At 38.5% G+C, this 119,430-nt stretch overlaps 1 protein-coding gene across 1 annotated transcript; it reads right to left on the reverse strand.

Moving 5' to 3' along the window:
- Nucleotides 1-289: 289 nt before the first annotated feature.
- TMEM131 (transmembrane protein 131) lies at nucleotides 290-94,850 on the reverse strand. Its single transcript, XM_069006087.1, has 41 exons — nucleotides 94,576-94,850; nucleotides 74,623-74,684; nucleotides 63,379-63,419; nucleotides 56,820-56,888; nucleotides 46,832-46,955; nucleotides 45,812-45,928; nucleotides 44,717-44,839; nucleotides 43,978-44,058; nucleotides 41,204-41,354; nucleotides 41,009-41,065; nucleotides 40,031-40,092; nucleotides 34,900-35,008; nucleotides 33,056-33,164; nucleotides 32,195-32,348; nucleotides 31,923-32,093; nucleotides 31,561-31,671; nucleotides 31,341-31,475; nucleotides 30,797-30,901; nucleotides 29,383-29,469; nucleotides 26,149-26,301; nucleotides 25,920-25,995; nucleotides 25,700-25,817; nucleotides 24,057-24,195; nucleotides 23,857-23,966; nucleotides 23,437-23,503; nucleotides 22,372-22,523; nucleotides 20,963-21,105; nucleotides 19,646-19,832; nucleotides 18,404-18,589; nucleotides 16,281-16,439; nucleotides 15,099-15,694; nucleotides 11,803-11,978; nucleotides 10,472-10,599; nucleotides 9,031-9,155; nucleotides 8,725-8,883; nucleotides 7,877-8,051; nucleotides 7,437-7,558; nucleotides 7,234-7,330; nucleotides 6,021-6,118; nucleotides 4,639-4,802; nucleotides 290-1,303 (listed from the first exon to the last, which is right to left on the reverse strand). The coding sequence occupies exons 1-41, from the start codon at nucleotides 94,739-94,741 to the stop codon at nucleotides 1,007-1,009; spliced, it is 5,661 nt and encodes a 1,886-aa protein (XP_068862188.1). The 5' UTR covers nucleotides 94,742-94,850; the 3' UTR covers nucleotides 290-1,006.
- Nucleotides 94,851-119,430: the final 24,580 nt, after the last annotated feature.

A 119,430-nucleotide genomic window follows, 5' to 3' on the forward strand; every position in this document is an offset into this window, starting at 1 on the left:
CTTATGCCTGACACCTGGAAACTCAAGAATGTAGTTATTTCTCCAGCTTTTTGCTATCCAGTGAATTTTCAAGTGGGTGGCACTGCATAACCCTGAGAACAGTTTCTATTCTCTGCTGCAATACAAACCCACGCTGTTGAGAAGCCAGGTTTCATCTGCAGTGAAGTTTCTGGTAACACAGGCTCTGTGTGCTGTAGATTCTGGCCCAAAGGTTGTGCCAAGTGGAGTCATGCATACATAAGTTCAGAAAATAATAAAATAAGGGGAACAGAACTACAGAAGACAAATCTTGAAAAAAGCGTATTTATTTTAAAGTACAACTCAAAGTTGTATCTGTAAGAAATGCACATGGTATCTTGTTTCTTGCACAAGTCTTGGCTTTGTGCATTTCAGTTCAACTTAAAAATGCATTCAGGTTTACAAATGTACAAACAGCACAAAGTGTATTACAGTCTCAACAGAATGCTCTTACATTCAGCCACTTTGCTCTTAAGGTTTTGTGTTGGTTTTGTTGGTATTTTTTGTTGATTTTTTTCCTTTTTTACATTCTTACAACCTGTGTTAACAAAGACAGCCTTATTTTAAAAAAATACTCTGCATTTTAGCACAAAGTGCCTTTTGATTTTAAATTAGAACTTGGAGGATAACACTGGAAAAAATTTAAAAACCCAAACTTTTCATGAAAGTATTGCATGCCAGGACCATTTTAGAGTTCAAATTGTTTCCTAAATAAAGATGGCAGATGGTAAAATATGAAACCAGTGAAACTGTTCATATTTACAGGCTTCAGCTGTAGTTGGGATTTGTGACCACACCCAGACATTTCCAAGCTTATCTGCAATCTCACACTACCATACTGCAGGACAGACTTCAAAAAGGAGCGAGTGATGAAAGCATGACTGACATGGGGAGTGGGGCAGGGGGAAGCAATGGCCTGAAAATGACGTTTCAAAAATTTGCATTCGGAATTGTATCATGACCTGGATAAGAGTTCTTTCTTTTTGCTTTAGTTTTCGTGAGGATAGTGTGAATTTGACCAAGGATCTGAACTTCTTCTTCCAATCGTTGGGCTCCAAATTCTCCAAGGATTGTAGGTCTGTCCCATGTCTTCAGCAGGATTGGCAACGGTGGCAGCAGCGGGTGGCGGTGGAGCAGCGGCGGAGTTTTCACTACCCATGAGATCGATGCCTGACAAGGCGTTTGTTGGAGTGGTGAAGGGAAGGCCACTGTTGAGATTACTTGACCAAATGGAACTGCTGAATGGAGTGGTGGACCACAGGCCACTGGGGTTGCCCAGGATCGACTGCAGTAAAGACAGAACAAGGTAAGTGGCAGTTTGGTAGCCTCAATTTTCACCTTGTTTACAGCCCCCCAAAAAGAAAATTGTCTGAGCAGCAGCAACAAGAAGCCTGCTCTGGAACCCCTTTCATCCTCACTGCAACATGGAGCTCTGAGCTCCCTTTACAAGAGCTTGCCCAGAGGAACCACGCTGCTCCTGCAGCCAAACACTCCAGGAGCTGCGCAAGCTGCAGAGTGCAGTCCATTACAGGCTTTCAAGCTGTTTTCATTTGAGCTGAGACATCCCCACACCACTGCTAAATTAAGCACTATAAGTATTCAACACACAAGGGCCAGAACATTTAAGCTTAAACAAACCAGTTAGAATGAGGCAGATAAACATGGTTTAAGTATCAAAAAACCAACAAAATTCAAGATGCAATGGAAGGGAACAGCAAAGTTGTTTTTTGATCTTTTTGGCTGTTTGCAAATTTATCTCCCTGTAGTCAGACCTGTCTGTTTTGGATGAATCTACCTGTGTTCAGTCCCACTGTACCTAACCCATATTCCCAGTATATACTTTTCCCTCATCCAGATTTTCTCCAGATGAAGGGAGAGGGGATAGGAGAATTGGCCACTTATCACTGAATTCCAGAAAGTCTGTCCTTGACACTTGGAAATCTCTGACAAATGGTCATGGTGCAGATGCAGGTGAGTTCCAGCACATCACAAATGCATCTGGGATATATAGGAAGGTACAGCAAGCCTAGAGAACACATGCAGGAACACAAGGCCCAGGTTCTGTCAACTGTATTTTACTAAAGGCCAAACAGTAGCAAACAGCAAGCAGAGGAACCTGACCCGTGGTGTGGTGGAAAGTGATACCCGGAAGCAGCCAAAGATGGAGATGAGAAAGGTTAGCATAACTTTCTGCTAATATTAGCACAGAACCTGCTACATGTGGGCTTATGACACTACATACCCCAGTGTCAACAGATTTAATGTACATACCCTGTAAATTCAATCTGCAAATACATTGGAAACTTGATACACCCAAAAGGCAGAGGACTTGTTGAGTAAGTGCTATAAGGTACAAACATCCTTATGTTTGGATTTAGTGGCTGGAGATAGGGCACCCCTTTCCCACGATCTCTGCCCTTAGGTAACACAGACTAAAGGTTAACCAGTATCAGGGTACCCTGCATCTGAAGATTTAAATAAAAATCCCTTTAGGAAAGAAAACAAGGTAGAATCTGAGAATTTCTTCCTTTCAGGTTTTTATTCTCTGCTCTGGAATGAAGAAGATAGGCTCAAGTCTATTCATACCCAAAAGTGGCTGGATGCTAACAGCCAGTAATTTGCTACCAAGGGCCGGACAGGAGTTTTGAGCATTACTTGGGGGTTAAGCAGGCCAACATCATCAGGACTCTCCAATGTCACTGAGAAACTGAGCCAGACCAGGGTCACAGTTATTACTGTTACAAAAATAAGTGTTATGTTTAAGCTATACAAGCATTAGACTACTAAGTAGGAAACACTCACTCTGCTGCTCGGGCACCAGCCCTAACACACTAAAAGTCCACCCTATTTCCTGCTGCAGACAAGAGCCAGGAACTGTTTGTTCCTACTTGTCCCGAAAGTGTTTGGGAGGTCCTGATGGAAAGGCACTTGCTCATAAATCAGAAGCAACCAGGAAAGGAGCAGCAGAGAAGCACCTGCTATGCCCTTTCAAAGGTGGTGGAAGGAGGTACAAAGTGGCTGGCAGGCAGAACTACACACAGAGAAACAGAGGAACAGGGTAGTAGGGGAACGTGGTCAGAAAGAAACTTGGGGAGAAGTGCTAGCAAGGCAGCAAGGCTGAGGGGAGATGGGATCCAGAAAGCAAATGCTACTTAGCACAGAAGCAGAGTCGTGCATAAAAGGAGAAAACAAGAGGAATAAGGAAGGAGAACAACCAAAATCAACTCTCCAGAAACCTTCCTAGAAAAAAAGGGTAACACAGAAGTCACTGCCTAAGTGCTGTTTGCAACAATGGCTTTGGCTCTTGTCCCAGAAGAGAGGAAAGGGCAGGGCCCTGGCCTGGTACCTGCTCTCTTATCAGGCACCTAGAGCAAGGAGGCTCAGTAACAGGAAAAGCTAAGCTTTCCTGTTCTGGCTTGACAGAAGCACTTGAAAATATCACTATCGTTTATAACAGCTTTGAATATTTCAGTCAGTTTGCTGCTTGCTTCTTGTTTATTAAGTGATCTTCTCCTTGAGTTAGCTCCAAAAATGTCTCCTCCCAAATCAAAGTACTTAAATGGAGTAGCTGACACTTTATCTATACCATTTGTCTGGCTTCCATCTTGATGCTTCTTGAAGCACACTCCTAAATTTTTCAGAAGCAGCTGGGAAATAGGAGCTAGAGAGCTTGTTCTGGTTGTCCTCAAGCCCTCCCTCTATCAAATGCTGAGAAACCTGCCCTCCATGTGACCAAAATCCAAACATCTTTCCTTACATAGTTTCAATGAGGTTCCAGCTCTGGTTGTAGCCACATGACAAGGGTGGGATCAGCAAGCCTGTGTCTATAAGAAGCTGTGTGACATTCTCTGGCTTCCCCTGTCCCTACCTTCCCCCACTCCATCTGAACTGCTCCCAGGTGAAGTAAACACTGCCTCTTACTCACTACAAAAACATTTTCAGAAGTCAACATGAAGAAGGATTTCAGCTGGCAGTGAAGACAGCTGTTGCAGCGTAAGTTTTAGTCTGACACAAGGATGACAGTGCAGCACTACAATCTGTAAAAGTTGGGGGTTTTCTTCTTTTGCTATACTCAAAACCTTCATCGAAATTAGCAGTCAATTTAAAGACTTCACCTTATGTTCAGTCCTTTAGTGTTTCTGAATACTGAAAAGAATATATTTAAGGTCTTTTAATAGCTTTTTTGGGACCTTTTTTAATTTACAAACAGGTGCAATACTGGATTCAGAAAGCAGAATCAAAGTGTGGAAGTTACCATATTGGCTATTTTGCAACTGCCTATCAAACTGGAAGTGACATGCGCAGTGTCCAGCTAAGGCACAGGAGCAAACCTGAAGGATGTGGGAGCAGATCACACTTTTCTAAGTGCTGCAAGGTGCTCTTGTGAGAAATATTTTTATGGGAAACAGTGTACATGGATTCATCATCTGCAAGTGAGGGACTAATAACTCTTTGTCCAACAGCCATGTCAACTTAACTACACCAAGATGAATATGTGTAAATTCCCTCTTCCTTTGTTCTTCAGTTGATGTCTTTTCACCCTCAATTCTTCTGAATTAGATGGCACATACAGAACAGGTTGGTAACAGTAACAAACCACTATTTGGACTGAATACTTACTGCAGTTGTATGAGTTGGGGAACTCGAGCTTGTTGGCCAGGAGGGTACGGAATCTGTAGCTGAAGGATCCCAGATGGATGATGGAACATTATTGAATTCATTCCAGTTTCTCTGAACATCCTGCCCATAAGCAGATCGAGCTAAACCAAGCTTGCTAAAAACCTCTAAAAATAAAATGAAATAAAACTGAGTACATTACTCTTCCTCTTTTTCCAAGAACAATACTTTTCACAGTTATTCCTCATATTTTTCTAGCAGGTTCTGCTACAGGGAGATTAGAAGAGGTCACACAATACAGATCTCATCTCATGTGACCAGCCTCAGACAGGGCTACAAAGTTAGTCATGATTATAGAGGGGAAAGAGAGTTGGACATTTGCTGTGGGAAACTCAGTGCCAGCCTAAGCACAGCAATACTCAAGAGTCCTGGCAGTTCTCCATAACTGCAGCACTCACTTGCTTTGCAGCACTCCCTTCCCAGGTGACTCCTGGTAGGAGCCCCAGCCCCGACCCCATCTCTGCTATGAGAAGGAAAAGAGCACCAGCAGTTGTGGATCGCCTACTTTCCACACACGGAACTGATCCCGGGTATTTTACTGGTGTCCCTCAGAGCCACGGGTGCAAAGTGTTGCTGAGTAAGAAAAAAGAACCCCACAGCAGCAACTGCCACTGTTTGCATTTCCAGCAGACACCAAACTGTTGCAGTAGATAGCATTTTTTCAGTAGACACTGATGCCACATGCAGTTTGCTTTGCTTATCAGCCACCTCAAAACAGACCCCACATGCCCAAGTATGGTACACAAATCTTCCTAAGTACACAGAGCATCCATGCCCTGCAATCCCAAAGCCTGCCCATCTCAATTTCATTTATGGAAATTTACCCAAATATTTAAATACAGTAATTAATTGCTGGGTTTAGTATGCATCAGTTCATTCTGCAGCCATACAAATACTGCAGAAAAACACTAAAGGAAAGCAACACGAGGGTTGGGCCACTGCCTCACTTAACAGAGCCATGATTTTAGGCAGGTGTTTATGCTCAGGAAACCACAGGCCCAGTGACACATTTGTGGGACTGTAAAGTTTTGAGGGAGGGATGGAGAGGAAGAAGACCAAGAAAAATCCCCAAAATCGAGAAATTTTACTGAAACAGAGGAACTCCAAACCCAAGCATTCTCAGCCCACACACTATGTGAGATTCCACTGACTTTCGGTGGAGTGAAACACAGAATATACCACCACATTTTTAACACACTTTCCTACATAGTCTTCCCTTTTGGGAGTGAAGATGGAAACACTGTCTGTACTTAGACCAGTGGAATGAAGACACATTTTTCTACCTGTATTTGAATATGGAAAAATAATTGAACAGAAAAACTCACCTCCAGTTAAGTTAAAAGAGTGTCCGAATGCAGAGAAGGAGTTGAGAGGTGTGAAATCAGGACTGCTGGGATTGCTGATAGGACTCCATAAGCCCGAACTACATTTTATGGAGTAACAGGAAGGCAATACACAACTTATTAACACAGTACTCTTGACAGTATTAACTTAATAATCTATATACAAATGTATGTGTGCGTGCATGTTTAATTATATATTTTTATCTATAGGTACATAAAAAGATATAATTAAACATATACTAAATATATATTTAATGGTGATCATGAGTTAGGAAATCAGTTTGGTTTTGTTTTATGAAAAGATTTTGGTGAAATACCATTTGCCTGTGTATACACTCACCTTGGAGTAACACAGTAACACAGACACAGTGCTCTTTAATCTGTAGAATGAGCATCAAATGAACATGAGCATAGCTCTTTTGATCAGTTTTTCAGAAAACTCATGTAGTCCAAGCCATAGTACAGTTTTTTTTCTCAAGCAGATAAAATTTACAGTCACTTGGAAGAGATACAAATACACTTGTGGACAAGCTTCTTAAAAGTAACAGATGAGTTAACTGGAACCAGTGTTAAACATCCACCAAAACAAACAAAAACTTCAATGCACAAACTTCACTCAGAAAGCAATTACTTTGCATATGGCAACTTGAATTCAAGTCTCTTTCCTACTCCAGAAAGGTTACTGCTTTTTACAACTGAGACAGGGGCTCACTGCCAAAATACCAGAAGGGACATGCCTTGGGGAATGTGACTGAGTGCAGCCCTATCCTGCTCCTACTGAAAACACAAAGCCCACTGACAGTTCTGGTCTCAGTGTTAAAATGGGGAGTGAAAGGTATTGCTGTACAGAGAGGAACTCTGTGACCTTCAAGTGACCTTGGTACACACTCCTCCTCAGTACTGAGAGAGCCAAGCTGATTCCTCATTGTTTGGATGCCCAGGAACACAAGATGGTTGAGTTACTTGGAATGAGGAGGAGAAAGTTCCCATCACATCCAGAACATCCTCTCTGCTTTTGTGTCACTTGCAACTTCTAAACTTTTCTGCAAGGTGAGAGATGCTGTGCCTAGACTTTAAAAAATAGTTTCAAAAAAACTAAGCAGAATGAATTCTGTCACTCCCTTCAAAATGCCATTAATAGCTCAATCTTCTTTTCTAGGGGTCCAGGTATTTGCCTAGAGAATATAAAAATTACCTGTCAGAGCCATCACTGTCAACAACTGTGTGGGAAATGCTGATATTGCTGGAAACATCTGTCTTGCTTGGAGAAACCTTTGGTAAACCACTGCCACCTGCAAGAATACGTATGCAAAAAATGAGTAAAATAAACCCCAGCAAAATAACAGAATATTCAGGAAATATTTAGAATTATTAAGAACTCCAAACTGGTTCTAGTACCTGGACTTTTGTCATAACCCGCAGCTACAGCAGCAAAAGTGGGGTTTCCATTCCTGCCTGGAAGAGAAGCTGCCTTTGCCAGTTTATGTTTGGTACCATTGGGCTGCTTGCTTTTTGTTTCACTAAAAAGAGAAAGAAACAAAAAATAGAGAGAAAAAAGAGTAAGGTTTTGGACTTCAGCAGTTTGATTAAAAACCCAGCAATTAAAGCTAGCATTCAAGAAAATGTTTATAACAGCTCAACAGTTCATGTCATTGCACGTTTTTCTGATCTACCAAGCTGTACAGCAAGGCAAGATATGCACAGTGGTGTATCTGCAGAGAAGCAGTTTCCATGGGAAGAGGAAACAGGTCTGGGAATAGGGAGGTGCCCCCTGTTAAGCACAGTTCCACAAGTGCTCGGTGCCTGGGAAATCAGTAGGAGGTAGGATCTGGACTCACTTGCTGCAGCTGCTGTTCACGATGCTGCTGTAAGTGCCTCCTCGTGGCCCAAAAGCAAAGGATGTGGGAGGAGGAGGGGGAGATGGAGAGGCGGGTGTTGGAGAGGGCTGGCGCTGCTTCAGGAAAGCGTCTGCATTCAGGGTTTGCAGAGAGAGCTTATAGAGGTTGTCTGTAGCTATAAAGAGAAACACAAAACATCTTCCTGTAGTATTTACATTACAGCAAAGGCTTCTCAAACTTCTGCTATCCCTTCTGTTCAAATGGAGGAATTATGAAAGGCTGTTTGCTCCCAGTGATGGAAGCAGCAGCTCCTTCTCTATGTTCACCTGTGGTTATTCAGGTTTACTGTTTATTTTCAGAGAGACTATTTTGCAACACAAGCAACCAGGAGGAAGATGAGTTGGTTCCCACACAAGGGATTTACAATGCAACCAAAAAGATTCTAACAGTGTCCCAAGCTAACCACTGCATTAAGGTGTTTTCAGTGTTCCCTCTCAAGGACAAATAATTTCATTAGTTCCAAATTTGGCTGGAGCAGACCTGATGGGGAAAACCCCATCTACTGCAGAAAATACATATTTTTTGAGCACTAATTCTCATTTTCTCAATTTCCCCAGCAGCTTCTGAATCTTGTTCATCACTGGAGAGCTGCAGAGTGACCCATGTTCTGCCCACACCATTTTCAAACCTCCCAAATCATACCAGATGCTATCAATATGGAGGCCTACAGCAGAAAAACTGAGCTCAGCTATGCAGTGAAAAGACAGGAAGATCTATAAACAGATCAAGCCTATCTACAGATATTAATTGCAGAACACTCATTCTGCGATTGTCTAGTGATTACTTACAGCTGCCAGCTTTGTGGAGAGGCACAGAGTCCCACTCTGGTGGTGGAGAATCCTTTTCCCCTTCTGAGCTGCTGGTGTTTCCTAGCTCCTGTCCAGAACCACTGGGGAGAAATTTTGCTAATACTGATGGTCTGTTCTCCATTAACTTACTGCTTGGACCTATTAAAACAAAACAAAAACCAAGTGTGTGGATAATAAACTGATTAGCTTTCTTCTCACACCAGACTTAGAATTAAGCACTCAAGAGGGGTTACAGACAATGATATAAAATCATTGAGGCAGTTACAAAAAACACCCTCACACTACCTCTCGTTTTGGGGAGGTTTCTTGATTTAGAGCCACTTGACAAAAGGTGTGGTGTAGAGATCTTGGATGGAAAGGTTTTGCGCTGCTTGTTTTCCAGTGGGGGAGTATAAGACAATTCCAAGGGACTGAAAGAAAGAAGAATTATTTTATTTTAAAGCATTGAAGTACTGAAAAGCACTTTTTAAAAAGAAAAAAATATATATACAGGCCATACTGTCTCACAAAATATTGGTCTCCTTTGGCTTTCTTATGAATAATCAGAGTTTTGTATTTCTCCTATATGCAACTCCACCCCTCATAGCCCTGGCTCATTTTCTACCCACACTGCTCCACACATGTATTAGGCTCACTCACATTCCAGGAGCAGATCTCACCCGGGAGCTCCAGGACCGCAAAACCCATTTGATTATACAGAGACAACAAGAAATGGCAACTGCTCTTTTTCTGCTCTGTTAGATCCCATGCTCCTATTGCCCTAAATGTACAGGATTGTTTCTTAATCAATAATATAAAACTGCTCAAATGCACCACCAAATGCAATTGGCTGTATATTACTCTTTTTCTCCAGGTATTTGATTCTGTCTCTCAAACATTTTAGGGAGGAACAATTTTCTCCGTTTCTTGCAGAATTCCAAGCCAGCTTTCATTGTGGACTTTGAAAACTGTCATATGCAATAAACACATGAGTTATAAGATAAAGCAAAGTACACAATTCTAAGAATAAATAAGGAGGAGACTTTGCCAGGCAATGTTTTCAGAAATATTTTGAAGAAAACTGATTTCTTCTAACTACAAACTCAGTCTACTATTAATTACAACAGGAAAAACACAGCTGATATACCATACCTCTGTTTGGTAAAGTTTACTTTTGTGGCACTTGGACACCAATCTGATTTCACAATACTATTTTGGAATGAACTAGCTATAATAAGACTAAGATTCTTTGTGTTTCCTCCTATCTCTACTCTGCAATCAACCACATGCCAGTAAGGGACAGGGACTGGCAGTGGCAGCATCCTCCTTTAAAAACGTATCCAAGACTGACCTTACTCTATGCTATGAAAAAGGAAACCATGGCTGCAGTTTCACCAAGGGCAGCTGAAGGCACTCACGTTAACGTGGGCTCAGTGTGCTGCCTCTAGAAACATTAACCCCACTTTTTGTATGCAGTACCTGTTATAAAAACCTTAACATTGCTTCACCCGATTTTCATCGCTGGGTTTAGCTCTTACTTACGTGCTGTATTTCCATTAAGTAATTTATTATTTGCAAGCTTCAGATATTCCTCCCTGATATCAGGAAGGAAGACAAAGCTGCTAAAAGGTACCTGTTGGCATGTGCCAAACTAGCAGCCACAACAGTCAAATACAGATATTTTTATCAATCCATCTTCCCTTTAAACATGATACTTTCCCTACTAAAAAGCCTTCATTATGCTTACCTGGTTTTCACATCTACAGGGATTTCTTTCTTGATACTTGTAAGCACTTTTTTGGTTTTCTGTTTTACTGGGACCGTTTCATTTTCAGGTTTTTCTGCTACAACTTTTCCCTTTTGTTTCTCAGGTTCCTGTAAAAGACATAATGACATGTTAATAATCATGAAAAGCAAGCCCCTCTCTTGCATCAGAACACACATAACAAAGAAGGTTGAGGAAAGAATGCTGTTGGAAAACGTGTGCATTTTTTGCAGTATTGAAGGTCTCTTTTTATGACTTAGTGAGTTTACCTATAAAATATGGTTTATATTTTTTCTATTTGGAAAAGCAGAAATCAAAATAGTAAATTAAAGAGCTTCGAGCAGATCTGATGTTTGCAAATACACAGCTCCCCTGGCCACAGCCTCTGAGTCTACTGAGTAAGATGCTAGCTCTGTACTGAGACCTTTACTGCATCTGCTGCATGCAGTCCAGGCCACCTAAAATAGACTCTTCAACAAAGCAAATAATATGAGAAACTTCACCATTCAATTTATTATTTTCTTTAACCACACTTTCTAAATACAAGTATATCCTCAAATAGCCACCCTGAAAAAATCAACAGTAATTTTCAAGTGACAACTTACTAAACTATAACCTTTAAAATATATCACACGGATTTCCTTTTTTTTTCCCCCACAGCTATAATCCCTGTCTTTTACAAAGTTCAAATTTAAGACATCAAAATTTAGGCTTGGTTTTCTTCCCTTTGCCATTACCTCTGCTTTGTTTAGTCAGAGTTTGCTTTAGGACAAAATATTTATGGCAATCCAACAACGACAGAAATTGTAGACTTTACTTTATTACCTTGGAGCATGTGAGCTGAGTAAGTTAAATAAAGGTAGGGGTATTGTATAAGGTAATTAAGTTAACTATGTGCTGACAAGTTAGCACCATTGATCTGAGCCTTTGTAATTGACAAAAGGCATGGATTTAGCATGAACCTTAATTATTGAATGAAATTAGTGTCCACACTTTGGTGTTTTATTCTGCAAATTGAACAGGCCAGGAGACAATTACCACGATGCTGCTGATAGCTGCTGGCTTATTCAAGCCACAGTCACCTGGGAATTTTTAGTCCTGAGACTACAGGACTCAAGCATGTTCACACCCAGAGGTGCAGATTTGATACAGAGTGAAGGCAAGAATCAGGAAAAGTGATTTTTAATTAACATTCTTCCTTTGTTAGGTATTATATGAAAGCTGAGGATGGTGTGGGGGAAAGAGACAGTGTTCCTACTCCAACAGGTGACACATGGCTACACAAGGGCCTCCTTTTCTCAGCAGGGCCATACCTCTTTGAGAAGTGGTTCTGTATCTGGGTTGGAGGTTTCTGTTGTGGTTGAAGAACTGTCATCATCTGCCAAGGAATCCTTCAGCTCATCCTCCTGCTGCTTCCCTTTCCCTCTTCTGTCCTTTTCTTCCCGCTTCTTCTGTGGCTTAGCCTTGCGCTGAATTGTTTTCCCTTTTCCTAGAAAGATAAAGGTGCTTCAGATTCTCAGCAGCAGTACTCCGAGATGGGCTAGTTACCTTCATTTTGGAGGCCACCCCATGTGATTAAGCCTCTGATGTTTGTTGCCTGTTAGGACACACCAACCTCTTTTACCCCTTTGCACCAAATGTGAGCAAAAGAAGAACCTTGAACTCCACCATCACATTTACACTCCTGAGCCATGTCCCCATTGCTTGTGGATGTGGGCACCTGGTTGCCTATAATTCCTCTCTGCTCTGTTCCTGGCATTCCTTTTAAACACCATAGAATCCAATTTGACAGTTTAACCACGTAACATTAAGCATAAACTTCTGAGGATGGTAAAAGCTCTATCATCCAAACAAATGAAGAACAGAAATGATCAGCACACTTGGCAGCTGAAAAAAATCCAACAAAACACAAAACTTGAAGTAAGGTTAGTGTGGATGAGAAAAACCACTAACAGTATTTGTCTAGCAAAGAGGTAAAAAACTCAAACTACCAATGCCTGAAAATCTCACACCAATTATACTTTCTCCTCCTGACGTATTTTATTCCTACAGCGTGTACTGTTCTCAATACAGAGCAACTGTGCACGTGTGTGTGTGGAGTCCTCATGAGCTTACCATCGCCTGCTGCTACGCTCTCACAGGATATGAGCTTTCACAACATTCTTATGTCCTACTAGCTGTAGTATGTGCCTTTACTCATAGGATCTTTCTTAAGATACTACTCTTCAGAATAAGCACTCTCATTTATGAGCCACACAGTGCCTGCATACAACCTCCTCAATGGATTTAATTGTTCTCTCAAATAAAGACCCAAGTAACCTGTGCTGTTGCTGTACTCAAGTAACTGGATTCTGCCTCTTCAGGAATATGTAATAGATTGAGCTGGAATTGAGACTGGAAGCACCATGACAGCTGTAACACTTTATATGGCAAAATGGTAAAGTTTGTACCAAACCAGAAACTTGCCTTCAGTATTTTAGCCAATACCAGATACATATCAGTGCCTTCAAACTTTGTTTTTTAAGACATAAGTATCAGTGTTTTCAGTATCTAGAACAACAAAGATACTGGAGATAAAAATATTATTTTTAGCGTGAATGCAAATAGATATGTAAATACAAGTAAATCTTCCTATGAAAATTTTTTCAAGATTGGCTTCCAGCATATTGGGGGCACTTTGGCTGTGCCTCAGAAGGCCTCATTCCAAAATTTGCTTGAAATGTAATCTACACTCAGGATTGCTAAACAGCTCAATGTTCATAATTAGAAAATCTATATAAAATGTTATCATGACATTAAAATGTAACATAAAGCAGCTGTTTAACAAAAATCTAATGCAGCCTCCGCAGCAGTCTGCTAGGACCCAAGTATTTGGAAGCTGAAACAGAAGACTATAAAGACAGGAATTCTGCACAGGGTCTTATGACAGTTTTAGTCCAGAAGCTGCTGCTCCTGCAAATGTTTGTGATTAGCTCTAAATACTTATCTAAAGATGAATACCCATGTGTGTATGTAGGTGCTGATAGATTATGGAACTTCCCCTATGGTTTTACATTTTTACATTTTAAAGAGGACAGATGGAAATGGGCATGCTACATTATGTGGAGCGGGAATTCGCTTTTGAAACCAAGCGTGGCGGCCTTCATGTACTATGTGCAGCTGCATCACAAAAAGCTCTCAAGTGCAAGGGCTGCTTCTTAAGGGGAGCTAGAAATGGAAGATGTGCTCCAAAAGTGCCTTCAGGCATTCAGTACATAGACTGAATCAGTCCACTGCACACCCGCTCATATGTAACCCATAAGGATGTAGCATCCTCACTACCAGACACTTTGCTTTCCAGAGCTCCAACACTGCACTGTTTGCCAACACGGACACTGTCCATAAAACCTCCCTACCATCACATCACTTTCTGGAGTCCCATTTAGCCTTTACGGAATGAACACCTGACAAACTGCTGGCAGTTCTCTTAATTCTCCCAGCCACCTCCCGCTGTGAAAACTAAAAACAAAACAGCCCAGAAACAGAGTAGTATTATTTCAGCAAGACACCAAAACCTCTCATCACTTCAGAGTCTCCACTTTAAAAGTCCAAATGCATCCTAGCATCCACTCTGAACTAATTAAGAACTTTCTACTCATTACCACCTAACAGAGTGAAGCCTTCCTCTTTGGTGGTGCACGATCTCACAGATGGTGCAGTGTTTATATGCCTTCCCACGACTAATTTTCTTAACTTTATCTCTAATAAGCAACACAGTACCAGTGCCAATTCTGTACAAGTGTTGGTAGCAAAAAGTGAAAAATAATTTAGAAATAAACACATTAAGATTAAATAATCAAGTAACTCTGAGATGCAATTGAAATTGCTAATACAAAAATCATAATTAGAAATCCTACTCTAACAAAGTGTTCATAAGAAGGAAATAATTGACATAATTTCAAAAGTCTAAACATATCTAATGTATGAAATTCAGTACATTATTTTAAGCACTACATAACTGGAAAGACTGATAAACAAGTCCAACTCAACTCTAGCCTCATCCAAAAATGAATGCAATGTATAGACACAGGTGCCTTATATTAATTTGCTGACCACCTGACATTAAGGATTTTCTACAACTGCAAGTCTGGACACGAAGAATTCCATTCCCAAACAATACCAGATGGGTTTATTCATCCATCTCTCTCTCTTCCCCTCCTCCCTGCCTCACTTTTCACAATACGCTAGGACAACTTCCTTTTCCCTTCCTTAGCCCTGAGCCCCAAGTCCAAACGATGGAGGTGGGAGGGACAGCTGCCAACCCAAAGGCAAAGAAGTGGCAACAAAAAGCATTTTTCTTTTTCATAGAATCAGGTGTCTAGATAGTCACACCTGCTTTCATCAAAACATGCCACTGTTTTTGCAGGAAGAATGACAAGCTAGAACCACACAGTGAACTTCACTGCCATAAGGTAACACAAGTGTTCAAGACACGGGGACACAGCGCAGGGCAGGGAAGCGCAGAGAAGCGCTCCCTTTCCACACTATGAAAACACGACCTTTACAGCTGATTACATCTTGTCCTGTGGTTTACACAGTGAATCATTCCATTAAAGCAGAATTGTATTACCTTTGTTTTTTGCTAGTGGAGATGGGGGCTGTTCTGTAAACACATCAGGGGAAGGGGATTCTGGGTGGTCAAAGTCTTTTTCCATAGTTTCTATGAGCCCAGTGAGATCTGAATCCTCCGAGCTGTGCCTTCTGCTGCTGGCACATTCGCCGTGAGATGGGCTGAGAAGCGGGAGCTGCGGCAAAGCACTTTCAGTCTGTTGCTCTTGCTGCTGGGGCCCGGATGCTGGGGGTTGCTGGAGGGGCTGCTCTGCCAAAGGTGGTGTCTGCTGCTGCATCAGCTGCTGGTTCTGCCTTGTTCCCTTGGCTCTTTTGCCTGTGGCATGAGTCTGAGCTGTGGCACCTGAATCCAAGGTAAAGGGGCCTGTTCTGTTCACTGACTGCATGGAAGCTGTTTGTGCTGAAGTCCTGTTAGGTATAGTTGAATTTGTTTTGGATTTGATGTTTTCAACATCAGGTGCATTTCTATTGCTGTGAAGGTGTGCTGTTGCATTGCATTGCTTATGATTCCCTGCACCGGATCGTGATGACGAACTGCCTGCTCCATAAATTCCTCTGGACGAACTGTGATTAGAATCCGATCCAAGTGTATTCAAGCTGGAAGAATAACACATGTTGAAACATACTCTACAATGTTTCCATTCTTCACCATGAAAAGAGAAGCACTATATCCAAAAGAAGCCTTGAACTACACTATTCTAGGCATAGGACTAGCAAAAATGCCTAAAACTGGTTTGGCAAATCAGTAGCTTTACCATTTCCTGTTCCCTCGCCCGCTGTACATAGGAATGAAAACACAGTAAAATAACTGTTGGTATAAATGATGAAGGGAACACTGAAAGGAGACAATCTTTACTTAAGACACCTAAGGTAGGAACTTCTGGCCTGCAATTTTTTTTGCAGTCTATACATTTCATTTTTGAAAATATTAAAAGGAAACTTGGCAGGATTTGGTTTTTGGTGGATTTATTTTTTTTCTTTCCTTTTTTTTTTCCCAAAAGAAGAATATTCCTCACAATCACAAAATTAATCTTTTCATTCGAGTCATCTTTTTATAAGCAACTGTGAGGATCTGCTTATTTATTCACCTGATCTACAGAGCAGTATTACTTTCTTACTGGCCTGATAACTAAAGAAGAAATAAATTGGAAAAGTACCACAAGAAGCCCGAACATTTACTTACTTTCCGTCAGATGAAATTCCAACTATTCTCCTGAGATCAAGTGGCCTTCCCATATCAAAGGGAGGGTTTGAGGCCTCAAAGGACAAGCGTCTTCTAAATGGCTCCCAAATTCCTTGAGCTTCTAGATAGGCTGTTCCAATTACCAAGAGAAAGAGTACACTGCAGAGAAGAAAGGCAGTCATCTAAGGATTTATTTCTTAGTTTTGAGCATTAAAAAACTAACGACTCCAATCACACAGGACAGAAAGTTTGTGTCTTGTACTGAAAATACTGAAAATTGCATCCAAACCACAATTTCGTCTGATAGAAACATAACATACACAAGACTGGCATGATACGCAAATCACCAGCACTGAGAATGGAAGCTAGATGCCAAGCATATAAATCTGACAGAAAGAAAGCTGGACTTGAAAACTTGGAGTCACAAGCATGTAACTGTTCAAACCAATAGTGATTTATGGTAGGCAAAAATAAACAACACCTTATCAAATTAAAAAACATGGACTATACAAACTCCTAGTGCTCACTCCTAGAAATTAAGGATAACTTTGCAATGATATGGAAGAGTTATTCTAGTGGCAACTAGCAAGCACATACATGATGGCATCCTAAAAGTTAGAGGCAGTTTATGCACAGAAATCTCGGACTATCACGAAATATATTAGAAATCTTCTCTAGTTCACTGCTAAGATGTATTTTTGTATTTTTTAGAAAAAGGTACAGTAAGGGAAGGGGTTAATATTCTCTATTTTCTGTGAAGTCTAATTAACAAATAAAGCACATATAAAATTATCCAAGCAAACTACACTTAGGAGCTGACAAACATCACTTACTCTGTCAAAGAACTAAAAACAAACTCAGCCTATACATTTCTAGCACACATATAGAAGGAAACCACATAAGTACTCACTCAGCACTTTAAGTAATGCAGTGTTAGCGATGACACAAAATTTCCTAAGTAACAGAAATTTTCCTCTTACTTTGGGAAATGCACTTTACTCACTAAACACTGCATTACTTAGGAAAGTGCTGAAGAGTCAAAAAAGAAAATGAAGTGGGCTGTAACTATCTTCTCTATTTCTTTTGTTAATCCCGACAAGGAAAGACAACCTAAGTGAACATTTGCAAAATGGAAGAGCCAGTAACTTACTGTGGGGAAAAAAAAAAGGAATATGACATGTATGTGATAATGCTTTGGATTTGCAGCACACAGAAAGAACACTTTTTCTTCAGAGGCATCTACAGTGCCAATACATTTCACACTAAGATATTAACTTAACACTAATGAAAACCAGCATTTGTTGCTACTGATAGGAAAAAACTCATACTGGTAAGTTTCCATGCTAGGGTTTTCTCTGCACAAAAGCAGTGAGGTAAGGTGTTTCATATCCAAGAGGTGAGAAGGGACACAGGGTTTACAACTTCTAATTTCAAATAAAGATAGGTAGAGGTTAAGGCTATGAAAATGGTGGCATTTTCAACTCCTAATTCAACAAGGCATAATTGACACATCTGTTTGCTGAGGAAAAACATGCATTGATATCCTACTACATAACCTGTGAGTGTGCAGTGTTGCAAACAATGTCCTTCAGGTTCTTAGAAATCCCATTATTAGTATCACCAGTTGTCTGTCACATAACAAGTGGCAGCAAAGTTAAATTCATCCAAGGCATCTGCTAAGCTCATTACAGTCACTGCCTGATATCTCTCTAAAGCACAATACTCCAGAAGGATGCTTACATTTCTATAAGAATTCACTGCCAGTAGTGCTTTAATACCTAATATGCTTCAAGTTTGCCTTATTTATCAAAACCCCTACAGATTACCAGGACTAACAGGAGTATGTATCTCACTTGAGAAAATAGGTTCAAGCAAGAAGTGTATTATTTTGTCCGTGGTTTGAGCAGAAAGACAGTAGTCCTCTGCCTTAAACAGTTCAGGCTCAATCTATAGGAGTGTTTATTAATTTGATCTCCTTTTAGCCTATTTTATTTTACAACAATTACTGCATGTGCTGAATACACACGTGCTTCTCCGTAACCTGTACTCGAGCAGCAGTAGTTCGCGCCTGTACCACGGTAAGAACAAACACACACACACACACACACAGACAGACACTCTACCTCATTATTCCTGAGATGATTATGTACAGTGCCAGTTCCCAGTTGGGCCTGGGCAGTGCTTCTGCACACGTTGCCAACATGTGATACGGAAGCGATGCATTCAAGATAAATACAAATTCAGAGCCTCCCGCAGTGATGAATTTTAATTCACGTATAACTCTGGAAGCAGTGAAATCTGGTGTAAACCTGGAAACAACATAAAGCACATTAGAACTTTCCACATGAACAGTGCAAAGGTTTGAGGCAATTTTTATAACATAAATTACAAATTAAAAAACCTGTAACTCAACCAATTACCACACAGCCTAAAAATACTTGTATCTTTCAAATCTCCGTGATGTAATTGACTATGTTCACTAACACCTATGCTTAACACATCTGATACTGGATTACTCCTGAGGTACCAGACGAAGTTATAATAACTGAAAATAACATTTTACCACATCTGTTAATAAAAGCTGTGAATGCAGTAAAAATTTAACAGCAGGTCTAAGTAAGTAATGGAACCAACGACTATGTGAGCTATAAATTTTTTAAACACTTCACCTTTAAGTCACAAATGTGACTTCAAAAGCATTACCACTACATCACAGTCTCATCACAAACTAAAATTGTGCAGAAATACTAGTGAAATACTATTTCACTGCAGCAGTATTTCATACATCCACTTGCAGAACAGAAGCAACTTCTGAACTTTTTAGATACCATTTTCTGAATAGTTAACTTTACAAAAAAGCACTGTTAAAAGATCAGTGTTTGGTGCAGAGACTTTTTTACAATAAAAACTGACAGAATTACACAAACATTATCATTAAGGCAGCAGACAAAATATTCAAGACTAAAATGCTGTGCATGACAATAACAATCCTTAGACCAAAGGCTCTTTTCTACATACTGCAATGCACCAAAACGATATGTAGGTCTAGGTCCCATGTGCATTCACAAGTCAAAAGAGGGAAATTAATATAACCCCATATAGTAACATATTCCAGCACAGCAAGTTATACTTACTGGATAGTAATAGAAGTAATACTATAGCCAGTCACAAAAACATGGTATGAAAAATCAAATAGTGTTTGCAAGAAGAGAGAAAATGTCATAGTTGTGTAATACTGTATAAACCCCCCATACCCTCAAACTTCAGTAAAAAGCCCTCAGAATTTAACTAAGGGACTTTTTCTCTGAAACAAAATTAAAATTCCAAATGTAACACTCCATTTAGATTTAAGAAAAAACACTTACAATATGACAATGTCTTTAGAGGCATTGGCACTTAGTGCAAATTCCTGACAGTTAACTACTTTAAATCCATATCCTTCACATGTGTAGCCACTGATTTCCATAGTTTTCACATTAATCTGCAGCTGCCCTGTATTTTCCACTTTAAATGTTCTTCTCAGTGTGAAATTCGGCTCCTTGTATTTCATTTCTAGAAGCAAACAGCAGTGGTTAGTGTTACGCTAAGCAGATATCCTTCACTATATTCATATTCTACAGCAGAAGAGAGTTCTGCCAGTATTACAGCATAAAGGGGACTAGCAAGGTCCTTGGAAACTTTAACTTGTAGGAAACATATCTCTGCAGCCAGATTCCCTCACTGTCAAGGTAGGGCACTTGTACAATTCCAGAGCCCTCTAACTCATGAGGGAAAAAAACAAAAACCCCCTAACCTCTGACAGCACTGAGGCCCCACAAAGATATCACCTAAGTTGCAAAGTTCTTTTATGTACTGCCTAATGTTGTGGTATTATGTGAACAGTCCCAGCAAGAGAAGAATTAAAACAGTTTGTTCCTTTTTTCTTTGTGTGTCTTAAAAATAAAAATACATGGCTTAACAACACGTCTTATTAGCAAAAAAATCCCTAATCACAACAGGTAAAAGGTAATGACTAAGCTTTACTTCAAGTTTTCTTACTCACCGCTCAAAAAAAGCAGAATAATCTCAGATAATAATTAACATGGCACCTTAGAAATGTCTGGAAGACTGCAAAGTAGCACAACAGATTTTAATGCCAGGTACAACTAAAACTCTTTTACCAGTTTGTTAGGTAATATATGTACTCTCAGTTCTCCTCTCAGAAGTAAGCCTGAGGCCAAAGAGCAGAAAACCTCTCTCTGATCTCAGAGTAGAATCTGCCTGGAATTTAATTTTTCATCAAGGAACATACCCAGCCTTTCTTCCCCAATGGCTATGAAGGTATGAGGAAAGACTATGAAGGTGTGAGGAAAAGAAGTACACAAAGTTGCGCCCATGATCCATTTTGTATTAAATTTAGGAACTAGAGATTTTGCTAGTAAATATGCCCAGATCTTTACCTCCTCTGTCTTGAATTTTAGTAGACAAAGAGCTTCTGTTTTATCTTTCCTAGTTTTCATGTTAAAATGAAAAACGTAATACATTTTGTATTCTGCCTAAATAAAGTAGCAATTTTAATGCATTTAAAGGAATTGAATTTCTGGGGCACTAGAAGAGGGGAAAAGAATTTCCACACATTTCAAGTTTTACACATAAAATAAGACTTCTTTTCTGTTCAGCATATTAGCTCAAGAGGTACTTACTTTCTGAACAGTCTTTTAATAATGCTTCTGTGATTTTAAAGCGTAAAGAACTTCCTGGGCCAGGAGGTTTGCCTGCAACCTTCAAGCTCTCAGTTGTTCCTTGTCCTTGTACCATTATGGCATCTACTACAGTCAAATTATTTCTGTGTAAAAAAGAAAAGGGCAGGGGGAAACATTAATAAAAGCTTCTCTATGAGTCTATATCCCAAATCTGGAGAACAAATATATAATCTGTTCCACAGAAGTCCCCACATTATGGAAGTAAACACCAGGGGTCTCAAACATAGTGTTTCCAAGACAAAACTCTCAAGAAATCACATCATAGCATACAAATACAAACCCCAATGGAATAGTAGTTAAAATTTGTATCTCTCTTACTAAGGCATCACACCTGATATGTAAGTGAAATAGTTATTCAATGTTCTTTACTAGAAAGACTGAACTTGCATTGTAGCTTGATCTTGCAAAGGGCATCTCTAACTAGAGACCCTTTTCTCAAGACATGTAGGATGTACTTCAGAAATCAACTCTCCAGGTACTGGTGGGTGACATGACCCAGCAATGTGCACTCACAACCCAGAAAGCCAGTCATACCCTGGGCTGTGTCAAAAGCAGCATGGCCAGCAGGGTGAGGGAGGAGATTCTGCCACTCTGCTCTGCTAAGACCCCACCTGGAGAGCTGCATCCAGCTCTGGGGTCTCCTGAGCACAGGAAAGACATAGGGCTGTTGGAGCAAGTCCAGACAAGAGGCACCAAGGTGATTAGAGGGATGGAGCACCTCTCCTATGAGGAAGGGCTGAGAGAATTTGGATTATTCAGTCTAGAAAGGAGAAAGCTTCCTGGTGACCACACAGGAGCTCCAGTACTTAAACGGAGTCCATAAGAAAGATGGGGACAAACTTGTTAATAGGCCCTGTAGTGACAGGACAAGGAGGGACGGTTTTAAAACTAAAAGAGGGTAGATTCAGACTAGATAAAGGGAAAATGATTTTTTACAATGAGGGTGCTAAAGCACTGGAACAGGTCGCCCAGAGAGGTGGTAGATGCCCCATCCCTGGAAACATTCAAGATCAGCTTTGACAGGGCTTTGAGAAACCTGAAGGTGTCCCCGGTCATTGCAGGGGGTTTGGACTAATGACTTTTAGAGGCCCCTTCCAAACCAAGCCCTTCTGTGATTCTATGGTAAGTATAATAGTGGATTATTTGCATTACTGAGTATGTACTGAATACAGTTAAAATACTGTAAAACATGTCACAATTACATTTAAATTAAATCTTTCTGCAGACGTGATTCTACGATTATTCTTGTAAAAGCAATAGTTTCTTGACAGCTGATCGCAAGTATGATCTTACATATAAATAGAAAAACAGAAAAAAACCCACACTTACTTCAGAAATATCTCTCTTACCTGATAACAATCAATGATGAAACAGTTTTATTAAGAACTGGAGAGAACTTTACTTTGACAGACTTTCTCTCACCAGGTTTTAATATTAGACTTAAAATGAAATGATGAGCCAGGCCCTTTGTAAGTCCCACAGTCGTCTGTAGTGGTTGGACCTTAAGAGGGTGGGGAAAACAAAGCAATGCTTTAAAAAATAAGACATTTTTACATGTATTTGATAGAAATGGTATTATTTTAGCTAGAAAAGTGGTCTTGTAATAAACAAAGGATACTACTCAATGACATATTCTGTTTTTTTAACCAGAAACTCTGATAGCACAAAAATTTCCCTACTTATTATTAAACTGCTTATGTTAATGAAGAAGCAGAACAACACAACAGAACAGAACTGAGGTAAACTTCACCCATGTAGATTCATAAAGTTCTAGTGGAAGAAAGATATCATAAGTTCTTGCATATATATTTCAAACACCAAATTAGCATCAAACCATTATGGAAAATTTTTTTCTCAGAATTTTCCACTGTTAAGCAAACAAAATAGAAGAACTGCACAAGGAAGTGTATTTTGCTAAGTTTGCCATTTGTCTTCAGACACTGAACAAGCATCGAATGTTAATCTAAACCGAACTGCAAATGGAGGGGAAAAGTCAGATAGAAAAAGAAGTGCTTAGGATGTGGCATGCTCTATATGAAAAAGCACACACTTAAAAGTAGTCCACAATACTCAAATCCCTTAAAAGAACCAACAAAGCAATAGAAAAATAAATTCTTTCCTAATTTTAGAACTAGTAACCACTATGCTGAGGAAAATAATCCTGTCAGTAAGAGAATGAGTAAATGCAGTCTTCCTCTAACTTCAACAGTTGTATTATGATGTAAGTATATAGAAAAAGTGACACTTCATTAGTCACATTTAAAGAAATTCTTCTTTTCCCAATTTCTTGATATCCAACAGACATCCCATTTTCCATACCAATACCTAAACTTGAAGGCATGTATGGCTGAACTATTACTAAAACATGAAAATACCTGAATTTAAAATTACCAAGAATGTACTGAAATACTTACACAATTTCTGAAGACCTGGAACTCTAGAGTCCTCTGATTGAAATTAGTTGGTCTACTCAAATTAAACCTGAAATGAAATTGCAACTTTTTCTTTCTCACAGGTCAGAGAGGGTAATGACATACTTGTATTTATGGATTTGAGCACAAATCAAGTATCTATGGTAGCCCAACACACAGCTGGAAAGCATAACTTGATTTCTTCTTATTTCCCCCCCCTCTTACATTAAGTTAAGGAAGTAATGTAAACACATTTTAGCTCAATAAAAAATACAGATGTGTGTTCAATGGCAATAGAATTCAAATTCTAGAGGTGACTAACACTAACCACCAACACAACTGCCATATCACGCACTCATTCCATGTAAAATGCATTTCTTCTGCTGAGTGAGAGCACCCCAAGGATTCCACAACAACACTTACCGTTCTAACAGCTTGTCAACGAAAGTGGATGGGTTAGAATACAGAGCTACTGGAAGAAACTGAATATACACAGGAACATCAGCTGGATTTTCTAGAAAAATTTCTTCTTCCTATTCAGAAAGAAAATTTTTTAGAAGTTTACATTACCATTAATGCAATCAGAAACACCTCTTAAAATGGTATTATCACAAAAAACTTACTGATGAGCTGTTTGTGTTGGTAAGAGGGAAGTTTAGATGGCGTGGTGAACTAAGGATGGAAGGCCAGGACATTTCTGCTGTAATTTTCAACTGGACATCCTTCTGAAGATCTGTGTCTACTTCAAATACAGCATTCAGTCTGGAGAAACAGTTATAAAACTTACTTTTACATTTTGCAGGAACAAATTTTGAGAATGTAACTGAGATTCAGGTCACTAAGAAAAACAACCCAAAATATATTTGATGATTTGAAAAGGTACAAATAGTAGAAAGGGAAAAACTCCAATACAGCATCCACAATCCAGAAAATGGATTTTGCCTGCACATGTACAGTAAATCAGTACATCTACTCTAACTGCACTGGATACCCAGACTGTGTGCCTGCACACCTATCTAATAAACCTAAAGCAAATCTGAACAAGTCCCACTTGGTGCTAGCCACTATTTCCATCAGTGAATGAAGTTCTTTGCTATTAACCAACCTCCACACCAGATTTGGGTCCCATTTTCCTACAAGCTCTCCAGCATGCACTGAAACAACACTAACAGTATTGAGTTCTCCAGTCAGCAAAATAGACAAAATACTAGACTTCAAACGCAGAGAAGTATTTTGGAGAGACTCCAAATGTGCAGTCACAACCCCCTCTGTTTTCAGAAGTTGTCTGTCCTTTCCCTGAATGATCCCTTGGACAGCTGGGTAATTTTAACTCTCTTTAAAAGTATTAAATACTCTAGAATATATAATAATAAATAATATTAAAGCATTGTATATTCAAGCTAGAACTATTACTTATTCAGAACTAATCTTTAGTAGCATTCTCCTTTACTGTTCTCTTACTGTAGGGGATAGGACATTCTTGAAAGTTACTGGTGTGGCTAAATAGAGGATTCTGTTTAGATCAAATTTTCTCAGGAGTTATTAATATATCACCATTATAACACAGAAGTGATAAAGGGGGAATGCTTTTGTTATTCTATTTGGTTGCATACAGACATTTTGTTTCTTCATATACCTGTTTTGAAAGGGTAACCTGGATGCTATCAACACAAAAGACACACACTTGCTGTTAATGTTAACTCGTGTCTCCTGGAGATTAAACCAACTTTATGTATGAGAAGGCAGACGTAAAAGGTATGTAGCGTCTACAGAGTTTGACTTTTTCTAAATATTAAGTAGCAACCATTGATCATCTCAAGGTAAAATATAAGAAAATTTTTGTAATTCACTGAAATGCAATAATCCTGGTATGGTAACAACAGAAAACCTTATGAAATGTTAAAAGCAATATTGAGGATACTATTTTAAAACAGCTTAAGCAGGGATACTGAACAAACACTATAATCTGTTTTCAGAGATTTTTGGAGAGTAGAGACTGCCTTGCTGTTACAATCCTTTCAAGAACTCCAGCAACTCAGTGAATAGTAACTTTAAGTGTTTTCTTTAACTTGAGGAAATTATTACTGTTTTTAACTTTTAGAATGCTCTCTTTAAAGGTTTTGCAGAGTAGGCCAAGCAATTCCTTCTCGGCCCCCTCTCAAAAAGCACAGCAATATTAAGAAGCTTTGTATTCAATAAGAGCACACATATCACAGAATTATTACTGATTTAAGGCCTGAGCAAACAACAGGAATAAAATACTTACCTATGGCTTGCATTCTCTTTTATTTCTGTCCATTCTCTGAATAAATTCTCATGCAAATCCCAGTCAGAATCCCATGAATCTTCTTGCATTGCTATGCTGTGCTGAACTTTAGATTCCGCTGTAACAAATACCGTGTTTTTAAAAATCTCCACGTAAAATCATTACTTAAGGAGAAAACTTATTTTAAATGATTTTCATTAAAAAGTTGAACATTACTTACATTTAGATAGAAAGGGCAATCCTACATAACAATGATCTCCACATTGTAAACCAGGATCAAAATAAATATTTGCAATCTGCAAAACATGTAAGAGCTGATCAGTTAAACAGCACAGTAAATCTGATGACCAAAGAAAAAAGAAAGAAGCTTTCTCTTGAACACAGAAACTTAACATATGCTATAAAGAAAAGATAACTTACAAAGATTTAGAAATAAGGCATAAACAAACCTTTGATTTTTTTCCTGGCTCTAAATCTTCTTTATTACTTCTTAGCCTCTTATAATAAAACCTTACATCTTCTGACAGGGACCGTATGTGTTGTATTTTCACCTTCTGAGAAAAGGAGTTCATAATGTTCAGGCTCTGGTGAACTACTTTCCCCTAAAAAAATAAAAGGAAATAAGTCTGCAGGATATGCATTTTTTCCTAGCATATGTATCTATTTATGCAGGCTGGCAAAGACCACAGCACTGCTGAAATGCTAAACTGAGATTTTTAATTACACTATCTTAAAGAAATGCCATTTGCAACACTTCAAGATAGTAAGTTTCTGTGAAGTTGTATTCTTTCCTTCATCTGCTTCCAAACACAGTTCATCCTTCTTTGAAAATTAAGAACATGTGAAGTATCTTGGAAGAGCTAGGATAACAGCTCTCCTTAATCAAATCATGATAAAAGAAGTATCAGAAGAGGAAAGGCAAGAGAAAAGTTCAGTTTTCTGAGCCTCCTATTACTAAAGGGAAACAATCTTTTCGTAAGAGATCACTGCTAGCAATTAGAAATAGTAATTAGTTGCTATTAATTAGAAATAATCTAAAAGGAAGAGTAAAGGGAAGCTAAGATTACAAACACTACAGGTGACGGAGGCCATTTAAAAACCTCCTTCCTGCTCCCAAATGCATTTAAGACACCAAAACTACATTTAAGAAGAAAACAGGAAGTTTTTTCCCCACATCCTGAAACCCTGCCTCCTTTTCTGAGTCAAACATTATTTTATCTTTTAAGCATAGAAAATGCATTTTAATTGTCATGATCAAAATCCTTACAATGCTCAAGCTTTACCCCTGCCCTCAGTTGTAAATCAATGACTCTGTGCTCATGTTTCACACCTTACCTCAACACCCAACTCTGACATGTATAGAGGAAACAATTAATAGAAACAAAAGCAGAAGAAAAGTGCAACTCAGGACTGGTGGTGAGACTTCAGTATGAGCAAAAAAATCAGTATGAGCAAATATAAATACCCAAGATTATCTTTTAATGAACACGTTTTTCTTGTTCCCCTTAAATCAATACTTTAGACTTCAAAAAAAAATTCCCTAAGTTTAAGTGGAGACATGGGCGAGGACTTTTGCAGGTTCAAAATTTGACTGTGGCCTCAGGAAACAGTCAAATATTGCAACAGTCTCAATAGTAGTAATTGCAGAGGGAAAGAAACTACAAGAATAAATCCTTAATGATACAGTCCTGTTAAACTGAATAGAAGGTATGTCAGAGCTTCATTTGTGGATTCCTATGAGTAACAAACAGTCATCAACTGGACAAGACACAGGTTTGTTAAAGTGTCTACAACAAATAAATGGTATTTTACTAAGACCTTCACAGCATTTAGACATGAAACAACAGACAATGGGAAAAAAAATTGTTCATCAGTAATAAGAAAAACAGAACAATGCCATTTAGCATAGAAGTCCTCAAAGATGAGCTTTGATCAAGGAAGAATTGAGAGGTGGCACTGTGAGGTAAAGATGACACTATGAAGCAGAAGTCAACACAGCTAAGATTTGTTTAAATCAAGACACTGACCTTTACAAGGCTTGTATACACTGTCAGTGTATTGCCAACAACCTTCAACAGAATACCAGAAATCACACTTAGGTACAAATACGCTAAAATTATAAACAGACAGACAGCTCTTGCAACCAGGCAGCTGCAGGAGAATTACATCCTAAGTATGAACTGAAAAGCATGTGTTACTAAAATAGTAGCACCTAGTTATTCCTGGATGGTGTAACTGTCAAGTTTCTCTACCAAACACTGAAACAAAAAGAACTGATGCTATTTTAGACTTATTTTCATAAGTAATAGAGGCATTACAGAAGAACTAAATGCAAGAGTAGCATGAATTCAGTGAGCATGAGTTTAGTTTGAAATGAATCCAAGAAGAAGTAAAAGTAAGTCTGCTGTTAATATTCTCAAATACAAAAAGAGCTAAGTGAAGCTGACTGCTCTGAAAAGCTTGGGGCTTGAACACAGTAAATAGCCTATAATCTTGTCCAAGGTGATAATTGTATCTTAATCTATATTCCCAAACAAAATTCAGGAGGCCAAAGGTCCCCTGAATGAAAAATTGTCTGAAAACATTACTAGAAAAAGCATGAAGACAATAAAAATCACAACAATCTGGGGAAGAGAAAGAATAATGACATCAAGGAAGCTATGCCTGAGAAACACAGATGCTACAAGAAGTAGTATCTGCCTAAACAAAATAAAGCAAAAGCAAACAAACCAACCAAACAAAACTCCCCAAATCCAAACAAACAAAAACCCCCCACCAAAACTGCAAAGCCAAAACAAAAAGCCACAAACAACAAACAAACAAGACAGAGCCCCCTCAAAAATCAAGCTGACCAAGACTGTGAGCTTATTACTATGAAGTACTGAGAAGTTCTTTAGCCATTTCAGCTAAAACTAACTCAAAGGAGATTAAAAAAATATTACTACTTTAAGGTCCAACATGGAACAAAATATTTTAACGTGGCACTCAAAAGGGACATTCTTCACAGGAATTCTTCTTCTTCATAATAGTAATAATAATAATTTCTAATAGATTCAGATACAGAATATAGAAACTGCTTTATCTCCAGTGAAAGCAAGGGAAGTGGATCTTTAAGCTATTTTAGCTTATCAAAAGCTTATGAAGCAGTTCATAAGGAAGTTATAGGTGTGGCACTCAGTGTAGTAAGTATCCATATAATGGTGAGGCTATATAGTAAAAAAAAAAAACAACAAAAAAACCCCAGATCTTGAAGATTTTAAAAAACAACTAGTGATCTTTGCAACTGTAGCCATGACAGTTTGACCTCAAGAGTAGCAAAAGACTTCAGAAGAATTTGTGACACAGGAGATCAGAAGGAAGATGGAATTTGTGGCAATTGCAGCAAACACTCAATGAAGTCCTGCTCACTAACCTTTCTCTGATGAGATCTATTCCATTACATGAGTATGCCAAGATCCCATTGAAGTGGGCTATTGAGGAGATGTAGGGACAACTCATGCTTGGAACACGTGGCAGAAAAACTCCAAACATCCCCCAAAATAATGACAAACTGATCATAACAATTCAGTAGCACAACCTCTCCAGCAATTTGACACAGAACTCAGGACAGTGGTCTCCCTTGAAAAGGGCATATGAAGGAAAAACACAGCAAGTAAACAATTCATCCTCCCCAACTCTCTTACCGGAAAAGAGGGTGGAAGAAAAACATGTTTTGGGGAGCAGGTCAATGAGCCTACAGCAATCACGGCCTTCACTGGTATAGTTAAAATCTGGACAAAAAAAAAACCCCAAGAAAAATTTAGGAAAAAACCTCTTACATTTCCAGCCTTTAAATGTCTCTTCCACTTTTAAATTGCATCGAATAAAAAAACCCTGAAATTCTACAATTAATGTCCTCTAGGATTATACAGACATTTAAAACACAGAGACATGAATTAAGATTTCAACCCATCATCATATTCTGAACAGTCACTCCATACTGTCAGGAAGCTCTCCTTTACTCAGCCATCCTCAGTTCTATTCTACAAGGAGCAGAAAAGCATACTGAAAACATAAGCTCCCCAATGGGGTATTATATAGGTCTCATTTGAATGGGGCTTACTTTGTTGGAAAACAGGAGGGTAACATCTTTAAAGTAAAGGAGGGAAAAAGATACACCCAACTTCTCAAAACATCATAAGGTGTCATTGTAATACCTCAAGACACACATCCAAAAAGTAGTGTGGAAGGGATGTCAATGAGATTCAAGTACCAATATGAGTAGAATAACTTGTAGCAGGCAAGAAAATTAAATGCTTCATAATCTATAACTGAAGAGTCACATATATGTGTGGCTATATTACAAAAAAGCTTAAAATCTCTGACAACTGGCAGAAATGGCAATTTCCCATTTTCTGTAGCACCCTGAGAACCATGCAATCAGTGACATGATTTCCTGACTTCATAAGCACAGAGTGCCATTTGAGGTTTTTTTCCATATATCACACAAAGATATTAAATACAGATTGCATTATTCATTAGACTGTCTCCTGCAAAAATAAGGCATATGAAGTTAAGGCAACTGGCTGTTCCCTCCTATAATAATCAGTGTAAGGATTCTGTTTCATCAACTGCCAGCAAATTGTGGCAAACTGCAGTATGGTTTAGAGGGCATGGGGGTATCTTGTCTCTTCAAACCTTAATGATTTTATGACTCTCCAAAACAGCTTTCACATTGTGTTTTGACAAAAAAGTCCGATATTATAGCTCAATTTCAGTAACTGATAACGTATGGAAAAGAACGTTGTCAGCACATGATACGCCCCAACATCCATGCATTGATGCTTTCAGGATGTGCCATGTCACTGAAGAGCCCAAACTGCAAAGCATTAGGTCAGATTTAAATGGATATTTCTGAAAGGCGGATGAAAATCATAACAGAAGCTTAAGTAGCACTACTGTTGTACGATGAAGGGTTAACTTGCAAAGATAACCTGACCTCCAGAGTTCCCTTCCAACCTCAACTTCTCCCTCATGCTACAGTCTGTCCACTAATACAACACTTAAAGACTGAACCTATCTTTTGGGCAACACTCATTTATTATACGATAAATATACCTCATAATCTGTTGTGATTTGTACAGCTCCATCATGAATTCCTTCAAGTTCCTTCGCTATTAGACTTACTCTGAACACTGCATAATAACCTGATGCTAGGATCACCTGTAAATGGTAGAAAAAGTCACCAATGTATTCCATTAAACAAAACGAAACCTCACTAAGAACAGACTCAAAACCATTTAAAACCTCTGTCAATGATAAACAAAAAATTCTCATACATAAGCGATTAACACAAAAATTATCTATTCCTTGTGGTGATTGAATTCCCACTCATCCCAGATTTATGATGAGCATCATCTGAGGGTATGGAGATTGGTTAGATTTTGAAAGGGTAAACGTCAGAAACAGCAATTTGAATACAATGCTGCTCCTTAGAATAAATTTATGAAGTCTACATGCTTTATCATATTCAACTTCAGACAAAAATTCAGAATTCTTATCTCTCCTCTGCCAAAATGAAACTGAAAGAAGTTGCAGAGGTTTGTCTCTTTTCTCCCCTCCTAAATCTAGCTTCGAGCAATGGATTCAAAGGATTACTTACTGAAGACTGATCAGAAGCAGTAGCATTTTGTAGTTCATGGTGGTTTGCAATTATTGTTGTTCTGTTTCCCTTTTCAGTTGTTAGAAGTTCTACAGCCAAGCCATCCCCTATAATATGCCAACTTTTTATAGCCAGCTTAAAAAGAACAAAAGGTACTGTTTTCAGCAACAACACTGATGTAATTTTTTTAAAAGATAAACTAAAAATAATGCATCCTTACCTCTATTGGATTGCTGTTGATGACTGCAAATAAAATGCTGGTAGCTTCTGTTGCACTCAATATGCCAAAATCTATAAATCGCTCCTCAGTTTTTGGAGACAGTACAAAGTACTGGAAAGATTGATAAAAGTATTTTAGCATAAGTGAAATATAAAGTGTGCTCAAACTCTAAGCTCATTAAAAAATGCATTAGTAACTTTAACACAACTAAATTTCCTATGTAAAACTAAAGCTTTTAAAGGGAACAAAAAAATTTTTCAACAGACACCAAAGTAGAATAAAGAATTAAAGAGTCCTATGAAGTCTGCCTCTAATTAGACAGAAGTTAAAAAAAAAAAAAAAAAGGAAAAAAAAATACTTACATCTAGAAATCCTGTGTATGCTCGGACAGGTAGGTGAAATTTAGAAGCATTGGTGATAAGTAGAATATTGTTATCTATGTGAACAGATGATGTGGAAGGCATAAAATTAAGTGTAAAAATGTATCTGGATTCATTAGGTGGAATTAAGACTGGTTTACTGAAGTTCTGGACCTAGATCAGTGAACAATGAAGACCAAGGTTACAACTGAACAAAGTGCATCACATTTAAGCATTTACTATTAGGTAAAAGCATTCACTGAAATGGGACTTACTTTAAACATTGGTTTTGCTTCTTCTGGTAACACAACATCATGTATAAGGACTGAGAAACTGAACGTGTTTGTTAGATAGATCAGTCTTTCCACAGAATCAGCAGCACTGTCACGGATGTGAAAGAGTGTGGCAGCATGATCAAATCCTAAATATCTATTAAAAGAAAACAGTGTAAAGAAAATAAAGATTGTCCTCAAAGTATTTTCCTTACACATAGACTAGAATTCACCAAACAGCAGAAAAGGTACATACCCCACTGCATGCTGCAACTATATTATTAGCACTACAGTGACATTAATAACTAAGTAAATCAAGTAAGATAAGAAAACATGCAAATCAGAATAATAGGAGGACTAAAAGGAAGTGTTGAAGCATTGAGACAATTTGCAAATCATGCATATTTCTTATTAACCAAATCATGCATCTGCAGCACAAAAATTCTGATAGGTAAGGTTTAGTTTGTTTGCCTTTAAAATACTCTGCCAGTTCTGTTGATAAAGCAGCACCTCATTCAAAATGTTTTTAAAGTCAACTTAGCCAAACTTTGTAAATAAGTAACAAAACCCAAGGAACACAGAGTTCTTCCAAAATTTTGCTTAAAACTAAAAGTATTTTCTCTACCTGTACTTCATATAGAAGTAGAACAGCAAATGCAAAACCAGAAATATTTCCAATGTCTCATCTGCAGTCTTCAGCTGCTCCGAAAAACAACTCACTAAGGACAATTTTAACTCAAGCCTTGAAACCAACTTATGAATGGCTAAGACTACCTGCCTCCTCCATTTGTTTAAAAACAGGAATATTCCCTTCTAATTTAGAGCATTTAGTTTTTGAGCTATGTTCAGTTACTGGAAGCTTACCCATCCAACACTTCTGCTTGATATGGTATTTCAAGTTTGGAATAGCTCTTCTCTTTTGCTTTAACAGTTATTTTCCCAGAAGACTGTGATGCTTTTTTAGCTTTTGATGCTGTACACACAAGAATATAGGAAGTTTGTTAAAGCTGACAAAAATTGATCCATTAAGCTAGACTAGAATGAATGGAAGAATAAAACCACAGAGCTAGCCCAGAAATTAATTACCATGGAAGGAAAAAAGTGGAGTTTAAGGAAATTAATTTCAATAAGCAAACTGACATGGTGTAAAGTCTATGAAACAAGAGATCCCAATTCTGAACTCTTCCCATTTAACAACAGTTAGATGACTGCCTGATTTAGCAAGCTTATCTACAATGGGGAAGCCTGATTGTTCCTGTCATATAAATAACTTGAACATATCCAGAAGATAATTTGGATCCCAGATGAACTGAACTGCCCACTAAGAGTACGGAGTATACAGATATATATATACCTCCCCTAACCCTATATATATATATATATATATATATATATATATATATCCCTCCCCTAACAGAATAGAAGCCTGAGATTGCTGGGCCCCCTCACTAAGAGCTACCAGTTGAAAGGAACTTTGGGCCAGAAACATAACAACTTCTTAATAATGAAGAAATGAAAGACAAGCTAAACTTTACAAAAATAGAAGTAGAATCCATGTAAGAACCCAAACTACACAAGCACCAAGAGTGATGCTCACAGGTCTGCTCCAAAATCACAGAACAAGCAACATTAGCCTGGTAGCAGTAGTGCCAAAAAAATCAAGGGGATTCAAATACTAATTAAGAGAAACCACCAAGCCCCCAAAGCCCCTGCATGTAATTAGGACAGCTGACATTGCAAATATTTAGGGCTGGCTGCTTCACTGATAAGAATTTGTCAAGTCAATTCCTTAAACACATTAAGCAGCTTAACTGGGTATTTTTCCCAGGAACCACCATTCCTTCTAAGATGCACCATACATTAGCCAGTAGGTCCTCATATAACAATTCCCACCAGCTTGAAAATCTGAATGTATTATCACCTCAAGTTGACAGAATTTATCTATTTCAGAATTTATAAACTAAAACATACTTTGCTTGTCTTAGAAACCATGAGCTAATAAATTTCTAAAGTGCTAATCCATAAATGATAATAAAAAATCAATCCTCTCCTCTTTATCCATGCTACTTCTAAAATTATGTCTACTACAAGCATTGCATTTGTAAGATTCCATTTTTAAGCAATCCAGGCAGAAAGAGTTACAGCACCAACTACCATCTTAAAGCAGTAACATCTGAGTAGTCACCACCATTCTAACAGTTGATTAAAATCTCTATAAAAACAGAGGTGCCTTTCTGCAAAGTGTCAGCATAGTATTTAAAGTCACACTATATAGGAGAAAAATCATAGAATACCAGGTTGGAAGCAGACCTCAAGGGATCACTCAGTCCAACCTTTCCTGGCAGAACTACAGTTTAAACAAGATGTCTCAGCACCCTATTTAAAATGTCTGTTTAAAATAAAAATACATTTAAATAATCAGTGCCTTAACATAACAATACTGCTATGTTTATTAGAAAAATTAAGAATACCTTCTCTTCTCATCTGTATTTACCAGTCTAAGATACTTGCTGATCATGAACAAAGACAATCCTTTCAGAAATAACTAAAGTTCAGAAGAACTATAAGCCTTTTCCAGGTAGGAAAATTCCATTTCCTTCTCAAAATTATAAATAGCATTTTGTTAAGAGAGTGAAAATAATCAAAGAAACTTCAGTAAGTTTTCAGAAGCACTTGACAAGTTATAAGAAGAGAGGAGTGGTACTTACCATCAAAGCTAATACTTGCAACTTTGGTATATTTACTTTCAGAGGCTTTTAACGTAACGGGCTTGAAATGTACTGTTATAGCTTCATTCTGTGGTGTAGGTCTAACACTCTGCAAACAATCAAAATAAGAAGCACCTGTAAATTTATCATTGCTAACATGCTGTGAAGCCTTCATGTGTCTTTCACAGTGATACAACTGCAACTAGTTTTGGCCAAGCTCTTACAGGTCTGTCTTTCCCATGACAAAGCAGCATTACAAGTGGTTTTAGAATTTGTTTCAGGTCCTACTAATTACTCAGTCAATATACAAGAAAGTGGGGTAACAGTGAGTTCTCCCTGGGGATGTTGAATTAAGTGACAGTATGGCCAGAGAAAACAAACCTTATTTAAATTAAGATTTAATTTTTATTCTTAATGCTGCAGGGTTACAATAGCTAGGCTATTTGTTCCTGGTGCACTCATTAACAAAGCTGTTGACTGAGTTGTGAAACTACCAGAGAGGATGCAGATATCTCCCTTGTCTCCAATCCCATGCTAAGTCTGCAGAGAAAAAAACAACTAACTGTATAGACAAACATTTTGTAGATCTGCAATGACACTTGTTCTACACTAACACTTTACAAGGTCACTTTTTTCATCTGAGGATTACTGTTTTAAACTAAATGGAAAAGGTAAATTAGCTATTGTGGCAGTTGTTAGCCAGAGCTGATTTGTAGAGGTACTCATAGTACTATGCAGCAGGATAAGGGATTCCATGTCATCTGAAGACTATAAAGATTGCTAGCGAGCTCTCTATCTAGATTCCACAGAGAAACTGGGCATGAAGCATTCAAAAGCTCTTATTCTTGTTTTGCTTAAAATTAGGATGGCTGCCATGATTCTTCCTCCCCAGCTGTCTTCTCTTGCTTTAAGAACAGCTCAGCTGCTCACGTAGCAGCTGTTAAGCCACAGCAAATTACAGGATGCTGTATCACAGAAACTGAAATGAGTGCTGCCTTACCTTCTGCGGGGCTGCAGAGGTTTAGCACCTGCTTGATAAGCAGCTGAGCCTTTCTTGGTCAGGGAGGAGCAAGGCAGACAGCTAGCGGTACAAACCAATTACAGTCCTCCCAAGCCAAGCTGTCCTTGATTGTAAATTAAAGCCATAAAAGTGTGCATAAATAACTAAGTTCCGCAGACCACATGATCCTTAGCAGGAACAAGCAGCACTAGTCCTGCAGCTAATGAATAAGTGCAGTTAACTCAACCAGAAGTTTTGGATCTTGGATTTATAGCATTGACCTTTGTCCACCACCATGTCTGCAAACACGGGGGGCAGATACTTGGTATTTATCTTCATAAGTCAATTAATAACTATCTCAATTTTCTTCTGATGAAATCCACACTACAAAACTGAAATCTTGACATATCCTTAAAAAAAAACCCTCTTAAAGCAGATGAAACCAAAGCTGTGATAAAGTTCACAACTTTTTCGTAACAGAGAGGACAACCATTTTTAGAAGCTCTTTTCATGAAAAATGCTTTCTTTAATTACTGGTCTGAAATAATGCTGATTTCATTTAGTAAATCAAACTGGAAATATTAAGAAGGACAGCCTGTTGCCAGAAAAATGGCAGTTTACAGAGATGCATCTCTTAAACCACAAGTGCAACAAACCTACATGTATTTACTCAAAATGTCTACAGCTGGTGAATTTAGTTAAGGAAGGAATTTACACTGTTTTGTTGAAAATTTCTGAACTACATAATGCACATTTCTCATCTGTTGCTTAATTACATACTATAAAGGAAAATACAGAATTAAGACAACTAAAGAAAAAACAAACATCCTTAAGAATCCTTTCAACTTCACTTTCCTCAAATTTCAACCTGCTTCATTAAAGCTCAAGTAAAACCTGTCCTGAAATATGCATTAAAAATCATCAAACATGGACAGATCCTGAAAGTACATACAAGTTCCATCAAGAACATAATATTACCAATTTTCTCAGAAAATTAATCTAACAGCAACTTTTGTAGGGAAAAATAATTTTAAATAGACATGCTTCAGTAACACATGGCCCCACTCAAGATTCCTGACCCCGCTCTGTAAAGACACACTCAATATTTAGCATAACTGCAGAAAAATTAAGACCTTAAATGTTCTAAAGGACACAAAGGGGGGCTAAAACTTTGTGCTTTTGCAGGAGTTCTTGAGAAAGACTTTGAAGGTTTCAGGACTCTCGAACTACATGTATTCCAATAAACTAAAAAGGTTGAAAGACTGGCACATGTTCAGCTATAATTGTCTACCAGTCAGAAGGCTCCTGAACCTAGTTTTGTCTTGCCCACCTAACAAAGACAAAAAAGCCCTGTGGCTACAGGTAGCAGTTTTAGGATAGTTCCATTCGTGTCAGAACCACTACTGTACTGTTTTACTAGCTTTCACAGACACAACTGTCAGTAATTTGTTGGCCTTCTGTATAAACAGAGAAACCCCTAACTACCTAAAGCTCTCTTTCTCCATAAAGAACCATCCAGAACAGCCATGGAATAAACTACTACTAAATTGTAATCTTTGATAATTTCAAGACACATGTATTCAAACGTGTGGATGAAAATGTAACACAGAAGTAAACTATTTCTTGCAGATTGCTACGAGAAATTAACCCCTATTCTAAAGTTGGGACAGAACTAAATACTTCCTTATACAACACACTTGTTTTCGAACTGATACAATTCAGCTTCACTAAGGCTGTTCTGAAGTTCCTGGTTCTTCATGCATCAAATACGGTCAGGACCTCAAGTTTTGAAGTGTCCCTTTTCTTTTGGCAGTCAAATAGGCCCAAAGTGCCTTAAGGAAACACAAAATTTTCATTATAGAGAAGGAATAAACGAAAGTGTTCAACAATCTACGTTTACCAGATTTTTGACAGAATGGCTTAATTGTTGCAGCATAACTAGTTCATCCAGTCACGAAATAAGCATTACCCTCCTTAATAATGGAACAAACCCTACAAAATGAGGGCAATATTACAAGGAGTTTAAAAACTCAAAAAAGAAAGTGACTTGCTCTTATTTTCCGCAACCAATTTGTTGGACCAGAGCATGACTAAGTACTTGAAGGCAGAACAGCTACAACTCTGGCAACAGTATTAGTGGTCTCTCACACACTGATGACCTGAAGATATTTAGTTCCTCCAGTACCCAGCTTAAACATATGCTAAATATAGCCTTGGCCTTTTCTTCTGACATTAAGATGAAATTTGTCACACAGCTCTGTCTCACTACTTTTAAACCCTAGCTCTCAAGGGTCAGAAGTCTATTTGTCAAGCTTTCCTAGAAGTAAGCTATTCACCAAGTTCCCTCCAAAATTTTTTTACTCTTGCTTATCACTTTTAAATTCCTTAATTGGTACAGCAGCAGAAATTCACAGAGTCCCTCAATGAAAAGAACAACTGACTTGATGTGCCATGTGATACACTGAAAAACACATCATGTCTGAACCTGTGTGGTAGCTTTTTCATTGCAAAAGTGACTCCCAAAGGCTTTAAAAATACCAAATCAACTACTTTGATACACAAAAAATAATTTATCTGGAAAAGCTTTGTCATGATGTGTATAATGGTTATCAAGTGACAGCCTTCCATTAGATCAATATTTATGGTTTATAGCCCACAGTCTGAAGACCACAGATTTTTTTAAAAAATGGATAGGCTTGGGGTTTTTTTTAAATGGAGGAGTATGAGTTAGGCTCTACACTACCAGGTATTAGAAGTGATACTGATGGTCTGAAAATATGGTTATCTGCATTGTACTCAGCAAGTATACTACACACTTTAAAAAATAAATTAAAAAAAAAGAAAAAACTGTCAAATCCAAGAAGACAAGCATGCAAATATAGCTGGAAAATAATTTAATGACTTTACCAACCCTTTCAATGCAAAAATCATATACAGGTCTTTTTGGTTTTCAAAGCCCTCTACAGAAGTTGTGCTATAACTTACAAAGCCATGATTCCTATAGGATCACCTGACCTCATTAATGCAATAAGCATTAGGACCTCAATGAATTAAAATCTTCTTGCACTATACTGTAAGTTTCTCTTGACTTGAAAATCATTAGTGAATAACAGCTTAGCAAGCACTGCAATGGACTATTGTCACTGTGAAAACTTATCTTCATCACTAAAAATGTGTCCTGTTTCTACTTTAAATTCATCTAGCCTCAGTTTCCAGTATCCTAAAGTTTTGCAGATCTCTGCTACTAAAACACTGTTCCTCATAGTTACAGCTTCAAGCTTTATAAACACAGAACTGCTCTCCAAGATCTCAGTAAGGAACCTTTGCCAATCCTTCAGTCATTCTTCTGGCTCCTCTGGCTTCTTTTCAACACTTCAACACTTTTTGAAGTGCACTGGGACAAGGTATAGCTAGCTACACAACTAAATCTGGAAAAGAAGGAAGACAGGAAGGGGAGAAGGAAGAAGTGAGAAAAATAGTGGGCAATGAGAAAAATCACACAGGAAAAGGTATGAATGAACAAGGGCGACTACCAGACTAGAGCCAAAATTCTGTAATAAAAACGGAAAGTAGAAAATCCAAATGCTAGAATTCTGAAGCTGGCTGCACTTCACATTCAGCAGCAGTGGTCTTACTGCTAAGGGCCCTAGAGTGTTTGGGTTCTTTTCATATTTCAAGCAACAAAGAAGATAAGCTCAAGAAAACAAGGGTCAGTTTACAGTCAGCTCCTGAAAGCTACTATTTGCTTATCTCAAAAAATTATGTTGGGCAACTGCTTTTTACACTGATGTGTAAATGGGATGTGTGTATGATGAGGACAAAGAATCTCACAGACTCTGTATTCCTCTCCCACTCACTGAAAATGAATTACAGTTCTCAAATATAAAAGTTTCCAAAGGTTCAGATATTGCGGCCTAAAAATGCTGTTCAGAGCATTCAAAGGAGGCTATGAAGCAAATTAATTTTACCACGCATAAAAATGACTTGCTCTACTATTAAGTTATATTTTCAGTCACACATAACCTAACTTCTAATTCTGAACACTATATGGTGAACCTGTGAATGATCAATTTTTATGAGAAAAAGTAAATCTAAGTAGAAAGTTTCAAATTGAAAGAAAATAACACTTACTGTAATTGGCACATCTTTTGTTCCTGAATTTAATAAATGCAGATTTAAAATTTTTGGCAGATCTGTTAAAGAACAAAAAACACACCTGTCTATTAGGCTACTTTAACATGTGAATCTTATACAAAGTAATTTATACTAGCTGGCTTCTTCTGTAACTCCACTGTTCTGTGTTAAAAAGTTATACTAACATGACAGAACAGTCAAAATAGGTAGTCCGAAGAATCTGACACAAACTGCAATTTTGTGTATTAGTATGTATTACATGCTTCAGCTTACCATTCATATTTCTACACATGAAGAAGTGAACAGACTAAAAATACCACAATGAATGACTTTGTCAGGTGCACCCATGTTCAGAAGAAATTACTCTTGAAAATCTTTACATGTTAAGGAAGTTGCAAGGAAAAGTTCTTCAGAAGCTATCTTTTTTTGGTTGAAAAAAATATACCATTTTTCTTCAGCAATAAATCCCTCTTCAGTTTCAAAAAAATACCTCCAGTTTTACTACTTTCTGATATATATATTTTTATCACTAAACAATATTAATACAAGCATAAAATGTTAAGCACAAATGTATAAGTGGCAATTAAAAAAAGATCCTATCATAAAACATTTGATCAAGTTTGCACATCTTCACTTTTCGCTGTGTCCGAAAATCATTAAAACTTACCCAGATGTGAAGCAATCTTTCAAAACAAGTTCACAAACTAAGTGAACTGAAATGCTTTTCAGACTATGCCATGTGCAACTGTGTAACACTAATGTTACTATTGGACTTATACACTGGTGTGTAAACTACTGCTTGCTTGTACACACCCCAGGTACTCTCGCATCTGTGCACTGTTGTAACCTGCTGCTGTTATCTGTCTTTTTAAAAGCATCATTCCACAAGCAACCCTGAACAGTACAAAGGTAACTGGGCTTTCCCCTCCCCACCCTATTCCTGATAAATACTTTGAGAACTGAAGAATGGTTTACCTTGTGTTCTTAGTGTACCAAAATCTAGCATTTCTGTTGATGAATAGATTCCTGGTGCTTAAAAAAAAAAGAAAAAAGAAAAAGTTACAATGTTCTTATTATACTAAGAATTAATTTGAATAACTGAAAAAAAACCCAACCAAAACACTAAAAAACCCCAAAAATCAACAAAACCCCAACCACTCTTTCACAAACCTGTTGTAACTTCTACTTCAACAGGGAGAATAATAAATTCTGTGTTGTCTGAGGCATTTGTTTTTATTCTAATGAAGGCTGTATGATTATCTGCTTCTCTTGAAGAAAAGCTGGCTCTCATCACTCCTTTTGTTTCATAGGGAGGTATTTCCTGATAAATAATCAAAGCATATCTATGAGACCACAGTAATTACAAAAAAAGCTGTCACACCAAATAATTACAATAGAAGCATTGAGTATAACTGTGTTAAGAGAATAAGCTACAATAGCAGGAAGAGACAGGCTTCATAGAACTAAAATTACCATTAAATTCATAAAGGATAGTTGTAATCATCTAATATGACACTGATTAAAAATAGGTATATGCAAGAGAACTTTTGTGTCTCATTTGATTAAGTTAACAATTCTACGATTCTAAGTTTAATATATAAAATTTGTGGTAAAAACACAGACTAAATTAACAGAATCTGGCTAAACAAAAGATATTCAGAAAAAATGTTGACAGTAACATCAAATATTGACTTTGCATATTCTAACTGTTTTTTCTCCAAAGGAGACACAAGCCATATAGTTTCAGGGCTAAACACGAACTAAAATAGTGCACAACTCCGTGTAGCCAGAAGCTTGTGGAGCTCCAGGTTTATGAGTCACCATGTAATTTACAGGAAAAAGTAAAAATATATTTTATTTTCTGTACCACACCTATCAGTTCTAATTGGCATTCAGGGTTTGAAAGACAACTCTTTCTGTATTAGCTGGACACAGCTGCAGCACAAGACTAACTTCAGCACCACAGCTGAAATACTAACATTGGATTGTCTTCCCTGCCATACTACAGAAGGTCTGAGGATTGGAGTTTTGGTTGGCTGTTTGATTTTTGTTTTTAACTAGAAAACGAAAAACTTGATTTGAAATTTTCTAAGGCACAATGACTGCAGATGTATTCTTTGAAAACTGTTGATTATCAAAGTAAGAAGATTTCAAGTTCTGTTTTCACATTTATTCACAGACCCAACATAATGCATCCATTTATTAATGTTTCAAAGGATGTGATCTGACTCTTCCATATGTGTAACTAGGGATCCAAAGTCAGTCAGATCCCTGAAGTAACTTTGAAGAGTGATTACAAAAATACTCCTGCATATGAAGACTGCTTCATCCAATCATTCAAGCATTTGCCATCACAACAATTTTATACAATTACGCATATCCATATGTCAAAGTATCATCACCATATTTCAAATATTTTCTTCTACTCCGAAGCTTTTTCTAACTGCAGTGCAGCTCTTGACATAACCAATATAATGATGTACCTGTGTGTTTCCTCCTACTGGTTTGATTTCTTCAAGTTGTCTTATTGTTTTGAAATACCAACAGTTATATGAAAATGCATAACAATGGGTATGAAAATGGATGGATATAAGAAACAAGAGGATTATTCCTTTCAAGACACTGGAAGCTTTCACATGCAAGACCTCATGGCTTTAACTGGCAACCTGGCTGAGAGAAGCTGAAAAGCGACATGCTCTGAAAAACATCTCCCTTGAGTTCTCCTGACAGCTAGTAAGGGGCTATCTATAGAAGCAATGCAAATTGACTAAAACAGTGTCAAAACATTAGGACATTTATGCTTTAAAATCCATTTTCACGTGAACATCTAACCCTCAGCATCTGTTTCCACTGTATTTTTTAAAAAGTTGTGATCAGTGTTAATACTTATTTCCTTGCAACTTTTGTACCTAAAACTAAAATACTGCCATTCTAATGGACTTTCTCCAGAAAAGACAAGAATTAGGTATTGTGATTGTCCTTTGTAACTCACTTGGAAATATGCTGACTTACTTTGCCTTGGAAATACCCTCTTAAAACAAATATAACTGTCACATGACTGTAATGACACACCTGAGCAAGAGACAAGCTTAGGGCTCAATGGCTCTGAAGTCTCTCCCAGACCAAAAACCAGTCATCACAAAATCAAATCATTCTAACTGAAAAGGAAAATAAGTTTTGTATCTAGCTGGACATTATCAACAATGTGACATACAGCATGGAGCCAAAAACCATACCTTCGGGATTATTCTAAATTTTATTTCACTTAAAGATATCAGTGTGTGTTACTTCAAATCAGATTTCATGAGCCAGACCATGGGTCCATCCATTCCACTACCTTGTCTCTAGCAGCAGACATGAGTAGGGAGTAGCTGCAGGGCATGCATGTAGGAATATTTTCCAGAACAGTTTCCAGCCACTCTCAACTCATGATCTAGGGATTTACTTCAGCTAGACACACTGCTGTTTTATTTAGTAGTCCGTGATATATTTTTCTTCCCTAAATTTGTTCAGCTTCATTTTCAACCCATGTGTGCATTTACAGTAATTTGCAGGAAGGACTTTCTAAGTTAAAAAAACCCCACCACCAACAAAAAAGCCAACACAAAAAAACCATGTATACTTTTTCTGTGGGTTAGATCCAGCTCACAGGCCTCCAGGACTGAAAGCTCAGGTAGGTGTAATTCATTCTAATGGGAATCATTTTGTTCTTTGCATTTCAAAACAGCACAGCTCTACACATATGGCTTATCGTAATTAAACCTTTCATTCAACTCCTACTACCACAACATTAACAGACCCTGTTATTGTTTCCATTTTTATGGGGTATTTTAATGATTACATGACAGGAGTCAAACCTAGTAAAAAAAAGCCAAAGCCTAAGCTCATATCAAAATAAAAACTCCCAATAAGTACAGTAAGTGCTGCAAGACACAACTACTCACCCATAGCTTTCTTGTACCTCCCTGCTGACCTGTTGGAAGCTCTAAATGGAGATCACCTCCACTGGAATACATTTCTACCACCTGAGGTGGATAATAGGAAACGGTTAGCACTCAGGCTTAAAGGGAATCTGCTTAGTTATCAGGTATTATCATGTGCAATGGCATAGCTTAATGACTATTTGACCACTGGAATATCTTACAAATTCACTTTAATGCTGATATAGCCATTTGCTAGTGCTACATTTTATGTGCTTTCTAGAGCATTTTACAGTTTGTGAATCACTTAACAGAATCAGCATTTGGTTAGGTAAAGACATCAATCCTGCCTGAACAAAAGAATGTTTCCCAGCATTACATATTGGCGTATACTGAAACAACACCTAATGCTGTGCAAACTAGACAGAATGAAGCCAAGAGGCATCACTGGATTAAAAGATCTGTTTAGCTCTGTTTGCTTCAGTATTCTTCCTAATTATCAGTGAAGTTTAAATCTTTATTTTTCAGAAATTACAACCATTTAAAAACTGAAATTTAACCTCAGTTTTGGAAATGAAGAGATCTGCGACTATAATCTACAATGTCGAGAACTGATTTGCATCTGAGCAGAAAAAAAATCTTATGAAAGACATGATCTCAAATAGCTCTAAAGTTCAAACAGAATTTTAAGAAGTACCAAAATAAACAAAATTTCAGTTTAATACCATAAATGAGCATTTAATGATTTTTCTCTTAGGCTCACCTGCAAAGGTTCACTGTGAGGGTTATGTATATTTATTATAGGAGAGAAACTGCTATTTACAGGAACTCGTGCCCCAATAAATGGGCGCAATCGATAGGGGTTCGGAACTCCAATGCCAAACACCTGGTTCAGAGAAAGAAACACAAACTTAAGTAGCTGTTTGCAATTGTTGCAGAGCCTAACATGCATACCCATTTTAGCAATCCATCAAAAACTCTTTTGGATAAATTTTATAGTATAAAATGTATAGTATATGTATGTATAGTATAGTATGTATAGTATAGTATAAATGTATGTATGTATAGTATGTATGTATAGTATAAAATGTAACCAAACCTTTAAAACCAGTATCATACTAAAGCTCTGAAATAAAGAAACTGGTTTAGTTTGCAGCTAAAGGCTATTCCTCTATTTAGGCTATATTCCTCTAAAGGCTATTTCTACTATTTACTTACATGTATACTGAAAAACAGGAAATCAAAAACCCACCCTTTTTTCTGACACTCTGGAATACTAGATACCAGCTAAAGGTTAATGAAATATGATATGTTCCTTTAATCATATAATTATGAAACTATTCATATTGGGAAGCATTTTTGCTGTTGTTTTCAAAACACTGTCATGGTAAGAGTCATATTCTTTCAACAAGAGGATTTCTCTCATTTTTCACTTTTCAGTCTCTCTCATCTGTCTGAATTATCTTTCTGAATCTCCAGTGAGTAATTTTTTGCCAGCTTAATAAATAACATTGTTTTGCCACTGGATCAGATAAGTCAAGAGCTAAAGGATGAGCTAGATCACTACAATGAGCCAGTAAAATAACACACACAAGAAAAGGTATTGGGAGAATTTAAATTAATTCCATTGATCTGGCTTACAGTACTGCCCTACAGATCTTTACAATGGTGTACCCATGTTACAACAAACAGCAGGGATGGAAACTTCTTCAGCTGGGTTGATGGAAAAAAAGAAAAGAAACAAGCCAACAACCCACCAACATTGTGCAAATATCCTTGGATGGTTAAGCATCCCATAATAGATACTGCTTTGGCTGATTCACAATTCACTTTTCTGGAAAGAGTGTAATTCCCTTACCTGATAAGTAAATACCCCATGATTAGAAGTGTTAATAAATAAAGTGTTCTCTACATTTCCCACTACTCTTGCGAGGAAAACTACATCAAAGGACGTATTCCCTCCTGGAAGAATTTTCTGGAAAAAATAAAATAAAAGCAAGCAAGCAGAAGGATAAGCAAAACTGTTTACTGAATAAATTGCATCATGCAGATGAATTAAAGTTTTTGTGCTACAGAAGATTCTCACACGTTCTTTATGGAATACTGAAGTTAGACAGTCAACTGAAGATTTGAAAAGAGAAAAGTAGAACTTTCAGACAAATGAAATGTGTACAAACCAATAAAAATAGCATTAATTTAAAACTATTATCTAGTACAGAATCATATTTACTTGAATTTTTGCACTGAATTCTGAATTTAGAGTTCAGCTTATCACAAAAATATTTTAGACTGATAGTTCAAAGGTCACTGGAGAAATGCAATTGCTACAAGACTTCCATAAATGCCACAGGTTGCTTATTATGGACAGGTTTTCTGATTTTTTTCACATTTAATGGCTCTTGTTAGGCCACAGGCCTTGCAGAGAAAAGTGAAACTCAAGGGCTCTATCTGACAGCAGGTTAGGAGTTAACCAACCGCCGACACCATGCTTTCGAATGTGCGAGTTCCTGTAACACAATTACTTACAGCTCTAAGTACATTGGAGCGACTACTGCACACTAACACAATTTCATGTGACTTGGAATATTCAGAAAAAATATAGGAACAGTTTGTTTCTGTAACTGCTCTAAGGAAATGTACTCACTTCAGCAACAAAGGAGATCTGCCGTTAAACCATCAATTACAATATACATTTCCAACGCGGTCAGAACTCCTTGTGTTTCTGTGCTCAGCTCAGATTTGCTCTGAGATGAAGAGCTGCAGTATCTTAATACTTCTAGGTGTGTAATTAATGCAGTAAGTCACTCTTCTAAAGAAGCTTCCATTCAGATTGGAGAGGGGGAAGAAAAGCTCATTTTGAGAAAGCAAAAAAACTTACCCTATTTTGGAAAAACGATGCATGAAAATGTGATGTTGTAGCAGATATTGATACTAATGTAATTGTTTCTTCTGAGCTAGGGTTATGTAGGTAAACTTTTTCCATTTTTGGCATTCCAACTGGCCTGTCAAAATAGAGAGAGAAAATATTTTCGAAGTGTTAGAAATCTAGACAATAGAGCATTGGACTTTTTCCCATTACACCAGATAGGAGCATAGAAGTGATGAACACTGACAACAGCTTTGCATTTAATGCTTTTTTCAAGTAATGTATATAACTTGGACCTAGAAGAATTACTTAGTTAACATATCTTCCATTATTTTATTGCTTACTTTTCCTGAAAGTTTACCTAATGTTGCATCATGCTCATTCCATTGTGAGGTTTTTACTTCAGAATGAAAAGAAGCAAAGTTTTCTATTCCTATGCTAGAACCTCTAAATAATTATCTTAAGACAGGGTGCACACAGCAACTGAAAATAAACAGAACACACCCTAGACAAAAGTCTAAATGCCCATTTTTTCTATGATATACTGTAAGTAGGCTTACCCAGAACCCAGAATTTTTCTGGTATTATATTTTAGAATACTGTCTACAGAATTAAGTATGCAGACATGTACAGCAACAACAATTTTATTTCTATATTTTGTTTGAATTGATACCTTAGGTAAAAAAATAAAGGCTTGAGACAAATTCTAGAATTTAGGAACCTAAAACATGGAGGTTACACAGTCAAACAACTGCACAACTTTTCAGTAACAAGACATGCTAACAAATTTATTCAACACAAACTTTTGGCTTGTTTCTTTTTGCTTACAACAGCTGAGGTGACAATAGATGCTCCAGTTCCAGCAATTATTTTTCAGACTTTACTGTCTCTTCAGAATTTTTTTCATGCCTTTTAACACATACATGTTAAGTATCAGCACCAAAGCACTAATAGAGCGTGCAGATTACAAAGTGCTGCATTTGGAATTCTGGAATTTAAAACAGTTAACTCTTAACTTTCAGGTTACATGTACTCCATCCAGCACTCTCCCCCATGTCACTTGCTCCAAGCACTGCAAGGACACCAAAACTACTGATAAAAATTACGACCTGTAGTACCTGCAGTGATGCTGACCAGAAAAAGGCAGCTGTTCTGCCATCCTCAATTAACCTTAACAGACCAAATTAATATGTGCTATTGCAGTCTCAGTTTTTCAACTGAGAGGGGGTGTGGAGTATATCTCAAGAGATGAAGCAACATAACTTTGCTGTAAATTAAAGGCTCCATTGAAAGGAGAATTTAGTGACAATAAACAAACTATGCCATAATTTACAAAGTGATTGTGGTTACAGAACCTCCTACGCATGAAACATGGGCTAAAGAAGCAGATGCTAAGACAAATCAAAGACACAATTATTAACCATCAATAAAGGACATCATCACTAACAGAAAAATATATCTGCATTCTGCCACTGTAAAACTCTTTGCTTTGCTTGCCAAATTTCATGTCACCTAATTTCATGTCTCCAACAGCAAACACTTGTTCTCGATCCTTCTTTCACTGTCAAAAAATCTCATTTTGACTCCTCTAACTTCACCAGTAACAAAGATCACAATTTCTCTCACCTTTTAAAACCTGTACAAAACCAAACATCTGGGTTAAGCCCTAACAGAAAATATTTTTATCTCTTGCTAGTATACATGGGGATGTCAGAAAGGGAAACAGTTTATCAGCTGTGACATTTTGCATTAACTACTGTAACTGCTACACTGTTGATCAATGGAATTAAACAGTAAACCTATGCACCTGTTTTTCTTTTGCTAGGACAAAGCTTACCAGACCAGAGGAATGCAAATGAGAGCCAGCCCTCCAAACTTCCTCACCTCTACCCCCACCCCCACCAAAAATCCCAGTATAATAACAAACATGCAAATCCACAACCGAGAAAAGTGCCTGCTGATAGGGAGTTACCCAGCACCTACTGAATTCAGAACCCACTGCTTCAAACACTCTTTCACTGACATCACTACAGATGGCCTTGAGTATTTTATCTGCTTGGTAACTATGAAAGGCAGAAGCTTTTATACCAGTCAACACTTTTGCAGCAAATTCCTTGTTTAGACAAAGTGGTCAAGCCTTAAACCAGTACTCTGATTCTTCCAACACCAATTTCTTTTTTTAAAAGGGAAGAAATAAAACAGTCAGTCAGTCTCCTCCACCACTGAAGAAAGCTCTTTCAGCCTGAGGATCAGCTGTTTGTTCCCTAGTTCTCACTACAATTTTTCACTCTCCTTAGTGGAAGACATGCTCCCAGAGCCTTAGTGTAACTCTTTTGCTTGCCACAGTGCAGTTTTCGGACACTTCTCTTCCCCACAGCACATTCAGCAGCTTGTCAAGAAGGGGAAATCATCCTCCTAGCATGTAACAAAGCACTCCAACCACTCTTCATATGAGGAGTTCAACAGCAAAAACTAGAATCAAACTGAACAGTTCCTTCCAACTACAATAGCAGGAAGAGAGAGATGAATAGATTTTAATCACTGTATTACATGTGAGCAAATGACATTACTAGTGTATTATCTGTGGTCTCTAAAGAGAAACAGTTATGTACTGAAAACTGAAGATCAGAAGTTCACTTCAGTGGCACCTATGACGCATCATGTGTGAAACATCACAAAACCAAGAAAATGATCTTGAATGAACAGGCAATAGTGAAGCACAAGTCAGCTCATGCCAGAAAGGTAGTTCTCAAATAAAATCTTTAGGACCTTCATGCTTTTGCAGTTCTGAAAAGAAGGGACAATCCATCTGTTTGATAGGCTCAAGCCTATAAAAACAAACTGGTAGGGAAACAGCCATGACCATGACCAACAACACAGCTCACTAATTTCATATTGCAGACTAAATTACTACAGTATAATTATAGGTAATAAAGGGAGAAGGCACTAAAAAGGAATTCTGATAGGACGTTGTTTTACTTTGCTCCTTTGCTGATCATTCTGATTTTGAAACAATGAGTCTGATATTACACTTGGCTGAGATACAGCGTTCCTTATATTCTTTAAGTGTGATGTTAGCCAAATATACAGAAATAGGACCTCACAAACCTCACCCATTTTTTCTGCCATCAGACATGGTAAAATCCAGGTAGGGCAGAGTGCACCAGACACCTCTAATGAACCTACATCCCAAGCAATAATCTCATGAGGGACGCTCTCCAAGCTGCAGATTATCAAACCACAATGATCTGCACACGTATGGTTGTAGCTGATGCCAATTTTAGAGCAGAATTTCCCAGAGCAGTCAACAGCTAGCACTTTTCTTTGTGAGAAGATGGTATAGACACAGACCTTCAGGCAAAACGAACTATCAAAGCATGTAAGATTTTGCTCCTGATCCTTTGTCCCTGCATAATGCTAGGTCCACCTACACTGATAAAAAACCTGATACCATAACCTAGATGAGAAGATGCTAATTAACAAGAGTGAGGTGCTTGGTCAAATGGGTAAAGAAACCTCTGTTCATGTTCTTTACTGCTACAACTCCACTCTTTCCAAAGTCTGAGTTAGTACCTGAAGTGTATTGTAAGCATGTCCTTGTAATGGAATTCATTGCTGTTCCAGGGATCAAAGGGTTCTTTTAACAATGGAAATCAGCTCCTGCAAATTTTGGGGAGATGAGTCCTTGCGTTATTGGCCCAAAACTGACTTGCAAAAATAAGTAGCTACTCATTGTGAAGCAAACATAAATTGAGAAAATGCCCTTTTAAAAGCACAATTAATTTTTTTTCTTACTGCATATTGTTTAAACACCTCTGTAAAATGCTCACTTGATTTATGAAAACTGATACAAATCTTCTACTGAAAAGCAAAATATATAAATTCAGCAGATACATTCTTCATCTTCCATCTCTTAATTCTTTCTAATGAGACTGGAGAGAGAAATGAAGTCAACCAAAAGCTTCCCAGTTACATTTTGAAATGCTGGGAATATAGGTAAATATACTCAATATTCAGTTCTGGTAAATTCCTCATGAATTTTGAGAATGTGACATATGTTTTCCCCCATGTATTTTTTTCATTTAGCATCTCTGGCAACTGCGGAAACAATTGCAAAACCAGTTGTCACACAACATATCAGAAGTGTCACAAGGGTTAAATCAGTATCCTGTCATACAGTATCCTATCAGACAGGGGTGAATAACAGATGCCTAGAAGGCAGAGTGTAATGTTGAAAGCATACAAAGTCAGGTGCCGAGGACACTCTCCTAGGCTTGGGAATTTCCTGAACCAATGAAGACAGTTTTCCAGCCAGAAGATCAGACTGAGCAAGCTCCAACAGTAAGAACTTCGGTGCTGACTTGTAATGTATCCAACTACTTTTAATTAAAAAAAAAACCAAAACGAGCTGGTCTTACAAGGTTACCTCTAGAAACTGAAAGGGAATGCCTTTTGCACCCCGTACTGAAGAAAATGCTAGCTTCCTTACGCAAAGGAAGCCTGCATGATGTACAAAACTGGAGAATTAGCAAGCAGAGCATTCTTCCTGCTTCACACAAAAATGGTTGAGTGACACAGGCAAGTGGCTTCTTCACCTGAAGTTAAGAGTAGCTGAAGCACATACATTTGCATTCTCAAATGCGTCTCCAACTCAGAAAAGCAAAAGAAAACAGAAGGGTTTTGGTTTTGCATATGTACTAACCTATAAATCAGTTGTTTTTTAGCTTCCAGATTTCACAGGCTTTTAACAAACAGAGAAAGTTCTTTGACACTAGACTTGACAAAACGTTGGTGCCAGCGTAACATACTAAATGGACCAAGTGCCCCATTTTATGTTAGGAATCTAACTTAAGATTCCATACAACAAAACCATGCCTTTTCCAAACAGTTGTCAAAACCACATATACAAGTAGTAGAGTTTATCCAACCATGTCACCAAGTGTGACTGGAATGAATCTAAGACTGTAACGAACTTTTGGCGGCATTGTGCAGTCTAGCATGATATGTGAACAAAACCTGAGGCAGATCTGGACAAAATGTCAATCTACTGTCAACAATTTCTCACGTTCTGCAAACTCCAAGTGAAATGAAGTTTGCTTTTGCAACATTTCTTTAAAATTCCAACAATCTCCAACTCTCACACATTAGAAGTGTATCAAATGTACTGTGTAAATAGTTGGATGTACGTTATAGGCAACTTACAGGTCCTTTCAGCAGCTGTAAATGTACGTAAAATGTAGGAAAAATAGCGATCTGAGTAAATTCTCTAGTTGCTAAAATTCTTCACTATTTTTTTGTATAAGAGATTAGAGTTCTTGAAGAAAACAGACCATTTTGCTAAACTTACCTCATGTTACTTGAAGTAACTCCCATGGTTTTAAGGACATTTCTATCTATTGCATATCTAGTAGATGCATGTATTTAATCTATAGCTCAGGAAAACTTCCAACAGCTATATTGTTAAAAATATCATTTCTCCATTCTCTTACTATGCTAGTCCTCCCCTAAGTTTTACAGCAGTCAAGCCTTACAAGGGAGTAAATCAGTTTACACTGCAGTATGGCACATTCATGATACACTTTGGCTTTCTAAATGCCCCCTTTTTATTTGTCTTCTTGTTCGTAGTTCATGCAGTTAGAAGTATAACTGCAGGCAGTGCAGTCTAGATTCAAAGAGAGGTATATCAAGACAGGTTTAGCCTGGCTGTATTCTCCAGATTTTTACCCATTCTGACATCATCCTGTCCTTAAAGTAAAGCATGTCCCTTACGTTACTTAGACTAACATAAGGTCTCTACACCTGCAAGAAGGTCTCAACATGCGAACATTGCCAAGCAATTGCTTTCAAGCCAGCTCATGCTTTCATAGAATATTCTGCCAAATACTAGAGCTCACAAACAAGAAAACATTACAAAAATCCCCTAAACAAAACACTTCAAAGGAAATGCAAAATGAAATTGTTTATCAACACAAAACTGAAAGAAAGAACTTAAGAACACTGTCCTACCCATGAGAAAATTTTGTCTGAGAATGGGACCTTGCTCAAATTGAGTGAAGCAAAAACCTGCATTCACCACAGAAAAATATGTTGATCAAGGATTAAAATATTACTGTAACCAAGACCATAATTTCACACCTTACCAATCATTTCTATGAAACAGGGGTAGGATGTCAACTTCATCTAAAATAATTCCATATTTTAAAAAATTTTTGATAAGTGGTTCTAGCTTATATTGTGGCAGTATCCTAAAATACTGAATACCCAAGTGCTCCATTATCAAAAGTTACCTCTATCAAAAAGTTTAGTTGTGAAGAGCTTAAACTTTACTTTTGATAAATCAGAGTTGAATTAACAAAGATGAAGGCAATGTATTGAGATCTGTGAAGATCCACATTCTCCCACAAAGCAGGTGTAAGAACTGAATATAAACTGCCCTGCAAAAGTATTCTTCAGCCTTCACCCCAGGTGACCATCTGTAAGACCTCTAATATGCAGACCTGTCTTAAACACAGAAAGTCATACAGATAATGACTGCTCTGTCAAAATAGCCTCAGACTGAGCAACCAAATCCCAAAGCTGTGGAGGGTAACAATGATTACTGTTTGTAGGTTAGAACACCTCAGTTATTCCCATTTAACAACAGGGGAGAGTAATAGTTTAAAAGAGAGAATACAAGGAACAGAATGCTGGTAAACAAAAAAAGTCAACTAATTGTGGAGCTGGCTTTAGGCAGGAGGTTTTTTTCTTGTGTTCTTTAAAGCCCTGAATCTCCAATACCCAAGATGTTGCAGAATTTGTTCCAGAAAAAGACTGGTATTGCTTCAGAGACACAAGAGAGAGGCTTACACATTAAATAACCAAATGAGTATTCCACACTTAGTCCAAGCAGTCCCCTGGCACACTGATACGGGAGAACCTGCCTCAGCTCTATCCCATTCCCAGAGGCTTAATGTATACAGAGAACATTTGGGATCTCTTCAAGTGAGCTGAAGATTTGCATATCCTTTTGCATATCCTGACACACAGCATACATTTCTTTTGATAAATGTGAGATTACCTGGACTACCTTCAAAGTGACAGAATATGGCAGTGTTTGCTTTATACTAAAACAGCATTAAAAAAAACTCCAACTGTTATAAACCAGAAGCAGAAGGCCACTGTAATCTCATCTCCAGGTGGAACACAGGAAGTGTGTCTACAGCACGTATTTATCAACTTAATACTGGTTTTGATTTTCTGAGATCCTTAGATAAAGCAACTTCTATTAAATATTATTCCAGCTTAAGTTGGCATGTTTTTGAAACATCTGATTAAACCCACACACTCTTAGCAGACCAAAAATGTCACGGGAAGAATGGCTTGATGTACAACTGAAAATAAATATTAAAACTTTCTTTAGCCTAGGCATGACACATAGTGATAGCTCAGCATAAACATGAACTTGCAACAAGTTTGCTTTATTAAATACTACATGCTACCTATTAACAAAACACCCTTTGGGTACAGTACTTTTTCAGAAACAAAACATGCATTTTATGCCTTTTCTAAAATCCATTAATAACAAAGACAGAAAAGCCAGAATTTGAATGTGAAAATCCTGTCTGTTTTAAAAGGCAAAAAACTCAAAAGCTTAAATCTGAATTATTTGACTTCCAAAGGTGCTTGGCACCCGCAGCTTGTTCCCACCACAAGGCTGAGTTACTCAGCATTTCTCAGAGCTGGTTCACAGATGTCAAACTAAACTTTGGGACTCCATATCTAAACCTTTTCTAAAACTGCTTTTGGCAACGTATTTAAGTTTTAATAAATCAGAAGAGGATTTCTGCCTGAGACTACAACCTTAGTGACAACAGATAAATTAATGATATACTGCTACAAAAAACCCCCACCCAAACCAAAAAAGGAACACACAGTGAATCAAGATCTAACACACAGGTTCCTTATTTTAATTGACCAAAGGCAGCAATCCCTCCAGTGCAGTTTTGCAGGTATTGTACAGAGCCATTCCCAAGTACGAGATTTGTGCTACAGTGTACTAGATCTATACTATTTCTTCAGTGATTTCAGTTTTGACAATAACAGCTTAGATAAAAAGCTGAAATACAATGAAGAATGACTCGAAGTATTTATGATACTGTCTTGGATCTACTTATAGCAAGGGGAAAAAATCATCTTTGGAAATCCACAAAACAAAGAAGCATGTATAGCGTTCCTCAGAGCATAAGCATGCAAACTTTAGATAACCTTTAAAAGATATCTTAGAGAACATCAAATTTATTCATAGTAGAAAAAGGTGCATAAAATACATTCTCAATATCCAAGTCTGGAATTAATATGAACTGAAAACTTTTACAATTTTTAAAAGAAAATAGCTTAAACTCAAACCAATAGCTAAGTTTACAATAACTCTGACAAAAAGCACACTGATCTACAAGTTCGAATTTGTACTGCACTCACTGAAATAATTTATTAACTATAACCTAATTTTCTTACAACAGAGATGCAGTAGAGTAGGGTTTACCACTAGGTATTTTGCTATTCAGTTTAGAAACCCAATATTCTCTTACCTAGGACCAGTTACTGACATTAGGAAGAAAAACAACAAAACCACACAATATTAAAAAACTAAAGGAAATTCTGAAGCAAAAAGGAAGAGGGGGCAGAGTGACTTATTCTGTCTGTTACCAGAAGTAAAGCCACAATTTTGTTAGGCTGAGTACAAATAACTTCTGTAAAACGAGGCATTTTCATACATCTTTGTTATTTAGTGACATTTACATTGGGGTTTTTTGTATAGAGGTTATTTCTGGAAAGCTACTCTGCAAACAATGTACAGTTATGGCTTCTCTTCTTTCAGAAAGACACAAGTATATACCATGTCAATACACAGGAGCTTCCTTGCACAACTCTGTAGTCAACACATTGGAAAGAGTGTTGTACAACAGAAAAGGGTACTATATTTTTATTAATTATCTGTGGCTTGTCTGTAAATGAAACAGCCTTTCTTGCAGCAGCAGTACTGGCTGAGGATGGGGGAAGCAATGCTGTGCTGAGGCACACCTGGGCTGTTTTCATTCTTCCAGGCTGAACTGATAACAAAGTATTTGAAATGACTTCACTGCAGTTTATGTTGGTCAAAGTATCAATCATACAAAGAGGCTCTATGAACACCAACTCCAGAACCAATTTTGACTGTTGGGAAGAAGAGGGACTGGAGCTACCTATACAAAATAATTAGGTAATGGTAAGACGAGTTAACACTGATGTAATTCTCAGAGGAACTGATTACAAACAGGTACATTGATGAAATGTTTAATTTCCTTCCTCCTCCCTTTTGTTTAATGGAAACAGAAACCAGCTGCAAGGTAGAGAGCATGGAGCTAGGTTCCTGGAGGCTATTTGTTCTCCTTGAGGCTGTATTTTCACAACTCAACATTACTGTTCTAATGGAGATCCACCGTCAGTTTCTTTGCCACCAAAGCAACAGTAAAACTGATATGCTAGGGTACGTGCTCCCTGACGTGGGTTACATTCAAGCAGAAAGGTAATCTCACCTCAGGACATCACGTTCCAGACTTAAAACTGCCCACTCTGCAGAGCAGCTGTACAAGTACCTAAAAAGCACAAGTACCTACATAATCAAAACCACGGCAGTTGACAGGTTGCTACATGCTGCTTAAGACTGAGTACAGCATCTCTCTGTAGGTCAATCACACTTACAATCTATTAAGGCAATCTATGTATACAACCTTCTCCATCAGTTTTAAATGCTGTTCCTATTTTTTTTCTGGGGTTTTGCTTGTTGTTTGGTTTTTGTGGTGGGTGGGGAGTTTTTTTGTTTGGTTGGTTTTTATTTTGGGGCTTTGTTTGTTTGTTTGTTTTTTGGTGGGTTTTTTTGTTGTTTTTTTTGGGTTTTTTTTGTTTGTTTGTTTGCTTGGTTGGTTTTTAAAAATTTGTATAACTAAGCAGATCAAAAGACTTTTCAACTTTTTCAACTTACTGTTCATGGAAGTCCAGCATTGGTGGCTCAAACCGGAGAGGTCGGCAATTTCCCCGATACAGGGATACACTGCAAGAAAAATTGAAATGCTGTAAAAGATACTATTAAATGACATATTTTTGCTCCCTTCCCATCTCAAACAGTGCTTTCTTAGCAAAATATTCATTAATACTAGCAAAGCAACTAATTCAAAAGAAGAACCAACAAAACAAACTTGTCTAGTCAGAATACCGTAATTTTATAACATGTTTATGTGGTGTCTCCAAGAAAGATTATGCAAGAGCACATATCTTGAAAATGGACATAATTGAAGTGTAAACCTCTCGTTTATATAATGATGGCTGAGTGAAGCAACACACTAAACAGGTTTACATCATCTTTCATTGCAATATCCAAACATTGCTATGAAAGACGTTTTGGATATTGTCCAATGTGTAACAGTATTTTACATACACATCCCTGAGTTTCTCCAGTTACTTCTGTACTAGTACATAAACAATCTTGGACCCATTTGATGGTACTGAGGCCACGTGAGAAAACAGCCAATACTGTTCAAAACTCGCAGTATCCAGGAGACAGTGACTCTGCTCTGGAAACATTCCTTAGCTTTGCCTATACTAACCCCCCACTGGCATCTCTTTAGGAGAATTCTAGTAGATGAAGACCAAAACTTAAATAGCACTCACACAACCTAACAGTGAAGTCAACAAAGTATCTGGAAGCATTCTCTATTACGGCTTATTTTATCAGTATAGTTACACAGAGCACAATAGTTAACCCACAACAAAACTTGTAAGTAAAAAATACAAAGCAGTTTCATTGACTGAAACATTTTTTATTATTCAGAATGATGTGACTGTGACCATAGCTAAGCATCTTTGTAACTGAAACACTTTATTTTGAGCCAAGTAAAAATCCTATTCACACAAAAAACAAAACAGGGAGACAACAACATTAAAAAAATAAACAGGGAAGGCTAAAGAATAGAAGATGATCAATGGCTCCTGAATGGCAAGACCAACAGCCTCTTTTTTTTTCTTCAAATACTTTTTCTTCTGATATTAAAACAGCATTCTTGTTTTAGATCATTGTTTTCTGACTTTGTATCAATCCTAGATGCCCAAAGACAGAGCTGGAACCACTTGTCCTGGGTAAGGAAAGCGACTCCACATACCCAGTTCTCTACCCAGAACTACACGGTTCTGCCTCAACAAGAAGGAGCAGCTAGGAAACGGGACAGGCACATGTGGCTTGTCTTATGAAAGCTGGGGCCTTGAACTAAGATCAATCCAATTCCATCCAGTGCAATTGCAGGAAAACTAATTATTGATAAAATTCAGATGTCTTTCCATACCCCAGAACCACTTCAACAAGGAAGCTATTTACAGGAGTAAAAGTTTAAGAATAGGTTAGGAAATCTTAATTGTATCCTTTAATCAAAATCAAATCAAAAGCTTTTTAAATAAAATTACAATGTCTCAAAGACTCACTCTAAAATTCCACAACTGAAACTTCACACTTCAAGTATAATACACAGCATGCTAATCAATTTCCAGCTCTCTATGTTTGGATGCCAAAACATCTTCAATGCTACAGAGCCTAGTCACTAAAAAAAACTTTGTCCACATAAAAGTAATAAAACACTATCAGGACAGGAGTGGGCTTAGTACGTCCAGTCAGCCTTAATATATGCTTAAATATGTGTGTGTCTGTTTGTACATATGCCATGTGTGTGCAGATCACAGTACAACAGAAGTGAAGATATAAGAAGATGCCAAGAGGAAAAACTGTATTCAGATCTTAAAAAAAATCCTAAAATTCTTGCTACTCTTAAGTGCAGCTGTGACACATTACAGTTGTCAAATAAGAGAGTGCTTAGGTACACCTTCCCAGTTAAAGTCAAACCTCAAACCATAGAACAAATGCTCAACAATATGAAGTTTACAGAGACACTGGACACAGGAGAATACAACTGGAAAACTATACTAGCAGTTATGTTTCTTAAGGATAAAACAAGTGAATCGTATGTCTTATGAGTTTAATTTTAAAAACCATTTAGAGTGCATTTCTAAATTAAAAAGGTCAAAAAGCTCTTGTACCTCCATTGTCAAGGTAATGCTAAACAAAAACCACTCAAAGTGATCTTAAAAATAATTCTGTCAATTTCTTCCAAAATTAAAATCCTGAACAGTCAGACTGCACCTCTTTTGTATTGGTAATTACTGGTAGAACGACATATCAATTCTTTTTATAGAAAAATGTTAAAAATATTTACAATCTTTACAAAAGTATATTAAAAAAATCTTTATTTCAAATGCATTGAAAATACTGTCAAGAGTAACTTGGCCTAACTTGAACAATCAGGACATACTCAATTCTCCACGTACGTGTAAAGTTTAGGCAACATTTTCTCATGCCACAGAGCTATATTATCCTGGAAAGTCAGCTGGACAACAAAAAAATTTAAAATGGCTAAACTTTGGTAAAGGCAGTGACATCATAATGAATGCCAACTATGATAACAAAAGTAACAACTATAATAAGATTCAAACGGGAACAAGCACAAACTTTGCCTACTAAAGGGCCCAATATGAGTCAACTTGCAGCAGACTAGGAAATGATTATAATGTCTGCTCTGCTGGGCATTTGCTCACCGAATGCTGGATACACCCATGGGTAGGGCAACTTTACAGCATAACAACATGAAGTTAATTACTATTGTATGCATGTAGAAATATGGCTCCCGGTCTTATATCATAATTTAAACATTTTTCATTCCCTACCCCTCCAAGTTTTCTAACTTTTAAAGACAAGAACAACACAAAAAAGAAAAGTTGCATCTGGAAGAAAGGACTGCTAATACCTGCCAACAAGCATCAGCAGACTAAGAACTGGCCAGGCGTCACCTGAACCCATGATTTAAATACCTTTTTCCTTCTGCAAGAATTTTGATTTTAAAAATGAGACTTGAGAGTGAACTACACACAGTCCCTCAGCAGGATCATTATCCTCCCTGTTCCATCCACGCTATATTTGAGTGGGCATTTACCTCAACTACTGACTTAAGGTTCTGCTGCTACCCAGAAGTAACCTACTACCAGATGCAATTTACTGATGTGCAACTTCATGTCTCAATACTGTTAGTCACAAATGCTGTCATAAACACGGTCAAAATAGCAATGCCTGCAAACACTGTAGCTGATATGAGTATCCATCTGTGCTGAGCCACAATATTCTTCTGTCTTAAGGACATTCTTCAGCACTTCCATAATGCTTTGCTGAGTACTAGGCACCCAATTTTAGATAATCAATGCACATCTTTGCACTTGGAGATGAAGAAAATGCTTGTCACATACAGTATTTAAAGACTTCTGCAAAGCTGGGCAGCAACTGTGTCTCTGTATCCTCACCTTACCTTTCTAGCTGTTCTGGGATTTCTGGAGGAGTTATGTGCTCTGTGGAATCTTATCTGTAACATCATTAATTACTACTGTAGAAAATTTAAATCTAAGCATACTCCACATTTATTTTTCCCACATTAGTTTAGCTGTTGTTTAAAGGGTTTTATTTCCTCTCTTGTGCCATAAATTGTAGAGAAATAAAGACAGCAGCATTAAGCTGTGAAACAGCAAGTGATCTCATGATTTTTTTTAGCAACATGAACTCTTAGAAAGCTGCTACTTTATTTCCATTTCAAATTAAAGCATATCTAAAAATAACTATGTGAACCTTTAAAATGACAAATTGGCAAATACTTCACAGTGGGTACTTTTTGTGCCAGAATCCTCGAAAGAGCCACTGCAGACTTTTTACCAAAAATGTTCTGTAAGTAACCTGAGTGCATCCACAACTTTTCAATATTTAAAAATAAGGCTGAGTTGCATATATCAGAAAAGATATTTTAATTTTTAAAACTAAAATTTTTTTAGAAATATGGGTATTAATCACAGGTTCAGTGAGAAAGTGAACTCCCACTGAACAATGGAACCACTCCAGTATCTGGCAGTACCTGTTGCTATAAAGGCTGATGAATAAAAATACGAGCAACAATTTTTTTTAATAGGCTACCCAGATAGTAGCTGGCTCAGATATGTCAACATTAACCCTGTATCAGGGAAACACACTCATACCAGACAAAGTTCAAAGCTAACAATTCCCAAAGGGGAGTGTCTGGGGAAAGAAACAGGGAGAAGCTTGAATAGATGCACTGTAACTTGACCATGGGCATGAACAAAACAAATTAAATTGCTAGTTCATTTCCCTCCTTCCAATTAGTGCTAAAAAGTAGATCAGAGAACTGAATAAACTGTCTAAATAGGGAAAAAATATTGGCAAGCTATACCAAGAAGATATTATAATCTCTAATAAGGACAAGCAAAGACAAGTCATCTAGAGAAATTAAATATTGTTTTTAGCAATGCCATTAAAAAAAAAATCACATAGAAAAAAAGGAAAGAGTCCTGCAAAACCAATAACAGCAGCAAGAGAGAAAAACAGAAGGCAAATTTGGTATTTACTATGTAACACGGTATCAGAGAGCTTGTGATGCAGACCTTCATCACACTGTGTGTGAACTTCAAATAGGCCAGCGTTCCTAAGTGGAATGGACTATTTGTTTTCAGATATCTAAAACAGTGTTTTAATAGAACACACTCCAGAACACTTAAGTTTCCAATAAAGAAAGCAATCTTCTTAGCTGAGAAATTAAAATAAAAAATCCTGTAGGCAATCTAGTCAATGGCCTCAATCTCAAGAACCACCAAATTCAGTTGTTTTCTGGGAAACAAAAATATTGCACCTAATGTGTGGATGCCAATATAGGCACTTCCTTTCTGCCATTGAGACTCGATGATTTAAATAAGATACTATTCCATTTAAAAAATATCAATAAAGTATGGCTCTATCCAAGACATGGAAATACACTAATCATTGTTATCTTTAGTTCAATTGTCATTCCTAAAAATTCACGTTCTCACACTTGCAATCTGACTGACATACTGCAGCACATAGTGAGTTTGCATTCCTGACCACAGCTGGAGATTTCATAGGTTTTTCAAAACTTGCAAAAAGAAGGATCTTAAGCCTGCAATTAAGCAACTATACAGACAGAAAAACAGGAACTCATCAGAAATGGAAAATTCTTTTCCTAGATTTCCTGAAAAGGAATAGAAAACAGGTTGTGGAAAAAACATAGCTGTATTTACTGAAAATGCACTATGAGTTTGTTGAATGCTACTGTACAAGAAATAAGCTTCATTGTTACTGTTCAATGCACTCATTAAATAAACAAGAGTATCTGATGATTCTCTAGAGAAAAATCAGGGACCAGAGTAAAAAAAGGCCACTTATTTTCATTCTCAGATATCATACATGGCAAGCTCTTCAGTAACAGATTATGTCTTCAGGACAGGAGAGGACAAGACAGGGTCATGGGTTTTTTAGTCTAGAGAAAAGGAGGCTCAGAGGTGACCTCACAGCTCTCTACAACCACCTGAAAGGAGAATGCAGCCATGTAAGGGATGAGACTCTTCTCCCAGGCAACCAGAGACAGAACAAGAGTAAATGGCCTCAAGCTGTGCCAGGGGACATTCAAGTTGGATATTTGGAAAAAAAATCATCATGTGGTTAAGCATTGGAACAGCCTCCCTAGGGAAGAGGTGACATCATGATCACAAAACAAGTAGATGTAGAAATTTATGATATAGCTTAGCGGGCATGGTGGCACTTGGCCGAAGGTTGGACTTGGTGATCTTGGAGGTCTTTTCCAACCTTAATGATTCTATGACGGGAAAAAGGAATGTGGGGAAGAATCTATCAAAAAAAACATCAAACTTTTCTTCAAAAGGACACCAACAACTTTTGAAGCAGGCAAACAAACCCACTTTCTCCTCAATGAAAGAAACTACAGTAAAATGATTTTTAAAGAAATCTACAAGCAGAGTTCTGAGTTTAATTATACAGAATTGCTCTGTGATATACATTACAAAAGGAATTAAAGAATTCTTCAGTTTTTTATTCCACATGTGAAGCTTCTTCCTCATGAAGGGCCATGAAGATGATCAGAGGGACAAAGCACCTCTCCTACAAAGGCTGGGAGAGGGGCTGCTCAGCCTGAAGGAGAAGGCTCTGAGGTAACACTAGAGCACCTTCCAGTACCTAATATGGATTACAAGAGAGGTGAAGAGGGACTTTTCACAAGGTCATTTAGTGATAGAGGAATAAAGGGCTTTAAACTGAAAGAGGGCAGGTTTAGATGAGATATTAGGAAGGAATTCCTTATTGATAGGATAGTGAGGGACAGGAACCTTGCCCATGGCAGAAGGATGGAACTAGCTATCTTTAAGGTCCCTTCCAACCCAAACCATTCTATGATTTAGCTGTTCAGTATTAAAAACTACCTCACATTTTAGTTTCATTTCCTCTGTATGAGAAAAATAATTGAAAAAAAAAATCACATGGTTTGTATTTGATCTTTTTTACACTAAACCTTTATTATTCTTATGAAAAGTATCACAAACCTTACAATTAAACTTTATTAAACTTTAAGAAAGATGCTTACCTTTTCTGTTGATATGAACTGAGGCCTAAAGTTGTCTCAGTCTGTAAAAGAAAAAAAAATTAAATTTAAGACACCAACAGCATTTTATCTCCAGCAGGCAAAAAACCCCAACCTAACAACCTGGCAACTGCAACAATTTAGTAAATCAGAGCTTGAAAGACAAAAGAAGTTCTGAACTGGAGCAGAAAACGTAAATTGGTTTTTTTTTCCAATTAAAGAAATTAAGTTTAGCCCTGGACAAGAACTGCGGTCAGTTCCAGTGGTAGGAATACCCAGAAACTATAAAACAAGCAGCAACTTAACCTAAAAACTGAGAGAAGGAAAAAGTCCAGGAAATAAAAACACTGTATGAAACAAAAGAAAAACCTAGCATAGATGTAAGAAACAAACTACAAAGAAAAGCATATAGACCAAGAAACAGTTCAGCAATTATGTCATTGATGTAATTTAACACCTAGAAAACAAAGAAGGCTATAATCTCCATCTGACTAGGAAACATCATCTCCTTCTCTGCTAATGATCTTCTAGCCTCTATAATTCATACACTTCCTTCAACTCTGCTGGACATTACAGTTAATTACCTGAAAACAAGGAGGTTAGGTTGTCTAGGGATTTCCAATTAGTTTACTCTTGCCTAAGAAATACCAACTGGTTTAGAAGCCTGCATATGGAATGCCCTTCTGATACAGCTCATGTTAAAACATAGCAGACTTGGAAAACTGTCTTCCCACAGGGTTTGGAGATCAAACTGAGGATTTTAGTTGTCCTGTTAAAGACATGTCATGGCCAAGCTAAATATTTATCTCCTGAGTGTGGGAAGAAAGCTCAAAGGTCTGGTAAAGTCTATAGTGCACCTTGGCTCATCAGACCCAGTTCAGCTCTAGCACAAGGATAGCACTTGTTTGCAATGGGAATGCAAACATGTATCTCATTTCAGAACAAAAAATCAAGTCCCTTTGCTGGACACTTCACTGATTTCTAGTTCAGCTACAAATTACACTTTATTTCTTTGTTTTTTTCTAAGCCAAAATTATTTTTAAAATAGTTTCTTAAAAATGATCTTTACTTAAAATATAGATTTTATTATTAGAGGAACTTTATTTTTGCTATTTGGAGACACTTTTTGAAAATTTTATAATTACTCCTATTAAATCACTGAGTCGACAAACATTAATGTTTGATTCATGTCAAGGATCAATTCTGGATTGTAAATCTAAGAGGTGTTCCAGATTCAGAATGAAGTTATTTGGTTTACTCACCCTCCAATTTGCAACAAACTTAAGAAAACTGGAAGGGTATTATTTACCATTGTAAAACAAAGCTAAACTATTTGTAACTTGAAAGGCAACACAGAGCATCCATCAGATTTTTTTGGTTTAAAACCTCTGATACAGAGAGCTAGACTGCCTTGCTAAAGGGTTATTACAGGAAGGGGCTCACATGAAATTACACTTTACAGTACAAAATAATCAGTGCAGTTTTTCCTCTGTGAAGAAAAGACTAAAAAACAAGCTAAGTTGTTTTATATTATGCTATTGTAATTTGAAAGTCAGCAAGCTTTCCTTTAAACTTTACTACATTTGTACTGTAATTAGGAGAACAGTAAATTTCTTATTCTTCATTAAAACACCATTATTTTAATGAACAGAAAAAAAAGCTTACACATCTTTCCAAGTCTTCCCAGCAAAGGTATACTACTCATATACTCATAAGCTTTTAGTTCAGCTTCTTAACTTCCAATGTCACACTCCATTTTCTATTTCCAGTAAGATACAGGTAAATACTTACTACTCTGAAACAATTTACAACAGGTTGTAAGAGAAAGTCAATTAAAATGAAGAAGGAAGAAATTTAAAATCGTTTTAGTTAAGTGATGAATGCTTAAGGTACAAAATGTTTTCAATCTAAAAACTTTCTAGGAAGTACTGCCTAACAAGTTAATTAGCTCTGAAATCTAAAGAAATAAACAGAAAAAGACAGATCTCTTCCTTCCATACCTTGTATTTTCCTCAGACTGGAATGACAAAGGCAGATCTTCCGGTTTTAAACTGCCACACATTATCTTCTCAATTCAACCATGAGAAAACTCATGGGTTGAGATAAGGACAGTAGGTATATGACTTCTGTGACAGCATGTGTCTGAGAAGGTTTAGATTGGGTATTAGGAAAAGGTTCTTCACCCAGACGGTGGTTTGGCACTGAAACAGGCATTTAAGAAGTGTTTGGACAACACTCTCAAGCACATGGTGTGAATCTTGGGGCTGTCCTGTGCCGGGCTAGTAGTTTGACTCGTTGATCCTTGTGGGTCCCTTACAACTCAGAATATTCTGTGATTATAATTCTGTGATTTCTTTATTTTGCTTTATCTTAGTGTCTTTATCTTATCCCATGAGTTTTCTCTCTTTTACTCTTCAGATTTCCTTCCCCTATCCCATCCCCTGGGGGAAACAGAGCAAGCAGCTGTTCGGGGCTAACCTTCCAGTTGGGGTTAAATGACAGCAACCAAACTTACTCTGTGAAATTAACAGATATATAAAGCCATATATAAAACCCTGTAATCCTTACCAATGTCCTTGAAAGCACATTAATCACTAGAATTAAATAAAATCTTTCTTTCACCAACAAAGGGTTTTTTTTCTTTCAAAACATAACTAAAGCACATAATTAAGTTACCAGCAGTTACCTGACAGTCAGATGATGGAGCTAACAGGTTCAGATCCTATGACAGGGCAACTAAAATAGCCATTACCAGCACTGTCCCATCCTTGACAACTAGCTTTGGCTCTAACAAGACAGCATGTTCTATTAAGTTGTTAGTTATACGTACTCTAAAGTATCATAATTGGCTGTCAATACCCTAATATAAGACTCAGCCTAAGACCCCACCCAGGCCAACTTTTAGACAGAGGGCAGTGGAGATCAAATTTAACTCCAGAAAAATGCAGAAACTAATGGAAATACACACAACTGACAAAAGTGCAACTACTACATTGCCATGGCTGTAGTTAACTGCTGGGAGTTGAATTATCTGACTGCACACCCAAGGTTTTCCCCGATGTTCTGAAATTACACATTTGCTATAAAAATATTAAGTCAAATATCTGTAGATCAGGTATAAAATTACAAATCACTCTGATAAGACTGGTATTTCTGAGATATATTCAAGAGCAAAAACCCATCAAAGATTCATGTTTAAAAGGAAAAACCTGGTTTTTGCTTACAGATGTCCATTAAACACAAGCAGCATTATAAATTCATTTAAAAGACATTTTCTGTTTTTTGGGCAGGAGCTGTTTGCTTTTTGGTTTGTTTGATTGTTTTTATGGGTATTTTGTTGTGCGGATTTTGCTGGGGTTTTTTGTTTTTTGGATCAGGGTCAATCAAGAGCAAAGAAGTAGCATACCAACTTCAGCAACCATAGCATCATGGAACTAAACCAAAAATAAATCTCATGTGGCAGCTTCTATAATTACCACTCATTTTTATTACATGTCAATCTTTCAAGTCATGCAGTAAACAAAAACATACAACTGTGTTCAGTTACAAATCCTAAATATTTTTTTGTTTGTTTGGGGTTTTTTTGGTTGGCTTTTTAAAGTTGATCTTCAAGTATAATTCTGGACCTATTGTACTGCAGTCTGGCCTGCTATTTTTCCTGTGTGACTGCACAAAACTGCCAGGAAGTAAAGCAAAACCACTATTTAATGTGTATGTTTTGTTTAATACTGTTGGTTTATCAGGTAAAGAGAAATGAAATTATGCTCTTTAAAAAATACAGCTTTGTCCTTTCTTCCATAAAGGATACATTGTAAAAGAGCAGAATTAGCAAGATATGATTTATATGAAACATTTATTAGATCTTATCTGTGTTGGAGAAGCATTACAAATAACAAAATATTGCAATGATCAGGAAGCACAATGCATGTGCACACTACTAATATTTCAAGATATATAATAAGATAAAAAGGAAAAAAATCTCCTCAATTGGATTAATTTCCCAATCCAAATCCCTAACAACAAAACCTAAGGTCAGCACAAAAGAAACAGTAGAAATATACAACTGAGTGGGGAAAAAAGAGAGAGAGGAAAAAATCACCCCTTTTAGTATTACTGGGCAGTATTTATGATCCTTCTGCCCAAAAGGCTGTGTTCAAGCCTTGAAGATAGATAATACTTTTTAATTTTTTTTTTTTTTTAATTTAAAGACACCATATAACATTTAGGCTGTTGCTACTAACAGTATCATGCCTTAATTTAATCTCTTATATAACCCTAAAAGGATTATACTATAAACCAAGAGGATTTCAGTATAAAGATCTTGAGAAAACTTGCACACAGTGAGCTAGAAAATTTGAACGCAGGCAGTCAGCCAACACCATGGTTTCAAGATTTAAGAATCGTTTCCCTCCACAGGCTTATATTCTCAAGACAGATTTCACAGAGAATCTGTACCTTAAAGTACACCTTAAAGACTCAGTATAATTGTGGAAGACACCAGACAATAATCTTGCATAGACGGAGAATCAAAATCCATACTTTACAGCCTGAAGCTGTCTCTAAAGAAATACCCGTGGTTGCTAACTTCAGCCAGAACATAAAAACAAAAAATCCCACCAAACAAACGATCACAACCACCAAGTTAATTTTAATGTCTCACCAATTTGTTATAATAGCTATTCTCCACTTCTTGGTAAGAGGTCATATTACCTAGCACTACATTCAGTCATCTAAACATAGGCATCTGCTGCCACTTGAGATAAATGTCCTAGGGCAGCCTGCCTGGTCTCAGAGTGACATCCAGAAGGACATGGTTTCTCCTACACCCTGTGCCATATCTGCCAGGTCCATGTAGATGCCTGGGACAGTCCAGCACATCTCAAATAGCACTGGTTACCTATGTTTAAGCAAGTAAACTAGAGCTCAGAAGTCTTCAACAATGATGGTGGGGGCAAAGCAAGGAGGCAGACCCTCTTAGTCAAGATCTGGGGTTTCCAGACACTAAGTATATTTCTTTAATGTTAACAAAGTTCTCAACAACTGAAGTTTTCTCCATTCCTACAAAAGAGAGTATCCACACCAATTTAAAAGACTGTTGCAGTTTGAAAGACTCAGAACATTTTACATCTTGCTATTTCATAGTAAGGCTGGTCCCTTTTTGTAAAAAAGATATGTGCTGCTTGCAACTAAATGTTGAGAGAGCTACAAAAGTGATACATAGATGGCAGCTTAAATCTTCATTGTTGCACTCATGAGCTCTATGATAATAATTAGCATAATTAAAAGAAACATAATTAATGAGGAATATCTTGCTTCAGGTAATGAAAAAATGAATGCTGTAATCTGAAAGGTAGCTGGAAGTGGACTGAAGTCATTCTTGCCGTGGCCTTTCATGACTCAAACTCACATAAGGAAACAAAAACATCAGTTGACTGTAGCTGATGCAACACATGCTACCAACACTGGCTTTGCAACAGTCACTCCTGGGCACCAATTATTTTTATCTAAAGCCTGAGGATGGCAATTCTTCCAGTACAAGAAGCAGAAGAACTTCAGCTGCTCACAAGCAATGGCAATGAACTAAGATGGCTCTTAATCCTTTATAAAATCATACATATGGGAAAGAAAGCTCCAGAGGCCATCAAGTCAGCCGTTGCTCAGTGGAGATCTCATTAGTGCAGGTTGCTCACACCTCTGGGCCATCATGTTTTGGGTATCTCAGAAGATAGAAATTCTACAACTTTTTAGTAACCTTGTCCAGTGTTTGAACATCCTCAATTTAACAGTCTTTTCTTGTCTTTACATGGGTTTTTGAATCTGTGTCCAAAGCTTCTCATCCTTCCGGTGCACACAGTGAAAAATCTGGCTCCTCTTCTCCACACTGCCCACAGCAATCAGTATTCCTCTGGTCTTTTTTTCTAATGGCTGAAAAAATACATCCTAACGTGAGACACCTTCCAGCCCCGGATCATCCTGTATTCCTCTGCTGTGCCTGCTCCAGTATGTCAGTGCCTTCCTCACACTGCGTAGCCCAAACTGGACACAATACTCAAGCTGCAGCCCCACAGGTGGGGGGAAAAAATCACACCCCCTATCTTCTGGGTTCACATTTGTTCACAATTCAGTAGGCTGGCAGTTGTCTTTGCTACAACAGCACATGGAGAACTTAGGTTCAACCTGTTGTCTACCAGAATCCCCCCATGTCTTTTCCTCAGTGCTGCTGTCACAGCCCTGCCTATCCTGTGACACAGGGTTGTTCCCTCTCAGGTGCAGGCCTTGCATTTGTCACGAGCTTCCTGTCAGCCTGCCAAAGGCCCTCTGAATAGCAGCCTTGCCTTCCAGTGTAATAACTACTTTGGCCAATTTGGTATCATCTCCAAACTCACTGAGAGTACACTCCATACCACCAGCCAGGCTGCTAAAGACAACATTTAGCAGTGCTGTCCTCAGTTCCAAGCTCTATCACAGGTAACTGACCGCCAGCTGAACTCTGTCCTGTAGAACACACCCATCGAGGTCAATGGTCCAGCCACTTCACTGCTCAACTACAAGGTCTCTATTCTTAGTGCTTTGGCTACACAGATATCAACAGACATCACATCAAACCCCTTTAAAAAGTCAACATACAATATGAATATTCGAGTTAATTAAAAAATACACTTAGACGTTGCTCCCTGAGAACACTATTGCTGATACACCAGAACTGAATGCTTCTCACTTCTCTTAAGAGAATTCTTTGCTGTGCCACTGAGAATGAAGAATAGATCATGCAGAAAATACTAAACTTCCTCCAGTAAGACATCAGCATTGCTGAGTCCCACAAAGGTAATTTGGTTCCACATCTGTGTTAAAAAGCCACTGCAAGTCATATTAAGGTCCTGTCTCTTTGTCATGTAGGACAACTGTTTTCACTACCAGTCTTTGTAATAAGCAGTTTACAGCAGTTTATGAACAAAGACATCAAATATGCATTAAGTGTATATATAAGCACACAAGTTTTCTTTTTTTCCCTATTTCAGCTATTCTGCAAACCAGTAATTATCAGTAGAATAATTTCTAGGCGTTTACCTGTAAAACATGGTTTCATACACTTATGATTATTGCAGCAGATTCATGTTAAGTTGACTGAAAAGTCTTACCACTTTCCTTTTTTATTTTAGCAATATGCTACTTTAAAAATACTACTACATACGCAGAAGTACTTTCCAAACACTCAGTCTGAATAAAAAAAACAAAACAAAACAAAAACAATCACTCCAGAAAACAGTAGTCCCAACTATACTGTGCAGAAGAATATTAGATACCCAAGGCAAAAGCTCTAACAACAAATAGAATTACCTGGGAAACAGTCCTTTATTAGCTTAAAAAAAAAAGAAAACTTTGCTCTGAAAAATAAATTTCCTTTACTGTTCACTTTTCAAAATCCTCAAAAAGCGAGACAGTATGTCAGCTTAGCATGAAAGGACAGTTTATTAAAAGTAACAGTTGTAGTTTACTTCAGCCCTCCTAATAGTTGCAGATGACATCATTGTCAGAAACATGAAGCATCTGTCAGGTCTGGACAAGGGTTGAAATAATCAGGACGCATGGAGGAGATGGAGATGGCCTGACACTGACATAGCAAAGTTCAGATGAAGGAGAGCTTCAATGTAAAACTGGGAAGGGAATAACTGATAGCACATTAAAGAAAACAATGTGCCTGGAAAGCATAGTGAAATACAAACTATATGAGCAAACAAAATGCTGCCAAAAATTTACAACTCATTTTGGCATTACTAAAACAAGCATTACTAGACAGGGAAGGAACTACTCTGTCCTCTTTCTGAGCACAATGTCCCAAGTAAATGCTATACTTTAAGTACTGATAAATAAAAATCCAGTAAAGTTAGAGAGTGTTCTAAAAAAACTTGCACGAAGAAGTTGTAGGTAGATTATAGCACAAAATTCTCTTGATGAAGAGGCAAAGCAACCTAACAGAAAACCCAAGTGAACATACGTTTGAGAAAAAAGCAGCAGCAAAATCAGCTTAGGTATGAAACAACTGTGTACTTCTCTAGAGGTTTTAAGAACAGAATAGTCAAGCACTGGCCAGGCATAGCCCATCTACACACAACAGCACCTGATAAATGTATACATTAGCTCCCAAGGTCCATTACAATCAACCAAGTCTATGACTCTGAAGTGCCAAACAACTATATAGGCATCTGCAAACCACCTGCTATTGAAGAAAACAACCAAACTGTACACTGCATTTACATTAATACTATTCTTATCCTATGTTCAGGATCTAAATGAATTATTTGAACAGTTCAAAAAGTTGAGTTTTTAAAGGAACCAATTCACGTGAACAGACAGAATTAAGAAATTCCCTCATTATTTTAATTTAACCCACGGACAGAACTAGCATAAATTTATTTAGATATAAACCTTTAATCTGAACACATATGCTAAAGAACAGAATTCTCACTTTTGCTCTGGCAAGACAGAAGGTTGAACTACATGCTATAGCACTTTCTAAACCACAAACTCTAAGTCCACAACCAGAGAGTACAGTCTCTACTTTTGCTAGTTATTCAGTAGCATGAGCTCACGAAATTTCCATTGTCAGTTTATTTTTACCCATGAAATGTTTTTCTGCTTAAACATTTAAAGATTTATTCTCTTTCAATAAATAACTGTTTTCAGTCAGACTGGTCAAACCAGACTTTTCAACACATTTCATTTATTTTTTACAGCAAAATTCCTGAAATGTGATTGAAACACATAAGCAGTATTTTACCAACAGTATATACTCCAAGTAAGTAAAGAAAACCAGTATCAAGAGGGTTGACACTAACTGGATGGAAGTGGCAGGAATCCCTAAAAATAAAATTATTCAAGGCTTGGCATTTGATTAGCCTTAGTTGGAAAGCAACTCTTTCAAACAAGAAAAAGCTTGCTTCCACTCTAAAGACATCAAATTCTTGAGGCAAGTGGAGATAAACCAAGACTGGAGATAGCTTTGATACCTCACTGACTATTAATCGCTTTATGTACTGTATTGGCTATTTTTTATATTAAAAAAAAAATCACCTGAAGGTGACATAACATTAGACAATACTGATTTACTACCACATCATGGTATTTGTAATGAACAACAGACATTCGTGGAAGCTTATGGAAAGCCCGAAAGAGAAACCGTCAGTGACATCAAGGTAGGTTTAAAACTTTAGTAACTGCTGTTCACAAGACATAAGCCTGGTTTTACAGCAGTGTAATTGCTTTTTTAAATTGCAGTAAGTAGTCACAAGAGGTCACCATATTAAAATCTACATGAAAAAAACCCAAATTATCTATAAGCTAGAAAACAGTATACGCTATCATTCTTATTAAAAGGAAGTGGTTTCACTTATATAGGTATGTTTGGCTTAAGAGCCACAACCATAATATAAAACATACAAACCACTTATCAGAAATTTTGTCTCTCTTGTTTTGCTTTAAATCAAACATTCAGCAACATGTTAAGGGAAGTGGTAGCCCAATGCGATCTAAAGCACTGCAAATTTTATGGTGCAACATGCAGAATTGCTTGTCTTTGTCCCACCATAACAAGTTCTCTTGTCTCTGCTACACCTTGCAATAGTGTAATTAACAATCCTTTTACTTTCCCATCTTTATATGACTTATTGAGTGGCTCACACCAGAACCATTACTTTTTGGTCTAAGAACTGGTTGTTAATAGAGTGCTAAAATGAGTAAGATAATTACAGATTTGTAAGATTAATTTGAATTAGTTTAAACAAAAAGGATCCTGGAGAAAAAGGAACACTTAAAATATAGATGAGCAAATGCGACTACATATTCTTTACCTTAAACACTGGGCCAATGACTTGTCTGTCATTTTTACTATATCACTTGTGTCAAACCAAGTGTATTGTAATAGAGTATGTAAAAGAAAAGAAACTAAGCCTTGGGGCTTTTTTCCTTGTATTTCTAGTGATATGTGATATCTTCATGCAAGTTAAAGAAATATTCAGAGTCAAAAGCTTCAATAACTGAGACTGTAACCACTATATGGAAAACTTCCACCACTCTACCCATCCAAACATAAGCCTATACACAGATATCTATTATGAGAATGTGTTTAGCACATGACAGCTAAACAACTGGCTAATGAGGAACCTGAGGCTGTTTTGTTTGCTTCTTTGGTAGGGTCTTTGGAGGGTTGGGGGGGGGGTTGAGGGGTTTGTATTGGGGGTTTCCTGTTTGTTTTTAACTTCAATGTTTCCTGTCACTAGTTTACATAACTTTGAAGTATCTTACTCTGGTACATTATAGTCTTAACACCTATAGTAAGATATTCTTGAGTTACAGAAAAAAAACAACCCGAACAACTTGGTAGGGCGGGGGAAAAAAAAGACACCATCATAAATCTGAAACATGTAATACGTTGACGCATATATTGACCTGTCTGGACTAGATAGGACGTAAAAATTATAAATCAAGCACTGCACCTGGTAACTCCTCTGCTCCCTTTCAAGCAGTAGGCTATCACCATCAAGGAATTTTAAGAAAAATATTCTCAACATACATACAATCCACAAAATGCATGCATATGAAATACTATTCAATAGAACTTCAGAGCTATGTAGCTCTAGTATCAAGCCATGCTGCTATGTATGTCATCCCAACTACTACCGCCATCTCAAAACTTCAGCAGATACCCTTTAAAATTAACTTTTTTCCTCTTTTGACTCAGACCAAAAGCAAACTGACAGGAATGGCAACATCATACATGAAAAACACCTACTTGCAACAGTAATTACTTCACTGCAGTAACTAGAATTTTTTTAAACCCAGTGGTAACTTGGTTCCAAGAACTGCCTTTAGGTTTGCGAATCTTACAACACTTGCAGTTCCTACAGACGAGTTACCCAATTGCATTCCAACTCTAGATCAAGATGAGCGTTAAACACAAAGTATCCCCCAGTTTTTCTGAGATAAAAGGAACTGGACAGAGAGACAGGCCAGAGAGAACCTGTGGTAAAACCCACCAGTTTTCCCACCACAAAACATCAGGGAACCAGAACCTCTGAACACACCAAAGTATACTGTTGAAAGTAACTTCAGAAAAGTCCAAAGGTTCTGCAGACTTGAGCTTAATGTTGGCTTATTTTCAAAACTCCACTAACCCATGAGTTTCAAAAAGCAGCTGTCAAAAAGAAGACAAAACGTTGCTAGTTCAGATGATTTACTCAGATTACATACCTGCAATAGGTCTCCTTCATCAAAACGCAGCATTTCTATTATGCCATCCGACTGGATGAAAGCTGCAAAGAAAAACAAAAAAAATGAAGTAATTTAACAAGAACCCATTTAGTTATAAATGAAAAGAACAATTTAAATATCTAAAATCGGTTGTATCTCATTTTGTAGATAGCTATGACAAACCAAAATAACAACGCAGAATCTAACAAAATACCTAACACAAATCTGTGACACTAATTTTGCTCGAGAAGTACCACACTTGGCAAATTAGTCTTTCACTTAAAAATGTTTAACTCCAAAGGGAACATGCTCTTCTAGGGTCCCTAAAGAGTGATTGTACCAAGCTAACGCCATACTTCAATGAATATGACAGGCTGGGTACCTGAACAACTGAGTTTAATACATCTAAGCGCACAAAGAGTTCAGACACTGTTTGTTTCTGAATTTCTGTTTCATTTACACATCCACAATCTTAACTGTATACCTGGAAAGCCTCCTTCACACTGCAGCCTAATCCTTGGCATGGCAACAATCCTCTCCATCTTGACAGTCACATATTAAAATTTGAAACAGTTTAGAAGTGTTTGCACCGTAAGACTAAACTCCATGAAAAGTTTGTGCCTCAGCCACATACAGGATCCTCAAATGCTCCACTCATTTCCTCTACAAGTTTGGTCAGGCAGTTGTTTTCAATACCTCTTAAAATGTAGGGGATGCTACTTTCTTCTAAAGACAAAGAAATAAGAGTATTGCCCTTCCTGTAAAATATAATAATCTGTACAAGAATGAGTATGATTTAAAGAGGAAAGAAAAGTTCAAAGAATTCTACATTTTCCCCTGCAAAAATCTGCTCTCACACATACACACACAAAAGCAGGTCTTTAGAACAAAATGCAGTAACAACCTAAAATGAGAAAATTGTATTACAAAAAAAACCCCTATAAATAACTCCTCCTCTACCCTATGTCCTTTTTGCATGACTGTCTTTACCATTTACCATTCACGCTAGATGAAGCTGAGTGATAATATGCCTGTCTTTCCACAAAGAGGAACAATTTCAACAGGAAGAATTTTAAGATTTTCCAGTACACAGTGTGCACTTCTGAAAGATGGATTTTGAATCCCAGTCTGAAGAAGGAGATTTAAACCTTCATCTCCCACTTTGGAGCTCAGTGTTCTAATAAAAGCAATTATTATAAGGTCGCCAACAATGCCACTCTATGATGCTTTAAAAGAAAAAGTGGCAGTACTTTCAGAAAACAAAAAGCACTCTTGGTAGACAGGAGGAAAGGCACCTACCATGCAGAGAAACATTAGTTTTGACATATATTTGTCCCAAACATTTCCTCACTGGCTGCTTTAGTGACATCTCACTCAGTACCCAAAATTCACTATACCACTTAACATACCACTGTTTGCAAATCCCATTCTGCATCCCTGACTTTGCCCCATATTTTGATACCTTCTTCTTAAAGGCACAAGCTCCACAACCTTGCTTTCACATGACCCAAAGTAAAAGTTAATGTAAGACAAAGATTGCTGCTGTCATCTCGAAAAGTCTCTTTAAGTATGCAAAAAACCTGAAACAAATACATAAAATCCCCAAACAACAAAATTTTATACAATTACTTTTCAAGCTACCATACCACACAATTCTAATGTGCCACAGGCAGGGAAAGCAGCCCTGCTCAGGTGGAGTGTAAGAATCACCACAGAGGAGAAAGGAGCTCAGACTATAAACAACATGTATGTCCTGCAATATTTACAGTGGCATGAGAAATCCTAGTCAGTTGTGTCGGCAATAACTTAGTATTTTTTTGTGTGTGTTTATTGTTATTACCTTAGTGTTACCCAAAACAAACAAAATCCATCCCTGATCCAAGAATCAGGAGTTTTGTCAATCATTTAATATGGAAGAGCTATAACGAACAGAGGGCAAGAGACCTCAAAACCAAACAACAACAAAAAACACACCGAAAAATAAAATACAAAAACCAAAAAACAAAAACAACAAACAAAAAAAAAGAAAAAACCAACCAACCAACCCACCCCAAAAAACACCAAACCAAAACAGCATGTAAAAAGCTTTGACAATATCAAGTCCTACAGTTTATGAAAGTTTGGGCTTTTAAAACTTAAATTACTGAAATAGGTCTGCCAGTTTAGTGCTAGAACAAAGAACAAGTGAATTCTTCTCAATTTAACTGGCAATACATATAATACAAGACATTCAGTTCACAGTTTAATTTTGGTTAATTAAAATCACCAAAAAGTTCTGTAAGTGTACTGCATTGCAAGATGTAAGAAAATGAAGCTTTGACATGTTAGGTTAAAATGCAGAGTATGACAGTTAATTGTGATTTCACAGAAGTATCATGCTTATCCTCTGTGCAAGAATCCCAAATTACAGATTAAATGACACAGAGGGAAAATTCTCAATTTTTAACTTGGGGAGAAATTCAGAATGAAATTATATATTTTCATGTATTTGATTTATTCTAAGTTCAGCAATCACAATTTTAAAAACTTACAGATACAAGCACACCTTCCTATTAATCAAAAGGAATTGCACCTCTGAGGTTGGACTTTTTGGCATTGTATCGCTTTCTAGATCTCTGGTCTGGAAACAAACAATACACAGCATTTGATTGTGACATCAGGCACTAACAAAAAAATTCATTAGAAAACAACTTTTTATATAAATAATCTATCAACAACCAGCAAAGCATAAAAGGCTATTTCATCTAATCACAAATTCTTAATATTTTTGAGGCTTTTTTCCCTTTGTTTTAAATATGATACACCATCAGTACAAAGAGCAGAAAGCAGCAACAATTCTTCCACAAGGACAACACACAGTGAAGCCCCCAGAAATTAGCCCAAACTTTCTACCCAAGCATCTTGAATTCAGACCTGTAGACCCAGAACACTTTTTCAGCCACTCTTTAGTTTTTTCATCGTGGTGACAACTTATGAACAAAGCAACAGATGTTACAGAACATTTTGAATGGATGACACTGTTAAATAGAAGTGCCATTCATCATGATATCATTTAAGAAATATTTTCAGAGGGCAGATGACAGTGCCAGGTGAAGTCAGATGCACTGCAAAGCCTGGCTGCTAGCCATTTCACAGCAGGCACATCTCAACTGAGACGGTGATGAAGTTGCTGTGGTTATACCTTTTATTTTGGTTTAGACTAACTTTCAAGCCTGCATTTCTCTTTATTGGTTATTTCATCAAAGCAAGGAAATGGAAAGTAAATATGTATACCTTCATGAGATGAAAGCTTGTTTTTGCAACTGGCTTCTCAAGACTCTTAACTCAGGATGAAGCAACAAGTCACCTCACTCAAATGAGGCAAAGTTAATTAAATTTTAAAAAACCTCCACTGATGAGTCATAAAGAATCATCCAAATCCCTCTAAGACCAGCTCTCAAACTGTCCAACATGGACTACAGAGAGGACAAAGCCTTCTTCAAAGTGAAATGCTGACAGTGTCCTTCCAGGTATGCTTTTGCCCATTCCAGAATTAGAAGCAGTCGCTCATCTTTTGCACTTGTGCTACCTGACCTAAGCAAGTTTACAAACTTTGCAATGCAAGCCCCAAAACAGTTCTTTCTGTCCTTTTACACAAAATATGTCACCAATAGACAATAGGTTGTTACCAATGCGCAAAATCACTGTAAGTAATTAAGTATGAGATCACTTGGGCATGCTTTATTAGGTGAACCATTCCACATGCCACAGAGGAAGATGACTGTTTTCTGCTAAGTCCCTAACAATTTCCCCTGGAAAAACTTCTTCCCAAAGCTTGAGTTGATACCATCATGGTCCATTACCAGACTAATACTGTAGCAAAGACAAATACTTCAATACTCTGGAACAGTAAAATGCAGCAAATTAAAAACTGCTGCCTGAGCCATTTCAGTCACCCCGCCATATGACTGGCAACTGCTACAAGATGGGTACAACATAATATTTGGGGTAGGAAGCATTTCAGCTGTCACAGCATGATCTGCCACTGCACAAATCAGCAGCCAAGAAGCCAAATTACACATAAGGAAAATAATTTCTTCCTGACCCTACAGGCAATTGAAGCCCTGAAGGCTAATTATAATAGCTATTAGTCAAACTTTAAATGCTCATGGACCAAAGAAGGAAAAGGATACATATTCATATCCGCAGATTTCAAGGCTAGAAAAATCATAGTCTCCTTTCCTCTTCCCCTATGCTGAAAAGAATACTTTCGTCTGAGAGGTATACACAAATTCCTCTCAGCAGAAAACCTTTATCCTTTCAAGCTTCTTCAAAAGCAAATTAACAGATTCATGAGACTATGTAACAATTTCAGTCACTCTTGCTACTAGGATATTACATGATTTCAGGGTCAAATTTTTTCAGCTTCTAGCTTGTATATCCTTGGTTTCCTCTTTTCAGACAGTAGGTTACTATTAACAGACTATATAGAAGCAAACACTAAAAAATACTCTGTTTCATTTTCTGTTTGTTTTCAATCTACAACCTTTAAAATACAACTTCTTTGATTAAGTTAATTTTACTATGAAAAGCCCATAAAAGATATCAGAAAAAGACCATGAACCTAGTCTTTCCACTTGCTTCAGAACAGCTTGTTCTACTGACAGTACTTTCCAAGCTTTCCAAACTCTTCAAAAATGGCAAAAGAAAACTCGCCACCACAACCACAGCCCCCAGTCCCCAAACCACAGCTTTCTGGAACAATAAAAGCACTATCTAGTCATTATTTCCAGTAGATTCCTAAATGCTTTCCCCTGCCCTTTCCAAGAACATCACAGTGCTTGATAGTAAACACCTAACATGACAAAAATTAGACCAACAGTAGCTGAATTCACTTAAATTCCTCAAAGCTTAAGAAGCATCTTTTCACAAATTTATATAGCAAGTAGACAAATCTTGCTCAAACACATCCCTATTTTGATTGTCTCTTGTCCAAGCCTTTCATATTTGGGGCTAAAACAAGAAAAATACAGACCTATAAACCATCAAGTAAGAAGAAGAAAATTTTAAAATCCTACACATCTAAGCAAACAGGAATTTAATATTAAAATTACTTTAGCCAACACCAGTCTTTAGCTGTGACTGAATCACACAGAACAGAATAAATTTGCATGTAATGCGAGAGCAGTGAATATGCCAAGGCTCTTGGTGCACAACAATGAAAAAAATCTCCACAGCTCACAGGTTATGAGGCCTACTCTGACTGAGATCTGATTTTTAAGGTGGCTTTGCACACTTATCTTTCCTTAACCCACTGCTAATTTCTTCATTTTAATAGGAAAGTATATTCTGGCATGTATATTTATAAAAACACTATTCTGAAACATAACTTAGCTCTGGAATAGCAACTCAGTAACAGTGCATTAATTTATTTCTATGTTAATGATCTTTACATATTCTCTTACATGTTTGCAAGAACTGTTTTCTTTCCTAAGTCTTGTCTAAACCAGTTTTATTTCTTTTAAACTGGATTTATACAAACACGTATCATCTAGTCTACAAATTTTCTCCAAATTCTGAAAATAGTGTCATATCTTACCAAAACAGGGACAGATCAATTATTTAAATAATTTCTAATTTACACTAAGGTTTTTTTTGAAGTCCAGTTTCTAACCCTTTGTCTTAATGACTAAGCCCACTTCAAGGTAGCTATAACCACATGAGCCAATTACAATGTGCTAAATGCCACTCACTTCTGTCAATGTAATTGTAATTGCTACATTTGTATCACTACTGGTTAAACTGCAGAACTAAACCTGGACAAGTTATTTTTAAAGCTTTGACTATGAATTAACTGCTAATGCACAGTCACACAATTTCAGTCATCCTGAACAGTGGAAAACTGAGCAGCATGGGGAATACAGGCAGGTGGATACAGAACAAAAAAATAAAATTATTATGGATGGAAAATTACATTGTAAAAAGTAAAATACCATACAGATAAGGGAAAACAGTATTACACTGTATGCAAGCAACCATTTTAATCAGCTTCAGGACTACAGAAGTCTGGTGAGCCTCAAGAAACGTCCCAGTTCAGTGCTCAACACAATAAATCTGATTAAAGAAAGGCCTGTTCTCCAAGACGGAAGAGTCAGTGCTAGCTATCAGCCTGGATTTCTGCCTACATCCCAACAGGTGACTGTTCACTGGAAATGTAAAAGGTCATTCTTTTATGAGACAGCGAATGTCAGGCAAGTGAGAATCACCAGCCAGCAGGCTTGCTTTCCAGCTAAATCCTCTTGCACTTACCTAGGCAATTTGCTTGTTTATTTTCCAGTACTCCATAACAAGGGGAAATTAATAATTTTTCCAATTAATAAAATTTCCAACTCAGGAAGAGCCATCACAACAAAGAAAATACACACAATGCAGTAAAGATCAGATGTACAAATCAAATGTCACACTTGGAAGGCTTTTTGCATAGAAACATATTCATTCTTTCTTCATTGTTAAAAGCTCTAGTAACCATCCCTCAAAAAGCCAACTGGCCAAATCTGTATTTTCTATTTATATGTTAGATTTGAAATAGAACCATTCCTAGACAATGCACTTTAATCATGTGAAATGAAAAAGCAATACATTAATCTAAATAACAAAAAACCAGAATCTTCATGAAAACCCTCATTTTGTACTACTGATTAAAAGGAATTTCTGACTTTACACAATACATACTTGAATAAGTTCATATGCACCAACCTATGCCCAAGTTAATACAAGCTGAACAGAGGCAGTAGACCACTTGCACTGCAATACCTGAGCACTCCACTATTTCACAGTGGGGAGAAAAAGTCAAATGATTTGTACTTTACTGCACACAACAGCACAATTTGAGAGTACCATTGACACCCAACCAAGCCTGCATATAATCTTTCACTAACTTACTTTTGTGTCATTTCTGCCTTCAGATAAAAGACAAGCTTCTTTACACAGCAAGGCCCTTCCCTAGTATGAAGAGCTGTCACGTTGTGCTCATCCACTCATCTCTTTTCCCCTTAGTTAAGACTGATGCAGATTTTTAGGAATTCAGTCACCAACTGAGTTTGTAAAGCTAGCCATGAAACAGAAAGTGACAGCCTGATTCTGATTGAGAACACAGGCTCCAGACAGACAATGAAGCTTAGACTGAAGCTAGCAATGACTGCTTAGACTGAGAAAGGAAGAAAGAGGGTCTCCACCCTGAAGCCACTGCTCACACATCTGGCTCACAACTTTCACGCTTCGGAAGACAGTGCAACTGTTTAAAGGTTTCATTTACAGTTAACACTGGTTGTATGTTTTCTGTGATAGATATATCCTTGCAAGAAAACCGCACAAACATACATAGATGTTACAGTGCGGATACTGTAACACGTGTATCAGACAACGAGGCCTGTGGAAAAGAAATATCTATGGACCGATTCTTGCTAGATGTTTCAGAGATGTTTATTTCTCCAGCCGCATGGCCAGGGCTCTGCTGAGGAACTGAGGCAATCACAGGACCCGAGGGTCCTTGCCCACGCAGGGGAACACAAAACAACCAATGGGGAACGAGGCTGACCAGGGAAACCCCGTGTCTCCCGCCCTCTCCGGCCCCTCTCCCAGGGCTACATGGCAGGGGGAAGGGACCCTGACACATAGAAACAGAAAAGATCACTGAAAGTAACATGTACTATACCTAACAATCTGCTTTTATTTAGGTATTTTCTGAACAAAACTACATTAGATGATTTCAGGTTGACACACAAAAATCACATTTTATTCAAATATCATTATTCTCAGAAGCTTATTCTATATTCAGTCTGTATTTCCACCTTACAGAAACGTGTTTCCGTCCACTTCAACTAAAGCAATTTTTATTTGCATCCAGTTTTTTTGTAATGAGTTAAAAAAATTATCTGCTATTGTCCAAAATGGTGGATTTCCCATGGTAGCAATAAAGACCATAAAACTTCACTTGAAAAAAAACACCAAAATACTACTTTGAAATCTGCCAGATGCTTTAAGTTGGTGCTTTAAAGTTTTCAAAGATTTCATTTGTTCCTCCAAAGATATTTACTTCCTGGCTCCAAAATGCTTCTCAGAAAATAATACTCAATTCCATTCATAGGGGGGTATGAATGAGAAAACTTACTTTAAAATAAATTTTAAATATAAAAAAATAAGAAGGAGAAATAATTCTCTCAGCAGGAGAAAAACTTCAGTGCACACTATTTTTAAGCCAAAGAGAACAATAATCCTGACACTCATGGAAACTTCTCAGAAATCATTTAAAGAGAACAAAAAATGTAAAAGGAAGCTAAAGAGAAAACAAACATCTGCAAATAGCATTCTTTTTTTCCAGCTTTGGGCCATACAAAATGTGGCTTTCTATTCTTTCTAATGATGGCAATTTTAAAATTTCAATATGTTAAATTAAGTTATATGCCCATACACATTTTTATTGAGCTTGTACAGACAAAATTAATTGGAACTACCCTCAAAAATAAGATAAGTTGTCCTGCAATGAGAGGGGAAAAAACAACAGTCCTTCCAAACTACTCTAAAGGGTTTATCTCAATTTCCCAAGTTTGAGATCAGAAACTTTTCATTATGGCAGTTTTACTACTCACGTAGCACTGAAAACTGATGTGCGAAAAGATAACATGCACTTAATGGAATTCTAATCTTTTTAGCATATAGAAACATTCAATATGTAGCTTGCCAGAAATGGTAGTCTATTCATGGCTTCTGCAGCTTCAGGAGAACAATGCATTAAATGACAATAATTTTAGCTATTACCATTAACATTGGTCTTACAAACTTACACTCGCATGAAATGAGCCACTGAACAGACCACTACTTACTCAAAAAAAATGGGTTGTATCAACACAGTGGAAAGACCTACCTAAAAGGTACATCCAGGATGATTAATGACCTTAATAAACACAGAGATAAAGCATTGTTCTCCACACCATAGAAAAGAGGAAGGAAGATGCAATTTTCAGAGTTTCCAAAAAACGCTCCACAGAACAGGAAAGTGACAGAGCCAGGCAGATACCTCCTGACATCTAAATGTCTTGCTGGCAATGTGAATGCTATCAGGTAAGAGATACAGCTTATGCTTGGTGGACACTGCTCAGTTTTCCATCCTTACTCCTACCTTGCTACCTCCTACAGAGGATGTACACTCATCTTACAGCACAGAAACAGTAGCCTACTAAGTGAGAGTTCTGCTCTCCTCCCTGCCCTGATTTTGCCTCCCTCCCTTTTTTTCTTGGTCAGTTATCAGGGTGGAACTGCATGAATTTTTAGAACAAGGGTACGTGGACAACACAGCTGTTTAGATTTTGTTGTGCAACACTTGCAACTTGGTTAATACCAAGTTACTGGAGAGAAGTAGCATAGGGACAGAGAAGCACACTATATCCACCCCTCCTATGCTCACCTGGCAACACTCAAGTGTCCACTGGAAACAGCTATTAAGCCTGAGGACAAGCAAAAAAGAGTGGCGAGGTAACGGTTGTTCAGCTACCATATCAAGCTTATAAATACAACAATCGAAGGCCAGGAAAGGGTAGAAAAGGCCTGATGTTAGAGCCGTAGTGTTAATGATGTGGCAGTAACACTACCTATTGATTGCTGAGCACAGCAGTCTGTTGACTTGTCATGTGGAAGCACAGACCAGCAGGAAAAAGCGGGCTGCAAGGTCTGATAAAACCAGAGAAGAAATGGGTGGAGAAGAATGGCTGAAAGTTTTGAAAGAAGATAAAATACACAGCAAAAGGAATGAAACTAAACGGGTGAATTTCAGCTTGGGGAGGAACACATTAATAAGAAATTAAAGGTGCAAGTAGGCAACAGGGAAATGAAATGCTTGCAGAAATGCAATTTAGCCACCTAAAATACCTTGGAAGCAGTTACTCCTTAGAAATAAATAAACAATCTCTTCTAGTCAGAGTCTTTTATAAACAGCTGTGATGATCTAAGCTGACACCCAGTGCAACACAGATAATGATTTCACCCAATAATTCCAAACCCTTCGGCTTAGTGACAGAATATGTTATGGAAAGACATCTAATTCTACTTTGAAGATTCCAACAACCCCTCATCACTAAGTTGCCCCCTAAGACAAACCTTTATTCAAAAATACCTCTGATTTCTACTTTGATATGCCTAGTACCCAGTCTCAACCTAAATAGGCACACCTTTGCTAAATTCAACACTAGAGCATTTTTTTTTTCACTAAACAGGTATCTTTAAAGCACAATTAATTAAATAATGCTAAATAAATAAATGTTTTTTCAGTCTCTGAGATCCTTAGTCTAGTCTTTTTCCCTAGAGAAATTTCATTGCATCCAAGGAAGAATTCACAGCACTCATCAAGTACTGAAACACTGATCAAATTTTCCCTGATGAACTGGAAGTTCATGTCAGTCTTTTCTCCATCAGATAATGATACTCAGTAGTACTGAGTGGCAGAGTGACTTCAGCTGTGAAGATTCAGTCTCTGTCAATGACAACCATCTCTCCTTCAGCATCAAATGTAATCACATTTCTCCCAAAACAAGGAATTTATTCATCTTTTGATTATTTCGGAAGATGCAGGTCATCCAAACTATTTGGGCACATCATGACCTAGTTAAGCTACACAAAAGGCAGATGACAAGGTATATGGTAATACAAAAGTAGTTATATCATAAGACAAAAGTTACACACATACATACCTTCCTTACCTTTTTATACTTAGGAGACACAACTTAGAGGGCAAGAGTAGCCTCAGTGCTTCTTAGTACACACTAGATAATGGTAATTTCTGGTACCTCTAAACTGCCTGTTGCTGGCTCCACAGATTGAAGCTATGCACAGGTTCAGAATACCAAAGCAAGCACACAAGAAGGAAATGGTTTCTAGTGAGGACCAAGTACTCCATGTCCTCCACTGCAAGAAAGGAATAGTCAAAAGCTTTGCAACATTAAATATCCAAATCTCTCAGTATTTCCTCAGACATATCAGCTGCATAGATCGTTAAGTATTACTTTAATACATCTTGTATATTAACATGTAAACCACAATATTCAATGTATTGTTATATTGCCAGCAGCTGGCAAAGATGAAAACTAGTAGCTGTACTATGCTTCACATGAAAGACAGGATACGAATATGCCTGTTGAAACAAATTTTTCAAGAGAATGAACAAAAACCAGGGGACAAATAAAGCCTATGTGATCCACAATTACAGAAAAAAGGAATGGTTGACACGGTCTTGTTTCTATCTATGATCACACTTTTTTCAGGGATGCAGCAACCCATGAAGCTTCCTGGTACAGTTACAACTCTACTTCTACCTAAATTATATCTAAATTACTATTACCATAGCACTGACTTCACCACAGAGTTACATGGAAAGTCAGACTTCTTCTGTCTCGCAGATATTCCCATCAGCTGCAACAAAACTATTGCAAGCTCCAACTAAGTTTTAAGATCACAGGGGAGACACAAAATATAGAGACAGGAAAACTGAGGGTGGAATGGACTTTAATATGCCATCCAGCTCAACCTTCTGCAGAAGTACAGCAAATGCTGAATTTGGATGATGTTGCTTAGGCTGTCATTTAGCTGGGCCTTGAAAACCTCCAAGGTCAGAGATTCCACAACCTCTCTAGAGAACCTGTTTATATGTCTGACCAACCTCATGGTGAAATACAGACTCATTATATCAAGCCAGAAGATCATAGCCATCCTGACCGGAAGACAGTGACAGATGGAGGAGTCAGTGATCCATGCAAGAGCCAAGCTGAGCAGACCCACGCCTGTGCTGGGCTGCATGTCTGGGCTGGCCGTCAGGCCCATGCTGCACGTACTCCGTGGCTGCAGGGGGAGCCCGGACAGCCCTCTGAAACAGAGAAGCTGCAGCTAGCTCCACCAAATTATGCCACTTGGGTGGCCTTGCTTTATTTGGAAGTGCAGGTGGAAGTTCCCATGTGAGCATCCTTTCTACCTGACAGCAAAAACTATGAATAGAGTACTCTTCTTGCAAGGAAATTCAGCAATAAAAACAACATGGGGTAACCTTTCTAAGGATGGGGTCTGCACAGTGTGTTGCACACAGACTCTTCAAAGGTCTGTTTGGTGCTGCACAATTCAGGGTTCCCAGCATGAAAAGAGATCCAAGATTATCTATACTATTCTCTCTTTATATGGTTATATAATTCTATAATAAATAGAATTTTCAATGCTATTTTATAGTGTCCAAGTGCCTCTCTTACTCAGATCATCACAGAGCAGCATCTCCTGGCACAAAACAAACTTTCCTTGTTTCACTTTATGGCCACCGTCTCTCAGGCTCCTGCCGTGCATCACCATGAGCAGTCAGGCTCCATTTTCCTCCATAAACTGCTTTGACATTGGCATGCTGCCACAAGATCTCTCCAAAACATCTCTATGGGTCCCTCAGCCTCCATTCATAGGTCATGCACATATTGACCATGCTTGCAGACTTCCACTGGGATGGCAGAGAGCAAAACCGAACACAGTGGTTTAGGTGTGGTCTATTAAGTGCTGAGTAAACAGGAATAGTCACTTTGTTCAGTCCAGTGGCTACACTCCTGTATGTTGCCAGGGTACATTGCTGACTCATGTATAGCATTTCCAGGTTGTATTCCCTGCAGGTGGTTATTCTGTCCCATATAAAGGGCTTTCCATTTGTCCTTTTTGGATTTCATGAGGGTCCTGTCAGCTCATTGTTCTGTCCTGCTTAGATGTCTCCAAAATGCAGACTTGCCCTTGAGCATTCCAACTCCAGATCAGTGACAAAGATATAAAGCAGGACAGGTCCCAGAATAGAGCCAGGAAGAGCTCCTTGTAGCCAGCCTCTGAGGTAGAGCATGAACCACTGCTGGGAATAAAACAAAACCATACACCCTGCAGTTTATCTAGTTGCCTGGATAGTTTTTATCATTATCTACAAATTCCACCTGTAAATGTGTGTACAGTATTTTAGTGTAAATCACTGATCCATTAAGACTTCTTCTATGTTTCTAGATGATTTCATATTTATTTACAAGCTTCAGATAGCCAGTCTTTAAACTCATTTAGCATATTACATTAGGTTTAGTTAACACTTATTAGGAAATAAGTGTTTCAAACTACTTAAATTGGCACCATGCTTGTCTATAACTTTGTCTCCTATCATCACTTCCTCAAATGGCAATTTAATCTGTTTAACATCATATTCGCTGTGCTTCCTCACTTAAACAATTTTAAAAAACCCAACCCTATAACCAAGGGTTGTCTGGGATTTTTTAAAGTTTAAGTAACATTAAAAAGTCTGCACACATCCTACTACACAGGATCCATACAGTCCAACATAGATCTACGTGTTCAACTGAAAAAAACCCTCAGAAAACCCTTAAGACATTACTAAGACAAACTACTTTATGAAGAATAATTAATGGATCCATTGATAAAATAACTTTAAAAAACTAAGTATGTTGCACTAGAGTCAGCTGAACAGTTCTATTAAATAACATTTTGTAGCTTCATTGTATACATAGACAGAAGGAGCTGTTACATAAGTAGTTTCATTTCCTGTACACTTCCACTAAATTTCACTCAGGTATCTCTAAAACTAGTTTGATAAAGTCAGCAAAACTCCTGTTCTCAGATGGTTCTCTGCTGCTAGCTATGCCAGGCAGCAGGAAGAGAGGTATTAAAAATGCATCTATGATAGTCTTAGTGAGAAGATCAGTCTGGTAATTGAAGAAGGAAAATCTCAAACTAGTGAGACACTAGTTTGAATTTTCTCCTCCTTTTCAGAGACTGGAATTACATTGCAATCCTTCAGCTCTTTGCTATTTCCCCATTACACCCAAGGTTTTCAAAAAGAGTGAGAGATGAATATGATCCTGGTTTAGTCCCCTTAATATTCCAGAGCAAAAGTCATCCAAGGCTGCTTATGAGAAAATGTTAAAACCATATTTCAAAAATGTTAAATGCAAATGCTGCATCAATCCTTGCTGCAGTCAGTAAATTTCTAATTATTCCATGAGAACAGTTGAGAAAACAGAAATACACAACAATCCTGCATCCCATTAAAATTTTAACAGCTGCCTCTAACAAACCCAGATCTGATACAAGATTATTCTTTGCTTGTACTTATGACTAGAAATATAAACTGAAAGTTTTTAGCTCTAATGGTCACTGGTTCCTTTGGTTTATCCCTATGCAAGAAGAAAATCTGCATTCTCTGTCTTGGTATAAATAATTAAAAATGCTGAAATACTAACACAAATGTTTTGAAAAACAGGAATTATTATTTTTAAAATAACTGTAATTTAAACCAAGTTTGGTGACTCCCACAGTGTAATGCATCAAATCAGTTGCTTTCACTGTAAGTACCAATTGTGCTCAACTTTTGGAACAACAGGATAATGCAGGCTGGAAGTGACCCCGGAGGCTCTACCCCAGTCACCTGATCAGAGAATGTCCAGGCTGCTCAAAGTAAGGCTCAGTCCAGTTTTAAGTACCCCCATTTATTACTATGAAGAGTGGAAATTTAATTCAACTGCTGTCTTTTAGAGAAAAAAAAAATGCACTTTCTTGAGCTGCTGTTATACCCAGGTAAGTTCATGCTGTAGACTGACAAAGTCAGGGGTGCTGCATTGGACAGAAGGTACGAGCAAGAGAAATAAAAGACATCATTACAGACTTCTATTCTTGCTGAACCCACAAACACAGGAACAAACCAAACTGGTTCTAGCCTGTGCTTCAGTCACATAACTTTTACTGCTAGTTACACATGAACCACAGCAGCCACCATTCACTGTCAGACTCCCAGGTCATTTACCAAGTTTACTGTTTGAAAAGATGCTTTGAACTAATAGACTCAATAAATCACTTTATCACTTTAAGCAGCATAAAACTGGGTAAGTTTTGAAATAAAGTGACACATAGCAATCGTCCAGGCTTTACTACAAACAGATGAAAATGTTAACATGCACAAACACATCCGAATGACCCAGAGCAATCCATATTGCAAGCATTCACAAAAAATCACAAATGAAAGTTTTAAATAATGCAAAGCCTATCGAATTCTGCAAAGTCTGGGATTTCATCATATTAGGCACTACACAAATCCATAGCAAGTTCCTTCAAGAGATGACAATTCAAGGCCTGAACTAAGCACAGCATGCTTCAATGGACCTCTACAGGTGAGGGGACCCCAGTCTGCTTCACATGTGCAATGTAACTGCACACCAGTGAGGGAGAAAGAGATGTAGGGAGGGAATAGTACCCACTTTGAGATTACACTGAAGGTCATGGAGAATATGGGGTCTCAATTTCCTGTCCACTGCTGTACAATTTTTCCTTTATTTTAGTCGGAAGACTTCACAAGCAAGTAAGAGACTATTCAATCCAAGCACATGGTCAATATTTTTATTCAGAAGAGCAAAGACACAGTGCAAACTTAATCAGCTGTCCCACACTTAAGTTTCAAAACCACAGTGAGACAGCATGGTCAATTTTTATCCACTGTGTTTTCCTCACTCTTCATGATTCTGATGTGCTACTTCAACTGCTGGAGTGTTTTCAGTTTGATTGAGGTCATTCTTTCTGAATCACATTTTGATTTAAGTCAGGGTCAAAACAGCAGCATAAAAGTAAACAGTGGCATGCTGTAGATTAGTTCTGACAGCAGGATATGACACACAAGCAGTATATGTGAAGAGACTTTTTATAACATTATTTTAAACATATAAGCTTTCTCCCAGTCATCTTCCAACATTAATCTACTTTTGATATTCATGTGAAGTATCCTGGTTCGCTATTTTAGATACCAATAAAAAACAAAAAGGAAATGTTACTTGTCTGAGATTAGAAAGAATGACAAAAATGGAACCAGAACTCCAACATATCAGTGCACTGCTCTGATGACAATATCCTGCTTACACTCAGTAACTTAGTTTCTAGGAAGCTAGAAGAGAATACATCAAGCATTAGGGAAAAAAAAGTCCTATTTTCACTGGTCTATCTGGTATCATAATGTAGATGTTTAAGTAGAAATTTTTCCCAGATCCAGCACTAAGATGTAACTTCAAAAATTACTGTCAGGGATTGAACATAGCCTAAATATCAACCTTGCTCTATCTGCACCTGTCTTGTGAGCAGATGGGTAAGAGAACTATCAAAGTAGTCTCAAAAGGCCAAATAAAAGTCAGCTGGCCAAATAAAAGGGGATTAAAAAAAAGTTATATAAATTGAAGATTTAAAATATACATATATAAATAAATATAATTGTATATAAATAAGGTAACTAACACAAAATAGTTCAGGTGAAAAACCATCCTCATGTTAGACATTTGTCTTCAAAACGCTTTACTTACCATGGGGTTATGGCATTACTATGGCTTCCAGCAACCTAAAACCCAGAAGGCTGTTCTGTGTATCTCGTGTGGCCTTCCCTCTCAAAATAACCCAAAACAAAACAAACCCCAAAAACCCAAACAAAACACTAAACAAAAAGCACACGAATACAAACTGATAGCTGTCCTCAATCTATGTGGCAATACAGAATGTGATAATTACACTAGGAAAGGATAAGCCTTACAAAAATCCTGAAAATCATACATATTGGCCAAAGAAACTCTAAAGCTATTTTTTGCCCCTCCTAAATAGCAAGAGGCTCTTTGAGACCGAAATTTTTCCCCGCTATGTCATTCTTTTGCAATGGTTCACAGATTTCCTAAGAAAAAAAAAAACAAACATAAAATTTTACAACCTTCTCTGTCATACTTATTCCTCAGCAATACATGGGCACTGAGGACTCAGCTAGGCACAAAAAAAGAAAAGTCACATATCAGTGTTTAGTCTGAAATCAATGTTTAAGGTTCTCTGGCTGGTTCATACGCAGTTTTCTTTGCTCTGCAATCTGTTCAGATACCAGGTAATTTCCATAAGTTCTATTTCTCTAGCACATAGAGAGTGTACAGCAATGTCACAGTTCCTCAAGACTTTGATTTACAGCTAGAACACACAAACAAGTTTTGCTTCTTGCTTTTAGGCAAAGTTGTTTATGTTACATTTTCCCCCCTCACACTCCTTAACTAAGATTGGGTACTAGAAACAGCCATGTGTATCTAGAATACTCCAGCATCAATCATCTTTCTACTTGTGACAGCTCCATCCGTAAAGAACTGCTTGCTGGTCCTTCTTCACATGAAGCCGGCATTATCTTCTCTCTGTCAGCTCCATCATCTCCCCAAGTCTTCCTCATGTATATGCAAGCTAAGAGGAAAAGAGTGTCCTCCACACTCATTTTTCACTTTCTTTTGTCATACTCTGATCTGTTCTTCTCACACTATTCACCTGGCACTTGCTTCTATCAGGTTTTTTCTGTAGCAACTTCTCTAAAGTACATACTGCACTGTCTTACTACAGTCACCATCAACTCAGCAGTGCTCAGAAGCAACAATGCACAACCTCAGCCCTAATCCCTCTCCACAGCTTCCTTCCTGCAGCTGTAATGAAAAATGTATGCCCACATTTGGGAAATGGAAAGGATATTCCTAGCTACTTCCCTGCTTCCTGATTATTATTTTTAAACAGTGTCTTACTACGTTTAACTCGACACAACCTGGTAAAACCTAAGGCACTTATGGACAGAGCCTAAACACCCTCCCCTCCTTTCTTCTCAACTACTGTTTCATTTTGAGCTCCCACCTTGGTCTAAAGGCCCAGTGTCCAAAGTGGTCCCTCCTCTCCTGTGCTAAGTCACTACCTCTTGCAGACTGGCACTTACATTGTAGCTTATGATCAGTGGGACTAGATCTCACAAGTCCCTTTAATCTTTGTCTTGCTTTAAAACTATTGTTTGGTTTATGTTTTGTGTTGCTTTTTTTTTAATCCAGGGTTTAAACAGTCATTGCACTCAGCAAAAGGAAGACTGCAAGACAACACTTTCCAACACGTGATCCACAAATGCAGATTGCCAGTGAATTCTGCTCAGGAGTCCATAAAAGGTGAATAATTAAGAAAAAACCCAAACAAACATCAAAGAAATACTTATTAGTGACCTTAAATGTACCACTCATAGACTACACTAAGCAGCAGAACATTTGGCAAGAAAAGCACATGTCAGATATCTAAAGACTAAAAGAAACCTATGTTCTATTTGAGAGACAAATTCATCTTTTGAAAATAACAGATGCGTTACTGGGATAAGTTTTAAGTAATAGACTGTATAAACAGAAGGAAACATTATCAGTACAAACTATTCCATTTTCTTGAAGGGCTTCAATCATATCTGTTCAAACTCTGTGAATTTAAAACTGCCTTTGTTTATTTAGGAATGCCAAGGAAGTCCATAGAGAAAAAAACCCAGCATCTTCTTCACAAATGAACCAAACCCAACCATGGCCCCAGCTGTCACAACTTTTAGGGCATGAATCAATTCCACCATACCAGTACATGACATCACTGACAAAGCTTATAAACACATATAACTTACTACCTGTGAAGGAATGCAATCACAATCAGAGTTAAAAATAGGAATTTCTTAAGCATTTGAACTCTTTTAGTACCTCAAGACAGTACAGGCCACACTGACAAACTTACACATTCTTATCACTCTAAGGATATGGGATCATACTCACATTGTTTTCTAAACACTTCTCTACATTCTGTGAAGACAAAGTCAATTGAACAAGAGTGGCTGTGCAACAACTGATTGGGGTTTTTAATTCCCTTAATATCAACATCATCATATTTGTAAAAAGAAGCTACTAGGAAATGACTGGAATTGAGCCCTTCTTTATTAAGATATATCTACATTTTTTCTTATACATGCATTATTAGGATGTATTTCCTCCCTCAAGTCTGGTCCAGGTACATGATGAGCTCCTCACTGCTAAGCTCCTATTCCATACCCTTTTTATTCTTACTCTTTTTCTTCTTGTCAGACCTCAATCTCCTCCCTCCTCCAAGTGCAGCAACTTGCCTGAAAAGCAAATTCTCCTGGCCATCCAAAGTAAATCTGTTTCACCTATTTCTGTAATACATTGTATTTACCTGCTGCTTTTTAATGCTGCCACACAGCCATGCTTTCAAGCAGACTACGAGTCTGCACCTTGGAAATGCTTGAAAGCTGTTCTCAGCAATGCTACAGATTATGCTTAGGTGTTTCGCTCGGGGCTTTTTTTCCTTGCTAAACCACAATGGAAGGACTTCATGCCAAAATCACAGACATTACAAATTAGGGAAAGTCAGACAGGGACTTTATAAAGTTTGGAGAAGACGCCACCGACCCTGCAAAGGCTCCGGACACCTGTCAAAAGTTCGGGGAGGAGAAGGGGTGTCCCACTGCCACTTGGTGAGGGATCAAAATCCAAGCCATGCAAAAGCGCGCATTTCTGCCCTTTCTCATGCAGCTTCGCCCGCCTATTTGGCTTGGCTTCGTCTCCTGCTGGAAGCCTGCCGCAGGGAAACCAGCTCAACGCGAGAAAACCTTGTATTTTATTTATTTATTTATTTCCCTTTCCTCTATTTAAAGGGCAGCTCCAGCTCCATCCCCATCCCCGCCGCTGCCAGGGACGAGAAACCCCCGCGAAACGTCAGCGACACACACATAGACACACGGACACAGACACACACCCGCACCCCGGCAGCCGCGCTGGCGGGGCGGGGGAGGCAGCGCCGCGACTTCCCGCACACCCAGGGCAGCGGGCGCCGGCGGGATGCGGGAGCCGGCGGGATACCAGAGCAGGCGGGACACCAGAGCCGGCGGGATGCGGGACAAGGGGCGGCGACCCCGGGGCGCCTCCCCAGCCGCCCCCCCACCTCGCCGTCGTCGCCGGGGAGCGGGCGCGGGCCGCGGCCGCCAACGGCCCCACCGCCATCGGAGGAAGAAGAGGAAGAGCGGGGGAAGGAGGACAAGAAAGGGAAGGGAAATCTGGGTCTCACCTTCCTTCTCGGCCCGGGCCGTGTGGAGGAGCAGCGCCAGCGCGAAGCGCAGCGCCGCGCCCCGCCAGGCGGCCGCCCAGCCGCCGGCGCGGGGGAAGGGGCAGCTGCCGGGGGAGCAGCGGGGGCAGCGGGGGGAGCAGCGGGGGCAGCCGGGCGCCGCCGTCATCGCGCTGCTGCTGCTGCTGCTGCTGCTGCTGCTGCCGCCGCCGCCGCCGCCGCCGCCGCCGCGGGTCCACGGAGCGTCCGCGTCTGTCTCCGGCCGGGCCCCGGCGCGCGCGCGGAGGAGCTCGGGGAGGGGCGGGGCGGACACCCCCGCGAGCGCGCGCTGCGGCTCCTGACGCGCGTGTCACGGCCCGCCACGCCCCCTGGCGAGGCCACGCCCCGACCGCGCGGGGAGATGCCATTTTACGCGCGGGCGAGCTGTTCTTCCGCTCGCTCGCCTGCTCTGGGCGTAGGGCTGCCGACTAGGTCGCTTTGGTTTAATTGGTTTTTTTTTTTTCTGTTTTTTTTTTCGCTTTTTAAAATGCGATTTTAGAGCTTCTGTAAGTGCCGGCTACTCGAGGTGGGGTCACTCCGCCTCTTTAGCGCTCTTTTCTCCCCGTCTCTGGGAGAGCCGGGGGACGCTGTGGTTTCCCTGCGGAGGCTGTCGGGGCTTCTCCCAGCCCCGTCCAAGATGGCGGCGGGTGGGCAGTTCCCTCTGTGCGCGGCGCCCCGCGGCCCCGCTGGGGAGACGGGGACGTTTCTCTCCGGTGTTCCTGTCCTTTCCCCGTGTCTTATCTTCCCTGCTGGAGGCTCGGAGTGTTGTGCAGCGGGGGTGTCGACAGCCCTCACCTTGAGGGAATCCCCGCCACCGAAGCTGTTGGCTGGGCCGGTCCTCTCGGCGCAGCACCCTCGGCCGCTGTAGAACCGGAGGACAGGGAGGTTTTTGCGTGCCTGAGGCGCGGTGGAACCCTGTGCTGGAGCCAGGGCGTGACACCACGCGTCTGCCACTGTTGAGGGAAGACGTGTACCTGTCACTGTTCAGGTGACATGCGTGGCCATGAGGCCTTTGGGAACACATGAAGTGAATTGGCAGTGGGGGAGAAGGCACCTTATATATATGAGGTTGGTGTCTGTCAAGCGGAGGTTACACTGGGAAATGGGTCCGTGGAACCAGTGCTGACAGAAGCTGTTATACCAGGTGTGCCATGTGGCGACGCTCCCGGTAAGGGATGGGAACTGGATATTGTCTGTCCAAGACTAATAGTCCCAAAGTCATCTTGGATAAAGCGTGGGAAGGAAAAGTCTGTAGTAAAGTCTGTTCACTGAAGAACTGCCTTAGCTTTTTAGAATAAAAAAGCTGTATGCACCCACGTGCCATTCTTAACTGCTCATTTCACCACCTGATTAACACGTCACGCTGGGTTTGAAGCGGTTGAACAGATCATTTGAGTTTCATCTGTCACAACAGCATAACAGATCTTGGTGGTGTAATAGATCCAGAGCCTCTAAGGGACTGACTAACAGCCTAACTAAAAACAGTAATGTTTGTTATGGCTCTTACACAGTCGTTCTTTATTGTTAGAACTCCCCAAAGATGCCTTGAGTGTCTGGATATGGTTGTTTTGTTGAACTATGGCCACAGCATCAACGAGGTTTATTTTCAAGGGAGAAATGGAAAGTTAGGAATACTGGGTCGAAACCTTTCTCAGCAATAGTGACTATTTCGAGAAGATGTGAGGAGGAACCAAAGGCTTCTGTGTAATTACTAATTTTTCAAAGTTGCGTAATCTTTTGACTACTGCACTGAAAATGGGTATATACAAATCAATGATTTATGAGCTTGAGTCTCTGTTCATAGTTTTCAGAACCACCCAAACCACAGTAAATATAAAGCTTGATCACTGCTGTGCACAGAAGCCCACATATTGACTTCTGTGGGGGTTAGGTATGTACATCAAAGAGCACAATCAAACCTAAGAACTCAGAAAGACAAACAGCAGTTGGTGGTGCTTTCTTGTTATAGTGGACCCTGTATGATCTTGATTTTACCTTCTAACTGGGCTTCTGCTGTACGCTATTACTCTTCTGGAAAAAGAAGTCAGCTATTTTCTATTTCTCGTATTTCAAATTCAGTATTGCACAACCAAGCAGCCAGACTTTCTCGTAATTCATGCTGTAGAGCATCCTACCCATTAAAATGAATGGGAACTCTAATGAAACTAAGATGTAAGCATGGCAAAATTTTCCTTGGAGTAAAAATGGAAATGCCAACTGTGCTATTAAAAAAAAAAAAGGTCATGATATAAATGAGAGAAGAACTATGAGTCCTACTGTTGTGGTATCTATGAATCTTTAACCTTACAGCATTAAAATATGGGCAGTTTTTATTTGTGCTAAATACAGAATGTCTTTTGAAAAAGATATTATAAGATGAGTAGAAAACAAACAGCTCACAGTACGTATTCTCCCTTTCATCTTTGTCCAGGACTCCCACTGTTTTCTGTGCAGAAAAAACCAATACAATATGGTCCAATGTCTGTAAATGATAAAGCAAGAAAGCATTCCATTAATTTATTTCTGCTTTAATCTGGGTTCTATTACTTCATACATATTTGAGACTCTTCAAGTTGCTTTGTTTATACATGCAGTGCGTATAAATATTAACATTTGGATACTGCAGTATTGCTTGTGTGTGTTGAGCAGTTTTTAAAAAACAATTTCTATACTGGAAAAAAAAAGCTTCTTTTAATAAATCATGGCAAGATATAGAATATAATTCTTATGGAAATGTATTTGTGTCCATAAACAGAAATTATATAAATATTTAGACACTAAAATTCAAAAGCTGACTCATCAGATGAAGAAATACCCTGTTCTACAGTAGAACACATTAGAAAGACTTTCTGATTCCTGCAGCCATTGTCAGCTTTGCTGGCATGACTGCTAGCACAGAGTAAACTTAACAGCAGAAGAGTATGGTGGTCAGTCCACCCTCAGTGAAAAGGTGTGTACCTAAAGCCTGCTACGTTTACTGAGCTGTGGTAGTTTAAAGTATTCCTCCTAAGCACACCAAAGTGCTGCCATTCAATTATCATGTAAGATACCTTTGTTGATAGTTTATAGTATTTTTTTTTTCTGGGCAAGGAACCAGAACTGCTAAAATATAGATGTGTGTTTTCTGCCACCTTGATATGGAGGCAGAAATTTTGGGGAGAGTGACAGTCTGGTTAGTTAGAAGCTGTAACATCTTCAACTGCTTCAATTAGCTAGAGATTATCTGCCTGACAGACTCCAAAAGCAATAATCCATTGGTTGAACCACCTTGTCTCTCCTGCAGGGAGTTACCTCTTCTGTGGGACATGGATCAAATCCAAGTGATGTTACACTCAAAACAAATGAGAAATTTTTGTGGAGTCCATGTCTCAGGATCTGAGAGCACATGAACTCTCTTAAATCAGCATTGAGATTTCTGTCCTGAATGTGCCTCAAGTTACTTTCTTTTTGCTTTTGCCAAATGTTGTACTTTGTGAATTGGTAGAAGATAAACCAAGCAAAGGAAGAAATGGAGATAGAGGAGGCTGTTGTGTAATCCAATCAACTTTTCTGCTAGTACAGACTTCCTCCTAGTAGCTTGTTTATTAGTATGTTTCAAATTATTTTTTAAATTACTTTAAAAATTCCTCTGAAAAGTTTGCAAAGGCTCTACTCTTCACTGCCAACGAGATTTTCTGATATTCAGTCTTTCCCTGCCCTCTTTTCATTTATTCCTACTTGTTCCCATATGTATAAGCCCAAGTATTTCCTTTCCATCCTTAAGGTTTACATTACTTAAGCATTTGCTGGCTGGAGACATGCCTCCATCTAGCTCTGCTTTAACAAAACTGGGTGTATTAAGCTCTTTTAACCTTTCTCTATAAAACCACTCTTCCAGATAATGCTTATTGCCGTTCCTTAGATTGCTTCATTTGCCTCAATGTTATGATGGATGACAGAGAAACAATGCACATACTGCTACTGAGTCAGCTAGGGAAAAATTGTCCTTTTGGAAATGTTTCAATAAGCTTGAGCTGCCAAAACGACTTTGCATCATTTCAGTGCTCTGCATTACTTGGTTATGTTTTTGAGCACCCTAAAAGCAGGGTTTACTACACCATGGATCTGTGGTGTGTCTTTTACTTGCCAATACTGGACCTGTGTGCTGAAGGCAGGCCTGCATTAAGGACCAGTGGCTCAGCACTCCTCCACTGCTTCATTTTCCATGCTAGCTTCAAGTCATTGGAGGGCTTTATTTCCAATGTTGGTGGTGGTGTGAAACTTGTGCATGAAGAAAACAGAGGAGATATGATGTATTGGGATTTTAATATTCAGGATTGTCTACAAGAATTATTTTCAGTGAACCCTTCTTACTTTTTACTCAATGATTTTATTTTCTACATAAACGGTAAATGGGGGGAGGTTATTATTTCTTCTGCTTCAATTTTCTGTTTGCTTAATCACTCATGTGATCATGCACCTAAATTAAAATCCAAGGTATGTCATATGATTTTTGTTAACCCCATGAGAAAAAAATTCCCTAGTTTCTTTAAAAATTTTACATTTTAGGAGTTAAATGTAATGATCCAGAAGTTAATTTCTTGGAGAAGGGGATGATAACCTTCTGATAGGGCTCATAATCTAATACACACTTGCCCAATGAGAGCCCACTTTCAGCTTTGCCTTGATAAAAGCCATTACAGTCTGTGTGATTTTGGTTTGCCACATCTCTCAAATACAAGAAATGATGCAATATTTTGCTGGTAATAGTGCTACCTGTAGTATCACTGTGGTGAACTGGGATGTGAACTGTTGCTGTGGATACACACCTGGAAATGAAATAAGCATTTATTTGACCACCAGTTCAGGTTTCCCTACTGTTACATCAGTGTCTTTCAAATGCCATGTCATTGTCCCTCTCTCCTGTTGGGATCCTGGCATGAGGCAGAGTGGGCCCAGCAGATACGGGATGACCTAATTAGTTATGTCTGGCATATAGGTTTGATATATAAAAAGGTGGGGGCATGGAGGAGGCTGGCTAGAAATGGGTGTTGTGTGGCTGTAGTACAGTGACTGTTACTTGACCTAATGCGTTTGCAGTGTCCTCATGCCCTATCCCATGCAGTGCTGTGCACTGGGTCATAGTGAATGGGAGATAGAACACAAAGGGCTCTATTCCACCTGGAAATCTGGCATAGCAGAAGACTTCAAAAGTGAGTTAGCTTTGTTCGTAAGAGTACTGTCAGTGAAGGGAACTACTCCTGTTTGACTGTGTGTTTGTTAGATGCCTTACTAGTATGCTCCAGACTTTCCAGATTCATTCCCCAGGGGTGCAGCAATACAGCCCCATTTGCTGTCAGCACAGTATTATTGCCTCCCCCAATGTTTGGCAGCCACAATTTGAGGTGTAGTGGATAGGTATTTTGGTGTGACTGCAAGGTCTGTGATATTTACTCCACCCATACTCCACACTGATTCACCAGAGCTGGAACTTTCTAACACAGTCCTCCTCTCTATCATAGTCTGGTAGAAATCCAAGACTGCTGACATGGTATCATAGTATGGTACCCACAGAATCATGCTAGATAGCTGCTAATTTTATGGTAAATCCTGTGTATTGAATTTTCTGCCACAAGAGCAGGCATCTCGTGCTAAAACATCCATGACTGTAGAAGTAATCTACTGATGCAGTAGAAAAACAGAGAAAGGAGAAAGAAATAGAAAATAAATGGGCCTGAACAGAATGTGCATGAACCAAATATCTTGTTCAGCCCAAAGACACACAGGACTGCATCCTTAAGTTCCTAAAGCTTTTCTGAGTGTTGAAACTTCACTGGAAACCTCTTTTTTCAGTTAAATTGGATTCTGCCAAAATAGTGATACACTCAGCTGTGTGCTATCTTTTCTGATAAGCACATCCAACAGCATTGCAATGATGTGCCAGTGCCAAAGGGTTTCTGTGCTTGGGTGAAAAGATGCTAGATAATACTCAGACTGAAGTGCAACTCATTTTCATGGAAAGTTTGAAATCACCAACACACTTGATCATTTATCCAGTTGCCTCCATGCAGATTCAGAAGCTCGGCCACAGACACCTCCATCTGAGATTCCTGGCCAGTGTTTATCAGTCCCAGATTACCTGCCAATGCTCATGGAACCTGTATCATAGGAGGACATTTTTTATGAGGTACTGTTGATTTCAGTTTACAGGTTGAACAAAACAATAGATGAAGCGTGCAAAGAGGGCACACATCAAATGCTGTGGATTCCAGTTGCTGCCTGGGCCCCTCATCCTCAAAGGAGACTGAAGTCAGAGACACCTGCACATGAAGATTAACTTGCAGGATGAGACAGGATGAAATTCTAATTTGATTAAATGCCTTAAAAATTGAAAATGGTTCAATCTGATTTTTACTGCTTTCTGTGCATGTGGTGCATCTTCTGCTCTGTGTTTTTAAAGTCTCACTTCTGGAGGAGCTTGAGTTTGATGATTACCTTATTCTCACTGCCCTCTAGACAACACTAAATATTTTCTCCATCTTAACTGAGTCATATGCTCTATGATATGAAGTATAAATAAGGGGATGTGTGGACTTTCCTGTCCTTTCAGGTAGCCTAGGTTATCATTAGTACTGGCATTCTGTGTTCAGGCTCTCAGATATGCACTTCCCTTTTGCTCTGCTGTTGTCTCTTTCATTTCTGTTTCTGGGTTGGATTGTACAAATGATGGCTCTTCACTCTTGTTTGACTTCCTCTCTGCTGCTGTGGGTAAGCCTCTCTTTCACTTCTGCATGTTATAATAAAAAAAAAAAAAAAAAAAAAAAGAGAGACCAAAGGCTAGGGTAGACTCTCATGGTATGGTCTTGTACGTTTGGAAAGATCTTCCCTGAAATTCTGTTGATGTGAACTGAGTGACATCACTTTAACATGTCTCCAAGTGCTTATTATCTCATCTCTCACACTGGGAAATAAAGGCTTCCAAGAAGCACTACAGAGATATTTATGGGTGAGGGTTAGCCCCAGTACAGCCCTAGTACAGCCCCAGTATGGACATTCAAGGCTCTATTCCCTCAGCTTCCATGTTTGTTTGTGATCTCTTCACCTTTTAAAGTGTGCTGTGTATAGCCTTTTTGTGCTATAATGCTCCAAGGGAAAGAGTGAGGTCTGAGGAGATGAGGTGTAGAGCTCATGAGTGTTGTGTCCTCCATTTCACCCTTCAGAGGAGACACCAGGCAGGGCAGGAAAAAAAGGGGCAGAAAAAGAGAGAAGTGGCACCAACTGAGCAGGACAGGACTAACACAGCTCCTGCAAGACACTTAAGTAACAGCATGGGGCTGAGCAAATGGGCTATAGCCAGTACTGCAGGAATTTGCTGCAGTTCCAAGTGCCAGCTCATCCTAACTGGGCCAGCATGTTTTACTCTCCTGCAAAATTCTATCTAGTGTCTATCAAATCCCAGTCTGCATAAGCTGAAATATGGCTGAGTATGAGACATCCCAGTCTTTGCACAGCAGAATACAAAAAGATTCGAAAGATGAAGTGCAGCCTTGGATAAGGAGCTGTGGTTGGTTGGAGGGCCAAGGAAGCCTGGGTTGAGTCTCCTGCATAATTAGTTAATTTTTTTGGAAGAAATTTGTTTTTAATAAGAACCTGCTGCTCTTCTTCCAGGTGCTACTTTCCCATCGAGCAACACAAGAGCTGTCAGCTTTGCCTGTCCAAACTGAGGCATAGACGTCTGGGCACGCATCAGGGTGGAGGTGGAATTTAATCTAACAGAGAGAACTGAGAACCCAGAGAAAACAGAGCATTTTGGAACTGATGTTCTCTCTGGAATTTTGAAAGACCTTATACATACCTCAGGGATTGTGTCTGTATGGATGGGTGTGGAGACCTGCTTGCCTGCTCTTACACTTTGAGCTACCAGGCTGCAGGCCAGCTCTGATATGAAAACTGAAACCGTGGCGATGTGACACTGTGTGTGCATTCACCATAACTGTTCTCTCTGCAGGACTTACCAACGGCTCTGAGCTCTTGGTTAGTGCAGCTACCTGATACCCAGACCAGTCTGGCTAACATCCAGCTGGCTCAGACCATAAGCAACTGCATGCACCACCCTGCATGGGCACTTTAGCTTAGTTGCAGTAGTCAGTTCCCACAATGGCAATGCAGCAGTTGTACACAGACACAGAGTGAATTGCTAGTCACTGCAGTGGAAGCAAATTCTTCCTTGTGACAACAACACTCTTGGTATATCATTTCATATTTCATAGTACATAATCCTGGATTGTTCAAGTAAGATGTAAAAATGGCAATATATTGAAACCAAAGAAAAAAATTAAAACCAGAGCAACTCTAAACTGACATTTTTAAAATTTCTTTGAAATGAAATTAAGCTTTTCGAAGACAAATGGGTTTCTTGTGGCTCCAAAAGAAACAGTCAGCAATAAAATCCAGACTTACTTGTGTGTAAATGATTTAGGTGGCAAGTGGGGAGGAGATGGTCATAGAAGGCTGAGCTGAAGAAAGTACATTTGCAAGTTCTTGAAAAACCCACGTAGGAGAGAGTTCCGCAGAAAAACGGAATAGTATGACTCAATCCAGATAAGGTTTTCCACAGGGAATAAAAGACAAAACCTTTGATCTCGGTTGCTGTGATAGAAAATTGAGTAATAAATAATGGTTCTGTTAATGTCTTAATCACAGCTTATACGTGATGTTCTCTTGCCAACATTCCTTTGCTTCTCATTGTACTTTGACACAATGCGATTGCGGGAGTGTATCAAGTAAACTCAATAGCTCTTCCAGAGGAGGCCTGTCTCCTTGTAGTCCACCAAAGCTGGACGTATCAGAAGAAAGGGACTAGATGAAAAGCAGCCAAGGGGACTTCCTGGCTGGGGATTGTGTAGCCAGCCATCAGCCTGCTTTCATGGAAATGCTAGTAAGGGAAGCATCCCCAGGGAACCATTTGGGCAAACGATGACAGATGGATCTGGGGAGTCAAACTTCTTGCTTGAGCAACATCTGCTGGTGTTGGAAGTATCCAGAAAGCCACACCACACTTAAAAATGAAACAAATCTTCAAGAAGAAGAAGAGCAAACCAAGATAAATTAGCTGCAATAACCTGCACTTTAACCATCATCCTGCATGAAAAAGTTGCATAGCAGAAGTCAGGCCAAGTAGAAAGCAGAGATCATTCAGTATCATAATCAAGCCTAAGCCAAATAAGGGCTGGCCATGTCCCAAGCTTCCAGGTATTAAACTCTCAATCCTGCTCAAAACATGGTTATTTACATGCTAGTTTACCTGCACGTTGCTCCTAAAGTATGGGGAAAGCAAAACACTTAAAAATTTTGGTAAGTGAAGCTTTTGGTAGTGAAGCTTTGTTAGATTTTTGTGTGGTTTGTGAGTCTTGTATCCTTTTAAAGCCAGAAAACTGAGATACAGAATGGTTACACTGATCAAAAAGCAGGAAGAGAGGGCACCAAGGCTTTGAATAGAAAACATATAAATTCATAAGAAAAGGTATGAGGAAGCATATTTTTGAAACTATTATCCCTAATAAAAAGCCAACAAAACCTAGTGCTACAGTGATATTCTGTGAAATTCTCACACTTGTTACTACATTTCACCTAGCATATTGATCTAATGACTGAGCAGGCTGTAGACTTTTGCTCAAAGATCATAAAGACACAGTACCCTGCTCCAAGATGAAAAAGCTCTGTGTCTGCACATAGCAGATTAAGGCTGGTTCCATTAGTGTCAGAAACACCTCTGTACTGTTTTATTCGCTTTTACAGGTACAATTGTCAATAATTACTTGGCCTTCTGTTTAAACAGGGAGACACCTGGTCATTGATGAATGAGCTGGTACCTTAGTGGCTACATGTATAGGAAGCTGTGTAAGTTTCTGGAGGCCAAGTGAAAACTGAGTTATTTATAGTTTAACCTTTCATTTCTTTTCATGCTTCATATCTTTGAAACCAATGTCATTTTTAGCTGTCAAAATACAGAGGCACCAGTTTCATTTTTGCAAACCTACCTATTTAAAGAAGGATGTTTAAACAGTGCTGGCAACTTTGTATTTCTAAATGTTAGTGTTCTGGTTTTCATCTAAATAAAGGAAGCAGGATTTGCAGTTGAAATATAAGTTTGTAAGCACAAAAAATACAGTTGGGAAATATATGTGGAGAAAAAAAGCGCCAATTAAAAATATCTGTGTTAAAATTGGACTGTAATGACTGCTGCAATATTGCTGTTACCGATGCAGTCGCTGTAAAAAGCAGAGTGCCAGGGCCAAGTACAGAAGTAAGAGGAATTAACTTTTAGCTACTCCAGCAGGGCAGAGCCCTGTGAATCACACTAGGAAGCCCAGATCAAATCCTCTTATGTAAACATCATTCGGGGCTGGCTCTAATCCTCCACGCACCCTAGGAGGACTGCTGATGTGGCATTCTCCAAACACACATTTGCTTTGCGTAATTGTGGACAGTTGCTCTTGTGTGCAGGAGGCCTAAGTGTGAGCCTTCGTATAGTCTGCTCAGGGGGAGCAAAAACAGATGGGGGAAGGCAAATTCTGTACGTGGCTGTAGGCTCCCAGGGCCACCCCATACACCCTCTTGTTGTCACTGTCCTTCTCAGACACAGGATATCCTCCCCCCAGCACACCGCCATCTCATGCCTGAGTCCAAGCCCTTGAAGAGCCAGGTGGCCTGTCCCAGTCCTAGGTCCTCCTGGCTCTCCAGTCCTGTCACTGGTGTCTCCCTGCTTTTCGCTGCAGTTGTCCGCTTCAGTGAAGAATGCTGAGGACCCATCTCCTGTTTAGCACCAATGTTTAACTTGCTGAATCAGGACTCCATGTAATGATTCAGACCTGGTTTCTGGTGACTAATGCTGGGCACTCCCTTCCTCCTAGGCAGCAGTAGCTCCTCGGTGCTCCCAAACTCTGTTCAGCCAGGCAGCTACAGGACTAGAGGCCAGATGTTCTGCTTACTCCTGCTAAACAAGTGGTGGCTGTTTTTTATGTATACAGCAGTGTCAATTTTTAGTCTGAACTTAATTTTTTTCTTTTCAATCTGTGTGGTTATATGATCAAAAAGTATAATCCCTGCAGACACAGGTCCTATAGTTTACAGAACTGATTTTCTTGAAGAAAGTCTGGGTGGGGTACTGTGAAACTGTTGGTGTTCTTCTCACTCAGCTGGGATCAAAAATGAAATAAATCAAATACCTTACCATGAAGACCTTATTATAGGCATGGTTTTTTCTATGTAAATCTTTCTTCTTCCAGGTTATTTTATCATTCACACAGAGAAGTTTAAGACTTAGAGGAGCACTGAGTAAAAGCTCTGGCACATCTTCCATTTTCTTCTCCTCACCCATCAAACACAAAAAGTGTGATATAATACAAACACAGGAATTTCCCACAGAGACGACCATACAGCATCACAGCCAGGTACTCTCTGCAACATTTCCCTATTTTGTTCAGCAAGAATCTGAAAGCATTATCAGTTTGATCACTGTTGTGATTTCTGTGGTTGAAGGAAGCTCACCAGTCCTCACAGGCTCCAGTGTGGGAATGCCTGCTCATGCCAGGGGGATATCCTGAATTCCTGGTTCTAGATTATTGGTGAGACAAAAATGTTTGTTCTATCAGCCAGGTCCATCCATCCTGTGCAATTTGTCTCTTCAAGGTTTCAGTGCAGAAACCAATGACATCCCCTGAGAGTTAAGCCTTCTTAACTAATCATCTAAAACAGCTTCAGAGACCTTTTGGCTTGGTCTGGATCTCCCTCCTATGGGTTTTCCTGAATGTGTTCAGTTTTCATCCCTTAAATTAGGTAATTTCTCATCCTCTGAAATATCTCTGGTATAAGCATGAATATGAAAGGTACTTTGCAGACCTTACAGTGGTCTATGCTCTGTCTTAATTTGTCAATGTCAGTGTAACTGGATGATGCAGACTCCCAGTCAAAACCAATAATACATTCAGCTCTTGACTGCAAGAAAGTTTGCTGCTATTTTGAATTACATTTCTTATAGCTATTGCAAAGCTTTCTCTCAGTTGTCTGTGAAGCAGCTGAGTAGATTTTTTTAATAGTTCCAGCATGGGAAGTTCAAGATGATGTAGATGTGGTCAGGCCATTTTCCACCACCCAATACCTCACAGATATCCACTATGACAAGAAAAAAAAAAAGCAAAGGCACATTGCGGTATATCACCTGATACTACACCCAGTTGCATGCTCAAATCCTTGCAAATTTAAGGTAAATTACTTGTATTAGAGCAATGACTTCTATTCTTTGTCATCTGTGAATATTTCCTTAATACTTAGACAAAGTGGGATGTTTCACAATTCTTTGCCATGACATGCTGTGAAATACTTGGCTGTTGTCTTTTGAATCTGGTAATGTCAATCACATTTTTGTTCTTACTTAGAGCCCAACTTTTGATGCCACATGAGGCAGCATCCTGTCAAGGAGAAAACCTGATGGAACAGCTGTAGTTTCAAATACTCCAACAGGTCCACTTAGGCATACTATTACACAATGACCTAGTTCAGGTCTGTCATGGGGAGCAATTAATCTTTGTCACTCCATACTCATTCTAGAAGCACCTGAAGCCCAAAGAACTCCCCGGAGCAACATCTCTTCCTGTCAGATTTCTGTGCAGGGGTTCAGTTCTGCTCCAGAGCACATTTACTCGCTTCAGTAGCCCAGAACACCTTCAGGGTCCCTAGATGAAGGCAACTCTCAGTACAAGAGCAATAGAAATACTGATCACAAAACACAATCCACTGAGTTTTCACACACCCAAAGTTGATGGGAGATGAATTTCTTTTGAACTCTGCATCGGCCAGTCATTAGTAGCTCCCAGTGTTATTTGGGCAGTACATTTCCTTCCCCCTCAGAGTTGTAAGTACTTTCCATGGATCATATTTTCACCAAATCACAACTCTTTTCAGGTGTTGATTTCTGCACAGAGCAGCAGGTGCCTGGATGGCTCTTCACACATGTTGCTCTGGTTGTTGGGTGCTGACACCTCTGCAGCTCCTGCTTTTCTGGATGAGGCTTCCCTCTGTATGGGCAACTCCACCTCCTTTGGCTTTTGTCTCTGCATCATCTGCAAATACCATCTGGCCTGGGGGGCCCCTAAAACAGCTTCTTTCACCTGACCCATGGGATGCCTATGAATGCATTGCAGTTGGGCCTCCTCCAACTCTTTAGTCACTTCACTAGAAATGTTTCCTTGAAATGCTGCATCTGGTCTAAATGACTCACCCCGAGGCTGGGAATTCACAGCTGATACCTTTAGAAAAACACCCTACATTTCTGTCTCAGTGTTTATATCTCTGTTGCTAACCTGTCCATGGAGTTAGCTTCTGCGACTAACAAACTATGAGTTGCTTTTGTGCGAGCTCTTTTCAAAGTAAATGTTAAAACAAAAGTTTCTAATAGTCTTCTCTTGGGCACACAATCTCCCTGTATTACTCATTCCAAATTCAATACACAAAGTTCTGCCTCATAAAACTATCTTCTGACCAGAAGAGGGAAATCCCCAGCAAAGCTTCCTCAATGCAAGTAACCACCTCTGTGGAGGTTGCCTTTTGCTGCTTTTTGGTTTGCTGTTCAGTCGCAATTTCCAAGGAGCCATATTTCTGCTTTTTTCTCTCCTGCACATCAAGAAAAGATTTATAAGACTCTGCTTTGCAAGATGCACAGCCTACACATGAAAAATTATGACAAAAGCTTTTGGCCTTGACATGCTGTCAAGACGCCATCCTCCTTTCTCTTTCCCTTTAGCTCAGTGACTGGAAAGCCCTCCTACTCAAGGCGAACAAATTTCTCTTTAGAGGGGTTTTTTCTGTTTTGAGCCCACTGCATAAATCCAAAGTACACAATGGCTACCAGGGAAAGGCCCAGCATGGAGAGCAGCAGTGCCCTCCTTTACTGCCTCTGGCTCAGAGGCAGCAATTACACTATAAAGCTGCATAGTGTGTTATTAATAAAATACTGCACCATCTTTTGGAGGAAGTGCTGTCTGGCCTAATATTTTTAAAGTACTCATTCCCTCACCTCTCTCAGAGAGAGCAGGCACTGGGTGTTGCAACTTGGAGGCAATTGAGTTGCTAAAAAGGTAATGGTTGAGTTAAAGACCTGCTCAGGTTTTTGTAGAGGAAGGCTTAAGTCACGTCAAGGCAATGATGGGAGACTTACAAGACTCTCCTAAACCTGAATCTGGCCCTTGAACTGGGAGAATCCTACAGAGTCCGGCTTTTAGGTGACCAGGCTTGCTGCTAATACACTTTTCTTGGTAGATAAACAGCAACTAAGGCAAACTGCCTTATTCTCTTTATTAGAGTGAAAGAATATTGACTCATACCTCTGCCAATTTGTTTGCTGTGTGGTCAAAAATTTGTAAGGTGATCTAAGGCACTGATCCGGTGGGTTACCAACGCCTTTACAATAAAATATTTGTTTAAGTTTTTGTCTCAAGTAAAATAGATGTTATGAAGATTAACATTAGAATTATACATAATGGAGTTTTTGCTCTTGTTTTTTACTTCTTCGTGGAAAAGAAAGGCCTAGAAAAATTTATTATTGTGGCAGTAAAATTTCACTTAACTTTCTAAGCTCTTTATTGTAGAATGACTTCCATGTAGCGCTATGGCTGATGTGTAAAGATGAACACCATTATTTTATTTTTTCTGTGACTCACTGAACATAAGTCCACATTTATTCAGACTTTGTAGAGCAGAATGATGGGTGGGAAAATTATAGTTACCAGGCAAATTAATATTTTAGTTCATTCAGTTGGTGTTGTGTATCTAGTTCTATAATAAAATGCAGACATTTGGGACAAAAATCTTGTTTGAGGCCCATGGCTTTTGATCTAAGATTTGTAGGCAGCAGACAGACTTTTTATTCCTTTGTGTCTATGGGAGAACTAGAGTTATTAATGCTGGTAAAATAACAGCTGCTGAATGTTATTTCCATATGATCTAGCAATTATAGCACATGCCATCACCTGATAACTTAGTTGTTCTCTTTTACAGTTCTCACTGTGATGGTTTCAGATATTTAAATCCTTTATACTTCTCCCAGTGTATCAGATGACTCCAAACAGTCAGTGTGGTCCAATGGGCCCTTTGCAGAAGGCTCTGCTTTTTTTCTTTTCCTAATGGGGAAACTGCTTAGTAAGCAGGGCCTTCTGGGCTCATAAATAGAAATACTGGATGTGTGTCCTGTCTCTGTGCCTGTCTCCTTCTTGCTGAAGGAAGGCCATTTAAAATTTTTTTTCCATAATTCTGACAGTGAGTTACTGAATCCCCATTGCCAAAGATATCTGAGATCTGCCCAGCCATCTGCTGTACCTCTGAGACTGTGGTGCTGCACCTCCTATCCCAGGGGTGTGACTTCAGTGCTTTCCTTTTGCAGAGGAGGGAGAAGGCCTTTGGAAGCCTCTGGTCCCATCACACCTGGTAATCCAACTGCCTTCCACTTACCTAGCATATGGTAAATTTATATTAGTAAAGGCTCTGACAAAAGAGGAACACAGGAATACAAGGAATAAATGACCCAACTATAAAAGCATTTATTTTCTAAGTTATCAAGAGATCAGTCATAGACTGTGCCTCTTACTCCTTCTTCCAGCTACTAGACACTTCTGCAAATACTATATAAAACCAATAAGGAATTAAACACTGTATGTTGCTAAAGAATTTATATCTATATGCATGTTTCAGTTCTGCAATCTGTTCCTTTCCAATGAATCCAGGCATGGTGAACAAAACCACCTGTATTTTAAAAATTCTGGAAGAAATCACTTAAATACAACTATTTGAAGTAGAGCAAAGGATACCAGCTACAACAGGGAGATTGATTTTTTCTGGGTGTTCATGAAGTTATGCTTTCTGCTGATTTTACTTTGTTGATTTTCCATAACTCAATTGTCACACTACTTTTTGTGCTTGACTGCTGAACAGCTTTTGGTCATGGACTTCTTTTGACTAAACAGATACAGCTGAAGTTTTCCCACTGCCTGAATTCTTTAATTGGAAAAGACTCAAGACAAATATGAGAGGCCACCAGATCCCTTCCTGTCATCTGTAAGTAATTTTCAAAGACTACAGAGAATGTTGTAGACATGTCAAGTTTTCAATAATCTCAGAAGGAGAGAGGGAATATCCTAAAGTAAATACCAAGCAGTATATGTTATCTGTCCTGGGAGGCTACCATGCCAATCGAACTAAAAATATGTTCTTTATTAGAAAGCTGCCTGCAGCTTTAATCAGCTTTAGCTGATTTTTTTTTTCAGAGTAACATACTTACCAAAGTGTAGAGTAACCTTGAATGGAAGGTGGTCTCTCACTGTCTGTTTTAGCCAGCAAAAAAGTCAAATATCATTGTGTGCTGAAAATTATCTTAATTATCATTGCAATGCAGAATGATCCCACCTCTGACAAGCCATCTCTAGTGCCTCGTGGACACAGAAGAATTAATGTGGAGTGGGAAGTATGCTGGTTGTAAGGGCTGGGCTTGTTCTCAGATGAGACAGTTGGTGATTCCATGTGAAAACAAGAAAAAGTCATCAAATAGAAGTTGCACCTCTTTAAATTTTGGAGGGTATTTACAGGAGAATTCCTGGAGAGAAGTGTATGGAAATGACAGTAAGACTTCTGCAGTAAAGAGCACGTGGTTTTGTGCCTATGATACATGGATGATGACATGGATAATGACCTGTAGGGCAATAATGTCGTTTATGGGTTTCTACAACATAACCCATGCACTGGTGGAAATAATTACATCAGTAATTAAAGGTGTACCTGAAAAATAGATCCTAGGATCAACAACTGTGAGAAACCACAGCAGGTTGGGTATTGAGTTTGGTAACCAGATTGTAAAAAGAGGAACCATGAGCTGCAGATACTCCTTGTTAGCAGCAGTGCTGGCATTTCAGGATGCTGTTATTAAGTAGTACAACCCTTAGAGATCTAAAATCACAAAAGAAATTACATTTTTGCCCAACCTTATCCAGGAAATAAGGAGACAGTCATGCCTTTTTTATATGCAGTCAGACAGATCCCATGCAGAAGAGCTGCCTTCTGTCTTTGAGTGCTGCTTTAATCTCTGGGCAACTTGTGATTGCAACATGAATCCCAGAGGCTGGCTAAAAGTCCTAGACATGATACATTCATCTCAAACTCTACACATACTGAATATTTCACTACTTGAATGTGTTATGAAAATTACTTTATTTAATTTAGTTGGTTTATGATGTGGGCTACAGTTTCTTTGGGAATCAGAAAAATGCTGAAAAAAAATTCCAAATATCCACGTTGACGAGGAGAAGTCCTTTCTCTTCCTCCTTTCCTCATGCTTGGTTCCAAAACCTGGAAGAAAATCCCCCAAGTCATTAAAAGTATAGAGAACCATAGAATCATTAAGGTTATGAAAGACCCCTAAGATCACTGAGTCTAACCATGTTTAGCTAGCAACAGTATTACTGTATATAATAACAGGTCTGAAGAAAAGACTATCCAATTTTTTTAAATTTTGCAATTCTTCTGACAGATCCTACCTTCCTAGAAAAGTCTGAAGACATCCTTCAGATATAAGGTCCTAACTGGACACGTAATCATGTGATTGCCTGAATTTAGCTGTAGCGTTTAAACTTCCAGCTTACAAGATTGTTGGGGGCCATTCCCAAACATTTCTGTTCACTTAGCCAAGCAGAACATAAGCTGTCCTCTAAAAATAGGGCAGCTGATATAAAATTATTTTGTTTGGACCTGTATCACAATATTGCACATAGTTAAAGTGCTCAGAGCCACATGAAAACACAGCTTTGAACCACAGGAGAAAAGTCATGGCTCAAGGATGTATTACACATATGTGAGGACTACGCAGATGACTTGACAGCTTACAGATGCTTGGGAGGAATACATTTCAGGAAGGCCAGGGTAGATCTTTGCCCGACATCTCTTCAGCTCTGTAAACTGTTCTCTCCGGGATCAGGTTTCAGAAAGGAATGCCGTCACAGGAGATTTTACCCGATGACTAAAACTGCTGACTTTCCAGTCCGACGTTTAACCTCCTATTCCACGCTCCACGCTTGCTTTATTTACTAATCCAGCCTGTAGCTGTGATGTGATGGAAGAATGGGGATAAATATGCCTTGGGAGCATATGTATGAGTGGACAAAGTACCACCCGTCGCCCCAGCACTGTAGTTGTAGAAGCCCAGAGAACCTGACTTTGTGTCAAGTTCTGATCCTGGTGTGCGTTGTCAGTGTAGCCTCTCCTCTGAAACAGTAGGAAAAGCCCTCATCTACAGTCAGGGAGAGAGCATGAACAGGAATTGGACCTCACTCTCAGCTGAAAAATTAACAATATAATAGAGCATCCCAGGTTGCAATATATCTTCTGTTTACATTCTTCATGCTGGGAGGGAGCATCTGGACAGGGTCCACTGCAAAGGCAATAGCTGCAGGGAAGTTTTATAGCCACATTGTTCTACAAGATGTGGCTTTCTGGTGTCAGATTGATTTGGGACAACTCCTACAAAATATATCTTTTGGTGTATTTCAACAAACCACCAGCCAAGGGTAAAACCTCAAACTGTTCAGAAAGATCAATAATACTTAAAGGATAACAGTTTCTTAATGTCACAGAAATACCAAGTTTCTTATTACCTGCTCTTTTGTAGCAGCAAAAATACACCTCAAGATAGAAAAGTTCAAAATGGGAAACCATGTAAGCGTTGCTAACTTGTGCTGTGGACTTGGTTCAGCTGCTGTCCATGTTCACATGCTCTTTATGAGTGACAAGGTTTTATCCTGAATCCCAGCTAAGTCATGTGATTTTATGAGATTCTTCCTTCTTGTCCTTCCCCTCCTATCAAAGGTTGATGCTGGCAGCCATCATGGAAGAATTTGAAACCATAGGCTTTCTGAAGCCTAAAAAGGGAGAAAGCAAATAAACCCACCTTTAATGTGTATATACATATACATATACACCCATACATCACAGGTGTATGTGTAGATGGTGTGTGTGGGTGCGTCCTTGTGTGTCTGGCTATCCAGGTGGAGGGAGGGCAGGAGAGACACATTTCACAATCTTTGTGAAGGCAAGGATTTCATGTTTGGCAAGGCAGTTCCTGGCACTTCCAACCCTCTAAAAGAAACCAAAAATGAAGGATTGCAGATGCACAGCCAGTTTGGAGAAGACTCAACCTGTTGCCAGACTAGGCCCTTTAGGAGTGAGAACGTTTATGGCTGGATCTTGCAAGCATTTGATCCACCTGAGCTGTTTTTGACATGGATAGAGGTGGTAGTCAGTAGAGAGCAGGAGCTACTCAGGAGGGAGCACAAAAGCTCCATCTCTTCCAGCAAGAGATTCCAGGACCCTGATACGGCACGTAGTTTTCTCACTCGTGGTGGTAGTTTGCATCATACTTTGTGAGGTCAGATGCTAAGGATCCAAAAATTACATTCTTTCTCATGAGTAAGCTGTAGTATGATCTGGAGTGACTCATCAGGTTAAAGGGTTGTAAGGTCAAACCATTTATGAAAATACTCTTTTAAATATTGGCTGAGTTTTCTGAAAAGGATATTTTGTGTAAAAAGCATGAAGAATTTCATCCACTAAATATTAAATATTTAAGGATTTTTTTGGTCAAGATTTGTAGTTCCATAAGCTGTAGACTTTCTTATTTTTTTCTACATGTGAAAATAAAGTGTAAAGGAAAAAAACCAACATAGATGCTGGCAAATACTCATACTATCCAATATATTCAGACTTATTTAATTAACTTGTCAGGCTTGGTTTTTACCAAGCTAATTCTGTGGCTATGACAAATTGTATCTTTCCGATCTGATTATTCATTACACATCTACTGTGAATTTCAGGTTCCTGCATGCTTAAAATACAGTACATGTATAATGGGATTAAGAATTAAAATATGTTTCTTAATTTTATTTAATTTATGACTTTCAATTACAGAATTTAAATTCTAAGGATGCTGCAGAACACATCAGTTAACTATACTGAGCTAATTAACAATTATAATAACTTTTTTTGACTGCAGCTCACATATTTTCAGACCTGAAAGAAATGACTGGATTGCTTATTACTGATATTAGCTTAAAAGCTTTGCTTTTGTTTCAGTGGTGGGCACATTTTAATCCACTTTTGGAGTAAATAATGAATGACTGAATCATTATTGCATTTATCAGAAAGATTCAATGGTGAAATTAAACATTATTTTAGAGTATTGTTTTCCACTGTTTCTTGAATTGCATAGTGAGATCTTGGGATGAGCATTTCCCTGCTGTACTACTATACAAAACTTTGCTCTCCTGTGGTAGTGGAGCAGGATTAGAGTTGAGGTTCTTGGTAGCTGCTGCTCAGAAACCCCAGCCTGACCCAGCACACACAAATGGCTACAGAGAGCTTCCCTCAGATTCCTACAGATTCTGGCTTAAATAGGTAAGAGCTGTGTTCCAGTTGATACATTATTTTCATATGTCTGTTTCTCTGGAAAAAGTGGTTTCCTGCTTTCTACCATAAAGATGACATATCACACACATATATATATTATTTTTTTTATAATGAACTATTGTCTCTGTGTGGCTGACTTTATTTTTTCCATTCAGTGCTATAAGAGAACCATAAGCACAATCTTAGGTAAAATTTGCATAAGAAATGATTTGCAGCAAGCAGCCAACCACCACTTCATTATACTCACAGGAAACCCCTTCCCCCTCAACAAAAGAAAAATTTAAAAATAGGGCTCTGTATGCAGAGCCTGATGTTATCTCTGCTGACTTCAGCTGCACTCCTGTCATTTATGACAGTTGTGTAGTTTGCACAGGTCTTCACAGGCTGAGAATATGCAAAGAGAAACGCAACATTTTTGAAAACGCCATTGAAGTAACAAGCAAGAAGGAGGACTCAGTGTTGTAAGTTTAAAAAAGAACACAAGCTTCCCAGTGTCGTTCTGACAGATCTTTTAATCTGAGAAGGAAAATAACACCTGGACAAGTTGCCAGAGTTTGCTTTTTCTTCACAAGTAACTTCGAACTCCAAATGAAAGACTTTTCCAAGAGATATTTTCTGGTTCAGCTACTGCTGCTGGGCTGGGAAATGCATTAATTCAAGCAAGTGCAACAGCTTGTGTTAAGAAGGCCTCACCAACCCTGAAATGAACTGAAAATCAACAAATTTTTGTATCTTACCAGGCAAACACCTGTCAGGAGGATTAAGATTTGCTGTCAATAGGTTACACTTCTCACAGCCCTTTTATATGTGATATCTATGATGATACCTTATTATCTCCTTTCCCTCCATAACACCTTCCTCCATGGCATCCTCTTGTGCATGGAGGAAGCCCCATAAGGCCATCTCATCTACTGATAATATGTTTTCAAGTCTCTTTTCTGCTGCGGTGCCTGTAAGTAAACAGCTGCTGTTTAACAGTTTGAGTGAGGTAGCTGTAAAACAGGAGCTGAAATAAAAGCATAAAACACTGAGATACAGAGGACTTTTTTGCATTTGTCAGTCTCTCCCTCTCCAAAACAGTTATGGTGCTGTTCTCTTAGAGTCTTATCTATGAAGGGCAACTCAAGTGCAACACAGAGCACTACGAACCTGTGGGAGGTTCTAATAAACATAAATTAAATATTTTAAACCAATTATATGAACACCCAGCCCCAGTTAACTGAGGCTGATTACATCAGCAGACATTTTGCTGATGATGGTGTTTCTTCCCTGCTTGGCAAAAATAGCTGGAAAAGGGTTTTTTCTGATTTGTAAAAGTAGTTTGTGCCACTGCCAGTTTCATAGTAATATGAATCCAGTTTCACAGTCTGAGATGGAAAGCCTGGTTGAAGCCATAGTAGGCAACAAGCCCTGACTAGAAGTAAAATAATCCTTAAATATTAGGTTTTCCTCAGTGACACATTGAAGGGGCTGCACTTAAGGTGCTGTCTGGCATTCATGGTGAATTTTGCCTTTCAGTTTTTGAGGAAAGAAATGAATTCTGCAGTTAGGGATGGTTTCAATAGGGAAAGATTCAAAAAACCTTTCTGTTTTCTCTCCCTGACTCTACTCTGGTGACTTCACGTGTCATTTGACTTTGGGCAGAAGATAACACTTGCCTCCATGCTGCCATAAGATTAGCCTCATGTTTGTAAAGCACTTTGGCAACATTAGGAGCTAAGTGTTACTTGGGAGCCCTATGCTCGTTTGTGACACCACCCCAATACACAGGGCTTCAACAGAAGGCAGACATGTCTTTTACAAGCCCATGGCAGAGGATGCAAACAGCCTCCACCATAGCCACTCTTTTGTGGAAGCCACCTTTGTGAGGCCATGCAGTGCTTTAAAATGACAGTTTAATTTGTTCAGCCTTGTCATTGTTAATATGCAGCTGTATATATTTTGTTGTCTTCCATTTTGTGGTTATATTGGGCAGGTTTTTCTTTTGAGCAGCAGCTCTGATTGAAGGGAATAAGAAAACAGAAGTAGAAGGGCAGAATTGTTTTATGCTTAGTGTCATTTTTCAGATGTTTTACTTGCCTGCCTCTGCTTCTTTGGGAAATGGGAAGTGTTCTTCCTCTCTTTTTTTAAGCATCTATGCATTTTCCTGTGCTCGTGGGAAAAGCAGTGGGGCAATGACCTAATTCAATGCAAATGAAAGGGATTTCCTAGCAAAGGATGGTAATTGGTGCAGTGCTGCAGGTATGTGAAAGCACTGCATTGTAACCTGGGACTACTGAGAAAGGAAGACCTCTGCCATAACAGAGCTATAATCACCTCGCACTTTCACTAATTGCCAAGAGCTGGAGCTCTAAAGTGCCATGCTATTTTTTATATAAAATCTATTAAATTGCTACATCTTGGCCATTTTCTCCAGCTGTTCCTATCAGCCCTCATTATCACTGTCCCTCAGTAGCCAGTTTCAAAAATGAATGCAGTTCCTGCAGCCTTCCATTCATGAAACCCCTGTGGTAGAGGACACTGTAAAGAATAAAAAAGAGACAATTGCTCAGCACAATATAATGAAATGGGCTGTAGGCTTCCCCTCTCAAAATTAAACCAGGAAAGATCTTCCAAACACAATGCCTTGCCTCAAATCAGACTCTTACATACCTATCGCTGATATTCTGTGTCATGGGGGTGCTGATGGTCACTCCCCCTTATATTTTCTCATGTCTTTCAGCAGGTTTTCAGGAATAGACAATATGCATTGTGTTTTTGTAATACTTCTTCATTCTCAGATGTGAACATCTTCTAAACATTTCTTTTATCTCTTACTAATTTTATCGATCTCTTCCTTTCCCAAAAAGTTCTGATGATATAGTTGTGTGTTCCAAGTATGAATTTCTTCAGAGTGATAGAAATCACAGGACAAGGTAAACCAAATAATTGAAAGAGAAGATTCTGTGGGAGCCTTGAAAAATAATTCTATTTTTCTTGCTACACATGCAGATCCATCCAAGTGCAGAGGAGGTGAAATATGTTTTTATCTTGCTCATGGATCCTCATTCAACCCATCAGTTATGACCCCTCAGTTCAACATGTTAAATCAAAGCTAAAGACTGGCTCGTCCTGGATTCTGGTTTCCAGGATGCTGATAATATTTTTCAAAACCAGATACTTTTTGGCAACATTTTGGTGCTCCTTGTTTAGAGTTTGTGTCTGAAGGTGGAACAGGGGCTGTTACAGCAGTGAGATTTGTTCTGATCCTTTGAGACTGCTCTGGGAAGACCTGAAAAGGGAAGACTGATGGAGTCTCTGAGAGGACACGTTACCAAGAAGTCAAAAGAGGGAGAGCAGGACTTTCTCTAGCAGCTTACTAAAGAGCTCCTTGTTTGCTTTTGGAGGCAACAGCATTTTCTATGCTTACCATTGTGACACTGTGACAATACCAGAAAAAGAAAGGTACTCAACAATCACCATGTGCTTATTTAAAACTTGTCAAAGCAAATGATTTCACAAAAAGAATAAGAACTGTAAGGGCCAACACCCTTCTGCTAGTTAGCTACATCTTAGGGTGTATTTGTGCTCACTTTTATGCCTAAACTCACAGTCTTCTTTGGCATTGAGACCCTTTATTTTTCTGACACAGACCACGAAGTGTGGACACAGTGTGCAATCACAGCTTTATATAAGTATTCATTGCAAGATCACTTCAAGACAGACAGAATTTAAGTACATCTGAAGGCAATGAAATACCTGCAGGAAATGGAGTCTGGTATGATTATTGCTTGCAGATGTCCTGGGCACACTGGGGACCACTTGATGGCACAGATTTTCTTATTGAAGTGGATTTTTGATATGGGATTCACAGCTTTTAGGTGCAAAGTGGTGGAAGGGCTTGTTACAGTATTTTCTTAAGCAAAGTAGAATAAAAAAACCCCTAGGATCTCTCTGTAAATAAATATCCCAGGCTTCAGCATAGTCCTTCAGATAGGCTGTCTCCTTTTTTCCCTCCTGAATAATGCTTTGGATAGTATTTGAGAAAGGATGAAGAAGGGGTAATGATAAATTGATGATAAACTTCTAAGAATTAAGAAACAGGACATAAACTTATTCATTTTATGGATGAGTAACAGCTGAATCACAACACTTGAATTGGCAGACCCTTTGAATCTCTATTCCAAGTGAAATTCCAAAATAAGAAGTCATTTCAAAACAAAAATATAAACTTGAGGTTGCCCACGGAAGTAGAGTTTTGGATTTTTTTTCCCCAGCACAACATTCTGAATGACATATTTGTTTGTCCTTTACTAATTTTCCCTCATGTTCTTTGAACAGCCAATAGTTTTGGCTCTCTAC

Source organism: Aphelocoma coerulescens, chromosome 1, assembly GCF_041296385.1.
Source record: "Aphelocoma coerulescens isolate FSJ_1873_10779 chromosome 1, UR_Acoe_1.0, whole genome shotgun sequence".
In the NCBI taxonomy this organism is placed as follows: Eukaryota; Metazoa; Chordata; class Aves; order Passeriformes; family Corvidae; genus Aphelocoma; species Aphelocoma coerulescens.

Excerpts from the sequence above, each read along its gene's own strand:
- TMEM131 (XM_069006087.1), bottom strand. The coding sequence starts at position 94,741 with ATGACGGCGGCGCCCGGCTGCCCCCGCTGCTCCCCCCGCTGCCCCCGC. Across the intron at positions 56,889-63,378 it reads AGTTCATATCAACAGAAAAG|TGTATCCCTGTATCGGGGAA; the intron begins GTAAGCATCTTT and ends TTTTTCTTGCAG. Across the intron at positions 11,979-15,098 it reads TCCACTAGCAAAAAACAAAG|GAAAAGGGAAAACAATTCAG; the intron begins GTAATACAATTC and ends TTATCTTTCTAG.